The 144,179-nt window shown below is 38.2% G+C and overlaps 7 protein-coding genes across 8 annotated transcripts; all 7 read left to right on the forward strand.

The window, feature by feature from the left end:
- Positions 1–4,794: 4,794 nt before the first annotated feature.
- Positions 4,795–13,643, forward strand: LOC131991082 (NLR family CARD domain-containing protein 3-like). Its single transcript, XM_059356381.1, has 6 exons — positions 4,795–5,021; positions 5,492–7,336; positions 8,000–8,173; positions 8,301–8,474; positions 12,612–12,658; positions 12,872–13,643. Exons 1-6 carry the CDS (start codon positions 4,795–4,797, stop codon positions 13,405–13,407), a joined length of 3,003 nt encoding a protein of 1,000 aa, XP_059212364.1. The 3' UTR covers positions 13,408–13,643.
- A 1,294-nt stretch (positions 13,644–14,937) lies between these two features.
- LOC131991086 (transcription factor E2F6-like) lies at positions 14,938–25,992 on the forward strand. Its single transcript, XM_059356385.1, has 9 exons — positions 14,938–15,174; positions 16,961–17,224; positions 19,123–19,151; positions 19,363–19,400; positions 20,139–20,325; positions 20,666–20,821; positions 24,300–24,414; positions 24,595–24,729; positions 25,449–25,992. The coding sequence occupies exons 1-8, from the start codon at positions 15,064–15,066 to the stop codon at positions 24,721–24,723; spliced, it is 1,029 nt and encodes a 342-aa protein (XP_059212368.1). The 5' UTR covers positions 14,938–15,063; the 3' UTR covers positions 24,724–24,729; positions 25,449–25,992.
- A 4,046-nt stretch (positions 25,993–30,038) lies between these two features.
- LOC131991081 (NACHT, LRR and PYD domains-containing protein 12-like) lies at positions 30,039–51,712 on the forward strand. The gene is made up of 9 exons (XM_059356380.1): positions 30,039–30,590; positions 31,068–32,868; positions 32,961–33,134; positions 33,828–34,001; positions 34,379–34,552; positions 34,948–35,121; positions 35,249–35,422; positions 39,740–39,786; positions 50,346–51,712. Exons 1-9 carry the CDS (start codon positions 30,287–30,289, stop codon positions 50,873–50,875), a joined length of 3,552 nt encoding a protein of 1,183 aa, XP_059212363.1. The 5' UTR covers positions 30,039–30,286; the 3' UTR covers positions 50,876–51,712.
- A 5,734-nt stretch (positions 51,713–57,446) lies between these two features.
- On the forward strand, positions 57,447–79,948 carry LOC131991080 (NACHT, LRR and PYD domains-containing protein 12-like). Its single transcript, XM_059356378.1, has 11 exons — positions 57,447–57,579; positions 68,861–69,125; positions 69,603–71,403; positions 71,496–71,669; positions 72,363–72,536; positions 72,914–73,087; positions 73,465–73,638; positions 74,034–74,207; positions 74,335–74,508; positions 78,826–78,872; positions 79,086–79,948. The coding sequence occupies exons 2-11, from the start codon at positions 68,870–68,872 to the stop codon at positions 79,649–79,651; spliced, it is 3,714 nt and encodes a 1,237-aa protein (XP_059212361.1). The 5' UTR covers positions 57,447–57,579; positions 68,861–68,869; the 3' UTR covers positions 79,652–79,948.
- Positions 79,949–81,572: 1,624 nt separating this feature from the next.
- Positions 81,573–91,570, forward strand: LOC131991177 (transcription factor E2F6-like). Of its 2 annotated transcripts, none has more exons than XM_059356501.1 (9): positions 81,573–81,731; positions 83,779–84,042; positions 85,606–85,634; positions 85,846–85,883; positions 86,720–86,906; positions 87,248–87,402; positions 90,283–90,398; positions 90,576–90,710; positions 91,441–91,570. In XM_059356501.1, the coding sequence occupies exons 1-8, from the start codon at positions 81,621–81,623 to the stop codon at positions 90,702–90,704; spliced, it is 1,029 nt and encodes a 342-aa protein (XP_059212484.1). In that variant the 5' UTR covers positions 81,573–81,620; the 3' UTR covers positions 90,705–90,710; positions 91,441–91,570. The 2 variants fall into 2 exon arrangements, with proteins under 2 accessions (XP_059212484.1, XP_059212485.1); XM_059356502.1 differs by having other exon boundaries at positions 91,444–91,531.
- Positions 91,571–95,925: 4,355 nt separating this feature from the next.
- On the forward strand, positions 95,926–111,727 carry LOC131991594 (NACHT, LRR and PYD domains-containing protein 3-like). Its single transcript, XM_059357059.1, has 8 exons — positions 95,926–96,280; positions 96,761–98,561; positions 98,653–98,829; positions 99,219–99,392; positions 99,786–99,959; positions 100,087–100,260; positions 110,645–110,691; positions 110,905–111,727. Exons 1-8 carry the CDS (start codon positions 95,977–95,979, stop codon positions 111,483–111,485), a joined length of 3,432 nt encoding a protein of 1,143 aa, XP_059213042.1. The 5' UTR covers positions 95,926–95,976; the 3' UTR covers positions 111,486–111,727.
- A 1,634-nt stretch (positions 111,728–113,361) lies between these two features.
- Positions 113,362–121,040, forward strand: LOC131991198 (transcription factor E2F6-like). Its single transcript, XM_059356532.1, has 9 exons — positions 113,362–113,591; positions 115,361–115,624; positions 117,535–117,563; positions 117,775–117,812; positions 118,569–118,755; positions 119,096–119,250; positions 119,716–119,831; positions 120,009–120,138; positions 120,907–121,040. Exons 1-9 carry the CDS (start codon positions 113,481–113,483, stop codon positions 120,927–120,929), a joined length of 1,053 nt encoding a protein of 350 aa, XP_059212515.1. The 5' UTR covers positions 113,362–113,480; the 3' UTR covers positions 120,930–121,040.
- Positions 121,041–144,179: the final 23,139 nt, after the last annotated feature.

Raw genomic sequence — 144,179 nt, forward strand, 5'->3', positions numbered from 1 at the left:
ACCACACTGTAGAAATACTCTGTTACTGTAGAAGTCCTGTTACTGCAGTAAAAGTACTCTGTTTTAGTAAAAGTCTTGTTACTGCAGTAAAAATACTTTGTAATGGTAAAAGTCCTGTTACTGCAGTAAAATAACTTTTTTATAGTAAAAGTCCTGTTACTGCAGTAAAAGTACTTTTTATAGTAAAAGTCCTGTTACTGCAGTAAAAGTACTTTTTTATAGTAAAAGTCCTGTTACTGCAGTAAAAGTACTTTTTATAGTAAAAGTCCTGTTACTGCAGTAAAAGTACTCTGTTATAGTAAAAGTCCTGTTACTGCAGTAAAAGTACTTTTTATAGTAAAAGTCCTGTTACTGCAGTAAAGGTACTCTGTTATAGTAAAAGTCCTGTTACTGCAGTAAAAGTACTCTGTTATAGTAAAAGTCCTGTTATTGCAGTAAAAGTACTCTGTTATAGTAAAAGTCCTGTTACTGCAGTAAAAGTACTCTGTTATAGTAAAAGTCCTGTTATTGCAGTAAAAGTACTCTGTTATAGTAAAAGTCCTGTTACTGCAGTAAAATATCTGTTTTTCTAAAGAAACTGTCCAGGTGACATTTGTCACAAAGACTTTAATTTGCAAATCCCCAAAATTTTGTTTGCAAATAAGAAACTTTAATTTATGGGTTGTTTTATTTTGTTTTTGAATTCATATTTTTTTAACCAAAAGTAAAAGTAAGGGATTTACAAAAAAAACATGTTTTTTTTTTAGTTTACAATTATACATTTTTACTCAAAAATGTATTGTAATTGCAATTAAAACATTTTTTTTAATTGCAATGTTGACAGTTTTGTTCTGTTTCCTCACCTGATAAACACACACATGTAACTCAAATAAGTTTTTTTGCAAATTCAAACTTTTATCCATCTGATCTTTTATTTATTTTTTCCATTCAAATGTTTGGAACCAGAAGTAAAAGTTATGGAAATACAAACAAAAGTTTTTCATTTTCATTCATGCATGTTTCCCCCCACAGATTTCTTTTAACTGCAGTGTTGATCCTTTTGTTCTCTTTCTTTGCTTGTAAAGAACTCGAGCTGAGCAACTTCACTTCCGTTTTTCAGCAACACTTGTGATGGCGGCGGCGGGGATTCCCCTGAGTGTGTTCAACACATCGTTTCCGTTTGAATACTTTTGTTGAGTTTCCTGTATGAGGAGATCAAAGGTCACTAGCTCTGCAGCAGGTGGATGATCTTATTTTATGGACATGTTTATGTTTAAAAAATATGAGTTTAAAAAAATAAATAAATGTTGTATCGTTTGACTTGATTGCTGCCTGCAGACAGAACAACAAGAATAAAACAGAGAGCCGTATTTGTTGTCCACATGTTAGAAAGCTGCAGTAAAAGTCATCAGAAACACATCTGTTTGTGCTGAAATTTGAAATGCAAACTTCAAATGTAACCGCATCGTGTTCTGCCAGCTCCAAATGTCCTCCAGATTCATCAAATATGATGAACTCGTCAGCAGACAACAAGCTGTCTGGAGTTGGTTGTAGAAAAAAACAAAAACAAAGTGTCTCCTGAAACAACGTGGCAGCTTCTTAATCTTTCAGAAGCTGCTTTGTGACGTGAAGACGCCGTTTAGATGATCTGATTATCAAACTGAATAAAAAAGATCAGTGTTCAGTCCAATCACATCAGTGATTCATGAATGTGACATTTCCAGATCATTCTGGGCTATTATAGTACTATATTTCATAAGAAAAGACAAATTAATTGTTATATAATGTTTTCTTTGCAGAACCTGAACTATAAACTCTTTTTTTTCTGTATTTGTTCATGCATTCTACATAAAAACGACTTTGAGTATCTCTTAAAGCAGCCGATACAAATACAATCAATTATTATTTTATTACAGGACTGAAGCGTCTCTAACAAGTGAAACTCAGTCGGTTATAACAGCGAAGAAGCAAAGTCAAGCTTTACACCCTTAAAGACACAATCTATATTTGTGTACGAAGGTTCATGCATACATTTGCAGCTGCTCATCCAGGGCCGGGTCGCGGGAGCAGCAGGACAAACGGCCTTCTCTACAGAAACGTTTCCTGGGCAGTTCTCACCTCTGCACGGCAGCTAGATCCTGTGATATCATGCAAATACATCTTGTCAGGCTTCAAGTTTTCTGCTTGTGTTCACACAAAATCAGCGATCCAACAAGATCTCCAACCTAAACGACAGAACAGACCGTCTGTCCCATAGACTTCTATGAGCGTTTGTTGGCTCACATCATTATAAATACACGGACTTAGGTTTAGGGGGAAAATCTCCCTGATTAGTCGTTCTTAAAGATAGTTTAAACATGAAATACATGATGAAAATGCTGGAAGTGAAGTAGTTTTGAGGATGACGTGAGCCACAGAAGTTACATTAAAAGCAGAAGTTACATTAAAAGCAGAAGTTACATTAAAAACAGAAGTTACATTAAAAACAGAAGTTACATAAAGAGTTGTTTACGTTGGTCTTCACACAGGACATGAAGCTTGTTCTCCTGGTGAAAGTTCTCCGTTTGTTCCACAAAGAGATGCAAAAACACAGAAAAGGAACTCATAATGACAATGAAGAGTAGCAAACACATAACAAAGACACAGAATGACAATAAAGAAGCAAAATTACCACAAAGTGACACAAAACTAACTACTAAGAGACACACAAAAAAGATACAAAAAGGGGCAAAACAACTACAAACAAAATAGAACTTCAAAAAGACAGAAACAATCACAAAATGAAACAAAACAACTACGAAAAGACAGAAAACGACCACAGAGAGATGCATAACCAGTGGTGGATGAAGTATTTAGATCCCTTACTGCAGTAAAAGTACTAACACAATACTGTGTAATTACTCGATACAGTAAAAGTCCTGCAGTCAAAACTACAAAAGTAAAAGTACAAAAGTATCAAAATGTACTTAAAGTAAAAAGAGTAAAAGTACTCGTGATGCAGAATGGACCCACTCAGATTGTTTTACATGTATTCCAAAATGTATTATTGTATTTTTATTACTGATACATTTATGTCAGTTGTGTTTTCATTTCCTCAATGTAGGGCTCATTTTCACGACTTAATATTCTGTGATGAGGTCTAAAATGTAGTGAAGTAAAAGTATAAAATTACATTAAAAGGACTCAAGCAAAGTACAAGTACCTCAAAACACTTCAGACTTTACAAACTCAAACTGTGTCTCATTGGTGAGACTGGTTGTCCTTATCATCTTTCTTTAGCTTCTTAGATGGTTAGTCAGCACCATCTAGTGGACAGATAGTAGAACTACATCACCTGATGTCTCACTCTGAAACACGTCACTGTGAAGTGTTGAGGGTTTGACTTCCTCATCTCAGACGCTCACAGACACCAGGAAGAGGAAACGAGCAGCTTCTTCTCTCACAGAGTTTTTTCGACACACGAAGGTGGAAAGTGTCTGTAAGTCGACCTGAAGTGAGTTCAGCAGGTGAGAATCCTACCAGAGGAGTCTGTATTATTATTATTATCATTATTATTATTATTATTGTTATTTAGTGTTTATTTGATATGGACAGAGCAATTACATTGGACAGACCAGATGCATTGTTTAAGTGTTTTAGCACAAGTGCTAATTCACAACACTTGTCCATAGGCTGTTTTTGAAAAGGTAGGGGAATTAAAAAAACAAGAATGTAAATGTTTCATCATCAGGATCACTTTGATCACATCCTGCTGTTTAACTGCACAGGAGGAATGTTTCTTGATGCTGATTGGCTGAACAGTGTTTTTTCGAAAAATGTAAAAGTAATGTTGTTTGTGTTCCTCAGGCAGAATCTACAGTTTGATTATGATCATCCGTGAAAAATGCAGATCATGTCTGGACACAGCAGGTGTGTTTATAGTTCTTAACTGTTAATACTCTAAGTTATGTGTATAAATGGAGACATCTTCCAATAGAGGCTTAAAAAACCTGTATGAATGGAGCTCGGGGTGACACAGATTACTAACTCATTTTCAGGTTTATAAAAACTATTTTGGTCGATGTTGGTGGTTACTATGCCAAAAACCAGAGAAGCTCTAACGTGTTAGAATGACTAGCAAAGAAATAATTATCAAAAATAAGTATTAATTATATTAAATGATGTGACACTGTGTGTGTGTGCGTTAGTTTGTGTGCATGCTCTGTGAGTGCCACCATATTGTTTGTGTGTCATTTCCTGTAGGTGTGTGTGATCACTTTAAGTGTATGTGTGTGTGCTCTGTCAGTGCAGTCACAGAGTTTGTGTGTTGCTTCCTGTTCTCTGCTCACAGCTTGGATCCACTTACAGTTGCAATGTACTTAACCATTCATTAATTATCACAATAGCTGGCAATAGTCTACTGATTGCTGCAACTCTGATTTAACACAAAAGAAAACTGGCAATATTTTTTGGCATTTAATTTCTTTGCCTGGACTGTGAACCAAATCTATATTTTAAGAATCTGTTTTCTTGGTCTTGTTATACATGTTCCCAAATGACTCATTTGTGAGCACAGATTTCCACATCAATGTTGATCAGCTTGTACTGAAAACCAGAAGTGATCCTCGACTCTGGGGAGCCCCAAACAAAACGTCTGTCTGACAGTTACAGGTAGCTGACCGTCCTTTCTAACTGTCTCCTGACTTTGTTTGTTTGTCTCTCCTGATGATGCACCGCTGTTTAAAACTAATAAAACCTTCTTCATCAAACAAAGTCTATATTTTAAAATGAACTATTTCCTTTTGGTATCTTTTGGATCTTTGCAGGGACAAAAAAATGGCGACACCTGAAGAGGAAATCTTATCAATTTTAGAAGATTTGGGAGATGAGGACTTTGAAAAATTCAAGTGGTTCCTGCAGGGGGCGCTAGGAGGCATCGAAGCAATCTCAAAGAGTCGACTGGAGAATGCAAACCGGATTAAAACCGTGGATCAGATGATTCAGACTTACAGTATAAAAGCGATTGACGTGGCCAGAACAGTTAAAGAGAAGATAAATCAGAAATTATCAAACCCCCCCCCTCAAACTTGAAGGTGAGTCAGAATCATTATTCATTATAAAAATTGATTAAAAAAAGATCAAAATTGTAGGTTACAGAGACTTTAACAAACTCTCTCTGATCTATGAATATAGACATGTATGTCTTGTTGCACTTTGGATGATAGAACCAAGCACCCAAAACACATCCAGCAGAGAAATGAAATTAAAGTCTATCAGAGAACAAAAATGATGAACCAGAGGCAGACAATCCTTTTTTGGTTGCTTCTATGTGGTTAAAATGTGCACACACTTAATTGTAAATGTATGTTTTTCTTGTACAATATTACTTCCCTCAATAGGAGTCGAACACCGTCTAGCTACTCTGGAGACCACTTTTTCAGGACCTACTGTAGTTATTGATCAAGCTGAACAGATTTTACACATAAAGAAATCTGTACACTTGTTGGAAAACAAATTCATAACTCACATTCACTGTAACAACTGCTAATTGGTTTCATTATTCTCTTCATTCAGAGATTCTTCTTCGGTGCCAGCCAAAACTCAAATCCAAATTAAAAAATAAGTTCCAGTGTGTGTTTGAGGCGATCGCTAAAGCAGGAAACCAGACCCTTCTGAATGACATCTACACAGAGATCTACATCATAAAGGGAGGGACTGCAGAGGTCAATAATGAACATGAGGTCAGACAGATTGAAACAGCATCCAGGAAACCAGACAGACCAGAAACAAGAATCAGACAAGAAGACATCTTTAAAGCCTCACCTGGAAGAGCTAAACCAATCAGAACAGTGCTGACAATGGGAGTGGCTGGCATTGGGAAAACAGTCTTAACACAGAAGTTCACTCTGGACTGGGCTGAAGACAAAACCAACCAGGAAATCCACTTCATATTTCCGTTCACTTTCAGAGAGCTGAATGCGCTGAAAGACAAAACGTTCAGCTTGGTGGAACTTGTTCATCGCTTCTTTACTGAAATCAAAGAAGCAGGAATCTGCAGGTTTGAAAAGTTCCACGTTGTGTTGATCTTTGACGGTCTGGATGAGCGTCAACTTCCTCTGAACTTCCACAACACTGAGACCCTGACTGATGTCACAGAGTCCTCCTCAGTGGATGTGCTGCTGACAAACCTCATCAGGGGGACACTGCTTCCCTCTGCTCGCCTCTGGATAACCACACGACCTGCAGCAGCCAATCAGATCCCTCTTGACTATGTTGGCATGGAGACAGAGGTCAGAGGGTTCACTGACCCACAGAAGGAGGAGTACTTCAGGAAGAGATTCAGAGATGAGGAGCAGGCCGGCAGAATCATCTCCCACATCAAGACATCACGAAGCCTCCACATCATGTGCCACATCCCAGTTTTCTGCTGGATCTCTGCTGGAGTTCTGGAGAAGCTGTTGAAAACCAGAGAGGAAAGTGAGCTACCCAAGACCGTGACTGAGATGTACATTGAATTCCTGGTGGTTCAGATCAAGCTGAAGAATGTCAAGTATGATGGTGGATCTGAGAGAGATCCACCCTGGAGTCAAGAGAGCAGGAAGATGATTGAGTCTCTGGGAAAACTGGCTTTTGATCAGCTGCAGAAAGGAAACCTGATCTTCTATGACTCAGACCTGAAAGAGTGTGGCTTCGATATCACAGCAGCCTCAGGTTACTCAGGAGTTTTCACACAGGTCTTTAGGGAGGAGAGAGGACCGTACGAGGTCAGGGTGTTCTGCTTCGTCCATCTGAGTGTTCAGGAGTTTCTGGCTGCTCTTCATGTCCATCTGACCTTCATCAACTCTGGAGTCAATGAATTGATGACAGAAAAACAGTCAACCTCCCGACTGCCCAAATTCTTCAGAAAAAAACTGAAACCAAAACATCTCTACCAGAGTGCTGTGGACAAGGCCTTAAAGAGTCCAAATGGACACCTGGACTTGTTCCTCCGCTTCGTCCTGGGTCTTTCTCTAGAGACCAATCAGAATCACCTACGCGATCTGCTGACACAGACAGGAAGTAGCTCAGAGACCAATCAGAAAACAACCAAGTACATCAAGAAGAAGATCAGTGAGGATCTGTCTGCAGAGAGAAGCATCAACCTGTTCCACTGTCTGAATGAACTGAATGATCGTTCTCTAGTGGAGGAGATCCAACAGTCCCTGAGATCAGGAAGTCTCTCCACAGATAAACTGTCTCCTGCTCAGTGGTCAGCTCTGGTCTTCATCTTACTGTCATCACAAACAGATCTGGACGTGTTTGACCTGAAGAAATACTCTGCTTCAGAGGAGGCTCTTCTGAGGCTGCTGCCAGTGGTCAAAGCCTCCAACAAAGCTCTGTGAGTGGATATATGAACAACATGGAAAATGCTTTCTGTAATACAAGACAAGTAAAACATTTTGTTTATGTTAATCTATAATCCTCTCCAGGTTGAGTGGCTGTAACCTGACAGAGAGAAGCTGTGAAGCTCTATCCTCAGTCCTTAGCTCCCAGTCCTCTCGTCTGAGAGACCTGGACCTGAGTAACAACAACAACCTGAAGGATTCAGGAGTGAAGCAGCTAGCTGTTGGACTGAAGAGTCCAATATGTGAACTGAAAACTCTAAGGTCAGTTTTAAACTTATTTTAAAGTATCACACTGGATTTTAAGTGCCATTTCTCTTGAGGGCTTTTGTTTTTGTTTTTTGTTTTTTCAGTTTTATGGAAAGACAAATATCTCAGATCTAAATGTTTTTGGGGGCTCTTTGTTTTATTTGTCATTAGCACAATGAAAGAAAATATCACAGGTAATAATTTTATGAAATCCCAGTAATTTTAATCATGTACATCCCTGTTAAAGCTGACTGACAAACACAAATCTGCACAGACAAATGTGTCTTAGCTAAAAATAATAATAATTGCATGCTCATATAGGAAATATTATATCATCATGTCAAATCATGTCTTTCAATCACATTAAATATTAAGAACCAATACTGATGAATGTGTACATTACTTTAAAGGGTAACTGGCTGTAACTTGTCAGAGAGAAGCTGTGAAGCTCTGTCCTCAGTCCTCAGCTCCCAATCCTCTAGTCTGAGAGACCTGGAGCTGAGTAACAACAACCTGCAGGATTCTGGAGTGAAGCAGCTGGCTGTTGGACTGAAGAGTCCAATATGTGAACTGGAAACTCTCAGGTCAGTGTCTGTATGTAAACAGTTCATCTTTTTTTCTTCCACTCAACCTGCTCATCCTGTTTGGGAGGACTGTCAACATCACTTTAACCGTCCTGCTGTTCCTGCTCTGATATATTCTTAATTCCAGTCTGTCAGGCTGTCTGATCTCAGAGGAAGGCTGTTCTTCTCTGGCCTCAGCTCTGAGCTCCAACCCCTCCCATCTGAGAGAACTGGACCTGAGCTACAATCATCCAGGAGACTCAGGAGAGAAGCAGCTGTCTGCTCTACGAGAGGATCCACATTACAGACTGGAGACTCTCAGGTATGGACAGAGAACAAGAGCTCACACTGCAGGTGTCTCCAGTTTCTTTATTTACATTTTCTTCCACTCTTTCTTAGCAGTTAGTATCAATATTGTATTTTGTTTTAATCTTTTTATAATAACTTTCTGATTCATCATTTTCTGATTTCAGTTCAGCAAAGGTATTTATGACACAGGAACCCTGAAAACAAGCTTTCATGCCGAAGTTCATTATTGACCTTGAAAATAATAATTTGAATGCCGTGTGTTGTGGTTTCAACCTCTGGACAGAGATTCTTTCAAGGAAAAAATATAAAATATATATCTGGAGAACATATGTACAAGGTGCATCCAATTACATTATAAATGGTTTTCTGCTGAAAGAAAAGTATTTTTTTAAAGCAGAGACTGTCCCAAAAAAATAGTTTGTTTTTGAATGAAAATTATTACTGCTCAAATGGGTGTTTTTGTTTGTTGTAATAAGAGAGAGAGCAAAGTGAGGTGATGGATTATAAATGTGAAAAAATTTAGTTTAGGGCGAGTGGAAAGCAAGATTATTATAGTTAACGAAAACTAACGAAAAAACAAAAACTAGAACTGAAATAAATTTAAAAAAATAATAAAAATAAAAATTACTTTTTATAAAAACGATAACTAACTGAAACTGTATTGTGTGGTTACAAAACTAACTAAAACTAACTGAAATTATAGTGAAAATGTCTTTAGTTTCCGTCTTTGTCAACTTTTTTCATATGTAAACCTTTTTGGTTGATATAAAATCTATTTCAACTATCTGGTTTTATGACTTAATAAACTTATTGGGGCTGAGATGGATCAGACAAAGGAAATAAAGGAAACATTTATTGTGACCTTTTTGAATCTGGCACCCAACAAATACCCCATTACAAAAAACTAAAACTAAACTAATAAAAACTAAACTAAAACTAAGCATTTTCCAAAAAATTAAAACTAATTAAAACTAGCAAACTCACTCTAAAAAGGATTAAAACTAAATGAATTTGAAAAAAAAAAAAATCACAACGAAATTAAACTAATGAAAAATCCAAAACTATTATAACCTTGGTGTGAGGGGTGGTGGACAGATCAAACAAACCCAGCACTTTGAGCCCAGACTCTCTCCCCCCCCCCCCCCCCAAAAAAAAATGTATTCAGAGATTGCAGTTATTGACAATGTGGACTATATTTTATGAGAGGACATCAATAAAAAGAGAGCAGATTAATGATGACTATGGTCTCTTAATATTTGTACGTAACTTTCTTCTTCTTCTTCTTCTTCTTCTTCTTGTGAGAGGAGTGTGAGTGGAAGAGCTGAGTGAAGTTGAGTATTTTTTCTCTCTCTGTGCAGCGTGGAGGAGGTAGCACTGGCAGTTGGCCAAATCATCGGGCACGGCTCCGTGAAGTCCGCTGCCCGTATGAACAGTGCCGTGGTCCTGTTCTTAGAAAAACTAGAACAGGTGAACAGGTTGGTGGAGACAGGCATCACAGTGAATGGGATGTTTGAGCCGGTGCTGCCGCTGACGCAGCCGGCCACTAAAATCACCCTGTCAAACGTCCCTCCATTCATCAGTGATGAGTTCTTAATCAAAGAACTTTCAAGACATGGAAAAGTGGTGTCACCTATAAGGAAGGTGTTATCAGACTGCAAATCCCTCCTGCTGAGACACGTAGTGACACGTAGTGTCTCACCGCAGACAGCTCTTGATGTTGTTAAACAACAAAGACGAAGAGTTTGATTACCGCTCCAGTGTCAGTGTAGATGAGTTTGAATATGTTCTCTTTAGTGTTTTGGATGTGGTGGAGAGGGACATTTGATTAAAGCCTGTTCTAACCGTGATGCTCCGGCTGCGGGGACCGGCCGGGTGAAGAGATGCAGAGCCAGGCTGGAGGAAGCTCTGAGGTGAGTGGTGAGAGGGAGGAGGTGAGGGGTGAGATGGGTGAGGTGACAGGTGAGCCTTCAGGTAAAGTGGAAGGTGAGTTGGTGGAGGATGTGGGTGAGACGGGTGAGGGGAGAGAAGCAGGTGAAGTTGCTATTAAAGTAGGCAAAGAAAATAAAGTATCAGGTGAGCTAGAGGAGGTAGGTGAAGCAGGTGAAGATGTAGGTGAGGCTGTAGGTGAGGTGAGTGAGGCAGGTAAAATAACAGGTGAGCCTTGTGAAGAGTTTGAGGTCGCAGATATCCAGTGTGAAGCAGGTAAAGAGGGAGAAGTAGGTGAGGTGACAGGTGAGTCAGGTGAAAGACTTTTATCAGGTGAGCTGTGTGAGGGAAGCGCAGTAACTGAAGCTAGAGAGGTGGAGGCCTGTGAGGCTGAGTGGGGGTCTGCTCCTCTTAAACGGCGCAGCAAGAGGAGAAACTTGCTGACTGTGGTGGCCGGTGGTACGGCCGGACGTCTGGCAGGTAAACGTAGTGCTGCAGAGAACAGAAGGGTTCTGTCTGACAGCAGTGACCTGTCTCACACTCAGCAGGCTGCTGCTCAGGTGTATCCTGCTGATACACTGAAGTCCTTTATAAAACAAACCAAAGGGATGAAGAGGTTAATGTTGGAACAGCACTTCCCTGATTTGCAGGGTTTTTATAATTCAGTCAGGCATATGATAAAACACAGATCAGAGTCAGACCTGACAGACCAAGAAGTGTTCAGACTGAGAAAACAGATGATTAAAGTCAGGAAACAACTTGGTTTTTAATGATGATGAATGTACAGATCTTATTTTTATTTATTTATTTGATTGTTTTTTGCCTGTTTTTTAGCATTTCCATTATGATGGGTAGTTTTAAAATAGGCAGTCTGAATGTCAATGATGCCAGAGAAACAAGAAAAAGAGCATTAATGTTTGAAATGACCAAAATGAAACATATGGATGTCCTGTTTTTACAAGAAACACACAGTGATGTTGGTAATGAGGCAGACTGGAGCAGAGAATGGGAAGGAGAACTCATTTTAAGTCATAACTCCACCCTCAGTGGAGGAGTGGGCTTCCTGTTCTCTCAAGGTTTTACTCCAACCTCCCTGGAGGTCAGACATGTTGTGGAGGGGAGGGGCCTTTTAGTAAAGGCTGTTTTTGAACATTTTAATATTGTTTCTATCAATATTTATGCTCCAAACAAAGGTACAGAGAGGAAGCACTTCTTTGAGAGTCTGAATGATATTTTAAATGGCCTTAGCTGGGAGGATTATTTATTCGTGGGTGGGGATTTTAATTGTACTGAAAATGATCCTTTAGATGGTAACCATGCAGAGCCTCATCCAGTATCCCAGCATGCCTTGAGGCAGCTGGTCTCCTCCCATGGCCTGGTGGACGTGTGGAGAAGGATGCACACAGGCTGCAGACAGTATACATGGTCCCACGTTAGTGAAAACAGAATCTCCTCAGCTAGACTAGATCGGTTTTATGTTTTTAAGCACAGAATAAGTGCTGTGAAAATGTGTTGAATTTTACAAGTTGGTTTCACTGATCATTCTTTGGTTTTAAGTAGTGTTTTTATAAGAAATATTTCATCCAAAAGCGCCCATTGGCATTTTAAATCTGTTTTAACTGTTGATAAATCTTTCAAGGAGGCTTTAAGCTTTTTTTGGAATGATTTTAGACAGAAGAAAAGCGAGTTTGTCAGTCTGAGGCAGTGGTGGGACCATGGAAAGGTTCAAATTAAGCTTTTATGTCAGCAGCACACGCTCAATGTCACACACGACATCACCAGATCTATCAGATATTGTGGATCTCGAATGTGAAAGTGAGTCCACAGGAAATCGAGGATATTTTGAAATCCTCAAGACTAAAAAGATGGCGTTAGTCAACCTGCTGGACACTAAAGTACAGGGTGCGCTGGTCCGGTCCTGGGTAGTATGGTAGTAACTGATTTTTTGAATAATTAACTGTTTGTTTTGTTATGTGCCAACTGTAAATAAAGTGCTGTTTAAAAATAAAATCTTCTTCTTCTTCTTCTTCTTCTTCTTCTTCTTCTTCTTCTTCTTCTTCTTCTTCTTGTCTTTTCTCTCAGAAATCATGCAGACAGTTGACTCAGAAGAGTTTCAGCCTGTTTCTCTGTCACACTGACAAATTGAGGAGCTCTGCTTCATGTTGAACAGCAGTTAGGACTCATGTTGGATAGAAAATCATTGTGACTGTGTTTCTTCCTCCAGGGTGGACCATGGTGGAGAGCACAGGTTAACACCTGGTCTGAGGAAGTGTAAGTGTGGATTACATTTGACTAATGAAGACAAAACAGCTTGAAATACAAAGTTAATAGTTGTGATATTTATTCATTAAAACATGACTGACAACATGTGTCATCATTAAACTTTATAGAAATGAACAACATCAGGACACAAAGAAATAATAAACCTTTCAGATGTGTCTGATGATAAACTGCTGCTGTGTTGTGTCTTTTTCTCTCCATCAGATTTCTGTCAACTCACACTGGACACAAACACAGTATACAGAAACCTCAAACTGTCTGAAAACAACAGGAAGGTGACACGTGTTAGAGAGGATCAGTCATATCCTGATCATCCAGAGAGATTTGACTCCTGTCCTCAGCTGCTCTGTAGAGATGGTCTGACTGGTCGCTGTTACTGGGAGGTCGAGAGGAGAGGAAGAGTTCATGTAGCAGTGAGTTACAGAGGAATCAGCAGGAAAGGAAACAGTAAGGACTGTCGGTTTGGATTCAATGATCAGTCCTGGTGTCTGTTCTGCTCTGATGATGGTTACTATGTCTGGCACAATAACAGATTAACATCCTCCTCCTCCTCCTCCTCCTCCTCCTCCTCCTCCTCTAGTAGAATAGGAGTGTATGTGGACTGTCCTGCTGGCTCTCTGTCCTTCTACAGAGTCTCCTCTGACTCACTGATCCACCTCCACACCTTCAACACCACATTCTCTGAACCTCTTTATCCTGGGTTTATGGTCTTGTTCTCTGGTTCCTCAGTGTCTCTGTGAGGTCTGTAGGACGGAGACGACTTCCTGTCCTGTGGTCTGAATGTTGGATGAAGCTTCACTTTGTTTATCATTTGATTCTCTGATTGTTTCTTTAATGTCTCAAATGTTTTCTTCTTATAAACGGTGAAATGATCTCAGGGCTGAACTCTGATTTTCTCTTGATTCCAGTTTTTTTTGGAGCAGCGTCTTGTAGCTGCTAATGTCTGTCGTGATTGATCTCAATAAAGGTTTAAAGACTCACGAGAACTGCAGCTTCTAAGAAATGTAAATCTGATTCTGTTTTAAAGAGGAATAAAGACATTACCTTCACAATCCAGAGTCATTTTCTTATGTTCAAAACCAGATGTAGTCTTATGTTTATCTTCAGGATTTTCTGATTCATGAAATTATAAAAGTAAAAAATTTTGAATCGAATTAGTCAAAAAAAAAAGATTTATGTCCTGGAAACAGATAATTTGCATATATTTAAGTTCACACCTCATTTGCATATTTAAACATGACAGTTTAGACAGTTCAGTTTCAGTTTTATTTCATAATTTATTTGTTTTTTCCCTTTATTTTTTACTCTTAAATGAATAAACTTTCCCTCCAGTTTTAATGATTTATTTTTCTAAGTTAATGATCATCATAATATAAAAACATAAATTAAAGACATAATTTCACTTTCTCTCCAGTTTCTATGCCTTTATGTTTTTAAATAAATTATATTAAGTAAAAAATAAAGACATAGATAAAACATTTCCCTCCCTTATGATTATAGAAATAAAAAAATAAACTTTTCCTCCAGTTTCCTTTAATGATTCTAAATTATCTTCAATAATTAAGTAAATATAAATAAAATAAAGAAACATTCCCTTCAGTCTCTATACCTTCATGTTTCTATATGAAGTAGATTAAATAAAATAATAACAATAATAATGATGATGATAATAATAATAATAATAATAATAAATGAAACGGCTTCCTACCTTATAAATATTGAAATAAATAAATAAACTTTGCCTCCAGTTTCCCTTAAAGATTCAATTAATGAATAAATAAATATAAATAAAGTAAATAAACATTCCCTCCAGTCTCTATACCTTCATGTTTCTTAATAAATTAAGATTAGATCTGTAAAAAAAACAACAACAAAAAATAAAAATAAAAAGTTTATTTGTAAACCTTGTAAATATATAAATAAACTTTCCCTCCAGTTTCCCTTAATGTTTTAAATTATCTTCAGCAATTAAATAATAATAATAATAATAATAATAATAATAATGATAACAATAATAATAAATGAAACGGCTTCCTACCATTGAAATAAAGAAATAAACGTTCCCTCCAGTCTCTATACCTTCATGTTTCTTAAGAAAAAAAAAAAAAAAACTATTATGATAAATAAATAAAAAGTTTATTCGTAAACCTTGTAAATATATAAATAAACTTTCCCTCCAGTTTCCCTTAATGTTTCTAAATGATCTTCAATAATAAAATAAATAATAATAATAATAAAAATCTTCCGTGGTTGTACATCCGGGTCACACACTTCTCTTTCCGGTGTGAGAGCACACCTTGAGACGTGACATAAACAAACCGAGCACGTGTTTTATTGGCGGTGAGTCTTCTCGGAGCAGAGACCGGACCGGGACCGGACCGGACCGGACCGGGACCATGGTGAAGTGTGTCGTTTCCGCGTGTCCGAACCGCATGGTGAGCCGGAGAGTCTTCAACCGGCCGCCGAAGAGGTTCTTCAACTTCCCCCGGGACCCGGCGAGAGTCCAGGTAACCCGGGCTCAGGCTCTGCGGGCCGGCTGGACATGTCTGCTGCTTCCCGGTGTGTTCCAGGCTCCGGTTCCCAGAGGAGAGCTGCACCGCACCGTTATTATTATTACTATTAGTATTAGTATTAGTATTATTACAGTTATTATTGTTAGTATTATTACAGTTATTATTATTATTATTATAACTGTTGTTATTGTTAGTAGTAGTATTATTGATATTATTATTATTATTATTATAACTGTTATTATTATTATTATTATTACGATTTTATTATGTTTATGTTTATAAAATAATTTTCGAAAAAGGAGAAAAGCTGCATTTAACTTTTATTATTATTACTATTATTATTATTATTATTATTATAACTTATTATTGTTAGTAGTAGAATTATTTATATTATTGTTATTATTACGATATTATTATGTTTATATTTCTAAATTAATTTTCAAAAAAAGAGAAAAGCTGCATTTAACTATTATTATTATTATTGTTATTATTTTTATTTTTATTATTATTATTATTATTATAACTGTTATTATTGTAAGTAGTATTATTATTTATATTATTGTTATTATTACGATATTATTATGTTTATGTTTCTAAATTAATTTTCAAAAAAAAGAGAAGCTGCATTTAACTATTATTATTATTATTATTATTATTACTATTATTATCATTATTGTTATTATTATTATTTTTATTATTATTATTATAACTGTTATTATAGTTAGTTGTAGTATTATTTATATTATTGTTATTATTACGATATTATTATGTTTATGTTTCTAAATTAATTTTCAAAAAAAGAGAAAAGCTGCATTTAACTATTATTATTATTATTATTATTACTGTTTTTATTGTTTATTGATATTATTATCATCATCATTATTACTGTTATTATTATTACTATAATTATTATTGTTATCATTATTATTACGATTTTATTATGTTTATTTTTCTAAATGTATTATCAAAAAAGATAAAAGCTGCATTTAACTTTTATTATATTTGTTATTATTATTATTATTATTAGAAATTGGACGCTTTTTTTACAAACCAACCACTTCCTGTTTTTAAATTTGTCATATTATTCCTTTTTTTAAATGTTTAGTTATTTAAACAGGTTTTCACAATAAAACAGTGACATAACAATGTAAGTTATTTATATATATTTTATTTACATACTCATGGCCACATATATAAATAAAAATTAAATAGATACAAATAAGGTGCAGGAGCATAAGTTAAAAATATGAAATTATAGAAATGATTAACAAATAATAAAATAATAAAAACTCAACAAACCATCAAAAATATATATAAACTGCATCACTTAATTTATTTATTTAATTATTTTTTTATATCTTTGATTGTCCTGTAAAAATATATTTGAAAAGATCAAAGTCTTGGTTATTAAAGCTTCTAACTTGTGGTCCAGAGAGTAATTTCTTTTTTAAATACAATTTGACAAAATGTTATTTTCTTTAATAATTTCACACCAAAGTCAAAGTGAGTGATTTTTTATTTTTTTAAAGCAGAGTTGTTGGGATGCTAAAGACAATAGAGATTTTTAAAACTAGAAAAACTTTATGATCTTATCTGATTTAGAAGGGCTACAGAGTTGACATGGTGTGGGAGAGACACAAATATATAAATATATATATATATATATATATATATATATATATATATACATATAAGAATAAAAGAGCGTGCTGCGGTCAGAGATGTGTGTTTCCTGCTGCAGCTGATGATGGTCCTCTTCATCCTCCATGACTCGCTCCAGGTCTGGCTGGCGGCGCTGAGGCAGTCGTGGCAGCACGACTCCACGGAGCAGCACTTCATCTGTGAGGACCACTTCCTGCCGGAGGACCTCTCCGCCGGCGGGATCACCAGCGGCGCCGTCCCCATCATGCCCCCTTTCCTGGACGGCTCGCTGGGCCTCGTCAGCCCCTGGGGGGCCGAGTCCTCCGAGGAAGAGGAGCGCTGGGTCCCCGCAGACTACGAGGACGAGGGAAGTGGGGACGAGGCTCCAGATCCACCACAGCAGGTCTGCTTCATATTTCCTGATAGAATATACCAGGGGTGGTCAACCTGTGGCTCCAGACCCTCATGTGGCTCTTCAGGCCGCCTGCAGGGCCTCCCCGTGGCTGAGACAAAAAATATATGTATACTTTTACATTAAAATGTTCATTTATCAATGGTGTAGACCAAAAACTATTTGTATTCCTCAATTGTAAAATTGTATCGCCTTTTTACAGCATATTAAAAAAGTTTAGACATTTGAGTCAACTAAAATGTGTTTCATAGCTTACGGAAGTCTCCGGCCCGGCGCCTTAACCTTTACGTTCTGTCAACTTTGAGTTTAGTTTTGAGTTCCCCGAGATAGACTAGTTTTCAAAATCATAATAATAAATGCTCAATATGACTATTAATAATGTTGGTAGGCTCATTTAGACTTATTAGGCTGTTTAATTTTCATTTTAGACTCAATGTAAGGTTTGCGGCTCAATTCCGCGATTTTCTCTCATTTTTTTCTTTTTTTTCTTTAGTTAGTAAAGGTTGCCCACTCCTGGAATATAATATAATATAATATAATATAATATAATATAATGGATGGTTTCTGGTGACGCTTTGAACCACACAAACACCTTCAGGGTCACAGTTTCCTCATTGTGTCCTTGTTTTCACTGCAGTATATGAAATGTATATAAAGTCTATATAAAGTCCTGCAGCTCTCTATGAAAATAATATGAATTTAGTCAAAAGACGCGTTTGTTCATCCAAACTTAAACTTTTAATCCTCTGAACCCCAGCAAACTGTTCTTTTTCCCACTGCAATATATAAAATCTATATAAGTTTATTAGTCCTGCAGCTCTGTGGAATCAGCACAATCCTGGCTAGAAATGGGAACAACTCAAATAAAACTAATGTGAATTTGAAAACAATATTACTTTAGTTTTTCAGCATTTAGCCCTTCTTTTTCCTTGTAGTACAAAAAAAATGTAATGAATAAATACAAATAAAAAGAAGAAAAAATAGAAATACAAATAAATAAAAGAGACACTTATACTTCTAGACATGAGTTAAATTACTGTGAATTCGAAAACAATATTACTTCAGTTTTTCAGCATTTAGCACTGCTTTTTTTCTTTTAGTACAACAAAAAAATAAAAGAGACAGCAATACTTCTAGACATGAGTTAAACTAATATGAATTTGTAAAGATTATGACTTCAGTTATTCAGAATTCAGAAATAATTATTTTATTTTCTAAAATATTTTATTAAATAAGTATTTTTTTATTTTAGTATATTTTTTTATTGGGACAATATTCAGTTTCTCTCTGAGGTAAACGACAGCATTATCTGCATACAAGCAGATGTTTGTTTGTCCAAACTAGAACTTTTAACCCTTTGAACCGCAGCAAGCAGATTTTCTTTTTGCTCTTCTTACACTTTTACTCTCTGTGTCCATGTGTGTCACTGCAATATATAAATCTCTATAAATCTCTCAGTCCTGCAGCTGTGTTGAATCAGCACAATCAGAACAACTCAATCAGTCTTTGTGCAGAATAACACAGTTAGAATGACAGACATCGTGAACAAAATCATTCATTTCATCATTGATTTATCTTTTTTACAAAAAGTGGAATAAAATGGAATCTATAGAAACATTTCAGTTACTTCCATGTTTCCAGCCTCTCTTGTCCTCTCCTCTCAGCTCTGTGTAAACAGCCTGATATGTTCATATGAGATGTATCTGATTATTATGAATGTTATTAAAGAATTTATCATTTAATTATATGTTTTTTTTATGAAAATATGCATTCAAAACCTCCCAGGTGCTTGTAGGCTACAGAGGGTTATATGTGAAATTTACATTTTATTTGTAATATTGAAATAAAAAAGAAAAGAGAAGTAAACAACTTTATCTTTACTTTTCCAGAATCCAGGTGGAGGTTTGGAGAACACCAGGTAACACATTTCACTGCTCCTGGATTTCATATTTTACATTAAATCTGTAAAGAAAAAGAAATAAAGATTGTTTTTGTGTTTTCTGTATAGAAATGTGTCGCCACATCTGCAAACTTTAATGTTCGAATGCAGCAGATGTGTTGTAGGTTTGACAGAGTTTTTAATTAAATTGATAACTCTGTATAATATGGTGTTGTCTCTTTCTCTGCAGAGCTTTCCTGCCACAGAGGAGACAGGCGAGCAGACAGGGTGAGCATCAGAGAGACTTCTTTAGTCCACAGCAAACGTCCAGGAAGTCACTTAGAAATCACAGAGAAAAGATGCTGCAGAGCCTGCTTGAGAGTTTTCACATTTTAAAGTTTTTTCTTCAGAGTCACAGTGATCCAGTGATGTTTGTCTGCTCATTAATGGGTAAACTGTAAACATCAGCTGTTGACACATTTTTCTGCACAGACACAGTCCGACTCAATCAGGTGTATTTCTTCACAGAGTATACGTTTCGTTTCAGATTCAGATTTCCTGCTTTGCTCTCTTTTATACAAATTAAACTGATTTATTAATAGATTCAACTGATCGTTGGGCTTTGAAGACATCATCTTGGACTCTGGGTGAATGAATAATCAGTCGATAAATTCAGAGAATATTCTGTGGATGAATTAAAGAATAAAATAAATATATTATATTTTAACCTAAATTGGTGTGATCATAAATTTGAGTACATAATTGAGATTTAGATGGAAACATTATTTATTGTGTTTTCAGTAGAATAAAATATACAAAAGTTGTATGCAAAACCTTTTAAATGTTTCATTTTTTTTCATCATTGATTAAACTGATAATTTTTAAGAATTGCTTCATCTATTAAATGTTGAAAAAACAGTGAGAATTGTCCATCACAGTCTTATTCTACAGATTATTGTTGTGGTTGTATTACTGAGTTTCTGTCGAGGTTTATTGTCCCGGGTCTAACGGTGTCGTGGTGTGCAGACGTGTCTCTGGGGCTGCTGACTCTGCGTTTCCTGGAGCTGCTGCTGGTGGCGCCCGACGGTGCTCTGGACCTGCGGGACGCCGCCGCCAGCTTGCAGACACGCAAACGGCGAGTGTATGACATCACGCACGTCCTGACGGGCTTCAACCTCCTGGAGAAGGACTCGACCAACTGGGTCAGGTGGATGTAAGTCCTGAACACGTTTCATGAGGGTTTATTTTCATTTTTCCGAGGCGCTGTCATCAACATGAACATCTGAAGATTTATCATTATTACATTTAATGAGTTAGAAGTAGAATTCACATCCCTTATTTTACCAAAAATATCACACTACTTAATATTCTGCTATGTGCTTTAATTTATAAAAATGTGTAAAAATCCCATTTTTCATGTTAAAGTAACGTGTAAAGTAAATCTGCTCTGTTTTTTAAAGTGAAAATGCAGGTAGAGTGTTTCTTTAATAAATGACATACTTTTATCTGTATTTTGTCGTGTTTTGCATAAACGGCTCTGTGTCTGTCTGCAGAGGAAAGACTCCGATCGGCAGCTTTCTGTGGAAGAACCCGCAGAAGCTGGAGAGAGAGCTGGAGAACCTGAAGACGGTGGAGTCCACGCTGGACGGACTCATCAAGAGCTGCGCCAAGCAGCTGTTAGACATGACGGATGACGAGGAGAACTCTGCATATCCTTTCAGACGATTCATCCTGCCTGCAGGTTGTTTCTGGTCCAGTCTGCAGGTTGTTTCTGGTCCAGCCTGCAGGTTGTTCCTGGTCCAGCCTGCAGGTTGTTTCTGGTCCAAACTGCAGGTTGTTTCTGGTCCTACTTGCAGGTTGTTTGTGGTCCAGCCTGCAGGTTGTTTCTTGTCCAGCCTGCAGGTTGTTTCTGGTCCTACTTGCAGGTTGTTTCTGGTCCAGCCTGCAGGTTGTTTCTGGTTCAGTTTGCAGGTTGTTCTTGGTCCAGCCTGCAGGTTGTTTCTGGTCCTACTTGCAGGTTGTTTCTGGTCCGACTTGCAGGTTGTTTCTGGTCCAGCCTGCAGGTTGTTGCTGGTCCTACTTGCAGGTTGTTTCTGGTCCAGCCCTCAGGTTGTTTCTGGTCCAGTCTGCAGGTTGTTTCTGGTCCAGCCTACAGGTTGTTTCTGGTCCAGTCTGCAGGTTGTTTCTGGTCCAGCCTGCAGGTTGTTTCTGGTCCAGCCTGCAGGTTGTTTCTGGTTCAGTTTGCAGGTTGTTCCTGGTCCAGCCTGCAGGTTGTTTCTGGTCCTACCTGCAGTTTGTTTCTGGTCCAGCCCTCAGGTTGTTTCTGGTCCAGTCTGCAGGTTGTTTCTGGTCCAGCCTACAGGTTGTTTCTGGTCCAGTCTGCAGGTTGTTTCTGGTCCAGCCTGCAGGTTGTTTCTGGTCCAGCCTGCAGGTTGTTTCTGGTTCAGTTTGCAGGTTGTTCCTGGTCCAGCCTGCAGGTTGTTTCTGGTCCTACTTGCAGGTTGTTTCTGGTCCAGCCTGCAGGTTGTTTCTGGTCCTACTTGCAGGTTGTTCCTGGTCCAGCCTGCAGGTTGTTTCTGGTCCTACTTGCAGGTTGTTTCTGGTCCAGGCTGAAGGTCGTTTCTGGTCCAGCCTGCATGTTGTTCCTGGTCCAGCCTGCAGGTTGTTCCTGGTCCAGCCTGCAGGTTGTTTCTGGTCCTACTTGCAGGTTGTTTCTGGTCCAGTCTGCAGGTTGTTTCTGGTCCTACTTGCAGGTCGTTTCTGGTCCAGCCTGCATGTTGTTCCTGGTCCAGCCTGCAGGTTGTTTCTGGTCCTACTTGCAGGTTGTTCCTGGTCCAGCCTGCAGGTTGTTTCTGGTCCTACTTGCAGGTTGTTTCTGGTCCAGCCTGAAGGTCGTTTCTGGTCCAGCCTGCATGTTGTTCCTGGTCCAGCCTGCAGGTTGTTCCTGGTCCAGCCTGCAGGTTGTTTCTGGTCCTACTTGCAGGTTGTTTCTGGTCCAGTCTGCAGGTTGTTTCTGGTCCTACTTGCAGGTTGTTTCTGGTCCAGTCTGCAGGTTGTTCCTGGTCCAGCCTGCAGGTTGTTTCTGGTCCTACTTGCAGGTTGTTTCTGGTCCAGTCTGCAGGTTGTTTCTGGTCCAGCCTGCAGGTTGTTTCTGGTCCAGCCTGCAGGTTGTTTCTGGTTCAGTTTGCAGGTTGTTACTGGTCCAGCCTGCAGGTTGTTTCTGGTCCTACTTGCAGGTTGTTTCTGGTCCTACTTGCAGGTTGTTTCTGGTCCAGTCTGCAGGTTGTTTCTGGTCCTACTTTCAGGTTGTTTCTGGTCCTACTTGCAGGTTGTTTCTGGTCCAGCCCTCAGGTTGTTTCTGGTCCAGCCTGCAGGTTGTTTCTGGTCCAGCCTGCAGGTTGTTTCTGGTCCAGTCTGCAGGTTGTTTTTGGTCCAGTCTGCAGGTTGTTTCTGGTCCTACTTGCAGGTTGTTTCTGGTCCTACTTGCAGGTTGTTTCTGGTCCAGCCCTCAGGTTGTTTCTGGTCCTACTTGCAGGTTGTTTCTGGTCCAGCCCTCAGGTTGTTTCTGGTCCAGTTTGCAGGTTGTTTCTGGTCCAGTTTGCAGGTTGTTTCTGGTCCAGCCCTCAGGTTGTTTCTGGTCCAGTTTGCAGGTTGTTTCTGGTCCAGCCCTCAGGTTGTTTCTGGTCCAGTTTGCAGGTTGTTTCTGGTCCAGTTTGCAGGTTGTTTCTGGTCCAGCCCTCAGGTTGTTTCTGGTCCATTTTGCAGGTTGTTTCTGGTCCAGTTTGCAGGTTGTTTCTGGTCCAGCCCTCAGGTTGTTTCTGGTCCAGCCTGCAGGTTGTTTCTGGTCCTACTTGCAGGTTGTTTCTGGTCCAGTCTGCAGGTTGTTTCTGGTCCTACTTGCAGGTTGTTTCTGGTCCAGTCTGCAGGTTGTTCCTGGTCCAGCCTGCAGGTTGTTTCTGGTCCTACTTGCAGGTTGTTCCTGGTCCAGTCCGCAGGTTGTTTCTGGTCCTACTTGCAGGTTGTTTCTGGTCCAGTCTGCAGGTTGTTTCTGGTCCAGCCCTCAGGTTGTTTCTGGTCCAGCCTGAAGGTCGTTTCTGGTCCAGCCTGCATGTTGTTCCTGGTCCAGCCTGCAGGTTGTTCCTGGTCCAGCCTGCAGGTTGTTTCTGGTCCTACTTGCAGGTTGTTTCTGGTCCAGTCTGCAGGTTGTTTCTGGTCCTACTTGCAGGTTGTTTCTGGTCCAGTCTGCAGGTTGTTCCTGGTCCAGCCTGCAGGTTGTTTCTGGTCCTACTTGCAGGTTGTTCCTGGTCCAGTCTGCAGGTTGTTTCTGGTCCTACTTGCAGGTTGTTTCTGGTCCAGTCTGCAGGTTGTTTCTGGTCCAGCCTGCAGGTTGTTTCTGGTCCAGCCTGCAGGTTGTTTCTGGTCCAGCCTGCAGGTTGTTTCTGGTTCAGTTTGCAGGTTGTTACTGGTCCAGCCTGCAGGTTGTTTCTGGTCCTACTTGCAGGTTGTTTCTGGTCCTACTTGCAGGTTGTTTCTGGTCCAGCCTGCAGGTCGTTTCTGGTCCAGCCTGCATGTTGTTTCTGGTCCAGCCCACAGGTTGTTTCTGGTCCTACTTGCAGGTTGTTTCTGGTCCAGTCTGCAGGTTGTTTCTGGTCCTACTTTCAGGTTGTTTCTGGTCCTACTTGCAGGTTGTTTCTGGTCCAGCCCTCAGGTTGTTTCTGGTCCAGCCTGCAGGTTGTTTCTGGTCCAGCCTGCAGGTTGTTTCTGGACCAGTCTGCAGGTTGTTTTTGGTCCAGTCTGCAGGTTGTTTCTGGTCCTACTTGCAGGTTGTTTCTGGTCCAGCCCTCAGGTTGTTTCTGGTCCTACTTGCAGGTTGTTTCTGGTCCTACTTGCAGGTTGTTTCTGGTCCAGCCCTCAGGTTGTTTCTGGTCCAGTTTGCAGGTTGTTTCTGGTCCAGCCCTCAGGTTGTTTCTGGTCCAGTTTGCAGGTTGTTTCTGGTCCAGCCCTCAGGTTGTTTCTGGTCCAGTTTGCAGGTTGTTTCTGGTCCAGTTTGCAGGTTGTTTCTGGTCCAGCCCTCAGGTTGGTTCTGGTCCAGCCTGCAGGTTGTTTCTGGTCCAGCCTGCAGGTTGTTTCTGGTCCATTCTGCAGGTTGTTTCTGTCAGCAAGTTCTTTTCTTTAACCCTTCCTCACGTCGGCCTACGTGACTCACGAAGACATCCGGCGGCTCTGGTTTGTCCAGCAGCAGACAGTGATCGTGGTCAAAGCTCCGGAGGAAACCAGACTGGAGATTCCTGCTCCACAGGAGGTAAACAGACAGACACATGAACCAAAGTTTGATTTCATTTAATCTATGAGTTAAAAAATTCAATTTAGAAATGTTCATGTTCAATATGTTTAATGACTGTGTTAAATTAATCCTCATACCAAGAGTAAAAAGTTCAAAGTCTGTCTGTCTGTCTGTCTGTCTGTCTGTCTGTCTGTCTAGGACAGGGTCCAGGTCCAGCTGAAGGCGTCTCGGGGTCCCATCGTGGTTCGGACCTCTGAGTTCGGCTCCGGAGATGTCAGCTTCGTCTCTCTGGAGGAGAGTCGAGTCCAGAGTGCTGCAGTGTGCTGAACACAGGTCACATTATTATTATTATTATTATTATTATTATTATACACGCCATGTGAGTGAGAGTTAATAGAATGTGAATAATAAAAAATAATAATAGATTATTAATATTTTTTACAATAAAATAAAAATTATAGCTTGATGATGATGATAATAATAATAATTCATATTAACAATTTGAAACACAATATAGTAATAACAATAATTATAGAAATAATACATGAATAATAAAAAGTAGAATACAATTCTAAATAATAATAATAATAATGTAATACAAACAAAAGAAGAGATAACAGCCAGATTAATGAAATTGTTAATAATAAGTATAAAATTAAGATAATGAATTGATGAAAATTATACAAGATTATTAATAATATTAAAACAAAAGATATATTTATATTAAAATAATTATGATAATAATAATAATAGATTTATAATAACAATATGAAAATATAGCCACATTAAAAAGTACAGTACGATTATAAATAATAATAATAATGTTATTTATGCAAACAGAGCAATAATAGAAGAGCCACTACGCAGACATATTATAAAACATAAATATATTAAGTCTCTTAAAAGCTTTCTTCATTCTTCAGGAAAAACAACAAAATCAAGTGTTTTTTATTGCTAAATTTACATTTATGATTAAACACATGTACATATATGAACTGCAAGCTTTTTGTTTATTAGTATCATTTAATCACATGTTGTTATTGTTGTTGCAGCAGGTCCTCAGAGCGCCGTGTGACCAGCAGGAGGCGCCGCCGTCCTCTGGTGACATCACAGGTCGTCCTCAGGTGACATCACAGGTCGTCCTCAGGTGACATCACAGGTCGTCCTCTGGTGACATCACAGGTCGTCCTCAGGTGACATCACAGGTCGTCCTCAGGTGACATCACAGGTCGTCCTCTGGTGACATCACAGGTCGTCCTCAGGTGACATCACAGGTCGTCCTCAGGTGACATCACAGGTCGTCCTCAGGTGACATCACAGGTCGTCCTCAGGTGACATCACAGGTCGTCCTCCGGTGACATCACAGGTCGTAGAGTCACTTATGGAACAGAAACAACAAAACACTGAAAACTTTATATTTATGGGTCTGATTCTCGCTGATCAGAATCAAAATATGGACTTTTTTTACTTTTCTATAACAAATGATAATCAGACTCTAGACTTTATATTTTATATTCTATCATTCTGACCTTTTTTTTGTTTATATTTTTCATTTAAAAATGTTTTGCTGTAATCAATAAAACAATATAAACTGTTTGAGAGGTGAAGGTTGCTGGTTTGAATCTCTGCAACAGACGAGGAGACGAAAACAAGTAAAACCACGAGAAATTATGATTAATATTTAATATGAAGTCCCATCTGTCAGGAGAAATAACAGTAACATTAATAATACAAATATTTAAGGGTATTATTGTGTTTCTTGTAAAAACACTATTTTATTTATTTTAATTCCCAAAAAATTCTGATGAATAAAACTTTTTGCTCTAGTTATAAGGAAAAATAGATTTTTACATACAATATTATTTGTATTAGTAGAAGTATTAAAAATGTAAGATGTGGCTTTATAAAATATAACTTAAAATAATAATAATACATGAAACATGATTATGTAAAATGAATTAACTGGGTTTAAATACTTTGTTTAAAAAAAGTTAAGTTCTCCACAACAACATGAAATGCAATAAAACTGATAAAATAAAATAATTAAAAAAAACAAAACTTTAATTTGATTTTCTGTTGCTGTAAATTAGTGTTAGTGATGTCAGCAACTTTTTTACACAAATTATTTTTTTCAAGTGTTTTCCCATAACCATGCAGTTCTAATACAAATAATAATTTTAATTTAAATTAAATTTGATCCAAGACATTCTATCTGTGTGGTTGTTGCATTTACAGTTCAGGTTGTGTTGATGTAATAACCAGGAGCAGCCAGCAGGGGGCAGCAGAGGACTGACTGTCCATTGTTAGAACAAGAGATGAAGCTTATTGGTGCCCAGTGGGGGAAAGGACAGATAAAAAGTCAAATGGGAATAAAAACAGAAAATTATATCAATATATTATTGCTGCATGAGCAAAAAATTAGTAATAACCTTTTAATTTTTTTTATAATTGCATGTATTTTTTTTTTAATATTAGTAGTAGTCCAAAAAAAGTCTAAACGTTGGCTAAAAATAGAACATATATTAATAATAATAATAATATTAAATAAGTTCAAATGGAATTCAGATTTATTTTTCCTATTATTATTATTATTATTATTATTATTATTATTATTAACATCAGTACTGAACATTCAACATCTGTCAGATAATGACTTTAAAAAATTAATTAATAAATAAAAGAATTAGATGAATAAACATTAAAGTATGTTTAAGATCTGTCAAATTAAAATAAGGAATAAACAGGACCCGCCCCCTCCTGCTGGTCCCGGTCCAGTTGCAGGACCCGCCCCCCTCCTGCTGGTCCCGGTCCAGCTGCAGGACCCGCCCCCCCTGCTGGTCCAGGTCCAGCTGCAGGACCCGCCCCCCTCCTGCTGGTCCCGGTCCAGTTGCAGGACCCGCCCCCTCCTTCTGGTCCTCACACAAAATGAAACAAAACAACTACGAAAATACAGAAAACGACCACAGAGAGATGCATAACCAGTGGTGGACGAAGTATTCAGATCCCTTACTGCAGTAAAAGTACTAACACAATACTGTGTAATTACTCCATACAGTAAAAGTCCTGCAGTCAAAACTACAAAAGTAAAAGTACAAAAGTATCAAAATGTACTTAAAGTATAAAGAGTAAAAGTACTCGTGATGCAGAATGGACCCACTCAGATTGTTTTACATGTATTCCAAAATGTATTATTGTATTTTTATTACTGATACATTTATGTCAGTTGTGTTTTCATTTTCTCAATGTAGGGCTCATTTTCACGACTTAATATTCTGTGATGAGGTCTAAAATGTAGTGAAGTAAAGTATAAAGTTACATTAAAAGGACTCAAGCAAAGTACAAGTACCTCAAAACACTTCAGACTTTACAAACTCTGACGTGTTGAGGGTTTGACTTCCTCATCTCAGACGCTCACAGACACCAGGAAGAGGAAACGAGCAGCTTCTTCTCTCACAGAGTTTCTTCGACACATGAAGGTGGAAAGTGTCTGTTAGTCGACCTGAAGTGAGTTCAGCAGGTGAGAATCCTACCAGAGGAATCTGTCTTATTATTATTATTATTATTATTATTTAGTGTTTATTTGATATGGACAGAGCAATTACATTGGACAGACCAGATGCATTGTTTAAGTGTTTTAGCACAAGTGCTAATTCACAACACTTGTCCATAGGCTGTTTTTGAAAAGGTAGGGGAATTAAAATAACAAGAATGTAAATGTTTCATCATCAGGATCACTTTGATCACATCGTGCTGTTTAACTGCACAGGAGGAATGTTTCTTGATGCTGATTGGCTGAACAATGTTTGTCCGAAAAATTTAAAAGCAATGTTGTTTGTGTTCCTCAGGCAGAATCAACAGTTTGATTGTGATCATCCGTGAAAAATGCAGATCATGTCTGGACCAGTCTGACAGCTTGGATCCACTGGCTCAGGTGTGTTTATAGCTCTTAACTGTTAATACTCTGAAGTTATGTGTATAAATGGAGACATCTTCCACTAGACCCTTAAAAAACCTGTATGAATGGAGCTCGGGGTGACACAGATTACTAACTCATTTTCAGGTTTATAAAAACTATTTTGGTCGATGTTGGTGGTTACTATGCCAAAAACCAGAGAAGCTCAAATGTGTTAGAATGGCTAGCAAAGAAATAATTATCAAAAATAAGTATTAATTATTTTTAATGATGTGACTCGTTTTACTTGAAGTCACCTCTGGATGGGCCACCACTCTGTAAAATAAAGAAAAGATAGCCAAATTAAAAATCATTTTTTTTTAAACTTTTTTTTCTCTCTCAGCTCACTCTCCTCCTCTTCTGCTTTTTTCTCTTGCTCAATCTCTTCTATTGTTACTGGTTTGTGTGTCACTTCCTGTTCTCTGCTTACAGCTTGGATCCACTTGGCTCAGGCCTGTTTCTATTCCACTTTTTTACGGGGTTTTTTTCATTCGTTTTCTAGCTCAATCTCTTCTACTGTCGGATTAGCCCACAGCAATACAGTGTGTGTGTGTGTGTGTGTGTGTGTGTGTGTGTGTGTGTGTGTGTGTGTGTGTGTGTTAGTGTGTGTGTGTGTGTGTGTGTGTGTGTGTGTGTGTGTGTGTGTGTGTGTGTGCTCTGTCAGTGCTGTCACAGAGTGTGTGAGTCACTTCCTGTTCTCTGCTTACAGCTTGGATCCACTTGGCTCGGGCCTGTTTCTATTCCTCTTTTTTACTTTTTTTTTTCATTCATTTTCTAGCTCAATCTCTTCTACTGTCGGATTAGTGTGTGTGTGTGTGTGTGTGTGTGTGTGTGTGTGTGTGTAAGGGATGCTGAACAAATGCAGTATTGCCACCTGAGTTCTCAACATGGCCACACGGCTTACAGACAGAAGAGGATAAAACAAAGATGTCAGAAAGAGGGAAAGTTTGTTCAGGTGTTGAGGTCAGAACAAAGAACCATGTTCCATCAACTTTCAATTCTTCTTCATAAGCAAAGTTGGCCATGTTAGTTGGCATGCAAGAAGCTGTGTGTGTGTGTGTGTGTGTGTGTGTGTGTGTGTGTGTGTGTGTGTGTGTGTGTGTGTAAAGCAAGCATAGCTAACAGTGTGTAAACTAACCATCAACTTATCAAGAATGGTAATTTCAGCTTCATCATGGCTACTGTCTGAGTAGGTCATAGAAATCAAAGAGAGTGGAGCAGTCCAGGTAGGAGAGGTCCAGAGAGGGAAGGGCGACCCTCTGTGGCTACGACCCCTGTTCTCTGAAAGTCCTAGCAGAGAAAGAGAGGGAACAATGGGAGTCTGGGGATTTTATAACAAGCAAACAAAACAAAATAAAAAATAAAGTCCAATTTGTCAAAGTCCAAGGTGATCTTTAATTTTTTTGGTTTATCAGCAAAAAAAAATTTAATTTTCAATTTAAATTATAGAAAATTGAGAAACAAAGGAATTCTGCATGTTTTATTCCTCAAAACAGAGCACTCATATATTTTGCATGCAACAATGTATTTAACCATTAATTAATTATCACAATAGCTGGCAATAGTCCACTGATTGCGGCAACTCTGATTTAACAAAAAAGAAAATTGGCAATATTTTTTGGCATTTAATTTCTTTGCCTGGATTGTTAAACCAAATCCATATTTTAAGAATCTGTACTCTTGGTTTTGTTGTATATGTTCCTAAATTACTCATGTGTGAGCACAGATATCCACATCAATGTTGATCAGCTTGGACTGAAAACCAGAAGTGATCCTCGACTCTGGGGAGAATCAAACAAAATGTCTGTCTGACAGTTACAGGTAGCTGACCGTCCTTTCTAACTGTCTCCTTACTTTGTTTGTTTGTCTCTCCTGATGATGCGCCGCTGCTTAAAACTAATGAAACCATCTTCATCATAACAAAGTCTATATTTTAAAATGAACTATTTCCTTTTGGTATCTTTTGGATCTTTGCAGGGACAAAAAATGGCGACACCTGATGAGGAAATCTTATCAATTTTAGAAGATTTGGGAGATGAGGACTTTGAAAAATTCAAGTGGTTCCTGCAGGGGAAGCTAGGAGGCATCGAAGCAATCCCAAAGAGTCGACTGGAGAATGCAAACCGGATTAAAACCGTGGATCAGATGATTCAGACTTACAGTATAAATGCGATTGACGTGGCCAGAACAGTTAAAGAGAAGATAAATCAGAAATTATCAAACCCCCCCCTCAAACTTGAAGGTATGTCAGAATCATTATTCATTATAAAAATGGATGAAAAAAGATCAAAATTGTAGGTTACAGAGACTTTAACAAACTCTCTCTGATCTACAAATATAGACATGTATGTCTTGTTGCACTTTGGATTATAGAACCAAGCACCCAAAAACACTTCCAGCAGATAAAATTAAAGTCTATCAGAGAACAAAAATGATGAACCAGAGGCAGACAATCCTTTTTTTGGTTGCTTCTATGTGGTTAAAATGTGCACACACTTAAGTGTAAATGTATGTTTTTCTTGTACAAAATTACTTTCCTCAATAGGAGTCGAACACCGTCTCCTTACTCTGGAGACCAGTTTTTCAGGACCTACTGTAGTTATTAATCAAGCTGAACAGATTTTACACATAAAGAAATAAGTATATTTGTTAAAAAACAAAATCATGACCCACATGCGCTGTAACAACCCTCATTGGTTTCATTGTTCTCTTCATTCAGAGATTCTTCCTCGGTGCCAGCCAAAACTCAAATTGAATTTACAAAAGAAGTTCCAGTGTGTGTTTGAGGGGATCGCTAAAGCAGGAAACGAGACCCTTCTGAATGACATCTACACAGAGATCTACATCATAAAGGGAGGGAATGCAGAGGTCAATAAGGAACATGAGGTCAGGCAGATTGAAACAGCATCCAGGAAACCAGACAGACCAGAAACAAGAATCAGACAAGAAGACATCTTTAAAGCCTTACCTGGAAGAGCTAAACCAATCAGAACAGTGCTGACAATGGGAGTGGCTGGCATTGGGAAAACAGTCTTAACACAGAAGTTCACTCTGGACTGGGCTGAAGACAAAACCAACCAGGACATCCACTTCATATTTCCATTCACTTTCAGAGAGCTGAATGCGCTGAAAGAGAAAACGTTCAGCTTGGTGGAACTTGTTCATCGCTTCTTTCCTGAAACCAAAGAAGCAGGAATCTGCAGGTTTGAAGAGTTCCACGTTGTGTTGATCTTTGACGGTCTGGATGAGCGTCGACTTCCTCTGGACTTCCACAACACTGAGGTCCTGACTGATGTCACAGAGTCCACCTCAGTGGATGTGCTGCTGACAAACCTCATCAGGGGGAAACTGCTTCCCTCTGCTCGCCTCTGGATAACCACACGACCTGCAGCAGCCAACCAGATCAATACTGACTGTGTTGACATGGAGACAGAGGTCAGAGGGTTCACTGACCCACAGAAGGAGGAGTACTTCAGGAAGAGATTCAGAGATGAGGAGCAGGCCGGCAGAATCATCTCCCACATCAAGACATCACAAAGCCTCCACATCATGTGCCACATCCCAGTCTTCTGCTGGATCTCTGCTACAGTTCTGGAGAAGCTGATGAAAACCAGAGAAGAAAGTGAGCTACCCAAGACCCTGACTGAGATGTACATTGAATTCCTGGTGGTTCAGATCAAGCTGAAGAACGTCAAGTATGATGGTGGATCTGAGAGAGATCCACACTGGAGTAAAGACAGCAGGAAGATGATTGAGTCTCTGGGAAAACTGGCTTTTGATCAGCTGCAGAAAGGAAACCTGATCTTCTATAACTCAGACCTGAAAGAGTGTGGCTTCGATATCACAGCAGCCTCAAAGTATTCAGGAGTTTTCACCCAGGTCTTTAGAGAGGAGAGTGTACTGTACCAGGTCAGGGTGTTCTGCTTCATCCATCTGAGTGTTCAGGAGTTTCTGGCTGCTCTTCATGTCCAACTGACCTTCATCAACTCTGCAGTCAATCTGATGGCAGAAAAACAATCAACCTCCCGACTGTCCAAACTCCTCAGAAAGAAACTGAAACCAAGACATCTCTACCAGAGTGCTGTAGACAAGGCCTTACAGAGTCCAAATGGACATCTTGACTTGTTCCTCCGCTTCCTCCTGGGTCTTTCACTGGAGACCAATCAAAGACTCCTACAAGATCTGCTGACACAGACAGGAAGTAGCTCAAAGACCAATCAGGAAACAGTCCAGTACATCAAGGAGAAGATCAGTGAGGATCTGTCTGCAGAGAGAAGCATCAACCTGTTCCACTGTCTGAATGAACTGAATGATCGTTCTCTAGTGGAGGAGATCCAACAGTCCCTGAGATCAGGAAGTCTCTCCACAGATGAACTGTCTCCTGCTCAGTGGTCAGCTCTGGTCTTCATCTTACTGTCATCACAAACAGATCTGGATGTATTTGACCTGAAGAAATACTCTACTTCAGAGGAGGCTCTTCTGAGGCTGCTGCCAGTGGTCAAAGCCTCCAACAAAGCTCTGTGAGTGGATATATGGACAATGTTAAACTGTATTTAAATCCATACATGACAAGTAAAACATTTTGTTATTGTTCATCTCTCATGCTCCCCAGGCTGAATAACTGTAACCTCTCAGAGGAAAGCTGTGAAGCTCTGTCCTCAGTCCTCAGCTCCCAGTCCTCCAGTCTGAGAGATCTAGACCTGAGTAGCAATAACCTGCAGGATTCTGGAGTGCAGCAGCTGGCTTTTGAACTGAGGAGTCCAAACTGTACACTGAAAACTTTCAGGTCAGAATTAAACTTCTTCTAAAGTATCACACTGGTTTTGAAGAGCCACTTCCTTTAGGTCATCTTCAGTTACATTGAAATAGAAAAATCTCAAATCTACCTGCCCATCTTTGGCTTGTTTGTTTGTGTTATTTGTCACTAGCAAACTGAAAAACAAGACACAGATGATTATCAAATTACATTTTAAACACAGTAATTTCAATCATGTACATCTCTTTTTAAGCTGACTGTCAAACACAAATCTGCACAGACAAATGTCTCTTAGCTAAAAATTAAAAAAAATAAAACTAACATGCTCAAATAGGAAATTTGGAACATTAAAAACATGTCCAAACAAGTTTAATATTTAAACCAATGCTCATGAATGTGTACATTTCTTTTAAGGGTAACTTCTCTTTTTTTCAGTTTTATGGAAAGACAAATATCTCAGGTCTAAATGCTTTTGGGGGGCTCTTTGTTTCATTTGTCATTAGCACACTGAAAGAAAAATCACAGGTAATAATTTAATTAAATTTGAAAACCCAGAAATTTTAATCATGTACATCTCTGTTAAAGCTGACTGCACAGACAAATTTCTCTTAGCTAAAAAAAAAAATAGCATGCTAATAGGAAATATTATATCATTGGAATAATGTATTTCAATCACATTAAATATTAAAACCAATGCTGATGAATGTGTACATGTCTTTACAGATTAACTGACTGTAACCTGTCAGAGAGAAGCTGTGAAGCTCTGTCCTCAGTCCTCAGCTCCCAGTCCTCTAGTCTGAGAGACCTGGACCTGAGTAACAATAACCTGCAGGATTCAGGAGTGAAACAGCTGTCTGTTGGACTGAAGAGTCCAATATGTGAACTGAAAACTCTAAGGTCAGTATTAAACTTATTTTAAAGTATCACACTGGATTTGAAGTGCCATTTCTCTTGAGGGCTTTTGTTTTTGTTTTTTGTTTTTTCAGTTTTATGGAAAGACAAATATCTCAGGTCTAAATGCTTTTGGGGGGCTCTTTGTTTCATTTGTCATTAGCACACTGAAAGAAAAATCACAGGTAATAATTTAATTAAAGTTGAAAACCCAGAAATTTTAATCATGTACATCTCTGTTAAAGCTGACTGCACAGACAAATTTCTCTTAGCTAAAAAAAAAAATAGCATGCTAATAGGAAATATTATATCATTGGAATAATGTATTTGAATCACATTAAATATTAAAACCAATGCTGATGAATGTGTACATGTCTTTACAGATTAACTGACTGTAACCTGTCAGAGAGAAGCTGTGAAGCTCTGTCCTCAGTCCTCAGCTCCCAGTCCTCTAGTCTGAGAGACCTGGACCTGAGTAACAATAACCTGCAGGATTCAGGAGTGAAACAGCTGTCTGTTGGACTGAAGAGTCCAATATGTGAACTGAAAACTCTAAGGTCAGTATTAAACTTATTTTAAAGTATCACACTGGATTTGAAGTGCCATTTCTCTTGAGGGCTTTTGTTTTTGTTTTTTGTTTTTTCAGTTTTATGGAAAGACAAATATCTCAGATCTAAATGTTTTTGGGGGCTCTTTGTTTTATTTGTCATTAGCACAATGAAAGAAAATATCACAGGTAATAATTTTATGAAATCCCAGTAATTTTAATCATGTACATCTCTGTTAAAGCTGACTGACAAACACAAATCTGCACAGACAAATGTCTCTTAGCTAAAAATAATAATAATTGCATGCTCATATAGGAAATATTATATCATCATGTCAAATCATGTCTTTCAATCACATTAAATATTAAGAACCAATACTGATGAATGTGTACATTACTTTAAAGGGTAACTGGCTGTAACCTGTCAGAGAGAAGCTGTGAAGCTCTGTCCTCAGTCCTCAGCTCCCAGTCCTCTAGTCTGAGAGACCTGGACCTGAGTAACAACAACCTGCAGGATTCTGGAGTGAAACAGCTGTCTGTTGGACTGAAGAGTCCAATATGTGAACTGGAAACTCTCAGGTCAGTGTCTGTATGTAAACAGTTCATCTTTTTTTCTTCCACTCATCCTGCTCATCCTGTTTGGGAGGACTGTCAACATCTCTTTAACCTTACTGCTGTTCCTGCTCTGATATTTTCTTAATTCCAGTCTGTCAGGCTGTCTGATCTCAGTGGAAGGCTGTTCTTCTCTGGCCTCAGCTCTGAGCTCCAACCCCTCCCATCTGAAAGAGCTGGACCTGAGCTACAATCATCCAGGAGACTCAGGAGAGAAGCAGCTGATTGCTCTACGAGAGGATCCACATTACAGACTGGAGACTCTCAGGTATGGACAGACAACAAGAGCTCACACTGCAGGTGTCTCCAGTTTCTTTATTTACATTTTCTTCCACTCTTTCTTAGGAGTTAGTATCAATATTGTATTTTGTTTTAATCTTTTTATAATAACTTTCTGATTCATAATTTTCTGATTTTTTTCAGTTCAGCAAAGGTATTTATGACACAGGAACCCTGAAAACAAGCTTTCATGCCGAAGTTCATTATTGACCTTGAAAATAATTACTTGAATGCCGTGTGTTGTGGTTTCAACCTCTGGACAGAGATTCTTTCAAGGGAAAAAAAAATTAAATATATATCTGGAGAACATATGTACGAGTCAGCAATATTAGGTGCATCCAATTACATTATAAATGGTTTTCTGCTGAAAGAAAAGGCTTTTTTTTAAAGCAGAGACTGTCGCAAAAAAATAGTTTGTTTTTGAATGAAAATTATTACTGCTCAAATGGGGGGTTTTGTTTGTTGTAATTAGAGAGAGAGCAAAGTGAGGTGATGGATTATAAATGTGAAAATATTTAGTTCAGGGCGAGTGGAAGGCAAGATTTTTATAGTTAACGAAAACTAACGAAATAACAAAAACTAGAACTGAAAAACATTTTTGTTAACTTAAAATAAAAATAAAAATTAGTTTTTAAAAAAACTATAACTAACTGAAACTGTATTGTGTGGTTACAAAACTAACTAAAACTAACTAATGTCTTTAGTTTCCGTCTTTGTCAACTTTTTTCATATGTAACCCTTTTTGGTTGAGATGAAATCTATTTCATCTATCTTGTTTTATGACTTAATAAACTTATTGGGGTTGAGATGGATCAGACAAAGGAAATAAAGGAAACATTTATTGTAACCTTTTTGAATCTGGCACCCAACAAATACCCCATTACAAAAAACTAAAACTAAGCTAATAAAAACTAAACTAAAACTAAGCATTTTCCAAAAAAGAAAAAGTAATTAAAACTAGCAAACTCACTCTAAAAAGGAATTAAAACTAAATGAATTTGAAAACAAAAAATCACAACGAAATTAAAGTAATGAAAAATCCAAAACTATTATAACCTTGGTGGGAGGGGTGGTGGACGGATCAAACAAACCCAGCACTTTGAGCCCAGACTCTTTTTCCCTCCAAAAAAATGTATTCAGAGAGTGCAGTTATTGACAATGTGGACTATATTTTATGAGAGGACATCAATAAAGAGAGCAGATTAATGATGACTATGGTCTCTTAATATTTGTACATGACTTTCTTCTTCTTGTGAGAGGAGTGTGAGTGGAAGAGCTGAGTGAAGTTGAGTATTTTTTCTCTATTTTCGTTAATTTTTTTCTGTGTTTTCTCATCGTGATGGGTTTGTGAATGTAGTTGTGTTGGTTTGGTGTTAAGTTTGGTTGGTTTTTGGTTAGGTTAGTGCTTGTTTGTTACTTGTTTTGTCAGCCACGCTCGGAGGAGCTGAGGCGTCTCAGACTAAACTAATGGCGTCCAGCAGCGTTTTCTCCAGGCTGACACTGAAGCACGGCATTAAAATCGGAGCCGGTTCTCCGTGCAGCGTGGAGGAGATAGCACTGGCAGTTGGCCAAATCATCGGGCACGGCTCCGTGAAGTCCGCTGCCCGTATGAACAGTGCCGTGGTCCTGTTCTTAGAAAAACTAGAACAGGTGAACAGGTTGGTGGAGACAGGCATCACAGTGAATGGGATGTTTGAGCCGGTGCTGCCGCTGACGCAGCCGGCCACTAAAATCACCCTGTCAAACGTCCCTCCATTCATCAGTGATGAGTTCTTAATCAAAGAACTTTCAAGACATGGAAAAGTGGTGTCACCTATAAGGAAGGTGTTATCAGACTGCAAATCCCTCCTGCTGAGACACGTAGTGTCTCACCGCAGACAGCTCTTGATGTTGTTAAACAACAAAGTTCAAGAGTTTGATTACTGGCTTCCGTGTCCGTGTAAATGACTTTGAATATGTTCTCTTTTGTGTTTTGGATGTGGTGGAGAGGGACATTTGATTAAAGCCTGTTCTAACCGTGATGCTCCGGCTGCACACCCGCTGCAGGCAGCCGACCGGTTCCGGCAGCGCGGCGTGCAGCCGCGGTCGCTGGTGGAGGGGCAGGTACCGTGGGAGGGAAAAAAGATACAGGAGCTACAGAGAAACAGCCAGGTGAAGAGATGCAGAGCCAGGCTGGAGGAAGCTCTGAGGTGAGGGATGAGAGGGAGGAGGTGACAGGTGAGCCTTCAGGTAAAGTGGAAGGTGAGTTGGTGGAGGATGTGGGTGAACCAGGTGAGGATGTAGGCGAGGCTGTAGGTGAGGTGAGTGAGGCAGGTAAAATAACAAGTGAGCCTTGTGAAGAGTTTGAGGTCGCAGATATCCAGTGTGAAGCAGGTAAAGAGGGAGAAGTAGGTGAGGTGACAGGTGAGTCAGGTGAAAGACTTTTATCAGGTGAGCTGTGTGAGGGAAGCGCAGTAACTGAAGCTAGAGAGGTGGAGGCCTGTGAGGCTGAGTGGGGGTCTGCTCCTCTTAAACGGCGCAGCAAGAGGAGAAACTTGCTGACTGTGGTGGCCGGTGGTAAGGCCGGACGTCTGGCAGGTAAACGTAGTGCTGCAGAGAACAGAAGGGTTCTGTCTGACAGCAGTGACCTGTCTCACACTCAGCAGGCTGCTGCTCAGGTGTATCCTGCTGATACACTGAAGTCCTTTTTAAAACAGACCAAAGGGATGAAGAGGTTAATGTTGGAACAGCACTTCCCTGATTTGCAGGGTTTTTATAATTCAGTCAGGCATATTATAAAACACAGATCAGAGTCAGACCTGACGGACCAAGAAGTGTTCAGACTGAGAAAACAGATGATTAAAGTCAGGAAACAACTTGGTTTTTAATGATGATGAATGTACAGATCTTATTTTTATTTATTTATTTGATTGTTTTTTGCCTGTTTTTTAGCATTTCCATTATAATGGGTAGTTTTAAAATAGGCAGTCTGAATGTCAATGGTGCCAGAGAAACAAGAAAAAGAGCATCAATGTTTGAAATGACCAAAATGAAACATATGGATGTCCTGTTTTTACAAGAAACACACAGTGATGTTGGTAATGAGGCAGACTGGAGCGGAGAATGGGAAGGAGAACTCATTTTAAGCCATAACTCCACCCTCAGTGGATGAGTGGGCTTCCTATCCTCGCATGGTTTTACTCCAACCTCCCTGGAGGTCAGACATGTTGTGGAGGGGAGGTGCCTTTTAGTAAAGGCTGTTTTTGAACATTTTAATATTGTTTTTTATCAATATTTATGCTCCAAACAAAGGTACAGAGAGGAAGCACTTCTTTGAGAGTCTGAATGATATTTTAAATGGCCTTAGCTGGGAGGATTATTTATTCGTGGGTGGGGATTTTAATTGTACTGATAATGATACTTTAGATGGTAACCATGCAGAGCCTCATCCAGTATCCCAGCATGCCTTGAGGCAGCTGGTCTCCTTCCATGGCCTGGTGGACGTGTGGAGAAGGATGCACACAGGCTGCAGACAGTATAGATGGTCCCACGTTAGTGAAAACAGAATCTCCTCGGCTAGACTAGATCGGTTTTATGTTTTTAAGCACAGAATATGTTCTGTGAAAATGTGTTGAATTTTACAAGTTGATTTTACTAATCATTCTCTGGTTTTAAGTAGTGTTTTTATTAGAAATATTTCATCCAAAAGCGCCTATTGGCATTTTAACTCAGTTTTAACTGTTGATAAATCTGTCAAGGAGGCTTTAAGCTTTTTTTGGAACGATTTTAAACAGAGAAAAGCGATTTTGTCAGTCTGAGGCAGTGGTGGGACCATGGAAAGGTTCAAATTAAGCTTTTATGTCAGCAGCACACGCTCAATGTCACACGCGACATCACCAGATCTATCAGATATTGTGGATCTCGAATGTGAAAGTGAGTCCACAGGAAATCGAGGATATTTTGAAATCCTCAAGACTAAAAAGATGGCGTTAGTCAACCTGCTGGACACTAAAGTACAGGGTGCACTGGTCTGCTCCTGGGTAGTATGGTAGTAACTGATTTTTTGAATAATTAACTGTTTGTTTTGTTATGTGCCAACTGTAAATAAAGTGCTGTTTAAAAATAAAAATGAAATCTTCTTCTTCTTCTTCTTCTTCTTCTTCTTCTTCAGGTCTTTTCTCTGAGAAATCATGCGGACAGTTGACTCAGAAGAGTTTCAGCCTGTTTCTCTGTCACACTGACAAACTGAGGAGCTCTGCTTCATGTTGAACAGCAGTTAGGACTCATGTTGGATAGAAAATCATTGTGACTGTGTTTCTTCCTCCAGGGTGGACCATGGTGGAGAGCACAGGTTAACACCTGGTCTGAGGAAGTGTAAGTGTGGATTACATTTGACTAATGAAGACAAAACAGCTTTAAATACAAAGTTAATAGTTGTGATATTTATTCATTAAAACATGACTGACAACATGTGTCATCATTAAACTTTATAGAAATGAACAACATCAGGACACAAAGAAAGAATAAACCCTTCAGATGTGTCTGATGATAAACTGCTGCTGTGTTGTGTCTTTTTCTCTCCATCAGATTTCTGTCAACTCACACTGGACACAAACACAGTATACAGAGAGCTCAAACTGTCTGAGAACAACAGGAAGGTGACATGGGTTGTAGAGGATCAGTCATATCCTGATCATCCAGAGAGATTTGACTACTATCCTCAGCTGCTGTGTAGAGATGGTCTGACTGGTCGCTGTTACTGGGAGGTCGAGTGGAGCGGAGAGGTTGAGGTAGCAGTGAGTTACAGAGGAATCAGCAGGAAAGGAGACAGTGACTGTCGGTTTGGATATAATGATCAGTCCTGGAGTCTGAGCTGCTCTGGTCATGGTTACTCTGTCTGGCACAATAACATTAGAACAGTCCTCTCCTCCTCCTCCTCCTCCTCCTCCTCCTCCTCCTTTGGTAGAGTAGGAGTGTATGTGGACTGTCCTGCTGGCTCTCTGTCCTTCTACAGAGTCTCCTCTGACTCACTGATCCACCTCCACACCTTCAACACCACATTCACTGAACCTCTTTATCCTGGGTTTGGGTTTAGGTTCCTGTCCTCTGGTTCCTCAGTGTCTCTGTGTGGTCTGTAGGACGGAGACGACTTCCTGTCATTTGATCTGAATGTTGGATGAAGCTTCACTTTGTTTAACATTTGATTCTCTGATTGTTTCTTTAATGTCTCAAATGTTTTCTTCTTATAAACGGTGAAATGATCTCAGGGCTGAACTCTGATTTTCTCTTGAATCCAGTTTTTTTTGGAGCAGCGTCTTGTAGCTGCTAATGTCTGTCGTGATTGATCTCAATAAAGGTTTAAAGACTCACGAGAACAGCAGCTTCTAACAAATGTAAATCTGATTCTGTTTTAAAGAGGAATAAAGACATTACCTTCACAATCCAGACTCATTTTCTTATGTTCAAAACCAGATGTAGTCTTATGTTTATCTTCAGGATTTTCTGATTCATGAAATGATAAAAGTCAAAAATTTTGAATCGAATTAGTCAAAAAAAAAAAGATTTATGTCCTGGAAATAGATCATTTGTATATATTTAAGTTCACACCTCATTTGCATATTTAAACATGACAGTTTAGACAGTTCAGTTTCAGTTTTATTTCATAATTTATTTGTTTTTTCCCTTTATTTTTTACTCTTAAATGAATAAACTTTCCCTCCAGTTTGAATGATTTATTTTTCTAAGTTGATGATCATCAATAAAATAATAGAAAAAAATAATGTCCTTCCCTCATAAAAACATAAATTAAAGACATCATTTCACTTTCTCTCCAGTTTCTATGCCTTTATGTTTCTAAATAAATTATGTTCAGTAAAAAATAAAGACATAGATGAAATCTTTCCCTCCCTTATGATTATAGAAATAAAAAAATAAACTTTTCCTCCAGTTTCCTTTAATGATTCTAAATTATCTTCAATAATTAAGTAAATTTAAATAAAATAATGGTTCCCTCTACTCTATGCTATACCTTCATGTTTCTAAATAAATTATATTCAGTAAAAAAAGAAAAAATATATAATAAAAAGTTTCCATCCCTTATGAATATAGAAATAAAGATATAAACGTTTCCTTCAGTTTCACTTAATGATTCTAAATAATCTTCAATTAATAAATAAATAAATATAAAGAAAATAAAGAAACATTCCCTTCAGTCTCTATACCTTCATGTTTCTATATGAAGTAGATTAAATAAAATAATAACAATAATAATGATGATGATAATAATAATAATAATAATAATAATAATAATAAATGAAACGGCTTCCTACCTTATAAATATAGAAATAAAGAAATAAACTTTGCCTCCAGTTTCCCTTAAAGATTCGATTAATGAATAAATAAATATAAATAAAGTAAATAAACGTTCCCTCCAGTCTCTATACCTTCATGTTTCTTAATAAATTAAGATTAGATCTGTAAAAAAAACAACAACAAAAAATTAAAATAAAAAGTTTATTTGTAAACCTTGTAAATATATAAATAAACTTTCCCTCCAGTTTCCCTTAATGTTTCTAAATTATATTCAGCAATTAAATAATAATAATAATAATAATAATAACAATAATAATAATAATAATGACAACAATAATAATAAATGAAACGGCTTCCTACCTTAGAAATATTGAAATAAAGAAATAAACGTTCCCTCCAGTCTCTATACCTTCATGTTTCTTAAGAAAAAAAAAAAAAAAACTATAATGATAAATAAATAAAAAGTGCATTCGTAAACCTTGTAAATATATAAATAAACTTTCCCTCCAGTTTCCCTTAATGTTTCTAAATGATCTTCAATAATAAAATAAATAATAATAATAATAAAAATCTTCCGTGGTTGTACATCCGGGTCACACACTTCTCTTTCCGGTGTGAGAGCACACCTTGAGACGTGACATAAACAAACCGAGCACGTGTTTTATTGGCGGTGAGTCTTCTCGGAGCAGAGACCGGACCGGGACCGGACCGGACCGGACCGGGACCATGGTGAAGTGTGTCGTTTCCGCGTGTCCGAACCGCATGGTGAGCCGGAGAGTCTTCAACCGGCCGCCGAAGAGGTTCTTCAACTTCCCCCGGGACCCGGCGAGAGTCCAGGTAACCCGGGCTCAGGCTCTGCGGGCCGGCTGGACATGTCTGCTGCTTCCCGGTGTGTTCCAGGCTCCGGTTCCCAGAGGAGAGCTGCACCGCACAGTTATTATTATTACTATTAGTATTAGTATTAGTATTATTATTATTATTATTACAGTTATTATTATTACTATTATTATTATTATTATTATTATTATAACTGTTGTTATTGTTTATTGATATTATTATCATCATCATTATTACTGTTATTATTATTACTATAATTATTATTGTTATCATTATTATTACGATTTTATTATGTTTATTTTTCTAAATGTATTATTAAAAAAGAGAAAAGCTGCATTTAACTTTTATTATTTTTGTTATTATTATTATTATTATTATTAGAAATTGGACGCTTTTTTTACAAACCAACCACTTCCTGTTTTTAAATTTGTCATTTTATTCCTTTTTTTAAATGTTTAGTTATTTAAACATGTTTTCACAATAAAACAGTGACATAACAATGTAAGTTATTTATATATATTTTATTTACATACTCATGGCCACATATATAAATAAAAATTAAATAGATACAAATAAGGTGCAGGAGCATAAGTTAAAAATATGAAATGATAGAAATGATTAACAAATAATAAAATAATAAAAACTCAACAAACCATCAAAAATATATATAAACTGCATCACTTCATTTTTTTTATTTTTTTTTTATATTTGTTTGTCCTGTAAAAAATATATTTGAAAATATCAAAGTCTTGGTTATTAAAGCTTCTAACTTGTGGTCCAGAGAGTAATTTCTTTTTAAATACAATTTGACAAAATGTTATTTTCTTTAATAATTTCACACCAAAGTCAAAGTGAGTGATTTTTTATTTTTTTAAAGCAGAGTTGTTGGGATGCTAAAGACAATAGAGATTTTTAAAACTAGAAAAACTTTATGATCTTATCTGATTTAGAAGGGCTACAAAGTTGACATGGTGTGGGAGAGACACAAATATATAAATATATATATATATATATATATATATATATAAATATATAAATTTATATAGGCCCTTCTTATATATATATATATATATATATATATATATATATAAGAAGGGCCTCCCCGTGGCTGAGACAAAAAAATTATATGTATACTTTTACATTAAATGTTCATTTATCAATGGTGTAGACCAAAAACTATTTGTATTCTTCAATTGTAAAATTGTATCGCCTTTTTACAGCATATTAAAAAAGTTTAGACATTTGAGTCAACTAAAATGTGCTTCATAGCTTACGGAAGTCTCCGGCCCGGCGCCTTAACCTTTACGTTCTGCCAACTTTGAGTTTAGTTTTGAGTTCCCAGAGATAGACTAGTTTTCAAAATCATATTAATAAATGCACAGTATGACTATTAATAATGTTGGTAGGCTCATTTAGACTTATTAGGCTGTTTAATTTTCATTTTAGACAAAATGTAAGGTTTGCGGCTCAATTCCGCGATTTTCTCTCATTTTTTTTCTTTTTTTTCTTTAGTTAGTAAAGGTTGCCCACTCCTGGAATATAATATAATATAATATAATATAATATAATATAATATAATAGATGGTTTCTGGTGACGCTCTGAACCACACAAACACCTTCAGGGTCACAGTTTCCTCATTGTGTCCTTGTTTTCACTATACATATATATATATGTATATATATATATGCACATAATCTGCACTCTGCACATTATCCACTTAATTTGCACTAAGTTGTATATAGTATATTATTATTATTATTTTTGTATATTTTGTATATTGTTAAATGTCTTTTCTAGATTGTTTTTTTATCTTATCTTAATATTGTGTGATTTTCTGCGGCTGTAACAAAGAAATTTCCCCGCTGTGGGATAAATAAAGTCAAATCTGAATCTGTATATATATATATATATATATGCTGCTTCCCAGTGTGTTCCAGGCTCCAGTTCCCAGAGGAGCGCTGCACCTCACAGTTATAATAATAATTATTATTATTATTATTATTATTATTGTTGTTGTTATCATTATTATTTTTCTTGTTATTATCATTATTGTTATGTTCATGTTTCTAAATTAATTTTCTTGAAAAAAAGAGAAAAGCTGCATTTCACAATTATTATTATTATTATTATTATTATGTTCCTGTTTCTAATTTAATTATCCTCAATATAAAAATGCAAAACAATAAATTAATTAAATTTCTATTTCTATGTCTTCAGGTTTCTAAATTATCTTCAGTAACAAAAGTAAAATTAATAAATAGAAACTTTTCCTCAAGTTTTTATGACTTTGTTTCGAAATTACCTTAAATAAAAACAAAATATAAATACATATTTAAAACGTTTCCCTTAATGTTTCTAAATTAATAACTTTCAATAAAAATAAAAATAAATAATTAAAAATAAGTTTCCTCCCTTATAAATAAATAAATGTTCAAATGTTTCGAAATGATCTTCAATTAAAATTTTTACCTCCTTTAAAAATACAAAAAATAAAGTCTTCAATACATATAATATAATATAATATGTTATAATATAATATAATAGATGGTTTCTGGTGACCCTCTGAACCAAACAATCACCTTCAGGGTCACAGTTTCCTCATTGTGTCCTTGTTTTCACTGCAGTATATGAAATGTATATAAAGTCTATATAAGTTCCTGCAGCTCTCTATGAAACTAATATGAATTTATAAACAACATGACTTTAGTTTTTCAGTCAAGTGGATGTGAGTCCTGAACACGTTTCATGAGGGTTTATTTTTATGTTTCAGAGTCGTCAACATGAACAGCTGAACATTTATTATTATTACATTTCATGAGTTACAAGAAGAATTCACATCCCTTATTTCACCAAAAACTACCACACTGTGAAATGATTCCACTACAAGTAAAAGTCCTGCATTATTATTATTTAAGTAAAAGTAAACAAGCATCAACATCAAAATGTACTGAAAGTATCAAAAGTAAAAATACTCCAAATATATTATTGGATTAACTCTCTGAACCTCAAAGTATGTTTTTCTTAAGAAATCAGCAGAAATAGACAATTTATTGTAGAAAGAAAACTGTAAAAACAGACATTATCATCAGAGTTTGAACTTTCTGACAGTCTTTGAATGGATCATCAGTTATGAAAAATTACCAAAACTTGTGTTAAATGTTGATATTTGTGTCAGAATGTCTTTATTCTCCATGTGTCATTTAAAATAAATCAGATCCTGTTAAAAACATTAAATTCTGCTCCTCAGACACACTGAAGACATGATTGATTCTGCTGAGACCAACGGTCACATTTACACAGAGCAGAGAGGAGAGGACAGGAGACAATACTTCAACATGTACAAAGTGTGGAGAAAGCTTTTATAACATTCAGGACACTTGTTGGAACTTGGAAAATGACTCAAACTGTCTCATTGGTGAGACTGTTTGTCCTTTACATCTTTCTTTATCTCCTTAGATGGTTAGTCAGCACCATCTAGTGGACAGATAGTAGAACTACATCCTGTTTACTCTCTGAAACACGTCACTGTGAACTGTTGAGGGTGGGACTTCCTCAGCTCAGACGCTCACACACACAAGAAAGAAGAAGAAACGAGCAGCTTCTTCTCTCCCAGAGTTTCTTCGACACATGAAGGTGGAAAGTGTCTGTAAGTGGACCTGAAGTGAGTTCAGCAGGTGAGAATCCTACCAGAGGAATCTGTAAATGTTTTACAGTTGTTGTTTGTCGTGCTGCGTCACTGTTTAACTGCCAGAACTTCCCCTTCTCTCTTCCTCTAGACTGATTGATCTCTGGCTTGCTGTTGTCATGTTATCTCAGCTTGTGACTGCTCCAGCGAGGGTCCTTTAGAGGGACCCAGTAGTATCTCATGTGATGTTAGAATCATCATTGTCATTCTAACTAAACAGATGTCTGTCAGCTTGCATTCAGTTCATAGCCTGGCATTAATCTAAACCGTTCTAGGAGTTGATTAAAATGCTTATTGTAGGTTTATCTGCTCATTAAATTCCATGATTGTATAACTATATTTTAATAGTGAGCTCTTAACCTTCTGCCTTAGAAAAAACATTGCATAACAGTTGACATGAAGTTGTAGGGTCGGGTGTGTGTGTGTGTGTGTGTGTGTGTGTGTGTGTGTGTGGTTGTGTGTGTGTGTGTGTGTGTGTGTGTGTGTGTGTGTGTGTGTGTGTGTGCATGCTCTGTGATTGCCGTCATATTGTTTGTGTGTCATTCCTGTAGGTGTGTGCGTTCACTTTAAGTGTGTGTGTGTGTGTGTGTGTGTGTGTGTGTGCTCTGTCAGTGCAGTCACAGAGTTTGTGTGTCGCTTCCTGTTCTCTGCTTACAGCTTGGATCCACTTGGCTCACGCCTGTTTCTATTCCTCTTTTTTTATTTCTCTCAGATCAATCTCTTCCTCTTCTGCTTTTTTCTCTCTAGCTGATTGTCTTCTACTGTCGGATTTTCCTACAAATGCCGTATTGCCACCTGAGTTCTCAACATGGCCACAAGGCTTACAGACAAAAGAGGATGAAACAAAGATGTCAGAAAGAGGGGAAGGTTTGTTCAGGTGTTGAGGTCAGAACAAAGAATGTGTGTGTGTGTGTGTGTGTGTGTGTGTGTGTGTGTGTGTGTGTGTGTGTGTGTGTGTGTGTGTGTGTAAAGCAAGCATAGCTAACAGTGTGTAAACTAACTAGAGTGCGATTCCACCTCCTTTTTTGTCAGGGCGATCCTTACGGAACAAGTGGAAGCCAGGAAAGGTGATTATGTTACTGTCCAGTGTTGGGGTAAGCCATGTTTCTGATAGAGCAATAAAGTCAAGATTGGTATTTGAGAGCATGGCTTCAATTTGAACTAGCTTGGGGAGGATGCTACGAATATTAAGGTGACCTCCAAGGATACCTTTTTGGTTTGGACTTTGGCGTGGTTAACAGTTTGAAAAATTTTGTGTTCTCTTTGGAGGGATTTAGGAGTGATTGTGCTTTGGCGTATGGGAGGGTGCGTCCCAGCCGAACTAATTACAATACTTATTTGATGTTGTGTTGACATTTCCCCAGCAGGGGGCAGTGTCATCCTCACGGGCTGTGGCTCAGATCCCGGCGGTAGTGATGGGACATTCTTTGACCGAATAACCTGTTTAAACACTTGCGATGTTGTTGTCTCGGCTGGCAGCGTCGCTCCTGGTGATGGTGATGGAGTGTTCGTTGCCAGAGGGGGAGACAGTCTTGGTGTCTTTGCCGGTCGCGTCGTTATGTGATGGTGATGGAGTGTTCGTTGTCGGTGTGGGAGACCGTGTTTCTGCAGGGAGAGATTGTCTATTCGCTGGGGGAGGAGAGGTGTCAATTTCCTTCGAGCCGAGTCGGTCACCTAGAGGTGGCACGCACATTACCTGTGTGGGTGATGTTGGATACTCACTCTTTGCGAACGGTGTTTTATGAACGAATTCTAATTTAAATTTTGAAATGGCTGGTGAAGTTGTGATGATTGATTGCCCCAACCTCCCCGAAGAGGTGACGCTGGGGCAACCAGTCGTATTGTGTGGTTTTGCTAGACTTTCAATGGTCGTTTGCTCCGACCTTCCCATGTTGGGAGCGCCAGAGCAAATATTACATTTATGTAGTCATTGATTTAAATGGCGGAGGATATTTCTCGATAGAGTTTCTTTTCCGCAAAGGCAAAAGGTGTTAAGGCTCCGAGCCGAGTCAGTGGCTAACAAGTTAGCTCTTGGTGGCGCTGAGGACCAGCATCTTTTCCTCCGGGATCCTAGGATTGAGGCGAGGGTCTCGGCGGTCTCATTAGACCAGTTGAATCACTCCTGTCCTCCTTCTTGTGTTCGTGGGACTGTTGTAGGACTGCACTCCCTTTAAACTCGTTAAATGCAGGGTGTCTCTCTTATTTCCCACTGGTACACTGGTAAAACATAATTATCCAAAGCTTGAGAAAGTTTGGAGAACTGTCAGCTGTTACTAGCTGTCGGCTAGTGGAGGCTAGCTGCTACAGGCTAGTGGAGGCTAGTTGCTTCAGGCTAGTGGAGGCTAGCTGCTGCAGGCTAGTGGAGGCTAGCTGCTACAGGGCTGGTGGAGGCTAGCAGCTGCAGGGCTGGTGGAGGCTTGCTGTTGCAGGCTAGTGAAGGCCAGCTGCTGCCGGGCTGGTGGAGGCTCAAGGCTTAAAACAGTCCAGGCAGTTCAAATAGTCCAGTGCATGGCCATGCACCACCAGGTTTGTTCCAAAAAAACTCCAGGCTATAAAAGCCCATGAAGAAGACTAGGCCTCAAACAAAACCAAAGCCAAATTAATACTACAGTGTCCAAAAAATAAGCTCCAGAAATCTCAGCCTGGGAAAATAAAAAAAAAATTTGCAAAACATCCCAGATTCAAACCCAATTTTCATAAAATAGAAGACATCTGACGACTTAAAACAGACCTCAATTTCAGACCTCACAAACAAAGAGCTGGCTTGGCTGCCATCTTCAGAAGAGTCATGCTGCGAATAGCCACGGAATCACTCGAATTTCTGTGAAACTGACACGGATTTCGCTACAATACAAGTTAATGACAGTCATATCCCGTGGCTATTCCATGGATATTTTTTCCTATTGGTTTGTTCCAAGTCACGTGACTTTTAAGGTCCCGGCAGTCAGAACAAAAAACATGGCGGATAGTGAAAAAAATCAATATTTTGATTTAGTTTCTGCATAAAAATGGATTTTGATCACATTTCTAGCGAGAAATATATGTTTTATTTTCTAAATATTCACTCAGTGAATGTACATAATCACTTTGTATGTTGTCATTAACTTGCATTGTAGCGAAATCCGTGTCAGTTTCACGGAAATTTGAGTGATTCCTTGGCTATTCCACGGATTTTGAGTTAAGCGAATCCATGGCTTTTTCACGGATTCCTGTGAGACCATGTTGCTTTTGTATCTTTGCAGGGAGAAAAATGGCGACAGCTCGAGGGGTCCTCCTCCAAATTTTAAAAGAATTAGGAGATGAGGACTTTGGAGAATTCAAGTGTTTCCTGCAGCAGCAAGGGGCGCTAGAAGGCTTCCCAGCCATCCCAAAGGGTCAACTGGAGAATGCAAACCGGAGGGAAACCGTGGATGAGATGTTTAAGACCTACAGTGACAATGCAACTGACGTGGCCAGAACAGTTTTAGAGCGGATAAAACAGAATGAACTAATGAATAAATTATCAATACGCTGTGAAGCTCTGTCCTCAGTCCCCAGCTCCCAGTCCTCTAGTCTGACAGACCTGGACCTGAGTAACAACGACCTGGAGGATCCAGGAGTAAAGCAGCTGTCTTCTGGACTGAAGAGTGAAAACTGTACACTGGAAAACCCAGGGTCAGTATTCTTTTTTTTTTTCTTAATAAAAAGATGCTCTTTTTAATTTAACTCATCCAACTTCAAGTTCATGTTAAAGGATATCAATATCGGTCAGATTGCTGTGTTGACATAATATTGTAAACACTGTATTTATGATACATTCTTCATTCCAGTTCCACTCCATTCATGTAGATAGAAAATCATTGTGACTGTGTTTCTTCCTCCAGGGTGGACCATGGTGGAGAGCACAGGTTAACACCTGGTGTGAGGAAGTGTAAGTGTGGATTACATTTGACTAATGAAGACAAAACAGCTTAAATACAAAGTTAATAGTTGTGATATTTATGTGTCAACATTAAACTTAATAGAAATTAACAACATCAGGACACCAAGAAAGAAAAAACCCTTCAGATGTGTCTGATGATAAACTGCTGCTGTGTTGTGTCTTTTTCTCTCCATCAGATTTCTGTCAACTCACACTGGACACAAACACAGCACACAGAGAGCTCGAACTGTCTGAGAACAACAGGAAGGTGACATGTGTTGTAGAGGATCAGCCATATCCTGATCATCCAGAGAGATTTGACGACTGGCAACAGCTGCTGTGTAGAGATGGTCTGACTGGTCGCTGTTACTGGGAGGTCGAGTGGAGAGGATGGGTTAGTATAGCAGTGAGTTACAGAGGAATCAGCAGGAAAGGAGACATTGATGCCTGTGTGTTTGGAGGAAATGATCAGTCCTGGAGTCTGAGCTGCTCTGATGATGGTTACTCTGTCTGGCACAATAACATTAGAACAGTCCTCTCCTCCTCCTCCTCCTCCTTTGGTAGAGTAGGAGTGTATGTGGACTGTCCTGCTGGCACTCTGTCCTTCTACAGAGTCTCCTCTGACTCACTGATCCACCTCCACACCGTCAACACCACATTCACTGAACCTCTTTATCCTGGGTTTGGGTTGCACTATGACTCCTCAGTGTCTCTGAGTCCTCTGTAGGACGGAGACAACTTCCTGTCCTGTGGTTTAAATGTTGGACAAGGCTTCACTTTTGACTAATATATAATTCACTGATTGTTCCTTTAATATCAGACATTTTATTGTGCAGGAAAATGTTGAAACGATCTCCTGAACTTGTTGTGTACAAACTGTGTTGAACATTTGTTTTTATGAATCTTTTTCAGTTTTTAAGACACTGAATGTTAAAACGGTGTGTTTGAGATGTCTGACTTGCTGGTGAACTCTTGTGAAGAAACTGAGGCAAAACTTTGACAACTTTGGACCTGTCATTTTTAGATAAAGGAGTTTGGGTCTGTTTTTCACCAAATTAATGTATATTGCCTCATTTAAAACATGAAAATTGAACCATCAATAAAAAAATGTTTTAAGTAAATAACGTTCTGTCTGTTTTTACACATTCAGTCACAAACATCTCTTTCAGTTTTATTTAATAATTTATTTGTTTTTTCCTTTTATTTTTTACTCTTAAATGAATAAACTTTCCCTCCAGTTTCAATGCTTTATTTAAAAAAAATTTAAACGTACCTTCATTTTTCTAAATGAATTAGATTAATAATAATAATAATAAAGACATGAATAATAGTTTCCTCCATTATGAAAATAAAAATAAAAAAATAAACTATCCCTCCAGCTTTTTTAATGTTTCTAAATTATCTTCAATAAATAAGTAAATATAAATAAAATAAATAAACGTTCCCTCCTCTCTAATATACTTTCATGTTTCTAAATAAATTATATTCAGTAAAAAAAATATATATATATACATGTATTTCCAGTTAATGATTCTAAATAATATTCAATTAATACATAAGTAAATGTAAATAAAATAAATACATATTCCTCCAGTCTCCAGGGTTTGATTCCCGTCAGAACGCTGTGGGCGTAGGAGGCGTTTCCCCACCTCCATGTCTCCAGCTGGTCGGTGTCGGCAAAATTGCCTTTCTGTGTGTGGGGGCCTCCCACAAAAACATGCAATGATCCTGGTCGGTGGTATGGTGGATCCCTCTGGTCGGTCGGGGCGCCTGATGGGAGGGAGAGGAACCGGTGGGAATAACGTGACCCACTCGCTATATATATATATATATATATATATATATATATATTCTGCTCCCCAGAGACACTGTGAAGACATGATTGATTCTGCTGAGACCAACGGTGACGTGACAAATACTCACTGAGCTTGAACTTGAAGCTTGTCTTTAGACCTATTTGGGATTTGTGAGGTGAAGTGCAGTGTAAAAAGTCCTGTCGACACCAAACACCATCACAAAGCTGAAGATAATCCATTGTATATTATCATGTGTATATTTCTGTATATGTATATATTGATAACCCTCCTGATGTCTTTATATTCCATAGACTTCCCATATGTCGATATTCATAAAGATTGAAAAGGTATTGACTTTAAATTCCACATGGCTATATTCAAGGTTTATTTCACAAGACATCTATTGGAATTGTTTTAAAAAATATGTATAAGTAAAAGTTGTTATGAGGTTCTAGATATGAGAGAAATATCTGTGTCTTACAATGCATTTACACATTAATGGCCATTGTGAACGGGAGTCCACTGTGAATATCAGCAAACCTCTCAAAAAGATGGAGTTCAAAGTTGAAAGTCAATATCATTGTTTTTAGACATAAGAGCTAATTCTTCCTTAATTTATCTGAAATGTTTCTCTGAAGTTTGTTTTCTTAACAGTGGAAGGATTTTTATTACAGTCATTTTAAATTGTGCATTGTAACTGAATGTTTTTCATGGCTTATCAAGTATGAAAAAAATGTTTGTTTTAAAATACATTTTGACATTTTACTTCAGAAATGTTGATAATAAATATGCTACTTGATATTGGAAGTGATTTTTTCTCAAAAATTCAGCCGTAACCCATTGTTTATGGAATTCTGCATATTTTATTTTTTTCATTTTAAGGTCACAATAAAAATATATTTTGAGAGTAACTCATATTAAATTACCTTAACATTATTAACAGTATTCTACGTGTTACCTAGGCATTATATTATAATATAAAATTATAAAAAAGTTAAGGATAATATGTAATTCACAGTGTTGATAATTTAAACCAGTTGAAGTTTCACTACTTTCCACTAGGGGCTCCAGTGTGGTTGGTATCAATGGATTCCTCAGATCTTCTAGTTTCTTATGATATCAGTATTGTCTCTATAGCTTTAAAATTGATCGCGCTACAGCCTCTGGAAGAAAACAACAGCAAAGGACATAGGAACACCAGGGGATATACATTTATTGTTAAAACTTTGAGAAGTTCCACTTCTTTCCACTAGGGGCTCCAGTGTGCATTACACATCACTACACCATACTTTAATTATTAATTGATTATCTTCTGTGTTACTTAAATACATTTATAGTATTATACACATAAATACTGTCACATACAGACACACTGTCTCACACTGAATGTCCTCGCAATCACTCTACAGAGACTATGTCCCCATGAGTACTCTGCACAAAAAGTCTTCACAAATATGAATCTCTGACACAATGGTTTAACAAATCGGGTTTTCACACAAACAACAACCTCACAACTACTTTCACATACATGCACACACACGCACAAACACAGACAAAAACACATATGCAAAGACACACTCTCACAAAATTACACACACTCGCACAAACACACACACACAAACACACACTCGCACAAATACACACACGCAAAGACACACACACACAAACACTCGCACAAACACACACATGCACAAACACACATGCAAAAACACACTCGCACAAATACACACACAAAAAAACACACAAAGCACACATGCACAAACACACACATACGCACAAACTCACACATGCAAAAACACACTCGTACAAATACACACTTGACAAACACAGAAACACACACATGCAAAAACACACTTGCACAAACTTACACACACAATCGCACAAACACACGCACAAATACACACACGCACACATGCACAAACACACATGCACAAACACACACACACTCGCAAAAACATACACAAGCACAATCACACACACAAACACACACACAAACACTCGCACAAACACACACATGCACAAATACACACACGCACTCACACACAAACACACACATGCACAAACACACATGCAAAAACACACACACACACACAAACACACACATGCAAAAACACACTCGCACAAACTTACACACACAATCGCACAAACGCACACACGCACAAACACGCACAAATACACACACACACATGCACAAACACACACGCACAAACACACACACACTGGCAAAAACATACACAAGCACAAACACACACACGCACACACACACGCACAAACACGCCCATAAACACAAACATGCAAGAACAGACTCACACAAACTTACACACACTCACACAAACAAATGCACACATACATACACAAGGACACACACATGCACAAACACACACACAGACACACACTTGCACAAATACATGCACAATCGCACAAACACACACTCGCACAATCACAAACACGCACACACAGACACACTCGCACAAACATGCAAAAACACGCACAAACCCACAGACAGACACACACGCACAAACACTTGCACACGCACAAACGCACACACACTTGCACAAATACATGCACAAACGCACAAACATGCACACTCACACAATCACACACACAAACACACACACAGACACACTCGCACAAACATGCAAAAACAAACAAACACTCGCACACACACACACACACAAATACACACGCACAAACACACACACTTGCACAAATACATGCACAAACGCACAAACATGCATAACCACACGCACACAGACACACACAAACACACACATGCAAAAACACACTCGCACAAACACACACACGCACAAACACACACTCACACAAATATACACATGCACACACAAACCATCACACAAACCATCACACAAACATCACACAAATGCACACACACACGCACAATCACATACACGCAAAAACACACTCGCACAAACTTACACACACAAGCACACACACACGCACGCACAAGCACACACTCGCACAAATACACCCGCGTACACATGCACAAACACACACACACACACACACAAACAACCACATTCGCACAAACATACACACGCACAAATACACACACACACAAACTCACATATGCACACAAACACACACACTCGCACAAACACACATGCACAAACACACACATGCAAAAACACACTAGCACAAACTTACACACACACACAAACTCGCACAAATACACACACACACACATGCACCAAATCACAAATGCACACACACACAAACACATACAGGCACAAACACACTCGCACAAATACACACACGCACACATACACACACACACAAACACACAAACTCACACATGCACAAACACACACACTCGTACAAACACACATGCACAAACACACATGCAAAAACACACTTGCACAGACTTACACACACAAATACACACTCGCACAAATACACACTCGCACACACACACACACACATAAATACACGCACACAAACACACACACTTGCACAAATACATGCACAAATGCACAAACACGCATAAACACACGCACACAGACACACACAAACACACACATGCAAAAACACACTTGCACAAACACGCACAAACACACACTCGCACAAATATACACATGCACACACAAACCATCACACAAACCTTCACACACACACGCACAATCACATACATGCAAAAACACACTCGCACAAACTTACACACACAAGCACACACACACACACACCCGCACAAATACACCCACGCACACATGCACAAACACACACACGCACAAACAACCACACTCGCACAAACATACACACGCACAAATACACACACACACAAACACAGAAACTCACATATGCACACAAACACACACTCGCACAAACACACATGCACAGACACACTCATGCAAAAACACACTAGCACAAACTTACACACACACACAAACTCACACAAATACACACACGCACACATGCACAAACACACAAATGCACACACGCACAAACACATATGCGCAAACACACACACTCGCACAAATACACACACGCACACATGCACAAACACACACATACGCACAAACACACACATGCACAAATACACACACACAAACACACAAACTCACACATGCACAAACTCACACATGCACAAACACACACACACAAACACACACACTCGTACAAACACACATGCAAAAACACACTTGCACAAACTTACACACACAAATACACACTCGCACAATACACACGCACACATGCACAAACACACAAATGCACACAGTCGCACAAATACACACACACAAACACACAAACTCACACATGCAAAAACACACTCGCACAAACTTACACACACTCGCACAAACACACTCACACAAACACTCTGATTTAAAGGCAGACACCACCGGCCCACGTTTCCCAGACTGACGTGTCCTGTCAGACCTGATGATGGTGAAGTTGTGCAGGCTGACCTCGGCGTCATGGACCAGCTCATTGAACCAAGTTTCAGACAGAGCAATCATGCAGATATCCCTGAATGCCCTTTCCAGTTGGCACCGGGCATTGAGCAAGTCCATTTAGTTCATAGTGAGCGGACATTAGACAGGATGATGGAGGGAAGTGGTGGTTTAAATGGATCATTCCTTACCCTGCTGCTGACGCCTCCACGGCTTCCTCTCTTCCTCGACCGGAGCTCTGATGGTAGTAGTGTGATGGATGAGGAGCTCATCGCGGCCATAAGTGGCTGGTAGTTAGTGTCTGACAGCAGTGTAAGGCCGTCACAAATCAGCCATAAAAAGGTGATTAAAATGATGATCGCCCTGAAGTTCCTGCTCACATTTGGTCAGCCAAGTGTGGAACTTAACATAGAACATTAAACAGTACACGAAGACACAAGTTGGACGTAACACAACAAAAAAATATACAGCATACTTGCATTAAAATCAGTCAAAGATGCAACAATAAACAAAATACCTTTGTACCTGTGGTCACAACAACTCACGTTGTGTCTCATTAACGAGCATGTGATTCATCTTTCTGTGTGTTTGAAACAGTTTGTTGGAACATTGAGTTTGATCTGAATTATTCATTTTGTTGGTCTGTTTGTGATCAGATGAGATTTTCAGATATGACACCGTTTTCACCTTCTTGTTGACTGATTTATTCTTATTTTATGTTTTGTTGATTTGTCAGGTTTACACTCATTGTTCTGAGTGTAGATGCTGTATCCATCAGATGGTCAGTGATCGCCATCTAGTGGACAGCTGATAGAATTACACCATCTGATCAGTGATTAGTCAGATTTTGTTTCTCAGACATAGTGTTATACAGGGAAAAACAAGACACTGTCTGAAGACACAATGAAAAATGATGTTCATTCAGAAAGCATAATGAACAAGAAACATACATACAGAATTTCACTACATGTGAGTAACAAAAAATGTATTAGCAAAACACCTCAGGCAGGTTAGGGAGTGGAACAAGGAAATAAAAACACTTTAATAGGCTGACATCTCCCACATGTTGGACTGGTTTTCATGTCAGGGTGTGACGGCGTCCTCAGCTCAGACGCTCACAGACACCAGGACTGACGAAGACGAAGACGAGCAGCTTCTTCTCTCCCAGAGTTTCCTCCACACATGAAGGTGGAAAGTGTCTGTAAGTCGACCTGAAGTGAGTTCAGCAGGTGAGAATCCTACCAGAGGAATCTGTAAATGTTTCATCATCAGGATCACTTTGATCACATCGTGCTGCTTCACTGTTTCACTGCACAGGAGGAATGTTTCTTGATGCTGATTTGCTCTTTTAAAAAGTATATACCTGACATATTCTGCAGAATTACTCTCTGAGTTGAAGAACAATGGTTTTGTAAAGATTTAAAAGTGATGTTTGTGTCTCAGGCAGAATCAACAGTTTGATTGTGATCATCAGTGAAACATGCAGGGCATGTCTGAACTGGTCTGACAGTTTGGATCCACTTGGCTCAGGTGTGTTTATCTTTTATCTGTGTCTCTGTTCAGCTTTTGTGTCTCACCTTTTGTCATTACCTAAAGATTCAAATATTCAAATCTTTATTTTCTCTCTGCACCCATGAGCCCGAAACATTTTTTTTCTTCAGGATGTCACAAAATGTAGGGGTTTTACATAAAAGCATTTTTATTATTGTTGCAAACAATAAATTTGTGGATGCACTAATACAATTAAAGCATTTTTGTAGTGTATAGGCTGTAGTTCTTTTCAACATGTGGGAGCAACATGAAAATAAAATCATCTTATTAACTACTTAATGTTTATAGTGGAACTGCTCCAGGATCAGCTCCAACATTCAGAGTTGATCTGGTGGGAACCAGTGCCTCATGTTTGCTGGACTTTGTGTTTAAAAACAGTTTCTTTGAACACTAAGTTTGAACCGAGTTATCAAGTTTGATAGAAAATATTGAATCATTTACATCCCAAAGCAGAGGTGTCCTATAGTTTCCTGATTGTTGAGTGCTTAAAATTGTCGGGGTAGATATTATTGAAGAAGAATGCAAGACTTGTGTGATCCAAAGTGCTGCTTTATTAAATCTCTCTGAACTGAGCTGATCTTTAGCTCATCAGATGGTTAGTAAGCACCTTCTAGTGGAAAGGTAACAGAACTACACCATCTAATCAGTGATTTGTCTGTTTGTGTTTTTTTTTGTTACAAAAAACAACATAAAAGACAAAAAACCCCAAAAAATTACCATAAAAGACACAATTACAAAAAACAGACCACCGTCCACTGACTAGATGTTGTTTGAAGGACTTGTGAGACTCGTCCACTGACTAGGTGTTGTTTGAAGGACTTGTGAGTCTCGTCCAATGACTAGGTGTTGTGTTCAGGACTTGTGAGACTCCTCCACACTGACTAGGTGTTGTTTGAAGGACTTGTGAGACTCGTCCACACTGACTAGGTGTTGTTTGAAGGACTTGTGAGACTCGTCCACACTGACTAGGTGTTGTTTGAAGGACTTGTGAGACTCGTCCACACTGACTAGGTGTTATTTGAAGGACTTGTGAGACTCGTCCACTGACTAGATGTTGTTTGACGGACTTGTGAGACTCGTCCACTGACTAGATGTTGTGTGAAGGACTTGTGAGACTCGTCCACTGACTAGATGTTGTGTGAAGGACTTGTGAGACTCGTCCACTGACTAGGTGTTGTTTGAAGGACTTGTGAGACTCGTCCACTGACTAGATGTTGTTTGAAGGACTTGTGAGACTCGTCCACACTGACTAGATGTTGTTTGAAGGACTTGTGAGACTCGTCCACACTGACTAGGTGTTGTTTGAAGGACTTGTGAGACTCGTCCACTGACTCTGACTCTCTGTCTTGCAGCCACGTGGTTCCTTATGGCTTCGGTTCTGTCCGGCTGAGGAGGGAGCTGGGACGCTGCTACTGCACACACACACAAAGTGAGGACACACACACACACACACAGAGTGAGGACACACACACACACACACACACAGAGTGAGGACACACACACACACACACACTCACTATGAGGGGTATTTCATGCCAGCGTACTATACTAAAACGCCTTAACCGCGTCCCCTGTGCCAGCATAAAGTCTGATGAATAGGCGTGCGTACAGACACGTGTATTGCGAGTACACCAGATAACAAAGGGGTAATTATTTACTTTATGATGACACATTTTGAGTTTAACAGCTGCTTCGCTTCACAACTAAAGCAGTTCATGTATCACCAAGAGAGACGATGAGACAGTTTAGGCTGTTTCAGTCTACATGTGCACACGTTAAGGCGTCTGAAGCGTTGGCTTTAGGACAATAACACACGCGTTAATGCGTGTCACGCGTGTACGCCTATACTGCCCCACAAAGCAAAAAGGCAGTAACTGCATTTTTGGTCAAAAATGAGTCATTGTCATTTTCATGACATTCAAGGCATCCTTAGTTATGTGACAAAGCATCTTATCTCAAATGTGTGTCGTTTTGGAGATAAATGGTAGTCGTTTGTACAGTCACTACAAAAAGCCCTAGTGAAACAAAGTAAGAGGACAGTAACATCCATTACTGTTTTCTTGTTATGTTTTACCTCACAAAAAAATAACCGTGTTGCTGCGCAGTGAAGTTACTGTTTCCATGGTGAACACACACAGCTGATTTCGCGGCATCCTCACGAAAAATGATTTTGTTTATTGTTTGTTTTATTTTGGAGAATCTACTGCCTTTTTCCTTGGTATGGTGCCACGTTTTTGGTAAGTAATACAAAGCAAGAATACAGTAACTGCAAAATAGGGTTAAAATATAAAATGAAATTTGAGGATTGATATGTACAAAGAATAAGCTAATATAAAGTAACAAAACAGCCAATAATCTACCTACAACTACTTAGGATGGATTACAGGATAACTTTAAAGTCATTTTTCTCAGTTCTGCACTCTGCCTAGTTACTGCCTTTTTGCTTTGTAGGGCAGAATAACAGTATATCAGGACTGGACCGTTGCTCAGGAACAAACTGCGGAAGAGGCTATGAGGTCCACTGGATCATCAGGACCTGACAGTTATTAATTTTCTATGTTCTGTAGCAGATCTACACAGATCAGCTGTAACACACAGTCTCATAGGTTCATACGGGATTGTTTATAAGAGCAGATGAAGAGAGAGACTATCTCTTACGTACCAGATAAACTAAACGTTTTTCCGGCCAAACCCTGAGGCTTAATTAGCCTGTTTTGAGGGAAGTGCCTGACGCACGATACAAAGGGAAGTAAAAGTCAGCAAAATGCAGCATAAACAAAATGTTTTACCTTGTTAGCTAACTACAAATGTCTGTAAAACATAATGGGACTGTGCATAGGTGCCGAATTGGGTTAAACAGTGTAGATATAAGGTCCGATGGAATCATATTGTGAAGAGCCTGCTGTCCACATGGCTACTGAATATTCATTGGATAGGTCTGCATGGCTACTGAATATTCATAAGATAGGTCCGCATGGCTACTGAATATTCATTAGATAGGTCCGCAGGGCTACTTAATATTCAGTGATGACAGCGATTATGATGTCTGCAAGCAGGTAAACCTACCTAATTACAGCTGGTGCGTAATGAACTGTATGTCCACGCGAAGCTGGGAACTGGCTGTAAAAGTGATCTGTTTCATTCTGAAGAGCATGGGCGAGGCTATTTTTAGGGGTGCTGAAGCACCCCTAAAAATGAGCTCAGCACCCCTAAAACTTGGAGTCGGAAATGTTGTTATTCTAAAAATTTTGTTCGTCTTTGAAAAATTTAAATGATGTCCAAAACAAACTCAGTAGTTTGTGGTTTAATGTATATGTAAAGGATGAAAATGAAAACACCCCGGCTTCGCAAATGGTATCATCCTCCTCTCACCCGCTCCCTCTCCTGGCTGCACCGCTCCGCTGGCCGACCGGCATCCAGCGAGACACAGACGCAGAGTGAGAATCCTTTAGTTGTCGTGTTGTGAATCAACTTAGTAAGTTGCTCCAAAGCTCTGTCTCATACTTACCTTTTACCTGGAGTTGTTCTGATTCCGATACCATATCGGAAAGTAATGGAGTCCAGGCACCGTTTTCCAGTTAGCCCGGTTAGCTTCGTTAGCGCCATTAGCGCAGCTACAGTCAAACTGGAGTGGTCCGTTTATTAAACAAAAGGAGCAGTGCCACAAATTAACTGCGTACCTGTGAAGTGTGTACTTGTGTCTCTGTTGTTAAAGTTTATCGTTACTTTAGAGCAGTGGTCTCAAACTCAAATTACCTGGGTGCCGCTGGAGGCAGTATCAAAATCACCAAAAAAGACACAAAATTACAAAAAAAAAGACATAAAATGACAGAAAAAAAACTAAATTACTTTAAAAAGACACAAAATGACCAAAAAAAACAGAAAATAACTGAAAAGGACACAAAATGACCAAAAAAAGACAGAAAATAACTAAAAAAAGACACAAATTACCAAAAAAGACACAAAATAACTAAAAAGGATACAAAATGACCAAAGAAAGACACAAAATGACAAAAAAAGTCAAAATGACAGAAAAAAACTAAATTACTTAAAAAAGACACAAAATGACAGAAAAAAGACACAAAATGACAAAAAAAATCACACAAAATGACAAAAAAAAAACCTAAATTACTTAAAAAAGACACAAAATGACAAAAAAAAACCTAAATTACTTAAAAAAGACACAAAATGACAGAAAAAAGACACAAAATGACAAAAAAAAGACACAAGATAACTAAAAAGGATACAAAATGACCAAAGAAAGACACAAAATGACAAAAAAAAACTAAATTACGTAAAAAAAGACACAAAATGACAGAAAAAAGACACAAAATGACAAAAAAAATCACACAAAATGACAGAAAAAAAACCTAAATTACTTTAAAAAAAGACATAAAGTGACCAAAAAAGACACAAAATAACTAAAAAGGACACAAAATGACCAAATAAAGACACAAAATAACTAAAAAGACACAAAATTACTTAAAAAAGACACAAAATGACAGAAAATAGGCACAAAATGACCAAAAAAGACAAAAAAATAACTAAAAAGGACAAAATAATCGGCTGAACAATGTTTTTTTGAAAAAATTAAAAGTAATGTTGTTTGTGTTCCTCAGGCAGAATCTACAGTTTGATTGTGATCATCCGTGAAAAATGCAGATCATGTCTGGACCGGTCTGACAGCCTGGATCCACTTGGCTCAGGTGTGTTTATAGCTCTTAACTGTTAATACTCTGAAGTTATGTGTATAAATGGAGACATCTTCCACTAGAGGCTTAAAAAACCTGTATGAATGGAGCTCGGGGTGACACAGATTACTAACTCATTTTCAGGTTTATAAAAACTATTTTGGTCGATGTTGGTGGTTACTATGCCAAAAACCAGAGAAGCTCAAAAATGTTAGAATGGCTAGCAAAGAAATAATTATCAAAAATAATTATTAATTATATTAAATGATGTGACACATTTTACTTGAAGTCACCTCTGGATGGGCCACCACTCTGTAAAATAAAGAAAAGATAGCCAAATTAACAATCAGTTGTTTATAAACTTTTTTTTCTCTCTCAGCTCACTCTCCTCCTTCTGCTTTTTTCTCTTGCTCAATCTCTTCTACTGTTTACTGGCCGATTAGCCTACAGCAAGACAGCGTGTGTGTGCATGCTCTGTGAGTGCCACTATATTGTTTGTGTGTCATTCCTGTAGGTGTGTGAGATCACTTCAAGTGTGTGTGTGTGTGTGTGTGTGTGTATGTGTGTGTGTGTGTGTGTGTGTGTGTGTGTGTGTGTGTGTGCTCTGTCAGTGCAGTCACAGAGTGTGTGAGTCACTTCCTGTTCTCTGCTCACAGCTTGGATCGACTTGGCTCGGGCCTGTTTCTATTCCTCTTTTTTACGTTTTTTTTTCATTCATTTTCTAGCTCAATCTCTTCTACTGTTGGATTAGCCCACAGCAATACAGTGTGTGTGTGTGTGTGTGTGTGTGTGTGTGTGTGTGTGAGGGGCATTTTATGCCAGCACACTATATTAAAACGTGTGTACAGCGCCTATGCGGTGACATCAAACGTCTAACGTGCGTGTGTAAATTCCATTCACTTTCAATGGACAAACAAGCGTCACGCAGACGCTGTACACGCGTTGTTGCGCATACGCCTGCGTGACGGGTGAACTACACCTCAAATACGTGACATGAAGACCCGCGTGACTGTTAAGTACAATTCTACATAGGCGTACAGACACGCGTATTGCGAGTACACCAGATAACATGGGTGACGGGTGAAAAGTGCCACAAGCAAACGTTGCGGACGCCTGTGTGTGTGTGTAACGCGTGTACGCCTATAACAGTTCAGCTGTTACACAGAGTCTCAGCTTCATATGGTATTGTTTATAAGAAAGCAGAACTTATAGATGAACTCCAAGCCCCAACAGAGCTGTCAGGATATTTCTATCATTTTCAGGCCCGTTTTTATTTTCTTGTTAACGAAATCTCTCTCTCTCTCTCTGTCTCTCTCTCTCTAAATGATATCGAATTGATATTTAATGATAGCAAGGGTGAAAGGGATAATTAAAATAATTTCAGCTACTTAAAAATAGTAATAGTAAAGTGCGACGCTCACAGCCAGTTCCCAGTTCGCTCTTGGACATACAGTTCATTACGCATCAGCTGTAATGTACAAATTGAATATTGAGTAGCCATGCGGACCTGTCCAATGAATAAGGATGCTTCTTGAGTAATTTTATGCGCTTGGACATACAGTTCATTAAGCATCAGCCGAGGCGTGTACTTAAATTGCATTTAGGTAGACTGAAACAGCCTAAACTGTGTAATAGGTCTCTCTTGGTAAAACATGGATTGCTTTAATTGTGAAGCGAAGCGGCTGTTAAACTCAAAATTCGCCATCATAGTTTCATAAAAACATATTTTGTTACAAAAAATATAAACAAGTATGTAAGAAAGGAAATAAATGTATAATTGCATTTGTAACTCGGCCCTTGTGACCACCCTGGAACTCTTCGTTGACGGGTGGTCGTTATATTTGCGGCTCGCACCGCGTCGTGCTTTATTTCTCACAACGGCTGGCGGCTCAACCTTAAACAGTACCAGTAAACACTGGCGTGAGACAACAGAAAGATTAAAGGCCGGTGTTGTGTCCTTAATGGTTTCCACACTAACTGGTTGCCGTAGGCTATGCGCATGTTCTGTTACGCATGAGCTGTCCGTGGTACTGAAACAATGTGAGGATTCTGTCTGATGTTGTGCTGTTCCTTAACACCTTATCTACTGTTTGGGTTCATCTGTAGTCGGCACTTTGTGCAATAAAATTATTTATTGTGCCCTGCGATAGAGCCGATACGCATGTTTTGTCTTTACTGTTGTATTGTGTACAGCCTTTATAGAGCTCTGTTGGGAGAGCTTGTGTATGGAAGCGCATTGAATTCACTGGATAAAAAAAAAATAGACACCTTTTCTCGTAATTACGAGATCCTGATCTCGTAATTACGAGATCCTCGTAAGATAAAGAAAAAGGAAACGTCTGTAAATCCTCTCTCAGTGGCAATGATGGCTCTATCGCAGTTAATCTGCTACTACTACCTTCTCGGTTTGAGACACTGGGAAATAAAAATGAGGATGGTATTAATATTAGTATGTCAACACTGCTGTGTATTAATAAATACTTATTATCAAGTATAAAAAAGAAGGGAAAAGTATCATCATACACTAGTATAGGCTACTGTTCTCTGAACCATGCACGGTTCACATTAATTAACATAATTATTATTGATTATTAATCATAATCATAACTAATGCCGGCAGGTGAGACTGATGTTTGGGAAGGCCACATGTTATACACGGACTCCGGGGCTGCTGATCGCTTCTGAAGTACTTTTACGTTGTTGTTCTTATCACCATGGCAACGCGTTGTCACTGGCAACTTGTCAGCATAGTGACGAATGGGCAGCAGCTGCAGCGACAACCTCACACACATTATAAACATAATAATCATTGGAAATGAGGATTTGTGAAGTTATGGCTTCAGTGCTGATGTAAAGCCACAGGGTGGCGCAGTTATTACATGAAGAATATGTTTATTATGATGCACCTGCTGCGTTGCCATGGTGATGACAACATAAAAGTACTTCAGAAGCGACCGGCAGCACCGGTGATACCTGGCGCTGTGTATAACATGTGGCCATATAGCCTTCCCAAACGTCAGGCTCACCCGCCGGCATTAGTATCAAGCATGATATGATTGATATATGATATATACATGATATGATATGATATATGTTTATAATTAATAATCAATAATAATTATGTTAATAAATGTGAACCGTGCATGGTTCAGAGAACAGTAGCCTATACTAGTGTATGATGATACTGATACTTTTTTATGCTTGATAATAAGTATTTATTAATACAGGACTTTTATTTTGTTACGCAGTGTTGACATACTAATATTAATGCCATCCTCTTTTTTATTTCCCAGTGTCTCAAACCGAGAAGGTAGTAGTAGCAGATTAACTGCGATAGCGCCATCATTGCCACTGAGAGAGGATTTACAGACGTTTCCTTTTTCTTTATCTTACAAGGATCTCGTAATTATGAGATCAGGATCTCGTAATTATGAGATCAGGATCTCTTAATTACGAGAAAAGGTGTTTTTTTTTTTTTAATCCAGTGAATGCAATGCGCTTCCGTACACAAGCTCTCCCAACAGAGCTCTATAAAGGCTGTACGCAATACAACAGTAAAGACAAAACATGCGTATCGGCTCTATCGCACGGCACAATAAATCATTTTATTGCACAAAGTGCCGACTACAGATGAACCCAAACAGTAGATAAGGTGTTAAGGAACAGCACAACATCAGACAGAATCCTCACATTAACGGCGATTGTTGTTTCAGTACCACGGACAGCTCATGCTAAACAGAACATGCGCAGATCATATCCTACAGCAACCAGTTAGTGTGGAAACCAGTAAGGACACATCACCGGCGAGAAATAAAGCAAGACGCGGTGCGAGCCGCAAATATAACGGCCACCCGTCAACGAAGAGTTCCAGGGTGGTCACAAGGGCCGAGTTACAAATGCAATTATACATTTATTTCCTTTCTTACATACTTGTTTATATTTTTTGTAACAAAATATGTTTTTATCAAACTATGATGGCGAATTTTGAGTTTAACAGCCGCTTCGCTTCACAATTAAAGCAATCCATGTTTTACCAAGAGAGACCTATTACACAGTTTAGGCTGTTTCAGTCTACCTAAATGCAATTTAAGTACACACCTCTGCTGATGCTTAATGAACTGTATGTCCAAGCGCATAAAATTACTCAAGAAGCATCCTTATTCATTGGACAGGTCCGCATGGCTACTTAATATTCAATTTGTACATTACAGCTGATGCGTAATGAACTGTATGTCCAAGAGCGAACTGGGAACTGGCTGTGAGCGTCGCACTTTACTATTACTATTTTTAAGTAGCTGAAATTATTTTAATTATCCCTTTCACCCTTACTATCATTAAATATCAATTCGAAATCATTTAGAGAGAGAGAGAGAGAGATTTCGTTAACAAGAAAATAAAAACGGGCCTGAAAATGATAGAAATATCCTGACAGCTCTGTGGGGCTTGGAGTTCATCTATAAGTTCTGCTTTCACAGAAGCAGTGTGAAGTGTGAAGCTGAGACTCTGTGTAACAGCTGAACTGTTATAGGCGTACACGCGTTACACACACACACAGGCGTCCACTACGTTCGCTCGTGGCACTTTTCACCCATCACCCATGTTATCTGGTGTACTCGCAATACGCGTGTCTGTACGCCTATGTAGAATTGTACTTAACAGTCACGCGGGTCTTCGTGTCACGTATTTGAGGCGTAGTTCACCCGTCACGCAGCCTTCACGTAGGCGTATGCGCAACAACGCGTGCACAGCGTCTGCGTGACGCCTACGTGACGCCTGTCTGTCCATTGAAAGTGAATGGAATTTACATGCGCACGTTAGACGTTTGATGTCATCGCATAGGCGCTGTACACACGTTTTAGTATTGTGTGCTGGCATAAAATGCCCCTCATAGTGTGTGTGTGTGTGTGTGTTAGTATGTGTGTGTGCGCGTGCATGTGTGTGTTAGTATGTTTGTGTGTGTGTGTGTGTGTGTGTGTTAGTATGTGTGTGTGTGTGTGTGTGTGTGTTAGTGTGTGTGTGTGTGTGTGTGTGTGTGTGTGTGTTAGTATGTATGTGTGTGTGTGTGTGTGTGTGTGTGTGTGTGTGTGTGTGTGCGTGCGCCCATGTGTGTGTGTGTGTGTGTGTGTGTGTGTGTGTGTGTGTGTGTGTGCAAGGGATGCTGAACAAATGCAGTATTGCCACCTGAGTTCTCAACATGGCCACACGGCTTACAGACAGAAGAGGATAAAACAAAGATGTCAGAAAGAGGGAAAGTTTGTTCAGGAGTTGAAGTCAGAACAAAGAACCATGTTCCATCAACTTTCAATTCTTCTTCATAGTCAAAGTTGGCCATGTTAGTTGGCATGCAAGACGCTGTGTGTGTGTGTGTGTGTGTGTGTGTGTGTGTGTGTGTGTGTAAAGCAAGCATAGCTAACAGTGTGTAAACTAACCATCAACTTATCAAGAATGGTAATTTCAGCTTCATCATGGCTACTGTCTGAGTAGGTCATAGAAATCAAAGAGAGTGGAGCAGTCCAGGTAGGAGAGGTCCAGAGAGGGAAGGGCGACCCTCTGTGGCTACGACCCCTGTTCTCTGAAAGTCCCAGCAGAGAAAGAGAGGGAATAATGGGAGTCTGGGGATTTTATAACAAGCAAACAAAACAAAATAAAAAATAAAGTCCAATTTGTCAAAGTCCAAGGTGATCTTTAATTTTTTTGTTTTATCAGCAAAAAAAAATTTAATTTTCAATTTAAATTATAGAAAATTGAGAAACAAAGGAATTCTGCATGTTTTATTCCTCAAAACAGAGCACTCATATATTTTGCATGCAACAATGTATTTAACCATTAATTAATTATCACAATAGCTGGCAATAGTCCACTGATTGCTGCAACTCTGATTTAACAAAAAAGAAAATTGGCAATATTTTTTGGCATTTAATTTCTTTGCCTGGATTGTTAAACCAAATCCATATTTTAAGAATCTGTACTCTTGGTTTTGTTGTATATGTTCCTAAATTACTCATGTGTGAGCACAGATATCCACATCAATGTTGATCAGCTTGGACTGAAAACCAGAAGTGATCCTCGACTCTGGGGAGAATCAAACAAAATGTCTGTCTGACAGTTACAGGTAGCTGACCGTCCTTTCTAACTGTCTCCTTACTTTGTTTGTTTGTCTCTCCTGATGATGCGCCGCTGCTTAAAACTAATGAAACCATCTTCATCATAACAAAGTCTATATTTTAAAATGAACTATTTCCTTTTGGTATCTTTTGGATCTTTGCAGGGACAAAAAATGGCGACACCTGATGAGGAAATCTTATCAATTTTAGAAGATTTGGGAGATGAGGACTTTGAAAAATTCAAGTGGTTCCTGCAGGGGAAGCTAGGAGGCATCGAAGCAATCCCAAAGAGTCGACTGGAGAATGCAAACCGGATTAAAACCGTGGATCAGATGATTCAGACTTACAGTATAAATGCGATTGACGTGGCCAGAACAGTTAAAGAGAAGATAAATCAGAAATTATCAAACCCCCCCCTCAAACTTGAAGGTATGTCAGAATCATTATTCATTATAAAAATGGATGAAAAAAGATCAAAATTGTAGGTTACAGAGACTTTAACAAACTCTCTCTGATCTACAAATATAGACATGTATGTCTTGTTGCACTTTGGATTATAGAACCAAGCACCCAAAAACACTTCCAGCAGATAAAATTAAAGTCTATCAGAGAACAAAAATGATGAACCAGAGGCAGACAATCCTTTTTTTGGTTGCTTCTATGTGGTTAAAATGTGCACACACTTAAGTGTAAATGTATGTTTTTCTTGTACAAAATTACTTTCCTCAATAGGAGTCGAACACCGTCTCCTTACTCTGGAGACCAGTTTTTCAGGACCTACTGTAGTTATTAATCAAGCTGAACAGATTTTACACATAAAGAAATAAGTATATTTGTTAAAAAACAAAATCATGACCCACATGCGCTGTAACAACCCTCATTGGTTTCATTGTTCTCTTCATTCAGAGATTCTTCCTCGGTGCCAGCCAAAACTCAAATTGAATTTACAAAAGAAGTTCCAGTGTGTGTTTGAGGGGATCGCTAAAGCAGGAAACGAGACCCTTCTGAATGACATCTACACAGAGATCTACATCATAGAGGGAGGGAATGCAGAGGTCAATAAGGAACATGAGGTCAGGCAGATTGAAACAGCATCCAGGAAACCAGACAGACCAGAAACAAGAATCAGACAAGAAGACATCTTTAAAGCCTTACCTGGAAGAGCTAAACCAATCAGAACAGTGCTGACAATGGGAGTGGCTGGCATTGGGAAAACAGTCTTAACACAGAAGTTCACTCTGGACTGGGCTGAAGACAAAACCAACCAGGACATCCACTTCATATTTCCATTCACTTTCAGAGAGCTGAATGCGCTGAAAGAGAAAACGTTCAGCTTGGTGGAACTTGTTCATCGCTTCTTTCCTGAAACCAAAGAAGCAGGAATCTGCAGGTTTGAAGAGTTCCACGTTGTGTTGATCTTTGACGGTCTGGATGAGCGTCGACTTCCTCTGGACTTCCACAACACTGAGGTCCTGACTGATGTCACAGAGTCCACCTCAGTGGATGTGCTGCTGACAAACCTCATCAGGGGGAAACTGCTTCCCTCTGCTCGCCTCTGGATAACCACACGACCTGCAGCAGCCAACCAGATCAATACTGACTGTGTTGACATGGAGACAGAGGTCAGAGGGTTCACTGACCCACAGAAGGAGGAGTACTTCAGGAAGAGATTCAGAGATGAGGAGCAGGCCGGCAGAATCATCTCCCACATCAAGACATCACAAAGCCTCCACATCATGTGCCACATCCCAGTCTTCTGCTGGATCTCTGCTACAGTTCTGGAGAAGCTGATGAAAACCAGAGAAGAAAGTGAGCTACCCAAGACCCTGACTGAGATGTACATTGAATTCCTGGTGGTTCAGATCAAGCTGAAGAACGTCAAGTATGATGGTGGATCTGAGAGAGATCCACACTGGAGTAAAGAGAGCAGGAAGATGATTGAGTCTCTGGGAAAACTGGCTTTTGATCAGCTGCAGAAAGGAAACCTGATCTTCTATAACTCAGACCTGAAAGAGTGTGGCTTCGATATCACAGCAGCCTCAAAGTATTCAGGAGTTTTCACCCAGGTCTTTAGAGAGGAGAGTGTACTGTACCAGGACAGGGTGTTCTGCTTCATCCATCTGAGTGTTCAGGAGTTTCTGGCTGCTCTTCATGTCCAACTGACCTTCATCAACTCTGCAGTCAATCTGATGGCAGAAAAACAATCAACCTCCCGACTGTCCAAACTCCTCAGAAAGAGACTGAAACCAAGACATCTCTACCAGAGTGCTGTAGACAAGGCCTTACAGAGTCCAAATGGACATCTTGACTTGTTCCTCCGCTTCCTCCTGGGTCTTTCACTGGAGACCAATCAAAGACTCCTACAAGATCTGCTGACACAGACAGGAAGTGGCTCACAGACCAATATGGAAACAGCCCAGTACATCAAGAAGAAGATCAGTGAGGATCTGTCTGCAGAGAGAAGCATCAACCTGTTCCACTGTCTGAATGAACTGAATGATCGTTCTCTAGTGGAGGAGATCCAACAGTCCCTGAGATCAGGAAGTCTCTCCACAGATGAACTGTCTCCTGCTCAGTGGTCAGCTCTGGTCTTCATCTTACTGTCATCACAAACAGATCTGGATGTATTTGACCTGAAGAAATACTCTGCTTCAGAGGAGGCTCTTCTGAGGCTGCTGCCAGTGGTCAAAGCCTCCAACAAAGCTCTGTGAGTGGATATATGGACAATGTTAAACTGTATTTAAATCCATACATGACAAGTAAAACATTTTGTTATTGTTCATCTCTCATGCTCCCCAGGCTGAATAACTGTAACCTCTCAGAGGAAAGCTGTGAAGCTCTGTCCTCAGTCCTCAGCTCCCAGTCCTCCAGTCTGAGAGATCTAGACCTGAGTAGCAATAACCTGCAGGATTCTGGAGTGCAGCAGCTGGCTTTTGAACTGAGGAGTCCAAACTGTACACTGAAAACTTTCAGGTCAGAATTAAACTTCTTCTAAAGTATCACACTGGTTTTGAAGAGCCACTTCCTTTAGGTCATCTTCAGTTACATTGAAATAGAAAAATCTCAAATCTACCTGCCCATCTTTGGCTTGTTTGTTTGTGTTATTTGTCACTAGCAAACTGAAAAACAAGACACAGATGATTATCAAATTACATTTTAAACACAGTAATTTCAATCATGTACATCTCTTTTTAAGCTGACTGTCAAACACAAATCTGCACAGACAAATGTCTCTTAGCTAAAAATAAAAAAAAATAAAACTAACATGCTCAAATAGGAAATTTGGAACATTAAAAACATGTCCAAACAAGTTTAATATTTAAACCAATGCTCATGAATGTGTACATTTCTTTTAAGGGTAACTTCTCTTTTTTTCAGTTTTATGGAAAGACAAATATCTCAGGTCTAAATGCTTTTGGGGGGCTCTTTGTTTCATTTGTCATTAGCACACTGAAAGAAAAATCACAGGTAATAATTTAATTAAATTTGAAAACCCAGAAATTTTAATCATGTACATCTCTGTTAAAGCTGACTGCACGGACAAATTTCTCTTAGCTAAAAAAAAAAATAGCATGCTAATAGGAAATATTATATCATTGGAATAATGTATTTCAATCACATTAAATATTAAAACCAATGCTGATGAATGTGTACATGTCTTTACAGATTAACTGACTGTAACCTGTCAGAGAGAAGCTGTGAAGCTCTGTCCTCAGTCCTCAGCTCCCAGTCCTCTAGTCTGAGAGACCTGGACCTGAGTAACAATAACCTGCAGGATTCAGGAGTGAAACAGCTGTCTGTTGGACTGAAGAGTCCAATATGTGAACTGAAAACTCTAAGGTCAGTATTAAACTTATTTTAAAGTATCACACTGGATTTGAAGTGCCATTTCTCTTGAGGGCTTTTGTTTTTGTTTTTTGTTTTTTCAGTTTTATGGAAAGACAAATATCTCAGGTCTAAATGCTTTTGGGGGGCTCTTTGTTTCATTTGTCATTAGCACACTGAAAGAAAAATCACAGGTAATAATTTAATTAAAGTTGAAAACCCAGAAATTTTAATCATGTACATCTCTGTTAAAGCTGACTGCACAGACAAATTTCTCTTAGCTAAAAAAAAAAATAGCATGCTAATAGGAAATATTATATCATTGGAATAATGTATTTCAATCACATTAAATATTAAAACCAATGCTGATGAATGTGTACATGTCTTTACAGATTAACTGACTGTAACCTGTCAGAGAGAAGCTGTGAAGCTCTGTCCTCAGTCCTCAGCTCCCAGTCCTCTAGTCTGAGAGACCTGGACCTGAGTAACAATAACCTGCAGGATTCAGGAGTGAAACAGCTGTCTGTTGGACTGAAGAGTCCAATATGTGAACTGAAAACTCTAAGGTCAGTATTAAACTTATTTTAAAGTATCACACTGGATTTGAAGTGCCATTTCTCTTGAGGGCTTTTGTTTTTGTTTTTTGTTTTTTCAGTTTTATGGAAAGACAAATATCTCAGGTCTAAATGCTTTTGGGGGGCTCTTTGTTTCATTTGTCATTAGCACACTGAAAGAAAAATCACAGGTAATAATTTAATTAAAGTTGAAAACCCAGAAATTTTAATCATGTACATCTCTGTTAAAGCTGACTGCACAGACAAATTTCTCTTAGCTAAAAAAAAAAATAGCATGCTAATAGGAAATATTATATCATTGGAATAATGTATTTGAATCACATTAAATATTAAAACCAATGCTGATGAATGTGTACATGTCTTTACAGATTAACTGACTGTAACCTGTCAGAGAGAAGCTGTGAAGCTCTGTCCTCAGTCCTCAGCTCCCAGTCCTCTAGTCTGAGAGACCTGGACCTGAGTAACAATAACCTGCAGGATTCAGGAGTGAAACAGCTGTCTGTTGGACTGAAGAGTCCAATATGTGAACTGAAAACTCTAAGGTCAGTATTAAACTTATTTTAAAGTATCACACTGGATTTGAAGTGCCATTTCTCTTGAGGGCTTTTGTTTTTGTTTTTTGTTTTTTCAGTTTTATGGAAAGACAAATATCTCAGATCTAAATGTTTTTGGGGGCTCTTTGTTTTATTTGTCATTAGCACAATGAAAGAAAATATCACAGGTAATAATTTTATGAAATCCCAGTAATTTTAATCATGTACATCTCTGTTAAAGCTGACTGACAAACACAAATCTGCACAGACAAATGTCTCTTAGCTAAAAATAATAATAATTGCATGCTCATATAGGAAATATTATATCATCATGTCAAATCATGTCTTTCAATCACATTAAATATTAAGAACCAATACTGATGAATGTGTACATTACTTTAAAGGGTAACTGGCTGTAACCTGTCAGAGAGAAGCTGTGAAGCTCTGTCCTCAGTCCTCAGCTCCCAGTCCTCTAGTCTGAGAGACCTGGACCTGAGTAACAACAACCTGCAGGATTCTGGAGTGAAACAGCTGTCTGTTGGACTGAAGAGTCCAATATGTGAACTGGAAACTCTCAGGTCAGTGTCTGTATGTAAACAGTTCATCTTTTTTTCTTCCACTCATCCTGCTCATCCTGTTTGGGAGGACTGTCAACATCTCTTTAACCTTACTGCTGTTCCTGCTCTGATATTTTCTTAATTCCAGTCTGTCAGGCTGTCTGATCTCAGTGGAAGGCTGTTCTTCTCTGGCCTCAGCTCTGAGCTCCAACCCCTCCCATCTGAAAGAGCTGGACCTGAGCTACAATCATCCAGGAGACTCAGGAGAGAAGCAGCTGATTGCTCTACGAGAGGATCCACATTACAGACTGGAGACTCTCAGGTATGGACAGACAACAAGAGCTCACACTGCAGGTGTCTCCAGTTTCTTTATTTACATTTTCTTCCACTCTTTCTTAGGAGTTAGTATCAATATTGTATTTTGTTTTAATCTTTTTATAATAACTTTCTGATTCATAATTTTCTGATTTTTTTCAGTTCAGCAAAGGTATTTATGACACAGGAACCCTGAAAACAAGCTTTCATGCCGAAGTTCATTATTGACCTTGAAAATAATTACTTGAATGCCGTGTGTTGTGGTTTCAACCTCTGGACAGAGATTCTTTCAAGGGAAAAAAAAATTAAATATATATCTGGAGAACATATGTACGAGTCAGCAATATTAGGTGCATCCAATTACATTATAAATGGTTTTCTGCTGAAAGAAAAGGCTTTTTTTTAAAGCAGAGACTGTCGCAAAAAAATAGTTTGTTTTTGAATGAAAATTATTACTGCTCAAATGGGGGGTTTTGTTTGTTGTAATTAGAGAGAGAGCAAAGTGAGGTGATGGATTATAAATGTGAAAATATTTAGTTCAGGGCGAGTGGAAGGCAAGATTTTTATAGTTAACGAAAACTAACGAAATAACAAAAACTAGAACTGAAAAACATTTTTGTTAACTTAAAATAAAAATAAAAATTAGTTTTTAAAAAAACTATAACTAACTGAAACTGTATTGTGTGGTTACAAAACTAACTAAAACTAACTAATGTCTTTAGTTTCCGTCTTTGTCAACTTTTTTCATATGTAACCCTTTTTGGTTGAGATGAAATCTATTTCATCTATCTTGTTTTATGACTTAATAAACTTATTGGGGTTGAGATGGATCAGACAAAGGAAATAAAGGAAACATTTATTGTAACCTTTTTGAATCTGGCACCCAACAAATACCCCATTACAAAAAACTAAAACTAAGCTAATAAAAACTAAACTAAAACTAAGCATTTTCCAAAAAAGAAAAAGTAATTAAAACTAGCAAACTCACTCTAAAAAGGAATTAAAACTAAATGAATTTGAAAACAAAAAATCACAACGAAATTAAAGTAATGAAAAATCCAAAACTATTATAACCTTGGTGGGAGGGGTGGTGGACGGATCAAACAAACCCAGCACTTTGAGCCCAGACTCTTTTTCCCTCCAAAAAAATGTATTCAGAGAGTGCAGTTATTGACAATGTGGACTATATTTTATGAGAGGACATCAATAAAGAGAGCAGATTAATGATGACTATGGTCTCTTAATATTTGTACATGACTTTCTTCTTCTTGTGAGAGGAGTGTGAGTGGAAGAGCTGAGTGAAGTTGAGTATTTTTTCTCTATTTTCGTTAATTTTTTTCTGTGTTTTCTCATCGTGATGGGTTTGTGAATGTAGTTGTGTTGGTTTGGTGTTAAGTTTGGTTGGTTTTTGGTTAGGTTAGTGCTTGTTTGTTACTTGTTTTGTCAGCCACGCTCGGAGGAGCTGAGGCGTCTCAGACTAAACTAATGGCGTCCAGCAGCGTTTTCTCCAGGCTGACACTGAAGCACGGCATTAAAATCGGAGCCGGTTCTCCGTGCAGCGTGGAGGAGATAGCACTGGCAGTTGGCCAAATCATCGGGCACGGCTCCGTGAAGTCCGCTGCCCGTATGAACAGTGCCGTGGTCCTGTTCTTAGAAAAACTAGAACAGGTGAACAGGTTGGTGGAGACAGGCATCACAGTGAATGGGATGTTTGAGCCGGTGCTGCCGCTGACGCAGCCGGCCACTAAAATCACCCTGTCAAACGTCCCTCCATTCATCAGTGATGAGTTCTTAATCAAAGAACTTTCAAGACATGGAAAAGTGGTGTCACCTATAAGGAAGGTGTTATCAGGCTGCAAATCCCTCCTGCTGAGACACGTAGTGTCTCACCGCAGACAGCTCTTCATGTTGTTAAACAACAAAGTTCAAGAGTTTGATTACTGGCTTCCGTGTCCGTGTAAATGACTTTGAATATGTTCTCTTTTGTGTTTTGGATGTGGTGGAGAGGGACATTTGATTAAAGCCTGTTCTAACCGTGATGCTCCGGCTGCACACCCGCTGCAGGCAGCCGACCGGTTCCGGCAGCGCGGCGTGCAGCCGCGGTCGCTGGTGGAGGGGCAGGTACCGTGGGAGGGAAAAAAGATACAGGAGCTACAGAGAAACAGCCAGGTGAAGAGATGCAGAGCCAGGCTGGAGGAAGCTCTGAGGTGAGGGATGAGAGGGAGGAGGTGACAGGTGAGCCTTCAGGTAAAGTGGAAGGTGAGTTGGTGGAGGATGTGGGTGAACCAGGTGAGGATGTAGGCGAGGCTGTAGGTGAGGTGAGTGAGGCAGGTAAAATAACAAGTGAGCCTTGTGAAGCGTTTGAGGTCGCAGATATCCAGTGTGAAGCAGGTAAAGAGGGAGAAGTAGGTGAGGTGACAGGTGAGTCAGGTGAAAGACTTTTATCAGGTGAGCTGTGTGAGGGAAGCGCAGTAACTGAAGCTAGAGAGGTGGAGGCCTGTGAGGCTGAGTGGGGGTCTGCTCCTCTTAAACGGCGCAGCAAGAGGAGAAACTTGCTGACTGTGGTGGCCGGTGGTAAGGCCGGACGTCTGGCAGGTAAACGTAGTGCTGCAGAGAACAGAAGGGTTCTGTCTGACAGCAGTGACCTGTCTCACACTCAGCAGGCTGCTGCTCAGGTGTATCCTGCTGATACACTGAAGTCCTTTTTAAAACAAACCAAAGGGATGAAGAGGTTAATGTTGGAACAGCACTTCCCTGATTTGCAGGGTTTTTATAATTCAGTCAGGCATATTATATAACACAGATCAGAGTCAGACCTGACGGACCAAGAAGTGTTCAGACTGAGAAAACAGATGATTAAAGTCAGGAAACAACTTGGTTTTTAATGATGATGAATGTACAGATCTTGTTTTTATTTATTTATTTGATTGTTTTTAGCCTGTTTTTTAGCATTTCCAATATAATGGGTAGTTTTAAAATAGGCAGTCTGAATGTCAATGGTGCCAGAGAAACAAGAAAAAGAGCATCAATGTTTGAAATGACCAAAATGAAACATATGGATGTCCTGTTTTTACAAGAAACACACAGTGATGTTGGTAATGAGGCAGACTGGAGCGGAGAATGGGAAGGAGAACTCATTTTAAGCCATAACTCCACCCTCAGTGGATGAGTGGGCTTCCTATCCTCGCATGGTTTTACTCCAACCTCCCTGGAGGTCAGACATGTTGTGGAGGGGAGGTGCCTTTTAGTAAAGGCTGTTTTTGAACATTTTAATATTGTTTTTTATCAATATTTATGCTCCAAACAAAGGTACAGAGAGGAAGCACTTCTTTGAGAGTCTGAATGATATTTTAAATGGCCTTAGCTGGGAGGATTATTTATTCGTGGGTGGGGATTTTAATTGTACTGATAATGATACTTTAGATGGTAACCATGCAGAGCCTCATCCAGTATCCCAGCATGCCTTGAGGCAGCTGGTCTCCTTCCATGGCCTGGTGGACGTGTGGAGAAGGATGCACACAGGCTGCAGACAGTATAGATGGTCCCACGTTAGTGAAAACAGAATCTCCTCGGCTAGACTAGATCGGTTTTATGTTTTTAAGCACAGAATATGTTCTGTGAAAATGTGTTGAATTTTACAAGTTGATTTTACTAATCATTCTCTGGTTTTAAGTAGTGTTTTTATTAGAAATATTTCATCCAAAAGCGCCTATTGGCATTTTAACTCAGTTTTAACTGTTGATAAATCTGTCAAGGAGGCTTTAAGCTTTTTTTGGAACAATTTTAAACAGAGAAAAGCGATTTTGTCAGTCTGAGGCAGTGGTGGGACCATGGAAAGGTTCAAATTAAGCTTTTATGTCAGCAGCACACGCTCAATGTCACACGCGACATCACCAGATCTATCAGATATTGTGGATCTCGAATGTGAAAGTGAGTCCACAGGAAATCGAGGATATTTTGAAATCCTCAAGACTAAAAAGATGGCGTTAGTCAACCTGCTGGACACTAAAGTACAGGGTGCACTGGTCTGCTCCTGGGTAGTATGGTAGTAACTGATTTTTTGAATAATTAACTGTTTGTTTTGTTATGTGCCAACTGTAAATAAAGTGCTGTTTAAAAATAAAAATGAAATCTTCTTCTTCTTCTTCTTCTTCTTCTTCTTCTTCAGGTCTTTTCTCTGAGAAATCATGCGGACAGTTGACTCAGAAGAGTTTCAGCCTGTTTCTCTGTCACACTGACAAACTGAGGAGCTCTGCTTCATGTTGAACAGCAGTTAGGACTCATGTTGGATAGAAAATCATTGTGACTGTGTTTCTTCCTCCAGGGTGGACCATGGTGGAGAGCACAGGTTAACACCTGGTCTGAGGAAGTGTAAGTGTGGATTACATTTGACTAATGAAGACAAAACAGCTTTAAATACACAGTTAATAGTTGTGATATTTATTCATTAAAACATGACTGAGAACATGTGTCATCATTAAACTTTATAGAAATGAACAACATCAGAACACAAAGACAGAATAAACCCTTCAGATGTGTCTGATGATAAACTGCTGCTGTGTTGTGTCTTTTTCTCTCCATCAGATTTCTGTCAACTCACACTGGACACAAACACAGTAAACAGAAACCTCAAACTGTCTGAGAAAAACAGGAAGGTGACACGTGTTAGAGAGGATCAGTCATATCCTGATCATCCAGAGAGATTTGACGACTGGCAACAGCTGCTGTGTAGAGATGGTCTGACTGGTCGCTGTTACTGGGAGGTCGAGTGGAGAGGAAGACATGTTCATGTAGCAGTGAGTTACAGAGGAATCAGCAGGAAAGGAGACAGTGATGACAGTGTGTTTGGATTCAATGATCAGTCCTGGAGTCTGTGGTGCTCTGATGATGGTGGTTACTATGTCTGGCACAAAAAGAGAGAAACACGCCTCTCCTCCTCCTCCTCCTCCTCCTCCTCCTCCTCCTCCTCCTCTGGTAGAATAGGAGTGTATGTGGACTGTCCTGCTGGCTCTCTGTCCTTCTACAGAGTCTCCTCTGACTCACTGATCCACCTCCACACCTTCAACACCACATTCACTGAACCTCTTTATCCTGGGTTTGGGTTCGGGGTCCTGTCCTATGACTCCTCAGTGTCTCTGTGTGGTCTGTAGGACGGAGACGACTTCCTGTCCTGTGGTCTGAATGTTGGATGAAGCTTCACTTTGTTTAACATTTGATTCTCTGATTGTTTCTTTAATGTCTCAAATGTTTTCTTCTTATAAACGGTGAAATGATCTCAGGGCTGAACTCTGATTTTCTCTTGAATCCATTTTTTTTTGGAGCAGCGTCTTGTAGCTGCTAATGTCTGTCGTGATTGATCTCAATAAAGGTTTAAAGACTCACGAGAACAGCAGCTTCTAACAAATGTAAATCTGATTCTGTTTTAAAGAGGAATAAAGACATTACCTTCACAATCCAGGGTCATTTTCTTATGTTCAAAACCAGATGTAGTCTTATGTTTTCTTCAGGATTTTCTGATTCATGAAATGATAAAAGTCAAAAATTTTGAATCGAATTAGTCAAAAAAAAAAGATTTATGTCCTGGAAATAGATAATTTGCATATATTTAAGTTCACACCTCATTTGCATATTTAAACATGACAGTTTTGACAGTTCAGTTTCAGTTTTATTTAATAATTTATTTGTTTTTTCCCTTTATTTTTTACTCTTAAATGAATAAACTTTCCCTCCAGTTTTAATGATTTATTTTTCTAAGTTGATGATCATCAATAAAATAATAGAAAAAAATAATGTCCTTCCCTCATAAAAACATAAATTAAAGACATAATTTCACTTTCTCTCCAGTTTCTATGCCTTTATGTTTCTAAATAAATTATATTCAGTAAAAAAATAAAGACATAGATAAAATGTTACCCTCCCTTATGATTATAGAAATAAAAAAATAAACTTTTCCTCCAGTTTCCTTTAATGATTCTAAATTATCTTCAATAATTAAGTAAATATAAATAAAATAATGGTTCCCTCTACTCTCTATGCTATACCTTCATGTTTCTAAATAAATTATATTCAGTAAAAAAAAAAAGAAAAAGTATATAATAAAAAGTTTCCATCATTATAAATTTAGATCTGTAAATATATATATATATTTATATATATATATATATATACACACACACACACACACACACACACACACATATATATATATAAAGTTTATTTGTAAACCTTGTAAATATATAAATACTTTCCCTCCAGTTTCCCTTAATGTTTCTAAATTACCGTCAGTAATTAAATAATAATAATAATAATAATAATAATAACAATAACAATAATTATAAATTAAACGATTTCCTACCTTATAAATATTGAAATAAAGAAATAAACTTTCCCTCCAGTTTCCCTTAAAGATTCAATTAATGAATAAATAAATATAAATAAAGTAAATAAACATTCCCTCCAGTCTCTATACCTTCATGTTTCTTAATAAATTAAGATCTCTAAATATATATCTATATATATATATATAGATATATATTAGTTTATTTGTAAACCTTGTAAATATATAAATACTTTCCCTCCAGTTTCCCTTAATATTTCTAAATTATCTTCAGTAATCAGTAATTAAATAATAATAATAATAATAATAATCATCATAATAACAATATTAATAAATGAAACGGCTTCCTACCTTATAAATATTGAAATAAAGAAATAAACATTCCCTCCAGTTTCCCTTAAAGATTCAATTCATGAATAAATAAATATAAATAAAGTAAATAAACGTTCCCTCCAGTCTCTATACCTTCATGTTTCTTAATAAATTAAATTTAAAAAAAAAACTATAATGATAAATAAATAAAAAGTTTATTTGTAAACCTTGTAAATATATAAATAAACTTTCCCTCCAGTTTCCCTTAATGTTTCTAAATGATCCTCAATAATAAAATAAATAATAATAATAATAAAAATCTTCCGTGGTTGTACATCCGGGTCACACACTTCTCTTTCCGGTGTGAGAGCACACCTTGAGACGTGACATAAACAAACCGAGCACGTGTTTTATTGGCGGTGAGTCTTCTCGGAGCAGAGACCGGACCGGGACCGGACCGGACCGGGACCATGGTGAAGTGTGTCGTTTCCGCGTGTCCGAACCGCATGGTGAGCCGGAGAGTCTTCAACCGGCCGCCGAAGAGGTTCTTCAACTTCCCCCGGGACCCGGCGAGAGTCCAGGTAACCCGGGCTCAGGCTCTGCGGGCCGGCTGGACATGTCTGCTGCTTCCCGGTGTGTTCCAGGCTCCGGTTCCCAGAGGAGAGCTGCACCGCACCGTTATTATTATTACTATTAGTATTAGTATTATTACAGTTATTATTATTATTATTATAACTGTTGTTATTGTTAGTATTATTATTATTATAACTGTTGTTATTGTTAGTAGTAGTATTATTGATATTATTATTATTATTATTATAACTGTTATTATTATTATTATTATTACGATTTTATTATGTTTATGTTTATAAAATAATTTTCGAAAAAGGAGAAAAGCTGCATTTAACTTTTATTATTATTACTATTATTATTATTATTATTATTATAACTTATTATTGTTAGTAGTAGAATTATTTATATTATTGTTATTATTACGATATTATTATGTTTATATTTCTAAATTAATTTTCAAAAAAAGAGAAAAGCTGCATTTAACTATTATTATTATTATTGTTATTATTTTTATTTTTATTATTATTATTATTATAACTGTTATTATTGTAAGTAGTATTATTATTTATATTATTGTTATTATTACGATATTATTATGTTTATGTTTCTAAATTAATTTTCAAAAAAAAGAGAAGCTGCATTTAACTATTATTATTATTATTATAACTTATTATTGTTAGTAGTAGAATTATTTATATTATTGTTATTATTACGATATTATTATGTTTATATTTCTAAATTAATTTTCAAAAAAAGAGAAAAGCTGCATTTAACTATTATTATTATTATTGTTATTATTTTTATTTTTATTATTATTATTATTATAACTGTTATTATTGTAAGTAGTATTATTATTTATATTATTGTTATTATTACGATATTATTATGTTTATGTTTCTAAATTAATTTTCAAAAAAAAGAGAAGCTGCATTTAACTATTATTATTATTATTACTATTATTATTATTATTGTTATTATTATTATTTTTATTATTATTATTATTATAACTGTTATTATTGTTAGTTGTAGTATTATTTATATTATTGTTATTATTACGATATTATTATGTTTATGTTTCTAAATTAATTTTCGAAAAAAGAGAAAAGCTGCATTTAACTATTATTATTATTATTATTACTGTTGTTATTGTTTATTGATATTATTATCATCATCATTATTACTGTTATTATTATTACTATAATTATTATTGTTATCATTATTATTACGATTTTATTATGTTTATTTTTCTAAATGTATTATTAAAAAAGAGAAAAGCTGCATTTAACTTTTATTATTTTTGTTATTATTATTATTATTATTAGAAATTGGACGCTTTTTTTACAAACCAACCACTTCCTGTTTTTAAATTTGTCATTTTATTCCTTTTTTTAAATGTTTAGTTATTTAAACATGTTTTCACAATAAAACAGTGACATAACAATGTAAGTTATTTATATATATTTTATTTACATACTCATGGCCACATATATAAATAAAAATTAAATAGATACAAATAAGGTGCAGGAGCATAAGTTAAAAATATGAAATGATAGAAATGATTAACAAATAATAAAATAATAAAAACTCAACAAACCATCAAAAATATATATAAACTGCATCACTTCATTTTTTTTATTTTTTTTTTATATTTGTTTGTCCTGTAAAAAATATATTTGAAAATATCAAAGTCTTGGTTATTAAAGCTTCTAACTTGTGGTCCAGAGAGTAATTTCTTTTTAAATACAATTTGACAAAATGTTATTTTCTTTAATAATTTCACACCAAAGTCAAAGTGAGTGATTTTTTATTTTTTTAAAGCAGAGTTGTTGGGATGCTAAAGAAATTAGAGATTTTTAAAACTAGAAAAACTTTATGATCTTATCTGATTTAGAAGGGCTACAGAGTTGACATGGTGTGGGAGAGACACAAATATATAAATATATATATATATATATATATATATATATAAGAATAAAAGAGCGTGCTGCGGTCAGAGATGTGTGTTTCCTGCTGCAGCTGATGATGGTCCTCTTCATCCTCCATGACTCGCTCCAGGTCTGGCTGGCGGCGCTGAGGCAGTCGTGGCAGCACGACTCCACGGAGCAGCACTTCATCTGTGAGGACCACTTCCTGCCGGAGGACCTCTCCGCCGGCGGGATCACCAGCGGCGCCGTCCCCATCATGCCCCCTTTCCTGGACGGCTCGCTGGGCCTCGTCAGCCCCTGGGGGGCCGAGTCCTCCGAGGAAGAGGAGCGCTGGGTCCCCGCAGACTGCGAGGACGAGGGAAGTGGGGACGAGGCTCCAGATCCACCACAGCAGGTCTGGTTCATAGTTCCTGATAGAATATACCAGGGGTGGTCAACCTGTGGCTCCAGACCCTCATGTGGCTCTTCAGGCCGCCTGCAGGGCCTCCCCGTGGCTGAGACAAAAAATATATGTATACTTTTACATTAAAATGTTCATTTATCAATGGTGTAGACCAAAAACTATTTGTATTCCTCAATTGTAAAATTGTATCGCCTTTTTACAGCATATTAAAAAAGTTTAGACATTTGAGTCAACTAAAATGTGCTTCATAGATGCCCAATATGACTATTAATAATGTTGGTAGGCTCATTTAGACTTATTAGGCTGTTTAATTTTCATTTTAGACTCAATGTAAGGTTTGCGGCTCAATTCCGCGATTTTCTCTCATTTTTTTTTCTTTTTTTTCTTTAGTTAGTAAAGGTTGCCCACTCCTGGAATATAATAGATGGTTTCTGGTGACGCTTTGAACCACACAAACACCTTCAGGGTCACAGTTTCCTCATTGTGTCTTTGTTTTCACTGCAGTATATGAAATGTATATAAAGTCTATATAAAGTCCTGCAGCTCTCTATGAAAATAATATGAATTTAGTCTAAAGACGCGTTTGTTCATCCAAACTTAAACTTTTAATCCTCTGAACCCCAGCAAACTGTTTTTTTTTTCACTGCAATATATAAAATCTATATAAGTTTATTAGTCCTGCAGCTCTGTGGAATCAGCACAATCCTGGCTAGAAATGGGAACAACTCAAATAAAACTAATGTGAATTTGAAAACATTGACTTTTTCAGCATATAGCACTGCTTTTTTTCTTTTAGTACAACAAAAAAAATAAAAGAGACAGCAATACTTCTAGACATGAGTTAAACTAATATGAATTTGTAAAGATTATGACTTCAGTTATTCAGAATTCAGAAATAATTGTATTTTTTTATTTTAGTGTATTTTTTTATTGGGACAATATTCAGTTTCTCTCTGAGGTAAACGACAGCATTATCTGCATACAAGCAGATGTTTGTTTGTCCAAACTAGAACTTTTAACCCTTTGAACCCCAGCAAGCAGATTTTCTTTTTGCTCTTCTTACACTTTTACTCTCTGTGTCCATGTGTGTCACTGCAATATATAAATCTCTATAAATCTCTAAGTCCTGCAGCTCTGTTGAATCAGCACAATCAGAACAACTCAATCAGTCTTTGTGCAGAATAACACAGTTAGAATGACAGAAATCGTGAACAAAATCATTCATTTAATCATTGATTTATCTTTTTTACAAAAACTGGAATAAAATGGAATCAGTAGAAACATTTCAGTTACTTCCATGTTTCCAGCCTCTCTTGTCCTCTCCTCTCAGCTCTGTGTAAACAGCCTGATATGTTCATATGAGATGTATCTGATTATTATAAATGTTATTGAAGAATTTATCATTTAATTATATGTTTTTTTATGAAAATATGCATTCAAAACCTCCCAGGTGCTTGTAGGCTACACAGGGTTATATGTGAAATTGACATTTTATTCGTAATATTGAAATAAAAAAGAAAAGAGAAGTAAACAACTTTATCTTTACTTTTCCAGAATCCAGGTGGAGGTTTGGAGAACACCAGGTAACACATTTCACTGCTCCTGGATTTCATATTTTACATTAAATCTGTAAAGAAAAAGAAATAAAGATTGTTTTTGTGTTTTCTGTATAGAAATGTGTCGCCACATCTGCAAACTTTAATGTTCGCATGCAGCAGATGTGTTGTAGGTTTGACAGAGTTTTTAATTAAATTGATAACTCTGTATAATATGGTGTTGTCTCTTTCTCTGCAGAGCTTTCCTGCCACAGAGGAGACAGGCGAGCAGACAGGGTGAGCATCAGAGAGACTTCTTTAGTCCACAGCAAACGTCCAGGAAGTCACTTAGAAATCACAGAGAAAAGACGCTGCAGAACCTGCTTTTGAAAGTTTTTTCTTCAGAGTCACAGTGATCCAGTGATGGTTCAAACTGTAAACATGGGCTGTTGACACATTATTCTGCACAGACACAGGCAAAATAAAATTCTCAGGCTAAAAACTTTAATTTATTATTCTTGTAGGAAAATTTGCCTCAATCAGGTGTATTTCTTCACAGAGTATACGTTTCGTTTTGTGTTTAGCTGCAACAACAAAAGAGAGAGTTAATTTACTGCTTATTTTCATAATTTCTTAATGTTTTTTTCACCAGTGCCTCAGATTTCCTGCTTTGCTCTCTTTTATACAAATTAAACTGATTCATTAATAGATTCAACTGATTGTTGGGCTTTCAAGACATCATCTCGGACTCTGGGATGTTGTGAATTTTCTGACTGAATAATCAGTCAATAAATCCAGAGAATATTCTGTGGATGAATTAAAAAATAAAATAAATATATCATATTTTAACCTAAATTGGTGTGATCATAAATTTGAGTACATAATTGAGATTTAGATGGAAACATTATTTATTGTGTTTTCAGTAGAATAAAATAAATAAACCTTTTAAATGTTTCTTTTTTTTCATCATTGATTAAACTGATTATTTTTAAGAATTGCTTCATCTGTTAAATGTTGAAAAAACAGTGAGAATTGTCCGTCACAGTCTTATTCTACAGATTATTGTTGTGGTTGTATTACTGAGTTTCTGTCGAGGTTTATCGTCCCGGGTCTAACGGTGTCGTGGCGTGCAGACGTGTCTCTGGGGCTGCTGACTCTGCGTTTCCTGGAGCTGCTGCTGGTGGCGCCCGACGGCGCTCTGGACCTGCGGGAAGCCGCCGCCAGCTTGCAGACACGCAAACGGCGAGTGTATGACATCACGCACGTCCTGACGGGCTTCAACCTCCTGGAGAAGGACTCGACCAACTGGGTCAGGTGGATGTAAGTCCTGAACACGTTTCATGAGGGTTTATTTTCATTTTTCCGAGGCGCTGTCATCAACATGAACATCTGAAGATTTATCATTATTACATTTAATGAGTTAGAAGTAGAATTCACATCCCTTATTTTACCAAAAATATCACACTACTTAATATTCTGCTATGTGCTTTAATTTATAAAAATGTGTAAAAATCCCATTTTTCATGTTAAAGTAACGTGTAAAGTATTATCTGCTCTGTTTTTTAAAGTGAAAATGCAGGTAGAGTGTTTCTTTAATAAATGACATACTTTTATCTGTATTTTGTCGTGTTTTGCATAAACGGCTCTGTGTCTGTCTGCAGAGGAAAGACTCCGATCGGCAGCTTTCTGTGGAAGAACCCGCAGAAGCTGGAGAGAGAGCTGGAGAACCTGAAGACGGTGGAGTCCACGCTGGACGGACTCATCAAGAGCTGCGCCAAGCAGCTGTTAGACATGACGGATGACGAGGAGAACTCTGCATATCCTTTCAGACGATTCATCCTGCCTGCAGGTTGTTTCTGGTCCAGTCTGCAGGTTGTTTCTGGTCCAGCCTGCAGGTTGTTTCTGGTCCAGTTTGCAGGTTGTTTCTGGTCCAGCCTGCAGGTTGTTCCTGGTCCAGCCTGCAGGTTGTTTCTGGTCCAAACTGCAGGTTGTTTCTGGTCCTACTTGCAGGTTGTTTGTGGTCCAGCCTGCAGGTTGTTTCTGGTCCAGCCTGCAGGTTGTTTCTGGTCCTACTTGCAGGTTGTTTCTGGTCCAGCCTGCAGGTTGTTTCTGGTTCAGTTTGCAGGTTGTTCTTGGTCCAGCCTGCAGGTTGTTTCAGGTCCTACTTGCAGGTTGTTTCTGGTCCGACTTGCAGGTTGTTTCTGGTCCAGCCTGCAGGTTGTTGCTGGTCCTACTTGCAGGTTGTTTCTGGTCCAGCCCTCAGGTTGTTTCTGGTCCAGTCTGCAGGTTGTTTCTGGTCCAGCCTGCAGGTTGTTTCTGGTCCAGCCCACATGTTGTTTCTGGTCCAGCCCACAGGTTGTTTCTGGTCCAGCCTGCAGGTTGTTACTGGTCCAGCCTGCAGGTTGTTTCTGGTCCTACTTGCAGGTTGTTTCTGGTCCAGCCGGCAGGTTGTTTCTGGTCCAGCCTGCAGGTTGTTTCTGGTCCAGCCTGCAGATTGTTTCTGGTTCAGTTTGCAGGTTGTTTCTGGTCCAGCCTACAGGTTGTTTCTGGTCCAGTCTGCAGGTTGTTTCTGGTCCAGCCTGCAGGTTGTTTCTGGTCCAGCCTGCAGGTTGTTTCTGGTTCAGTTTGCAGGTTGTTCCTGGTCCACCCTGCAGGTTGTTTCTGGTCCTACTTGCAGGTTGTTTCTGGTCCAGCCTGCAGGTTGTTTCTGGTCCTACTTGCAGGTTGTTCCTGGTCCAGCCTGCAGGTTGTTTCTGGTCCTACTTGCAGGTTGTTTCTGGTCCAGCCTGAAGGTCGTTTCTGGTCCAGCCTGCATGTTGTTCCTGGTCCAGCCTGCAGGTTGTTCCTGGTCCAGCCTGCAGGTTGTTCCTGGTCCTACTTGCAGGTTGTTTCTGGTCCAGTCTGCAGGTTGTTTCTGGTCCTACTTGCAGGTTGTTTCTGGTCCAGTCTGCAGGTTGTTCCTGGTCCAGCCTACAGGTTGTTTCTGGTCCTACTTGCAGGTTGTTCCTGGTCCAGTCTGCAGGTTGTTTCTGGTCCTACTTGCAGGTTGTTTCTGGTCCAGTCTGCAGGTTGTTTCTGGTCCAGCCCTCAGGTTGTTTCTGGCCCAGTCTGCAGGTTGTTCCTGGTCCAGCCTGCAGGTTGTTTCTGGTCCAGCCTGCAGGTTGTTTCTGGTCCAGCCCGCAGGTTGTTTCTGGTCCAGCCTGCAGGTTGTTTCTGGTCCAGCCTGCAGGTTGTTTCTGGTCCTACTTGCAGGTTGTTTCTGGTCCTACTTGCAGGTTGTTTCTGGTCCAGCCTGCAGGTTGTTTCTGGTCCAGCCTGCAGGTTGTTTCTGGTCCAGCCCGCAGGTTGTTTCTGGTCCAGCCTGCAGGTTGTTTCTGGTCCAGCCTGCAGGTTGTTTCTGGTTCAGTTTGCAGGTTGTTACTGGTCCAGCCTGCAGGTTGTTTCTGGTCCTACTTGCAGGTTGTTTCTGGTCCTACTTGCAGGTTGTTTCTGGTCCAGCCTGCAGGTCGTTTCTGGTCCAGCCTGCATGTTGTTTCTGGTCCAGCCCACAGGTTGTTTCTGGTCCTACTTGCAGGTTGTTTCTGGTCCAGTCTGCCGGTTGTTTCTGGTCCTACTTTCAGGTTGTTTCTGGTCCTACTTGCAGGTTGTTTCTGGTCCTACTTTCAGGTTGTTTCTGGTCCTACTTGCAGGTTGTTTCTGGTCCAGCCCTCAGGTTGTTTCTGGTCCAGCCTGCAGGTTGTTTCTGGTCCTACTTGCAGGTTGTTTCTGGTCCTACTTGCAGGTTGTTTCTGGTCCAGCCTGCAGGTTGTTTCTGGTCCAGCCTGCAGGTTGTTTCTGGTCCAGCCCGCAGGTTGTTTCTGGTCCAGCCTGCAGGTTGTTTCTGGTCCAGCCTGCAGGTTGTTTCTGGTCCAGCCTGCAGGTTGTTTCTGGTCCTACTTGCAGGTTGTTTCTGGTCCTACTTGCAGGTTGTTTCTGGTCCAGCCTGCAGGTCGTTTCTGGTCCAGCCTGCATGTTGTTTCTGGTCCAGCCCACAGGTTGTTTCTGGTCCTACTTGCAGGTTGTTTCTGGTCCAGTCTGCAGGTTGTTTCTGGTCCTACTTTCAGGTTGTTTCTGGTCCTACTTGCAGGTTGTTTCTGGTCCAGCCCTCAGGTTGTTTCTGGTCCAGCCTGCAGGTTGTTTCTGGTCCAGCCTGCAGGTTGTTTCTGGTCCAGTCTGCAGGTTGTTTTTGGTCCAGTCTGCAGGTTGTTTCTGGTCCTACTTGCAGGTTGTTTCTGGTCCAGCCCTCAGGTTGTTTCTGGTCCTACTTGCAGGTTGTTTCTGGTCCAGCCCTCAGGTTGTTTCTGGTCCAGTTTGCAGGTTGTTTCTGGTCCAGTTTGCAGGTTGTTTCTGGTCCAGCCCTCAGGTTGTTTCTGGTCCAGTTTGCAGGTTGTTTCTGGTCCAGCCCTCAAGTTGTTTCTGGTCCAGTTTGCAGGTTGTTTCTGGTCCAGTTTGCAGGTTGTTTCTGGTCCAGCCCTCAGGTTGTTTCTGGTCCATTTTGCAGGTTGTTTCTGGTCCAGTTTGCAGGTTGTTTCTGGTCCAGCCCTCAGGTTGTTTCTGGTCCAGCCTGCAGGTTGTTTCTGGTCCAGCCTGCAGGTTGTTTCTGGTCCATTCTGCAGGTTGTTTCTGTCAGTAAGTTCTTTTCTTTAACCCTTCCTCACGTCGGCCTACGTGACTCACGAAGACATCCGGCGGCTCTGGTTTGTCCAGCAGCAGACAGTGATCGTGGTCAAAGCTCCGGAGGAAACCAGACTGGAGATTCCTGCTCCACAGGAGGTAAACAGACAGACACATGAACCAAAGTTTGATTTCATTTAATCTATGAGTTAAAAAAATTCAATTTAAAAATGTTCATGTTCAATATGTTTAATGACTGTGTTAAATTAATCCTCATACCAAGAGTAAAAAGTTCAAAGTCTGTCTGTCTGTCTGTCTGTCTGTCTGTCTGTCTAGGACAGGGTCCAGGTCCAGCTGAAGGCGTCTCGGGGTCCCATCGTGGTTCGGACCTCTGAGTTCGGCTCCGGAGATGTCAGCTTCGTATCTCTGGAGGAGAGTCGAGTCCAGAGTGCTGCAGTGTGCTGAACACAGGTCACATTATTATTATTATTATTATTATTATTATTATTATACACGCCATGTGAGTGAGAGTTAATAGAATGTGAATAATAAAAAATAATAATAGATTATTAATATTTTTTACATAAAATAAAAATTATAGATTGATGATGATGATAATAATAATAATTCATATTAACAATTTGAAACACAATATAGTAATAACAATAATTATAGAAATAATACATGAATAATAAAAAGTAGAATACAATTCTCAATAATAATAATAATAATGTAATACAAACAAAAGAAGAGATAACAGCCAGATTAATGATATTGTTAATAATAAGTATAAAATTAAGATAATGAATTGATGAAAATTATACAAGATTATTAATAATATTAAAACAAAAGATATATTTATATTAAAATAATTATGATAATAATAATAATAATAGATTTATAATAATAATAATAATATGAAAATATAGCCACATTAAAAAGTACAGTACGATTATAAATAATAATGATAATGTTATTTATGCAAACAGAGCAATAATAGAAGTCCCACTACGCAGACATATTATAAAACATAAATATATTAAGTCTCTTAAAAACTTTCTTCATTCTTCAGGAAAAACAACAAAATCAAGTGTTTTTTATTGCTAAATTTACATTTATGATTAAACACATGGACATATATGAACTGCAAGCTTTTTGTTTATTAGTATCATTTAATCACATGTTGTTATTGTTGTTGCAGCAGGTCCTCAGAGCGCCGTGTGACCAGCAGGAGGCGCCGCCGTCCTCTGGTGACATCACAGGTCGTCCTCAGGTGACATCACAGGTCGTCCTCTGGTGACATCACAGGTCGTCCTCAGGTGACATCACAGGTCGTCCTCAGGTGACATCACAGGTCGTCCTCTGGTGACATCACAGGTCGTCCTCAGGTGACATCACAGGTCGTCCTCCGGTGACATCACAGGTCGTCCTCCGGTGACATCACAGGTCGTAGAGTCACTTATGGAACAGAAACAACAAAACACTGAAAACTTTATATTTATGGGTCTGATTCTCGCTGATCAGAATCAAAATATGGACTTTTTTTACTTTTCTATAACAAATGATAATCAGACTGTAGACTTTATATTTTATATTCTATCATTCTGACCTTTTTTTTGTTTATATTTTTCATTTAAAAATGTTTTGCTGTAATCAATAAAACAATATAAACTGTTTGAGAGGTGAAGGTTGCTGGTTTGAATCTCTGCAGCAGACGAGGAGACGAAAACAAGTAAAACCACGAGAAATTATGATTAATATTTAATATGAAGTCCCATCTGTCAGGAGAAATAACAGTAACATTAATAATACAAATATTTAAGGGTATTATTGTGTTTCTTGTAAAAACACTATTTTATTTATTTTAATTCCCAAAAATTTCTGATGAATAAAACTTTTTGCTCTAGTTATAAGGAAAAATAGATTTTTACATACAATATTATTTGTATTAGTAGAAGTATTAAAAATGTAAGATGTGGCTTTATAAAATATAACTTAAAATAATAATAATACATGAAACATGATTATGTAAAATGAATTAACTGGGTTTAAATACTTTGTTTAAAAAAAGTTAAGTTCTCCACAACAACATGAAATGCAATAAAACTGATAAAATAAAATAATTAAAAAAAAAAAAACTTTAATTTGATTTTCTGTTGCTGTAAATTAGTGTTAGTGATGTCAGCAACTTTTTTACACAAATTATTTTTTTCAAGTGTTTTCCCATAACCATGCAGTTCTAATACAAATAATAATTTTAATTTAAATTAAATTTGATCCAAGACATTCTATCTGTTTGGTTGTTGCATTTACAGTTCAGGTTGTGTTGATGTAATAACCAGGAGCAGCCAGCAGGGGGCAGCAGAGGACTGACTGTCCATTGTTAGAACAAGAGATGAAGCTTATTGGTGCCCAGTGGGGGAAAGGACAGATAAAAAGTCAAATGGGAATAAAAACAGAAAATTATATCAATATATTATTGCTGCATGAGCAAAAAATTAGTAATAACCTTTTAATTTTTTTTATAATTGCATGTATTTTTTTTGTAATATTAGTAGTAGTCCAAAAAAAGTCTAAACGTTGGCTAAAAATAGAACATATATTAATAATAATAATAATATTAAATAAGTTCAAATGGAATTCAGATTTATTTTTCCTATTATTATTATTATTAACATCAGTACTGAACATTCAACATCTGTCAGATAATGACTTTAAAAAATTAATTAATAAATAAAAGAATTAGATGAATAAACATTAAAGTATGTTTAAGATCTGTCAAATTAAAATAAGGAATAAACAGGACCCGCCCCCTCCTGCTGGTCCCGGTCCAGCTGCAGGACCCGCCCCCCTCCTGCTGGTCCCGGTCCAGCTGCAGGACCCGCCCCCCCTGCTGGTCCCGGTCCAGCTGCAGGACCCGCCCCCCTCCTGCTGGTCCCGGTCCAGCTGCAGGACCCGCCCCCCTCCTTCTGGTCCTCACACAAAATGAAACAAAACAACTACGAAAATACAGAAAACGACCACAGAGAGATGCATAACCAGTGGTGGACGAAGTATTCAGATCCCTTACTGCAGTAAAAGTACTAACACAATACTGTGTAATTACTCCATACAGTAAAAGTCCTGCAGTCAAAACTACAAAAATAAAAGTACAAAAGTATTAAAATGTACTTAAAGTAAAAAGAGTAAAAGTACTCGTGATGCATAATGGACCCTCTCAGATTGTTTTACATGTATTCCAAAATGTATTATTGTATTTTTATTACTGATACATTTATGTCAGTTGTGTTTTCATTTTCTCAATGTAGGGCTCATTTTCACGACTTAATATTCTGTGATGAGGTCTAAAATGTAGTGAAGTAAAAGTATAAAGTTACATTAAAAGGACTCAAGCAAAGTACAAGTACCTCAAAACACTTCAGACTTTACAAACTCAAACTGTGTCTCATTGGTGAGACTGTTTGTCCTTATCATCTTTCTTTAGCTTCTTTGATGGTTAGTCAGCACCATTTAGTGGACAGATAGTAGAACTACATCACCTGATGTCTCACTCTGAAACACGTCACTGTGAAGTGTTGAGGGTTTGACTTCCTCATCTCAGACGCTCACACACACCAGGAAGAGGAAACGAGCAGCTTCTTCTCTCACAGAGTTTCTTCGACACACGAAGATGGAAAGTGTCTGTAAGTCGACCTGAAGTGAGTTCAGCAGGTGAGAATCCTACCAGAGGAATCTGTATTATTATTATTATTATTATTATTTAGTGTTTATTTGATATGGACATAGCAATTACATTGGACAGACCAGATGCATTGTTTAAGTGTTTTAGCACAAGTGCTAATTCACAACACTTGTCCATAGGCTGTTTTTGAAAAGGTAGGGGAATTAAAAAAACAAGAATGTAAATGTTTCATCATCAGGATCACTTTGATCACATCCTGCTGTTTAACTGCACAGGAGGAATGTTTCTTGATGCTGATTGGCTGAACAATGTTTTTTTGAAAAATTTAAAAGTAATGTTGTTTGTGTTCCAAGTTATGTGTATAAATGGAGACATCTTCCAATAGAGGCTTAAAAAACCTGTATGAATGGAGCTCGGGGTGACACAGATTACTAACTCATCTTCAGGTTTATAAAAACTATTTTGGTCGATGTTGGTGGTTACTATGCCAAAAACCAGAGAAGCTCAAACGTGTTAGAATGGCTAGCAAAGAAATAATTATCAAAAATAAGTATTAATTATATTAAATGATGTGACTTGTTTTACTTGAAGTCACCTCTGGATGGGTCACCACTCTGAAAAATAAAGAAAAGATAGCCAAATTAACAATCAGTTTTTTTAAAACTTTTTTTTCTCTCTCAGCTCACTCTCCTCCTCTTCTGCTTTTTTCTCTTGCTCAATCTCTTCTACTGTTTACTGGCAGATTAGCCTACAGCAAGACAGCGTGTGTGTGTGTGTGTGTGTGTGTGTGCTCTGTCAGTGCTGTCACAGAGTGTGTGAGTCACTTCCTGTTCTCTGCTTACAGCTTGGATCCACTTGGCTCGGGCCTGTTTCTATTCCTCTTTTTTACTTTTTTTTTCATTCATTTTCTAGCTCAATCTCTTCTACTGTCGGATTAGTGTGTGTGTGTGTGTGTGTGTGTGTGTGTGTGTGTGTGTGTGTGTGTGTGTGTGTAAGGGATGCTGAACAAATGCAGTATTGCCACCTCAGTTCTCAACATGGCCACACGGCTTACAGACAGAAGAGGATAAAACAAAGATGTCAGAAAGAGGGAAAGTTTGTTCAGGTGTTGAGGTCAGAACGAAGAACCATGTTCCATCAACTTTCAATTCTTCTTCATAAGCAAAGTTGGCCATGTTAGTTGGCATGCAAGAAGCTGTGTGTGTGTGTGTGTGTGTGTGTGTAAAGCAAGCATAGCTAACAGTGTGTAAACTAACCATCAACTTATCAAGAATGGTAATTTCAGCTTCATCATGGCTACTGTCTGAGTAGGTCATAGAAATCAAAGAGAGTGGAGCAGTCCAGGTAGGAGAGGTCCAGAGAGGGAAGGGCGACCCTCTGTGGCTACGACCCCTGTTCTCTGAAAGTCCCAGCAGAGAAAGAGAGGGAATAATGGGAGTCTGGGGATTTTATAACAAGCAAACAAAACAAAATAAAAAATAAAGTCCAATTTGTCAAAGTCCAAGGTGATCTTTAATTTTTTTGTTTTATCAGCAAAAAAAATTTAATTTTCAATTTAAATTATAGAAAATTGAGAAACAAAGGAATTCTGCATGTTTTATTCCTCAAAACAGAGCACTCATATATTTTGCATGCAACAATGTATTTAACCATTAATTAATTATCACAATAGCTGGCAATAGTCCACTGATTGCTGCAACTCTGATTTAACAAAAAAGAAAATTGGCAATATTTTTTGGCATTTAATTTCTTTGCCTGGATTGTTAAACCAAATCCATATTTTAAGAATCTGTACTCTTGGTTTTGTTATATATGTTCCTAAATTACTCATGTGTGAGCACAGATGTCCACATCAATGTTGATCAGCTTGTACTGAAAACCAGAAGTGATCCTCGACTCTGGGGAGAATCAAACAAAATGTCTGTCTGACAGTTACAGGTAGCAGACCGTCCTTTCTAACTGTCTCCTGACTTTGTTTGTTTGTCTCTCCTGATGATGCGCCGCTGCTTAAAACTAATGAAACCATCTTCATCATAACAAAGTCTATATTTTAAAATGAACTATTTCCTTTTGGTATCTTTTGGATCTTTGCAGGGACAAAAAATGGCGACACCTGATGAGGAAATCTTATCAATTTTAGAAGATTTGGGAGATGAGGACTTTGAAAAATTCAAGTGGTTCCTGCAGGGGAAGCTAGGAGGCATCGAAGCAATCCCAAAGAGTCGACTGGAGAATGCAAACCGGATTAAAACCGTGGATCAGATGATTCAGACTTACAGTATAAATGCGATTGACGTGGCCAGAACAGTTAAAGAGAAGATAAATCAGAAATTATCAAACCCCCCCCTCAAACTTGAAGGTATGTCAGAATCATTATTCATTATAAAAATGGATGAAAAAAGATCAAAATTGTAGGTTACAGAGACTTTAACAAACTCTCTCTGATCTACAAATATAGACATGTATGTCTTGTTGCACTTTGGATAATAGAACCAAGCACCCAAAACACATCCAGCAGAGAAATGAAATGAAAGTCTCTCAGAGAACAAAAATGATGAACCAGAGGCAGACAATCCTTTTTTTGGTTGCTTCTATGTGGTTAAAATGTGCACACACTTAAGTGTAAATGTATGTTTTTCTTGTACAAAATAACTTTCCTCAATAGGAGTCGAACACCGTCTCCTTACTCTGGAGACCAGTTTTTCAGGACCTACTGTAGTTATTAATCAAGCTGAACAGATTTTACACATAAAGAAATAAGTATATTTGTTAAAAAACAAAATCATGACCCACATTCGCTGTAACAACCCTCATTGGTTTCATTGTTCTCTTCATTCAGAGATTCTTCCTCGGTGCCAGCCAAAACTCAAATTGAATTTACAAAAGAAGTTCCGGTGTGGTTTTCAGGCGATCGCTAAAACAGGAAACCAGACCCTTCTGAATGACATCTACACAGAGCTCTACATCACAGAGGGAGGGAATGCAGAGGTCAATAAGGAACATGAGGTCAGACAGATTGAAACAGCATCCAGGAAACCAGACAGACCAGAAACAAGAATCCGACAAGAAGACATCTTTAAAGCCTCACCTGGAAGAGATGAACCAATCAGAACAGTGCTGACAATGGGAGTGGCTGGCATTGGGAAAACAGTCTTAACACAGAAGTTCACTCTGGACTGGGCTGAAGACAAAACCAACCAGGACATCCACTTCATATTTCCATTCACTTTCAGAGAGCTGAATGTGCTGAAAGAGAAAACGTTCAGCTTGGTGGAACTTGTTCATCACTTCTTTACTGATATCAAAGCAGCAGGAATCTGCAGCTTTGAAGAGTTCCACGTTGTGTTGATCTTTGACGGTCTGGATGAGTGCCGACTTCCTCTGGACTTCGACAGCGCTGACATCCTGACTGATGTCACAGAGTCCTCCTCAGTGGATATGCTGCTGACAAACCTCATCAGGGGGAAACTGCTTCCCTCTGCTCGCCTCTGGATAACCACACGACCTGCAGCAGCCAATCAGATCCCTCTTGACTATGTTGGCATGGAGACAGAGGTCAGAGGGTTCACTGACCCACAGAAGGAGGAGTACTTCAGGAAGAGATTCAGAGATGAGGAGCAGGCCGGCAGGATCATCTCCCACATCAAGACATCACGAAGCCTCCACATCATGTGCCACATCCCAGTCTTCTGCTGGATCTCTGCTGGAGTTCTGAAGAAGCTGATGAAAACCAGAGAGGGAGGAGAGCTGCCCAAGACCCTGACTGAGATGTACATCCAATTCCTGGTGGTTCAGTCCAAAAGGACAAATGTCAAATATCATGGGAAATCTGAAAGAGATCCACAGTGGAGTCCAGAGAGCAGGAAGATGATTGAGTCTCTGGGAAAACTGGCTTTTGATCAGCTGCAGAAAGGAAACCTGATCTTCTATGACTCAGACCTGAAAGAGTGTGGCTTCGATATCACAGCAGCCTCAAAGTATTCAGGAGTGTTCACCCAGGTCTTTAGAGAAGAGAGTGAACTGTACGAGGTCAGGGTGTTCTGCTTCATCCATCTGAGTGTTCAGGAGTTTCTGGCTGCTCTTCATGTCCATCTGACCTTCATCAACTCTGGAATCAATCTGATGGCAGAAAAAAAATCAACCTCCCGACTGTCCAAATTCTTCAGAAAAAAACTGAAACCAAAACATCTCTACCAGAGTGCTGTGGACAAGGTCTTACAGAGTCCAAATGGACACCTGGACTTGTTCCTCCGCTTCCTCCTGGGTCTTTCTCTGGAGACCAATCAAAGACTCCTACAAGATCTGCTGACACAGACAGGAAGTAGCTCAAAGACCAATCAGGAAACAGTCCAGTACATCAAGGAGAAGATCAGTGAGGATCTGTCTGCAGAGAGAAGCATCAACCTGTTCCACTGTCTGAATGAACTGAATGATCGTTCTCTAGTGGAGGAGATCCAACAGTCTCTGAGATCAGGAAGTCTCTCCACAGATAAACTGTCTCCTGCTCAGTGGTCAGCTCTGGTCTTCATCTTACTGTCATCACAAACAGATCTGGACGTGTTTGACCTGAAGAAATACTCTGCTTCAGAGGAGGCTCTTCTGAGGCTGCTGCCAGTGGTCAAAGCCTCTAACAAAGCTCTGTGAGTGGATATATGAACAACATGAAACATGCTTTTTGTCATACAAGACAAGTAAAACATTTTGTTTATGTTAATCTATAATCCTCTCCAGGTTGAGTGGCTGTAACCTGACAGAGAGAAGCTGTGAAGCTCTATCCTCAGTCCTCAGCTCCCAGTCCTCTCGTCTGAGAGACCTGGACCTGAGTAACAACAACAACCTGAAGGATTCAGGAGTGGAGCAGCTTTTTGTTGGACTAAAGAGTCCACTATGTGAACTGAAAACTCTAAGGTCAGTTTTAAACTTATTTTAAAGTATCACACTGGATTTGAAGTGCCATTTCTCTTGAGGGCTTTTGTTTTTGTTTTTTCAGTTTTATGGAAAGACAAATATCTCAGATCTAAATGTTTTTGGGGGCTCTTTGTTTTATTTGTCATTAGCACAATGAAAGAAAATATCACAGGTAATAATTTTATGAAATCCCAGTAATTTTAATCATGTACATCCCTGTTAAAGCTGACTGACAAACACAAATCTGCACAGACAAATGTCTCTTAGCTAAAAAATTATAATAATTGCAAGCTCATATAGGAAATATTATATCATCATGTCAAATCATGTCTTTCAATCACATTAAATATTAAGAACCAATACTGATGAATGTGTACATTACTTTAAAGGGTAACTGGCTGTAACCTGTCAGAGAGAAGCTGTGAAGCTCTGTCCTCAGTCTTCAGCTCCCAGTCCTCTAGTCTGAGAGACCTGGACCTGAGTAACAACAACCTGCAGGATTCTGGAGTGAAGCAGCTGGCTGTTGGACTGAAGAGTCCAATATGTGAACTGAAAACTCTAAGGTCAGTTTTAAACTTATTTTAAAGTATCACACTGGATTTGAAGTGCCATTTCTCTTGAGGGCTTTTGTTTTTGTTTTTTGTTTTTTCAGTTTTATGGAAAGACAAATATCTCAGATCTAAATGTTTTTGGGGGCTCTTTGTTTTATTTGTCATTAGCACAATGAAAGAAAATATCACAGGTAATAATTTTATGAAATCCCAGTAATTTTAATCATGTACATCTCTGTTAAAGCTGACTGACAAACACAAATCTGCACAGACAAATGTCTCTTAGCTAAAAAATTATAATAATTGCATGCTCATATAGGAAATATTATATCATGTCAAATCATGTCTTTCAATCACATTAAATATTAAGAACCAATACTGATGAATGTGTACATTACTTTCAAGGGTAACTGGCTGTAACCTGTCAGAGAGAAGCTGTGAAGCTCTGTCCTCAGTCCTCAGCTCCCAGTCCTCTAGTCTGAGAGACCTGGAGCTGAGTAACAACAACCTGCAGGATTCTGGAGTGAAGCAGCTGGCTGTTGGACTGAAGAGTCCAATATGTGAACTGGAAACTCTCAGGTCAGTGTCTGTATGTAAACAGTTAATCTTTTTTTCTTCCACTCATCCTGCTCATCCTGTTTGGGAGGACTGTCAACATCTCTTTAATCTTCCTGCTGTTCCTGCTCTGATATATTCTTAATTCCAGTCTGTCAGGCTGTCTGATCTCAGAGGAAGGCTGTTCTTCTCTGGCCTCAGCTCTGAGCTCCAACCCCTCCCATCTGAGAGAGCTGGACCTGAGCTACAATCATCCAGGAGACTCAGGAGAGAAGCAGCTGATTGCTCTACGAGAGGATCCACATTACAGACTGAAGACTCTCAGGTATGGACAGACAACAAGAGTTCACACTGCAGGTGTCTCCAGTTTCTTTATTTACATGTTCTTCCACTCTTTCTTAGCAGTTAGTATCAATATTGTATTTTGTTTTAATCTTTTTATAATAACTTTCTGATTCATCATTTTCAGATTTTTTTTTCAGTTCAGCAAAGGTATTTATGACACAGGAACCCTGAAAACAAGCTTTCATGCCGAAGTTCATTATTGACCTTGAAAATAATGACTTGAATGCCATGTGTTGTGGCTTCAACCTCTGGACAGAGATTCTTTCAAGGGAAAAAAATTAAATATATATCTGGAGAACATATGTACGAGTCAGCAATATTAAGTGCATCCAATTACATTATAAATGGTTTTCTGCTGAAAGAAAAGCCTTTTTTTAAAGCAGAGACTGTCCCAAAAAAATAGTTTGTTTTTGAATGAAAACTATTACTGCTCAAATGGGGGTTTTTGTTTGTTGTAATTAGAGAGAGAGCAAAGTGAGGTGATGGATTATAAATGTGAAAAAAATTAGTTTAGGGCGAGTGGAAAGCAAGATTATTATAGTTAACGAAAACTAACGAAATAACAGAAACGAGAACTGAAAAACATTTTCGTTAACTTAAAATAAAAATAAAAATTTGTTTTTAAAAAAAACATAACTAACTGAAACTGTATTGTGTGGTTACAAAACTAACTAAAACTAACTGACAGCAGCAGGTGATGGTGCGCCACCATTGGCCAGTAGTGATGGTGAGTGGACCAGGAGAGGAACATTCCCATCTGGGGCCAAACCAGATCCACGGCAGTGAGACCAGCAGGAGTGATGGAGCAGGACCACAGCTCCATACCCTGTGAAGAGAGAGCAGAGAAAAGTGCGAGTACTCTGGGAAAATAAAAGCTTGTGTCATGTATTATTGGGACATCAGAGAGAGAGAAAGAGGGCCCCTGTGTATCGTGTCCCCCGACACATTGGGCCTATAGCGGCATCACTAGGGGCTGGTTCAAGGCAGGCCTCGGCCAGCCCTAACTATAGGCTTTGTCAAAGAGGAAAGTTTTAAGTTTACTCTTGAATAAAGAGAGGGTGTCTGCCTCCCGTACTGAGACTGGGAGATGATTCCACAAGAGAGGAGCTTGATAACTGAAGGCTCTGGCTCCCAATCTAGTTTTAAGGACTTTAGGAACCACAAGTAACATAGAATTTTGGGAGCGTAGTGCTCTAGAAGGGTAATATGGCATTATGAGGTCTTTAAGATATGATGGTGCCTGACCATTTAGAGCTTTGTAAGTAAGAAGAAGGATTTTGAACTCAATTCTGGATTTTACAGGGAGCCAGTGCAGCGAAGCTAGAACAGGAGAAATATGATCTCTTTTCTTGGTTCTTGTTAGTACACGAGCCGCAGCATTTTGGACTAACTGAAGAGTTTTAAGGGATTTATTGGAGCAGCCTGACAGTAAGGAATTACAGTAATCTAACCTTGAAGTAACAAAAGCATGAACTAATTTTTCTGCATCCTTTTGAGACAGGATGTGTCTAATTTTTGTAATATTACGTAGGTGAAAAAATGCAGTCCTTGAAGTTTGTTTTATATGGGAGTTAAATGACAGATCCTGATCAAAGATAACTCCGAGATTTCTTATGGTTGTATTGGAGGCCAGGGTAATGCCATCGATGCTAATTAAGTCTTTAGATAATGAGTTTCGGAGGTGTTCGGGTCCCAGTACAATCACTTCCGTTTTTTTCGAGTTTAACATTTAGGAAGTTGTGGACCATCCAGATTTTTATGTCTTTAAGGCATTCATTAAGTTTGGCTAGCTGATCAGTTTCACCTGGCTTGATTGATATATATAACTGAGTGTCATCAGCATAACAATGAAAGTTAATTGAATGTTTTCTAATTATATTACCTAGAGGGAGCATATAAAGGGTGAATAAAATTGGTCCAAGCACAGAACCCTGTGGAACACCGTGGTTAATATCAGTGCGCACGGAGGATTCATTATTCACATGAACAAACTGGAAACGGTCTAATAAGTACGATTTAAACCAGCCCAGTGCCGTTCCTCTAATGCCAATTACATGTTCCAGTCTCTGTAATAGGATACGATGGTCAATTGTATCAAATGCAGCACTCAGATCTAGTAAGACAAGGACTGAGACAAGTCCATTATCAGAAGAAATTAAAAGGTCATTTGTAATTTTTACCAATGCTGTTTCTGTGCTATGATGAGTTCTAAATCCTGACTAGAAGTCCTCATATAGACTATTGTGTTGAAGAAAATCACAAAGCTGATTTGCGACTGCTTTCTCCAGGATCTTAGAGATGAAGGGGAGGTTAAATATTGGTCTATAGTTTGCTAAAACGCCAGGATCTAAATGAACCTTTTTGAGAAGAGGTTTAATTACAGCTACTTTAAATGATTGTGGCACATAGCCTGTGAATAATGACAAGTTGATTGCATCTAAGAAAGAAGTACCCGTTAAAGGTAGAACCTCTTTAAGCAGCCTTGTTGGTATGGGGTCTAGGAGACAGGTTGACTGTTTAGATGAGGAAATCATTGAGGTTAGTTGTTGGAAAGTGATGGGAGCGAAGCGATCTAAATATTTATCAGGGTTTGTACCCGTTTCTAAGGCTCCAGGGTTTAAGGATGCCTCAGTACCAGTTAATGGCAGGAAGTAGTGAATTTTATTTCTAATAGTTATAATTTTCTCATTGAAAAAGTTCATAAAATCATTACTAGTTCAGGTTCAATAGGTTCAATAGAGCTGTGACTCTCTGTCAGCCTGGCTACAGTGCTGAAAAGGAATCTTGGGTTGTTCTTATTTTTCTCAATTAATGACGAATAATAGGCTGATCTGGCTTTACGGAGGATTTTCTTATATGCTTTAAGACTGTCCTGCCAGGTTAAAAGAAATTCATCCAGCTTATTTGAACGCCATTTCCTTTCGAGCTTTCGTGAAATTTGCTTCAGTTCACGGGTTTGAGAATTGTACCATGGAGTTAACTTTTTCTGTTTTATTATTTTCTTTTTTAGTGGGGCAATAAAATCTAGTGTTGTTCGCAGTGAATCTGCAGTACTGTCGACAAAGTTATCAATTAGGGAGGGACTGAAGTTAACATAGTGCTCTATTATGTTGGAGCACGACAAAGAGTTAAAGACAGGTGGAATCACTTCCTTGAACTTAGCTACAGCACTATCAGATAGACATCTAGTGTATAAACTCTTGCTTATTAGCGAGTAGTCCAATAGCAGGACTTCAAAAGTTATTAAATAATGGTCTGATAACACAGGATTTTGTGGGAAAACTATTAAATGTTCAATTTCAATCCCATACGTCAACACAAGGTCGAGGGTGTGGTTAAAAGAGTGAGTGGCTTCATGAACTTTCTGATTAAAGCCAATCGATTCTAGTAAGGAGATAAAAGCAGTACTAAGGCTATCATTATCAATGTCAACATGAATATTAAAATCACCTACAATAATTACCTTATCTGTAATTAGTACTAGGCTTGATAAAAAACTCAGAGAAATGTGATAAAAAATTCTGAATATGGACCGGGAGGCCGGTAAACTATGACAAATAGGATTGGCTGTTGGTTTTTCCAGGTTGGGTGTGAAAGACTGAGAACAAGGCTTTCAAATGAGTTATAGTTTAATTTAGGTTTTGGGGTAATTAGAAGGTTTGACTCATATATCGCTGCAACTCCTCCTCCTCGGCCTGTGCCACGAGGGAAATGAGTATTAATATGACTAGGAGGAGTAGATTCATTTAGGCTGACATATTCTTCATCACGCAGCCAGGTTTCAGTTAGACAAAGTAAGTTAATATTGCAATCTGATATTAACTCATTTACTAATAAAGCTTTAGATGATAAGGATCTAATGTTTAAGAGTCCACATTTAATTATTTTGGGTTTTTGTTTATTTGCAGTTGAAGTTTCAATTTTTATTAGGTTATTTTGGGTAACTCCTCTTCTGTTAGAACCTGGTTTAAATAACTTAACTTTGGGAGGACGGGGGACAGACATAGTCTCTATGGGATTTTGGGTGGATGACTGCTCAAAGGGAAAGGCAGAGAAGTGTTTTACACTGCGACTCTGCCTCCTGGTCTCAACTCTGACTTGTCACGGGTTTGGACCACTAATAAACTTGGTCAGGTTGCTAGATATGAGAGCGGCTCCATCCAAAGTGGGATGAACACCATCTCTCCTAATAAGACCAGGTCTCCTCCAGAAAGTTTGCCAATGATTAACGAATCCCACGTTGTTTGCTGGACACCACCTCGACAACCAGCGCTGGAGCGATGAAATGCGGCTACGCATATCATCGCTGGTCAAATTTGGCAGGGGACCAGAGAAAACTACGGAGTCCGACATTGTTTTGGCATATGCACACACCGATTCCACATTAATTTTTGGACCTTCGATTGACGTAACCGGGTGTCATTACTGCCGACGTGAATAACCACTTTACTGTATTTACATTTATCCTTAGCCAGCAGTTTCAAAAAGGATTCAATGTCGCCCGCTCTGGCCCCCGGGATGCACTTAACTATGGTGCCTGGTTTCGCTAACTTCACGTTCCGAAGAATGGAGTCGCCAATGATCAGAGTTGGCTTCTCAGTAGGTGTGTTACTGAGTGGGGAGAATCTGTTGGAGACGTGAAGCGGTTGGTGGTTAACCATCGTGGGCCTCGGCTTCTGACTATTCCCCCTTCGGACATTCACCCAGCCGTCCAGCCGCTCGGGAGGTGTCGGGGAACGGCTAGCTGCGCTATGTCGGCTCGCACCAGCTAAGGGCGACTGGCTAACTGCTGCAGTTAACTTTACCGAATTGGTTTCCATGGTGCGGAGCCGCACTTCTAGTTCACTAAGCCTCGCCTCCAACACAGCTAAAGCACTACACTTATTACAAGTACCATTATCATTAAAGGAGGCTAAGCAGTAACTAAACATTTGACACACCGGGCAAGAGAGAGCAGGAGAGTGAGGGGGAGAAGACATGGTTAGCAGCTAGGCTAGGTAGCTAACACAACTGAGTAGTATCAGACAGATAAGATTAGCGACAAAGTCCCTACAAGGAGCAGATAGATACGGGTGCTTAAGTAAAACTAGCGTATGTATAAATGAAGCGGACAGGTATCCGTTATAATGTGTAACTTTTAACAGAGTTAACTGTATTTAGCAAGAGCAGCAAACAAGCACAGCACTACACTACGAGCACACACAGAAACACTGGAAGTGACACAATACGCTCACCTTAGCACGTCAGCACGTCCAAAACCATATGTAACCCTTTTTGGTTGAGATGAAATCTATTTCATCTATCTGGTTTTATGACTTAATAAACTTATTGGGGCTGAGATGGATCAGACAAAGTGTGGCGAAATGGAGAGAGGGAGGGGAAAGTTGCTCGACAACGCCACCTGGGGAATTACACCCCAGGAAATACACCCTTGGCCCTGTACTTTGGCCAACCAGAGGTCACACAGATTCGTTACACGAAAGTATAGAGGACGAGAGACGGACTTACAAAAGATATCAAAAAGTATTTATTTGCAGTAAATCAAAATTAAAAGAGCTCAGGGATCTCCACAACAACTGAAGTGTCAAATCAAAGTCACAACCACAGTAGAAATAAACACAACAGGCACAGAGCTAGGCTGTAGCGAGGCGGTCAGACTAACAACTCAAACTACAAAAGAAAGAATCACTACAAACCAAATCACCACGTGCCACACCAAACTTAAGGAGGGAGTGAGAAGGGGACCACCACAAGGGGAAGCCTGCCGCCCGCTGCACAAGCTCCTGGAAACACAAAAGAAACACAAAATTACACTACTGTTGTGGTGAGACACTCAGGTATGTCAATCAATTAAAACTGAGGACTATATTACAACACACATACATACACACACAGCACTCACACCCACACACACACAGAAACAGAACTGATCATCCAAATATTTAAACCCAAATACAAATATACAGAAAACCAACTAATTCTTAAGCCAAATAATGAAACAAAACAACGAAATTTAGCGGTGGGTGGGGTTCAGGCGTATCTATCACCCCAAACACAACAGCTATATGTTAAACTAAAATGGAAAATATATATCAATTTAACCCCAAAGAAATGAACCAAAGAACACAAACACAAAAGAGACAAAAGGAAAAGCAGACAATTAACCAAACCGATAAGAGTTGTGGTGGGACAGAGAACTTAGCGCTGCGTGGGAACGCAGCCGCCGCTGAGGACTGTGTGGAATGCAAACGGTGCCGAAGCAGCCGAAGATGGCGAAGACGGAGTGGATGGCGACGACGAATCGGCCGCACCAGGACCGAAGGCCGTGGATGGTTTACGTTTAGGATAGCCGGGTGGAGGATACGTCACAGAGCCGTGCAGGGCAGCTTCACCGGAGCACAGGAGGAGGAAGCCAAGGAGGGAAAGCCGCTGCGGCTTCAACAGCTACAGCAGGACAGAGAGCAGACGGCTAAGCACAAAGCTAACACAAACCAGCAGGTTAACAAAAGAGCACGCTTACCTGAACGAAGAGAGCTTTACGCCCCCGAAACTGATCACCGGCTGCGGTAATAGTACAGAGCGGACGCCACACTCCCCTCACTCTTCACCATGCTGCCCCCGAACAACACAGCCAACAGCACTGGAAAGTTACAAAATCACGGCAGCTGTCACACCATAACGTGCCATAAAATTGCACGAAAGTAGCATCATGCCTACATACCTTCCAGTGACTGAAGCACGCCAGGAAGACCGGAGCAGCCAACAACCAACGCACGCCACGAGTGCCAGGCAGCAGTGTGCGAGCTAGCGAAGGCGCAGCACTTACACAGGTGAAACCACTCTGCAATCCGCCCACCAGAAATCACCTAAGTGGAGGAGGAGCAACGCTCAACCTGCCACAAAAGGAAATAAAGGAAACATTTATTGTGACCTTTTTGAATCTGGCACCCAACAAATACCCCATTACAAAAAACTAAAACTAAACTAATAAAAACTAAACTAAAACTAAGCATTTTCCAAAAAATAAAAAGGAATTAAAACTAGCAAACTCATTCTAAAAAGGAATTAAAACTAAATGAATTAGAAAACAAAAAATCACAACGAAATTAAACTAATGAAAAATCCAAAACTATTATAACCTTGGTGGGAGGGGTGGTGGATGGATCAAACAAACCCAGCACTTTGAGCCCAGACTCTTTTCCCCCCCAAAAAAATGTATTCAGAGAGTGCAGTTATTGCCAATGTGGACTATATTTTATGAGAGGACATCAATAAAAAGAGAGCAGATTAATGACGACTATGGTCTCTTAATATTTGTAGATAACTTTCTTCTTCTTCTTCTTGGAGTGTGGAAGAGCTGAGTGATGTTGAGTATTTTTCATCTATTTTCGTTAATTTTTTTCTGTGTTTTCTCTTTGTGATGGGTTTGTGAATGTAGTTGTGTTGGTTTGGTGTTAAGTTTGGTTGGTTTTTGGTTAGGTTAGTGCTTGTTTGTTACTTGTTTTGTCAGCCACGCTCGGAGGAGCTGAGGCGTCTCAGACGCCGGTATGGCGTCCAGCAGCGTTTTCTCCAGGCTGACATGGAAGCACAGCATTAAAATTGGAGCTGGCTCTCTGTGCAGCGTGGAGGAAATAGCACTGGCAGTTGGCCAAATCATCGGGCACGGCCCCGTGAAGTCCGCTGCCCGTATGAACAGTGCCATGGTCCTGTTCTTAGAAAAACTAGAACAGGTGAACAGGTTGGTGGAGACAGGCATCACAGTGAATGGGATGTTTGAGCCGGTGCTGCCGCTGACGCAGCCGGCCACTACAATCACCCTGTCAAACGTCCCTCCATTCATCAGTGATGAGTTCTTAATCAAAGAACTTTCAAGACATGGAAAAGTGCTGTCACCTATAAGGAAGGTGTTATCAGGCTGCAAATCCCTCCTGCTGAGACACGTAGTGTCTCACCGCAGACAGCTCTTCATGTTGTTAAACAACAAAGACGAAGAGTTTGATTACCGCTCCCGTGTCCGTGTAGATGAGTTTGAATATGTTCTCTTTTGTGTTTTGGATGTGGTGGAGAGGGACATTTGATTAAAGCCTGTTCTAACCGTGATGCTCCGGCTGCGGGGTCCGGCCGGGTGAAGAGATGCAGAACCAGGCTGGAGGAAGCTCTGAGGTGAGGGGTGAGAGGGAGGAGGTGAGGGGTGAGCCTTCAGGTAAAGTGGAAGGTGAGTTGGTGGAGGATATGGGTGAGACGGGTGAGGGGAGAGAAGCAGGTGAGGTTGCTATTAAAGTAGGCAAAGAAAATAAAGTATCAGGTGAGCTAGAGGAGGTAGGTGAACCAGTTGAGGATGTAGGCGAGGTGAGTGAGGCAGGTAAAATAACAGGTGAGCCTTGTGAAGAGTTTGAGGTCGCAGATATCCAGTGTGAAGCAGGTAAAGAGGGAGAAGTAGGTGAGGTGACAGGTGAGTCAGGTGAAAGACTTTTATCAGGTGAGCTGTGTGAGGGAAGCGCAGTAACTGAAGCTAGAGAGGTGGAGGCCTGTGAGGCTGAGTGGGGGTCTGCTCCTCTTAAACGGCGCAGCAAGAGGAGAAACTTGCTGACTGTGGTGGCCGGTGGTAAGGCCGGACGTCTGGCAGGTAAACGTAGTGCTGCAGAGAACAGAAGGGTTCTGTCTGACAGCAGTGACCTGTCTCACACTCAGCAGGCTGCTGCTCAGGTGTATCCTGCTGATACACTGAAGTCCTTTTTAAAACAGACCAAAGGGATGAAGAGGTTAATGTTGGAACAGCACTTCCCTGATTTGCAGGGTTTTTATAATTCAGTCAGGCATATTATAAAACACAGATCAGAGTCAGACCTGACAGACCAAGAAGTGTTCAGACTGAGAAAACAGATGATTAAAGTCAGGAAACAACTTGGTTTTTAATGATGATGAATGTACAGATCTTATTTTTATTTATTTATTTGATTGTTTTTAGCCTGTTTTATAGCATTTCCATTATAATGGGTAGTTTTAAAATAGGCAGTCTGAATGTCAATGATGCCAGAGAAACAAGAAAAAGAGCATTAATGTTTGAAATGACCAAAATGAAACATATGGATGTTCTGTTTTTACAAGAAACACACAGTGATTTTGGTAATGAGGCAGACTGGAGCAGAGAATGGGAAGGAGAACTCATTTTAAGCCATAACTCCACCCTCAGTGGAGGAGTGGGCTTCCTGTTCTCTCAAGGTTTTACTCCAACCTCCCTGGAGGTCAGACATGTTGTGGAGGGGAGGGGCCTTTTAGTAAAGGCTGTTTTTGAATATTTTAATGATGTTTTTATCAATATCTATGCTCCAAACAAAGGTACAGAGAGGAAGCACTTCTTTGAGAGTCTGAATGATATTTTAAACGGCCTTAGCTGGGAGGATTATTTATTCGTGGGTGGGGATTTTAATTGTACTGAAAATGATACTTTAGATGGTAACCATGCAGAGCCTCATCCAGTATCCCAGCATGCCTTGAGGCAGCTGGTCTCCTCCCATGGCCTGGTGGACGTGTGGAGAAGGATGCACACAGGCTGCAGACAGTATACATGGTCCCACGTTAGTGAAAACAGAATCTCCTCGGCTAGACTAGATCGGTTTTATGTTTTTAAGCACAGAATAAGTGCTGTGAAAATGTGTTGAATTTTACAAGTTGGTTTTACTGATCATTCTCTGGTTTTAAGTAGTGTTTTTATTAGAAATATTTCATCCAAAAGCGCCTATTGGCATTTTAACTCAGTTTTAACTGTTGATAAATCTGTCAAGGAGGCTTTAAGCTTTTTTTGGAATGATTTTAGACAGAAAAAAAGCGAGTTTGTCAGTCTGAGGCAGTGGTGGGACCATGGAAAGGTTCAAATTAAGCTTTTATGTCAGCAGCACACGCTCAATGTCACACGCGACATCACCAGATCTATCAGATATTGTGGATCTCGAATGTGAAAGTGAGTCCACAGGAAATCGAGGATATTTTGAAATCCTCAAGACTAAAAAGATGGCGTTAGTCAACCTGCTGGACACTAAAGTACAGGGTGCGCTGGTCCGGTCCTGGGTAGTATGGTAGTAACTGATTTTTGGAATAATTAACTGTTTGTTTTGTTATGTGCCAACTGTAAATAAAGTGCTGTTTAAAAATAAAAATAAAATCTTCTTCTTCTTCTTCTTCTTCTTCTTCTTCTTCTTCTTCTTCAGGTCTTTTCTCTGAGAAATCATGCGGACAGTTGACTCAGAAGAGTTTCAGCCTGTTTCTCTGTCACACTGACAAACTGAGGAGCTCTGCTTCATGTTGAACAGCAGTTAGGACTCATGTTGGATAGAAAATCATTGTGACTGTGTTTCTTCCTCCAGGGTGGACCATGGTGGAGAGCACAGGTTAAAACCTGGTCTGAGGAAGTGTAAGTGTGGATTACATTTGACTAATGAAGACAAAACAGCTTTAAATACACAGTTAATAGTTGTGATATTTATTCATTAAAACATGACTGAGAACATGTGTCATCATTAAACTTTATAGAAATGAACAACACGAGGACACAAAGAAAGAATAAACCCTTCAGATGTGTCTGATGATAAACTGCTGCTGTGTTGTGTCTTTTTCTCTCCATCAGATTTCTGTCAACTCACACTGGACACAAACACAGTATACAGAAACCTCAAACTGTCTGAGAACAACAGGAAGGTGACATATGTTAGAGAGGATCAGTCATATCCTGATCATCCAGAGAGATTTGACTCCAGGCCTCAGCTGCTGTGTAAAGATGGTCTGACTGGTCGCTGTTACTGGGAGGTCGAGTGGAGAGGAGAGGAAAATGTTGGAAAAGTTGCTGTAGCAGTGAGTTACAGAGGAATCAGCAGGAAAGGAGGCAGTGATGCCTGTGTGTTTGGATTCAATGATCAGTCCTGGAGTCTGAGCTGCTCTCATGATGGTTACTCTGTCTGGCACGATAACATTAGAACAGTCCTCTCCTCCTCCTCCTCCTCCTCCTCCTCCTCCTCCTCCTCCTCCTCCTCCCCCTCTGGTAGAATAGGAGTGTATGTGGACTGTCCTGCTGGCTCTCTGTCCTTCTACAGAGTCTCCTCTGACTCACTGATCCGCCTCCACACCTTCAACACCACATTCACTGAACCTCTTTATCCTGGGTTTAGGTTTGGGTCCTCTGTTTCCTCAGTGTCTCTGTGTGTTCTGTAGGACGGAGACGACTTCCTGTCCTGTGGTCTGAATGTTGGATGAAGCTTCACTTTGTTTATCATTTGATTCTCTGATTGTTTCTTTAATGTCTCAAATGTTTTCTTCTTATAAACGGTGAAATGATCTCAGGGCTGAACTCTGATTTTCTCTTGAATCCAGTTTTTTTTGGAGCAGCGTCTTGTAGCTGCTAATGTCTGTCGTGATTGATCTCAATAAAGGTTTAAAGACTCACGAGAACAGCAGCTTCTAACAAATGTAAATCTGATTCTGTTTTAAAGAGGAATAAAGACATTACCTTCACAATCCAGAGTCATTTTCTTATGTTGAAAACCAGATGTAGTCTTATGTTTATCTTCAGGATTTTCTGATTCATGAAATGATAAAAGTCAAAAATTTTGAATCGAATTAGTCAAAAAAAAAAAAGATTTATGTCCTGGAAATCGATAATTTGCATGTATTTAAGTTCACACCTCATTTGCATATTTAAACATGACAGTTTAGACAGTTCAGTTTCAGTTTTATTTAATAATTTATTTGTTTTTTCCCTTATTTTTTACTCTTAAATGAATAAACTTTCCCTCCAGTTTTAATGATTTATTTTTCTAAGTTGATGATCATCAATAAAATAATAGAAAAAAAAAAGTCCTTCCCTCATAAAAACATAAATTAAAGACATAATTTCACTTTCTCTCCAGTTTCTATGCCTTTATGTTTCTAAATAAATTATATTCAGTAAAAAAAAAAGACATAGATAAAATGTTTCCCTCCCTTATGATTATAGAAATAAAAAAATAAACTTTTCCTCCAGTTTCCTTTAATGATTCTAAATTATCTTCAATAATTAAGTAAATATAAATAAAATAATGGTTCCCTCTACTCTCTATGCTATACCTTCATGTTTCTAAATAAATTATATTCAGTAAAAAAAGAAAAAATATATAATAAAAAGTTTCCATCCCTTATGAATATAGAAATAAAGATATAAACGTTTCCTTCAGTTTCACTTAATGATTCTAAATAATCTTCAATTAATAAATAAAAAAATATAAATAAAATAAAGAAACATTCCCTTCAGTCTCTATACCTTCATGTTTCTATATGAAGTAGATTAAATAAAATAATAACAATAATAATGATGATGATAATAATAATAATAATAATAATAATAATAATAATAATAATAAATGAAACGGCTTCCTACCTTATAAATATTGAAATAAAGAAATAAACTTTGCCTCCAGTTTCCCTTAAAGATTCAATTAATGAATAAATAAATATAAATAAAGTAAATAAACGTTCCCTCCAGTCTCTATACCTTCATGTTTCTTAATAAATTAAGATTAGATCTGTAAAAAAAAAAAAAAAAAAAAAAACTATTATGATAAATAAATAAAAAGTTCATTTGTAAACCTCGTAAATATATAAATAAACTTTACCTCCAGTTTTCCTTAATGTTCCTAAATTATCTTCAGTAATTAAATAAATAATAATAATAATATTAATCATAATAATAACAATAATAATAAATGAAACGGTTTCCTACCTTATAAATAATGAAATAAAGAAATAAACTTTCCCTCCAGTTTCCCTTAAAGATTCAATTCATGAATAAATAAATATAAATAAAGTAAATAAACATTCCCTCCAGTCTCTATACCTTCATGTTTCTTAATAAATTAAGATTAGATCTGTAAAAAAACAAAACAAAAACTATAATGATAAATAAATAAAAAGTTTATTTGTAAACCTTTTAAATATATAAATAAACTTTCCCTCCATTTTCCCTTAATGTTTCTAAATGATCTTCAATAATAAAATAAATTATAATAATAATAAAAATCTTCCGTGGTTGTACATCCGGGTCACACACTTCTCTTTCCGGTGTGAGAGCACACCTTGAGACGTGACATAAACAAACCGAGCACGTGTTTTATTGGCGGTGAGTCTTCTCGGAGCAGAGACCGGACCGGGACCGGACCGGACCGGACCGGGACCATGGTGAAGTGTGTCGTTTCCGCGTGTCCGAACCGCATGGTGAGCCGGAGAGTCTTCAACCGGCCGCCGAAGAGGTTCTTCAACTTCCCCCGGGACCCGGCGAGAGTCCAGGTAACCCGGGCTCAGGCTCTGCGGGCCGGCTGGACATGTCTGCTGCTTCCCGGTGTGTTCCAGGCTCCGGTTCCCAGAGGAGAGCTGCACCGCACCGTTATTATTATTACTATTAGTATTAGTATTATTATTATTATTATTATTATTATTATTATTATAACTGTTGTTATTGTTAGTATTATTATTATTATAACTGTTGTTATTGTTAGTAGTAGTATTATTGATATTATTATTATTATTATAACTGTTATTATTATTATTATTATTACGATTTTATTATGTTTATGTTTATAAAATAATTTTCGAAAAAGGAGAAAAGCTGCATTTAACTTTTATTATTATTACTATTATTATTATTATTATTATTATAACTTATTATTGTTAGTAGTAGAATTATTTATATTATTGTTATTATTACGATATTATTATGTTTATATTTCTAAATTAATTTTCAAAAAAAGAGAAAAGCTGCATTTAACTATTATTATTATTATTGTTATTATTTTTATTTTTATTATTATTATTATTATAACTGTTATTATTGTAAGTATTATTATTATTTATATTATTGTTATTATTACGATATTATTATGTTTATGTTTCTAAATTAATTTTCAAAAAAAAGAGAAGCTGCATTTAACTATTATTATTATTATTATTATTACTATTGTTATCATTATTGTTATTATTATTATTTTTATTATTATTATAACTGTTATTATAGTTAGTTGTAGTATTATTTATATTATTGTTATTATTACGATATTATTATGTTTATGTTTCTAAATTAATTTTCAAAAAAAGAGAAAAGCTGCATTTAACTATTATTATTATTATTATTATTACTGTTTTTATTGTTTATTGATATTATTATCATCATCATTATTACTGTTATTATTATTACTATAATTATTATTGTTATCATTATTATTACGATTTTATTATGTTTATTTTTCTAAATGTATTATCAAAAAAGATAAAAGCTGCATTTAACTTTTATTATATTTGTTATTATTATTATTATTATTAGAAATTGGACGCTTTTTTTACAAACCAACCACTTCCTGTTTTTAAATTTGTCATTTTATTCCTTTTTTTAAATGTTTAGTTATTTAAACAGGTTTTCACAATAAAACAGTGACATAACAATGTAAGTTATTTATATATATTTTATTTACATACTCATGGCCACATATATAAATAAAAATTAAATAGATACAAATAAGGTGCAGGAGCATAAGTTAAAAATATGAAATGATAGAAATGATTAACAAATAATAAAATAATAAAAACTCAAACCATCAAATATATATACAAACTGCATCACTTCATTTATTTATTTAATTTTTTTTTTATATCTTTGATTGTCCTGTAAAAATATATTTGAAAAGATCAAAGTCTTGGTTATTAAAGCTTCTAACTTGTGGTCCAGAGAGTAATTTCTTTTTAAATACAATTCGACAAAATGTTATTTTCTTTAATAATTTCACACCAAAGTCAAAGTGAGTGATTTTTTATTTTTTTAAAGCAGAGTTGTTGGGATGCTAAAGAAATTAGAGATTTTTAAAACTAGAAAAACTTTATGATCTTATCTGATTTAGAAGGGCTACAGAGTTGACATGGTGTGGGAGAGACACAAATATATATATATATATATATATATATATATATATATACATATAAGAATAAAAGAGCGTGCTGCGGTCAGAGATGTGTGTTTCCTGCTGCAGCTGATGATGGTCCTCTTCATCCTCCATGACTCGCTCCAGGTCTGGCTGGCGGCGCTGAGGCAGTCGTGGCAGCACGACTCCACGGAGCAGCACTTCATCTGTGAGGACCACTTCCTGCCGGAGGACCTCTCCGCCGGCGGGATCACCAGCGGCGCCGTCCCCATCATGCCCCCTTTCCTGGACGGCTCGCTGGGCCTCGTCAGCCCCTGGGGGGCCGAGTCCTCCGAGGAAGAGGAGCGCTGGGTCCCCGCAGACTGCGAGGACGAGGGAAGTGGGGACGAGGCTCCAGATCCACCACAGCAGGTCTGGTTCATATTTCCTGATAGAATATACCAGGGGTGGTCAACCTGTGGCTCCAGACCCTCATGTGGCTCTTCAGGCCGCCTGCAGGGCCTCCCCGTGGCTGAGACAAAAAATATATGTATACTTTTACATTAAAATGTTCATTTATCAATGGTGTAGACCAAAAACTATTTGTATTCCTCTATTGTAAAATTGTATCGCCTTTTTACAGCATATTAAAAAAGTTTAGACATTTGAGTCAACTAAAATGTGCTTCATAGCTTACGGAAGTCTCCGGCCCGGCGCCTTAACCTTTACGTTCTGTCAACTTTGAGTTTAGTTTTGAGTTCCCCGAGATAGACTAGTTTTCAAAATCATATTAATAAATGCTCAATATGACTATTAATAATGTTGGTAGGCTCATTTAGACTTATTAGGCTGTTTAATTTTCATTTTAGACTCAATGTAAGGTTTGCGGTTCAATTCCGCGATTTTCTCTCATTTTTTTTCTTTTTTTTCTTTAGTTAGTAAAGGTTGCCCACTCCTGGAATATAATATAATATAATATAATATAATATAATATAATAGATGGTTTCTGGTGACGCTCTGAACCACACAATCACCTTCAGGGTCACAGTTTCCTCATTGTGTCCTTGTTTTCACTGCAGTATATGAAATGTATATAAAGTCTATATAAAGTCCTGCAGCTCTCTATGAAAATAATATGAATTTAGTCTAAAGACGTGTTTGTTCATCCAAACTTAAACTTTTAATCCTCTGAACCCCAGCAAACTGTTTTTTTTCCCACTGCAATATATAAAATCTATATAAGTTTATTAGTCCTGCAGCTCTGTGGAATCAGCACAATCCTGGCTAGAAATGGGAACAACTCAAATAAAACTAATGTGAATTTGAAAACAATATTACTTTAGTTTTTCAGCATTTAGCCCTTCTTTTTTCTTGTAGTACAAAAAAAATGTAATGAATAAATACAAATAAAAAGAAGAAAAAATAGAAATACAAATAAATAAAAGAGACACTTATACTTCTAGACATGAGTTAAATTACTGTGAATTTGAAAACAATATTACTTCAGTTTTTCAGCATTTAGCACTGCTTTTTTTCTTTTAGTACAACAAAAAAATAAAAGAGACAGCAATACTTCTAGACATGAGTTAAACTAATATGAATTTGTAAAGATTATGACTTCAGTTATTCAGAATTCAGAAATAATTATTTTATTTTATAAATTTTATAAAATATTTTATTAAATAAGTATTTTTTTATTTTAGTATATTTTTTTATTGGGACAATATTCAGTTTCTCTCTGAGGTAAACGACAGCATTATCTGCATACAAGCAGATGTTTGTTTGTCTAAACTAGAACTTTTAACCCTTTGAACCCCAGCAAGCAGATTTTCTTTTTGCTCTTCTTACACTTTTACTCTCTGTGTCCATGTGTGTCACTGCAATATATAAATCTCTATAAATCTCTAAGTCCTGCAGCTCTGTTGAATCAGCACAATCAGAACCACTCAATCAGTCTTTGTGCAGAATAACACAGTTAGAATGACAGAAATCGTGAACAAAATCATTCATTTCATCATTGATTTATCTTTTTTTACAAAAACTGGAATAAAATGGAATCTATAGAAACATTTCAGTTACTTCCATGTTTCCAGCCTCTCTTGTCCTCTCCTCTCAGCTCTGTGTAAACAGCCTGATATGTTCATATGAGATGTATCTGATTATTATAAATGTTATTAAAGAATTTATCATTTAATTATATGGTTTTTTTTATGAAAATATGCATTCAAAACCTCCCAGGTGCTTGTAGGCTACAGAGGGTTATATGTGAAATTGACATTTTATTTGTAATATTGAAATAAAAAAGAAAAGAGAAGTAAACAACTTTATCTTTACTTTTCCAGAATCCAGGTGGAGGTTTGGAGAACACCAGGTAACACATTTCACTGCTCCTGGATTTCATATTTTACATTAAATCTGTAAAGAAAAATAAATAAAGATTGTTTTTGTGTTTTCTGTATAGAAATGTGTCGCCACATCTGCAAACTTTTATGTTCGAATGCAGCAGATGTGTTGTAGGTTTGACAGAGTTTTTAATTAAATTGATAACTCTGTATAATATGGTGTTGTCTCTTTCTCTGCAGAGCTTTCCTGCCACAGAGGAGACAGGCGAGCAGACAGGGTGAGCATCAGAGAGACTTCTTTAGTCCACAACAAACGTCCAGGAAGTCACTTAGAAATCACAGAGAAAAGACGCTGCAGAACCTGCTTGAGAGTTTTCACATTTTAAAGTTTTTTCTTCAGAGTCACAGTGATCCAGTGATGGTTGTCTGCTCATTAATGGGTAAACTGTAAACATCAGCTGTTGACACATTTTTCTGCACAGACACAGTCCGACTCAATCAGGTGTATTTCTTCACAGAGTATACGTTGCGTTTCAGATTCAGATTTCCTGCTTTGCTCTCTTTTATACAAATTAAACTGATTTATTAATAGATTCAACTGATCGTTGGGCTTTGAAGACATCATCTTGGACTCTGGGTGAATGAATAATCAGTCGATAAATTCAGAGAATATTCTGTGTATGAATTAAAGAATAAAATAAATATATTATATTTTAACATAAATTGACGTGATCATAAATTTGAGTACATAATTGAGATTTAGATGGAAACAAATTATTTATTGCGTTTTCAGTAGAATAAAATATACAAAAGTTGTCTGCAAAACCTTTTAAATGTTAAGAATAATGCAGCTAACAATTATTTTCATCATTGATTAAACTGATAATTTTTAAGAATTGCTTCATCTATTAAATGTCTAAAAAACAGTGAGAATTGTCCGTCACAGTCTTATTCTACAGATTATTGTTGTGTTTGTATTACTGAGTTTCTGTCGAGGTTTATTGTCCCGGGTCAAACGGTGTCGTGTCGTGCAGACGTGTCTCTGGGGCTGCTGACTCTGCGTTTCCTGGAGCTGCTGCTGGTGGCGCCCGACGGCGCTCTGGACCTGCGGGACGCCGCCGCCAGCTTGCAGACACGCAAACGGCGAGTGTATGACATCACGCATGTCCTGACGGGCTTCAACCTCCTGGAGAAGGACTCGACCAACTGGGTCAGGTGGATGTAAGTCCTGAACACGTTTCATGAGGGTTTATTTTCATTTTTCCGAGGCGCTGTCATCAACATGAACATCTGAAGATTTATCATTATTACATTTAATGAGTTAGAAGTAGAATTCACATCCCTTATTTTACCAAAAACACCACACTACTTAATATTCTGCTATGTGCTTTAATTTATAAAAATGTGTAAAAATCAAATTTTTTATGTTAAAGTAACGTGTAAAGTAAATCTGCTCTGTTTTTTTAAGTGAAAATGCAGGTAGAGTGTTTTTTTAATAAATTACATACTTTTATCTGTATTTTGTCGTGTTTTGCATAAACGGCTCTGTGTCTGTCTGCAGAGGAAAGACTCCGATCGGCAGCTTTCTGTGGAAGAACCCGCAGAAGCTGGAGAGAGAGCTGGAGAACCTGAAGACGGTGGAGTCCACGCTGGACGGACTCATCAAGAGCTGCGCCAAGCAGCTGTTAGACATGACGGATGACGAGGAGAACTCTGCATATCCTTTCAGACGATTCATCCAGCCTGCAGGTTGTTTCTGGTCCAGTTTGCAGGTTGTTTCTGGTCCAGCCCTCAGGTTGTTTCTGGTCCAGCCTGCAGGTTGTTTCTGGTCCATTCTGCAGGTTGTTTCTGGTCCAGTTTGCAGGTTGTTTCTGGTCCAGCCCTCAGGTTGTTTCTGGTCCAGCCTGCAGGTTGTTTCTGGTCCATTCTGCAGGTTGTTTCTGGTCCAGTTTGCAGGTTGTTTCTGGTCCAGCCCTCAGGTTGTTTCTGGTCCAGTTTGCAGATTGTTTCTGGTCCAGTTTGCAGGTTGTTTCTGGTCCAGCCCTCAGGTTGTTTCTGGTCCAGTTTGCAGGTTGTTTCTGGTTCAGCCCTCAGGTTGTTTCTGGTCCAGCCCGCAGGTTGTTTCTGGTCCATTCTGCAGGTTGTTTCTGTCAGCAGGTTCTTTTCTTTAACCCTTCCTCACGTCGGCCTACGTGACTCACGAAGACATCCGGCGGCTCTGGTTTGTCCAGCAGCAGACAGTGATCGTGGTCAAAGCTCCGGAGGAAACCAGACTGGAGATTCCTGCTCCACAGGAGGTAAACAGACAGACACAGGAACCAAAGTTTGATTTCATTTAATCTATGAGTTAAAAAAATTAAACTTAAAAATGTTCATGTTCAATATGTTTAATGACTGTGTTAAATGAATCCTTATACCAAAAGTAAAAAGTTCAAAGTCTGTCTGTCTGTCTGTCTGTCTGTCTGTCTGTCTAGGACAGGGTCCAGGTCCAGCTGAAGGCGTCTCGGGGTCCCATCGTGGTTCGGACCTCTGAGTTCGGCTCCGGAGATGTCAGCTTCGTCTCTCTGGAGGAGAGTCGAGTCCAGACAAGTGTGCTGCACACAGGTGACTTTATTATTATTATTATTATTATTATTATTATTATTATTATTATTATTATACACGTCATGTGAGTGAGAGTTAATAGAATGTGAATAATAAAAAATAATAATAGATTATTATTTTTTACAATAAAATAAAAATGGTATGTTAATCATTAAAAATTATAGATTGATTGATGACGATGATGATGATGATGATAATAATAATTCATATTAACAATTTGAAACACAATATAGTAAAAACAATAATTATAGAAATAATACATGAATAATGAAGATAATAAAAAGTAGAATACAATTATAAATAATAATAATAATGCAATACAAACAAAATAAGAGATAAGAGCCAGATTAATGATATCGTTAATAATAACTATAAAATAGAAATAATGAATTGATGAAAATTATATAAGATTATTAATAATATTAAAACAAAAGATATATTTATTTTAAAATAATTATGATAATAATAATAATAGATTTATAATAACAATATAAAAATATAGCCACATTAAAAAGTACAGTACGATTATAAATAATAATTTTATTTATGCAAACAGAGCAATAACAGAAGAGCCACTACGCAGACATATTATAAAACATAAATATATTAAGTCTCTTAAAAGCTTTCTTCATTCTTCAGGAAAAACAACAAAATCAAGTGTTTTTTATTGCTAAATTTACATTTATGATTAAACACATGTACATATATGAACTGCAAGCTTTTGGTTTATTAGTATTATTTAATCACATGTTGTTATTGTTGTTGCAGCGGGTCCTCAGAGCGCCGTGTGACCAGCAGGAGGCGCCGCCGTCCTCTGGTGACATCACAGGTCGTCCTCAGGTGACATCACAGGTCGTCCTCAGGTGACATCACAGGTCGTCCTCAGGTGACATCACAGGTCGTCCTCTGGTGACATCACAGGTCGTCCTCAGGTGACATCACAGGTCGTCCTCAGGTGACATCACAGGTCGTCCTCTGGTGACATCACAGGTCGTCCTCAGGTGACATCACAGGTAGTCCTCAGGTGACATCACAGGTCGTCCTCTGGTGACATCACAGGTCGTCCTCTGGTGACATCACAGGTCGTCCTCAGGTGACATCACAGGTCGTCCTCAGGTGACATCACAGGTCGTCCTTCGGTGACATCACAGGTCGTCCTCTGGTGACATCACAGGTCGTAGAGTTACTTCGCCTGGAACAGACACAACAAAACACTGAAAACTTTATATTTATGGGTCTGATTCTCGCTGATCAGAATCAAAATATGGACTTTTTTTACTTTTCTATAACAAATGATCATCAGACTCTGTAGACTTTATATTTTATATTCTATCATTGTGACCTTTTTTTGTTTATATTTTTCATTTTAAAATGTTTTGCTGTAATCAATAAAACAATATAAACTGTTTGAGAGGTGAAGGTTGCTGGTTTGAATCCCTGCAGCAGACAAGGAGATTTGGCTTTATAAAATATAACTAAAAATAATAACAATACATGAAACATGATTATATAAAATAAATGAAAATGAATTAACTGCGTTTAAATAATTTATTTAAAAAAGTTAAGTTCTCCACAACAACATGAAATACAATAAAACTGATAAAATAAAATAATTTTAAAAAAACAAAACTTTAATTTGATTTTCTGTTGCTGTAAATTAGTGTTAGTGATGTCAGCAACTTTTTTACACAAATTATTTTTTTCAAGTGTTTTCCCATAACCATGCAGTTCTAATACAAATAATAATTTTAAATTAAATTTGATCCAAGACATTCTATCTGTTTGGTTGTTGCTGCATTTCCAGTTCAGGTTGTGTTGATGTAATAACCAGGAGCAGCCAGCAGGGGGCAGCAGAGGACTGACTGTCTATTGTTAGAACAAGAGATGAAGTTTATTGATGCCCAGTGGGGGAAAGGACAGATTAAATGTCAAATGGGATTAAAAACAGAAAATTATGCCAATATATTTTTACTGTATAACCCCAAAAAATTATTAATAACCGTTTAATTATTATTACTTATAAAATAAGTAAAATAGGAGTGCACAAACACACAAACATGCGCACAAACACACACGCACATACACAAATGCACAAACACAAACTTGCACAAACACACACACACAAATACACAGACACACAAGCACAGACACACACTGGCACAAACACGCGCAGACACAAACGCACAATCACACTCAGACACACACTCAGACACATGCACAGACACACACACACACACACACACACACACACACACTGTCCTTACAAGTACTGACTTCTAAAAAAGTGTCCTCACACACACAATGTTGTCACTGCCATTACATTACTGAACTCTAACACAATATCTTCACAAAGTATTGTTTCACTCACAATGTTCCAGTAAACACTGTCAACAAACACACCTCATACACTATGTCCTCACAATTAGATTAGATTGAATTCATTGTCCCCAGGGGCAAATTCATTTTCACAGTACTGTAAAATTATAATAAAGTTTAATATATTATGTTATGTCCCACTGCTTTCCACTAGGGGCTCCAGTGTGGTTGGTATCAGTGGATTCCTCAGATCTTCTAGTTTCATATGATATCAGTATTGTCTCTATAGCTTTAAAATTGATCGCGCTACAGCCTCTGGAAGAAAACAACAGCACAGGACTTAGGAACACCAGGGGGATATACATTTATTGTTAAAACTTTCTGAAGTTCCACTTCTTTCCACTAGGGGCTCCAGTGTGCATTACACATCACTACACCATATTTTTTTTGTGATTAATTGATTATTTTTTTTGTTACTTAACTACATTTATACTATTCTTATACACACAAATACTGTCACACACACACACACTGTCGCACACTGAGTGTCCTCGCAATCAGTCTATGGAAACTATGTCCCCGTACGTACTCTGAACAAACAATGTCTTCACAAATATGAATCTCTGCACACACGCACAAACAGACACGTAAAAACACACACATGCAAAAAAAAGGAACACACCTGCACACAAACACACACTCACAAACACTCGCACAAACACACACGCACACAAACACACAAAAACGCACACACAAAAACACGCGCAAACACACACCTGCACACAAACACACACGCACACAAACACACATGCACAAACACACACACAAACAAACATGCACAAACACACACGCACACACACACTCTCACACACACTCGCACAAACACACACATGCACACAAACACACGCACAAACATACTTGCACAAACACACACACATGCGCACAAACACACACACACACCCACAAACACACACTCACAAAAACACACACGCACAAACACACATGCGTGCACACGAACACACACATGCGCACAAACACAAAAACCCACACACGCACAAAAACACACACGCACAAACACGCACAATCACACGCACAAACACACACTTGGACAAACACACACACACACACACAATCACATGCACAAACACACATGCGTGAACACACACACAAAAAACGCACACGAGGACAAACACGCACAAACATGCGCACAAACACACACAAAAATGCACACACACGCACAAACACACTTTCACAAACACACACACATGCACACGCACAAAAACACATGCACAAACACACACTTGCACAAACACACACACATACACACGCACAAAAACACATGAACAAACACACACTTGCACAAACACACACCCACATGCACACACACACACACTCACAAACTCACACACACACTCTCACAAACACACACACACACACACACACAAAAACACATGCACAAACACACGCGCACAAACACAGTCTCAACAACACACGCACAAACACCATTTTTGCAAACTCACACACACTCTCACAAACACACACACACAAAAACACACGCACAAACACACACAGTCTCACAAACACACACAAAAACACGCACAAACACCATTTTTACAAACACACACACATGCACAATCACACGCACAAACACACACTTGGACAAACACACACACGCACAAACACACACACACACAAAAACACACGCACAAACACACATGCGTGCACACAAACGTAAACGTACGTACTCTGAACAAACAATGTCTTCACAAATATGAATCTCTGCACACACACGCACAAACAGACACGTAAAAACACACACATGCACAAAAACACACACACAAACAAACACGCGCGAACACACACCTGCACACAAACATACACTTACACAAACACACACACTTGCACAAACACACACACAGACAGACATTCGCACAAACACACACGCACAAACAGACACACACAGACACGCAGAAACACATGCACAAACACTTACTAAAAACACACACACTTGCACAAACACACACTTGCACAAACACACACACTCTCACAAACACTCTCACAAACACACTCTCACAAACACACTCACACAAAACACACACATGCACAGAAACACACACACACAAACACACACAAGCACACACGTACAATCACACATGCACAAACACAAACTTACACAAACACACACACACTTGCACAAACACACACACAGACAGACATTCGCACAAACACACGCACAAACAGACACGCAGAAACACATGCACAAACACTTACTAAAAACACACACACTTGCACAAACACACACTTGCACAAACACACACACTCTCACAAACACACTCTCACAAACACACTCACACAAAACACACACATGCACAGAAACACACACACACAAACACACACAAGCACACACACGTACAATCACACATGCACAAACACAAACTTGCACAAACACACACGCACAAACACGCATGCACACAAACACACCCACGCACAAACACACCCACGCACAAACACACAGACATACACACGCGCGCTCACAAACACACACACACGCTGCCCTTACATTACTGACCTCTAACACAATATCTTCACAAATTATTGTTTCACTCACAATGTTCCAGTAAACATTGTAAACAAACACACCTCTTACACTATGTCCTCACAATTAGATTATATTAGATTTATTGTCCACGGGGGCAAATTAATTTTCACAGCACTGTAAAATTATATAAAGTTTAATAAATAATTCACAATGTTTATTATTAAAATCTGATTGAAGTTCCACTACTTTCCACTAGGGGCTCTAGTGTGGTATGATAAAATAAAGTATAAATAAATAAAATAAAAAAATCCACACAGTTCAGTTCTTTCAACGAAAATATAATTATGATTTTATTCTTTTTTTAAAACACTTTAATATGATTCTCTGTTGCTGTAAATTAATGTTAGTGATGTCAGCAATTTTATTACACTAATTATTTCTGTTAAGTGTTTTCCAATAACCAAGCAGTTTTAATTCAAATAATAATTTTAAATTCAATTAAATTTGATCCGAGACATTTGGTTGTTGCTGCATTTACAGTTCTGGTTGTTATTATTTTAAATGTTTTTATTCATAACCTCAGATTATGCACATTTTGTTTATATTTTAATGAGACTGTTTGCAGTCTTTCAAATTTTCAATTAAAGTGTTGGTGTAATAACCAGGAGCAGCCAGCAGGGGGCAGCAGAGGACTGACTGTCCATTGTTGGAATAAGAGATGACGCTTATTGATGCCCAGTGGGGAAAAAGTACAGTTAAAATGTCAAATGGGATTAAAAACAGAAAATTATATCAATATATTATTGCTGCATGAGCAAAAAATTAATAATAACCATTTAATTTTTTTTATAATTGCATGTATTTTTTTTTTTTTAATATTAGTAGTAGTCCAAAAAAAGTCTAAACTTTGGCTAAAAATGGAACATATATTAATAATAATAATATTAAATAAGTTCAAATGGAATTCAGATTTATTTTTCCTTTTATTAATATTATTATTATTATTATTATTATTATTATTATTATTATTAACATCAGTACTGAACATTCAACATCCGTCAGATAATGACTTTATTAAATAATAAAATGAATAAATAAATAAAAGAATTAGATAAATAAACATTAAAGTATGTTTAAGATCTGTCAAATTTAAAATAAGGAATAAACAGGACCCGCCCCCCTCCTGCTGGTCTCGGTCCAGCTGCAGGACCCGCCCCCCTCCTGCTGGTCCCGGTCCAGCTGCAGGACCAGCCCCCCTCCTGCTGGTCCCGGTCCAGCTGCAGGACCCGCCCCCCCTCCTGCTGGTCCCTGTCCAGCTGCAGGACCCGCCCCCCTCCTGCTGGTCCCGGTCCAGCTGCAGGACCCGCCCCCCTGCTGCAGGAGGAGACAGAGACTGGATCAGTTTCTGGGAGCGAGTGGAGGCAGCAGCAAGAACTCGGGAACATTCCAACTCTGCTGATCTCCAGGTGAGTTTGTTCATGACCAGGTTTTGATCTGTGAGGGTTTTTGATCTGTGAGGGTTTTTGATCTGTGAGGGTTTTTGATCCGGTCTGCTGGTCCGAGGCTTCTATCTGAGGCTTGAGTCGTCCCCTGATGGTCCTCCTCGTGCTGCTCTGTCTGGGATCATGTTAGATGTTCCTCCTGTCCTCTCTCTGCTCTGATGGAAACAGTGTGTGTGAAGCCTTCAGGACCAACATCCACTTCATGAATTCCACTTCCTGTCTCTGGTTCTAAACGTCTTTAAAAGGAGAAAAACTTTCTACAACTTGCAGATTCTTCATCCGCTCCATTATTCTGGATCCTGATGTTGATCTGAAGCTTGTTGGTTCTGGATCTGTTGGAGCTTTGTTCTGTTGTTGTGTTTTCTTTTGTGCGGAGCCGACTCTCTGGATATTACCTCTGAGTCCTCAAGTCTTTCAGAGGGGTCATCAACTAACAACGTTTCCATTATAAAAAGTGACCAAAACGTGTGTTAAATGTTGATGTTAGTGTCAGAATGTCTTTATTCTCCATGTGTCATTTAAAATAAACCAGATCCTGTTAAAAACATTAAATTCTCCTCAGAGACACTGAAGACATGATTGATTCTGCTGAGAATCTGTTTACACAGAGCAGAGAGGAGAGGACAGGAGAGGCTGTTTACACAGAGCAGAGAGGAGAGGACAGGAGAGGCTGTTTACACAAACAAATTACCAAAAAAAGACAAAATTACAAAAGAAAAACGAAGAAAATGACGAAGTATCATCATGTTTCCAGCCTCTCCTGTCCTCTCCTCTCTGCTCTGTGTAAACAGCCTCTCCTGTCCTCTCCTCTCTGCTCTGTGTAAACAGCCTCTCCTGTCCTCTCCTCTCTGCTCTGTGTAAACAGCCTCTCCTGTCCTCTCCTCTCTGCTCTGTGTAAACAGCCTCTCCTGTCCTCTCCTCTCAGCTCTGTGTAAACAGCCTCTCCTGTCCTCTCCCCTCTGCTCTGTGTAAACAGCCTCTCCTGTCCTCTCCTCTCTGCTCTGTGTAAACAGCCTCTCCTGTCCTCTCCTCTCTGCTCTGTGTAAACAGATTCTCAGCAGAATCAATCATGTCTTCAGTGTCTCTGAGGAGAATTTAATGTTTTTAACAGGATTATCTGTTTTATTTTATTTTATTTCAACATTTAACACACATTTTGGTCACTTTTTATATCTGAAACTTTTATAAACTTGATGATGATGTCTGTTTTTACAGTTTCTGTCTATGATACATGGTATATTTTTGGCAACTTTTCACACACATTTAAAGCAGCCTCAATGTCATTTTTGTTTTGTGTTGATTGTTCAACAGTTTAATATTTACATATTTAAAGTATTGAACTGACCTGTTGTTGTTTCAGTTTAGATGATCAGTTATTATTTCAGTAACTTGGCAGCTTTGTTTTAAACCGTTTTAAAACAGATCATCAGCACACAAACAGCAGTTGTGCAGGCTGATTCTGTAACCAGAGAGGCTGAACAATCGTCCGGCGTGATTGATGTTCAGTGAATGGAGCTCAGAGTGTTTCCTCCAGAGATCAATGGCAGAAACAGCTCAGTGATCAGAGGACATGTGGCAGAGCAGAGCGCCGCTCCGCCGGCCGAGCGCCGCTCTGCTCGCCAGATGTCGCCTGACAGTCAGTGAGCAGGGTCACGTTACACACTCACACCAGGTCCAGAAAAGACAGAAAAAAATACCAAAAAATGACATAGATAACCAAAAAAAGACACAAAATTATGTAAAAAAAGACATACATTTACCAAAAAGACACAAAATTATCAAACAAATGACAAAATTTACCAAAAAAGACACAAAATTACCAAAAATAATGACAAAATTTACCATAAAAAGACACAAGATTACCCAAAAACAGATGTAAAATTACCAAAAAAAAAAGACATATATTTACCAAAAAGACACAAGATTACAAAAAAAAAATCACATAAATGTCCAAAAAAGACACACAATTACCAGAAGGGTGAATTTACAAAAAAAAAATACACAAAATTACCCCCAAAAAGATGAAAATTTACAACAACAAAAAAGACACAAATTTACCAAAAAAAAGATAAAAAAATTACCAAAAAGACACAAAATTACCAAAAAAGATTTAAAAAATTACCAAAAAGACACAAAATTACCCAAAAAAATGACAAAATGTACCAAAACAAGACACAAGATTACCCAAAAACAGATGTAAAATTACCAAAAAAAAGACATACATTTAACAAAAAGACACATAAATGTCTACAAAAAGACACAAAATTACCAGAGGGGGGACTTTACCAAAAAATACAAAAAATTACCCCAAAAAAGATGAAAAATTACAACAACAAAAAAGACATACATTTAACAAAAAAGACACAAATTTACCAAAAATAAGATGTTGCTGTGTTTGTAGTTTTTGGGGGTTGTTGACTCGGTGGATTCGAGTCCAAAAGGAAATTAAGATTAAGATTCCCTTATTAGTTCCACACTGGAACTCAAACTCTGCATTTAACCATGAACAAATTTAATTTTAATTAATTAAAAAATAATAATTTTGGCATGGTTTAACAAATTTAACCACGCCTAGAGCAGTGGGCAGCATTTGAACATTTCTTTTGTTAATTTTGTTTCTGTCTTTGTTCATTTTGCATCTTTTTTGTTAATTTTTTGTCTTTTTTTCTCATTTTGTGTCATTTTTGTTGTCTTTTTTTGTGCATTTTGTGTCTTTTTTGTTAATTTTGTGTCTTTTTTTGTCAATTTGTTTCATTTTTGTTAATTTTGTGTATTTTTTGTTAATTTTGTGTGTTTTTTGTTAATTTTGTGTCTTTTTTTGTCAATTTGTTTCATTTGTGTTAATTTTGTGTCTTTTGTTAATTGTGTGTATTTTTTTGTTTTTATTGTGTCCCTGAGACTCTTCAGACTCTCGTGTTGACGACTTAAAGCCTCTTTGAGCTTCACGGCCACAACGTCAACACAGGAAGTGGAGCAGCATACCTGAACCAGACTTAACAAGACCAACACTGTTCTTGGCAAAACCCACCGCTGTTCCTTTAACCCCCCCCCCCCCCCCCTCTGTGGTTTGGTTTGGACCGGTGGTTGTGGACTCAGCTGAGCTTCAGTCTCAAAGTGTTTCATGGAGCCAGTTTGTCTTTTATAATTCTGTCATTCTGCGAGTTTCTCCCAACGAGCAGCAGGGTCGTGACGCTCTGCTGACTCAGCAGGATGATCAGCTTTGTGTCATCTCTGAGAGGCTGAGGGGCGTTCTGCAGACGGCGGCGGAAAAAAGCTCCACGCGGCCACGAAACGAGCAGGAAGCGTCCGCTGCAGAGTGACCGGACCGTTCTGATGAGCTGCTTCCACACAAACACACTGGCGCTCTCACAAATGACAACACAGCGCTTTTTTAGGCAGTTTTAGACTGTCTTGCTGACGTAGTAATGATTGACGGTGATGTGGAGTTTAAATGGTGGATGGGCCCAACAAACGGAGGAAGTCAATGACTTTTTATGCAACTTACATGACTTCAAATGTTAAAAAATACGTAAATTTACCCCAAAAAGGCACATAAAATACCAAAAAAAGACAAAATTACTAAAATTACCAAAAAAGACAGAAAATTTAACCAAAAAATGACATAAATAACCAAAAAAAGACAAAATTACAAAAAAAGAGAAATACATTTTCCAAAAAAGACACAAAATTACCCAAAACAGATACAAAATTACAAAAAAGGCGTAATTTACCAAAAAATACACAAATTTACCAAAAAATATGTAAAATTACAAAAAAAAGACATACATTTACCAAAAAAAGTCACAACATTACCAAAAAGGTGTAAATTTACCAAAAAACACACAAAATTATCAAAAAAGACATTAATTTACCAAAAAGACACAAAATTACCAAAAAAAAAGACAAAATTGCAAAAGAAAGCTGTAAATTTAACTAAAAGACACAGTTTTTACAGCAGTGAACCGTACGTGTCTGTATAATGACGGGTGGCGCTCCGCTCTGTACTGTGAGCCGCCAAACGCTCATAGGAGTCTATGGGTGGAGCTGACAGATACTCCTGTCCAGTCCTGTTGTTCAGGTTGGAGATCTGGTTCAAACGTCTGCAGTTGTTGGTTTGGTCTCTTTTGGTTTCTCTGCTGCAGGATGATTGGTTCATCAATAACGCTCCAAAGTTCAGCAACATTTTAGCGATTAAAAAAACTGACATGGCCACGATGCAGATAAGAGACTGTTTGACTATAATTGTGGACAAATCGAGGCAGAAAAAGCACCAAGTTGTGGCTCACAGCGGACTCATCGACTCAAAAACAGCATCATATTTACTGTTTACATCCCTCAAAGCTCCCAAGTTATGAGACAGTTATGAGAACGTTAGTTCCAGCAGGATTATCCTCTGAACCAGCTCCAGATGTGCAGCGTAATGAAGTCTGCAGGAGCTGCTTCACTAAACCCTCAGCAGAGTCTGAAGGCTTGGGTCCATGCTGCTGATCTCAGAGCAGCTTGTCAAGCAGCAGTCAGTGTTTCCTCAGACATCTGCCTCCAATCACTCACATGGTCCTCGCTCTCTCACAGCAAACCCCCTCGCTCGCCCTCCTCCCTGTCCACAGTCCTACCAGTCGCTGTGTTTGGCTCAGAGGTGTTAAAGTGGCCAACGGTCCGACTGAAGCTCAGCTCTCCGTCTCCAAACTACGGCCCGCGGGCCACTTCCGGCCCGCCAAAGCCATTGGAGTGGCCCACTTAACTATCCCAAACAATCCCTTTAAACATGGCCTGTTTTTTTAAAATTGCATTTATTATATATTTATTTATAAAATATCCACATGTAATGATTAAGGTAGGCGTTGTAATTAAAATTGACCTTAGTTGTGAATTATTTACAGTAGTAGCTCATTTTCACCCCCTCACACAATGGTATATTCCGATCTACGTGATGCCGAGCCGTAAGCGTCAACGGAAGAGAGTCGGTCAACAAAAATGTGGAAACGGACCTGTTACAAAATCACATCACCTCATTGTTAACTGGCATCAGCTTGTGTTTTTATTTTCTACAAAATAAAAGGAATATCTGTGGTACTTCAAATAAACATGTGAAGACTTTTTATTACTTTTTTGCAAACCAACAGGTGGTGCTAAGGCCAACAAATGATCATTATATTTACACAAAAACACTGGTGGTGACTGTGGCCCATATCATTTGCTGTTATAGACTGACCCCGGCCCCCCATCACAGGAAGAAAAGCTGATGTGGCCCCCACCAAAAAAAGTTTGGGGACCCCTGATGTAAACAATAACCTAGTCTATAAGTCTGTGAGCTGCATAAATCGGGTCTGACTGGAAAGCTGAGACTTGTGGATTCAATGAGCCCACATGCCCATTTTTCGAAGGGCTCCCTTGACCTCTGACCTAAAGAATATGTGTTCTATGGAAACATGAGTCTCTTCTTTACAGACATGCCCAATTTATCCTGACAACATGCATGTATATGTGTTATTTTCGCCTATTCTAAAAATAGGGGAGGTGAAGCTTTGTGCATCCCTAAACAGTCTGTGAGCTCCATGAATCAGGAGAGTCAATGGGACTAAACTCTGTGTGTGTGTGTGTGTGTGTGTGTGTGTGTGTGTGTGTGTGTGTGTGTGTGTGTGTGTGTGTGTGTGTGTGTGTGTGTGTGTGTGTGTGTGTGTGTTATACTTGATTGAATATTTGGGATGTTTTTAGACATGACATGTTCAATTTATGCACTTTATCAGAAGCTGTTCTGACACAAAATGACCAAGAAAAGACATAAATTACCAAAAAAGGCGTAATCTTAATTAAAAACACACAAATTTCCCAAAAAATATTTAAAATTACCACAAAAAAAAAGATTAAAAAAGACATACATTTACCAAAGAAAGTCACAACATTATCAAAAAGACGTAAATCTACCAAAAAAGAGACACAAAATTACCAAAAAGACACAAAATTACCAAAGAAGACATAAATGACAAAAAAGACACATTACCATAAAACGACATGAATGAGAAAAGACACAAAATAACCAAAAAAGACATAAATGACAAAAAAAGACACAAAATTACAAAAAAGACACAAATTGACCCAAAAAAAGACAAATAACCAAAAAAGGCATAAATTTAACTAAAAATGCACAAATTTACCAAAAAATATTTAAAATGACCAAAAAAAAGGCATACATTTACCAAGAAAGACACACAATTACAAAAAAGACACAAATTTACCAAAAAGACACAAATTTACCAAAAAAGACAAATTACACAAAAAAGACACATTACCATAAAAAGACATTGATGACAAAAAAGACACAAAATTACCAAAAAAGACACAAATTGACATAAGAAAAGACACAAAATTACCAAATAAGACATGTTACACAAAAAAAGACACATTACCAAAAAAAGACACAAAATTACCAAAAAAGACACAAATTGACATAAGAAAAGACAAAAAATTACCAAAAAAAGACATGAATGACAAAAAAGGCGTACATTTAACTAAAAACTTTTTTACAGCAGTGAACTGTACGTGTCTGTATATTGACATGTGAGCTGCTCATAGGAGTCTATGGGAGGTGCTGTCCTGTGGTTCAGGTTGGAGGTCTGGTTCAAGCGTCTGCAGTTGTTGGTCTGGTCTCTTTTGGTTTCTCTGCTGTCGGTCGGCTGCTCCGGGGGAAGCTCTCCGGTGAGGCGTTGAGGTTTTAGTTTCCATTGGGTGCAGCGTGTCGTCGCCCGGCGCTTTTTCCGTTGTGGCTCAGAGCGTTTCTGGGTTTGGTGACGGCTCGCTCAGCGCTGCCAGACGCCTCTGCAGCAATCAGCTCGGCGCTGGAAAAACCAAGAGGTGCCGATACTGAGCGGCACGCTGCGATTACTGAAGACTCGTCTCCTCTGCACGACTTCATGTCTTCACAATAAAAGCCTCAGAGCTCAGCTGCAGCTGCCATGTTGAAGGTTGGTCACCTGTTGAGTCTTTCTGCAGGTGCATTTCTCTGAGTCCTCTGATCTTCAGACCATCAGTGTCGCCTGAAGCTAACAAGTCTGTCAGTGACTTTAAAAACCTCTGAAAAGTATATTTTTCATTTAAAAAATCACCAAAAATCCTCCGTTTATTACAGGAATAAACTGTAAAAACAGACATTATCGATAGAAGATTTGAACTTTCCGACGGTCCTTATTCTCCTTGTGTCATTTAAAATAAAGCAGATCCTGTTAAAACATCAAATTCTGCTCAGAGACACTGTGAAGACTGAGACTGATTGAGACGAACAGAGAAAGAGTTTCTATCATCACTTCTATGTGACTTCTACTGCTGACCTTCTATCTCCCCCTGAATATGAATATCTCCAGTTCTCTCAAGAGAAGCTTCACCTTCTGTCGGCTTCCAGCCAAACCGTCCTGGAGACAAACTGCTGTCTTTCTGCTTTTTGGGTCTTTTATTTCTTTTTGGTGTCTTTTTCTGATCATTTTGTCTTTTTTTGTCACTTTATGTCTTTTTTTGTCATTTTGCTGTATTTTTTGTGTCTTTTTGTCATTTTGTGTTTCTTTTTTGTCATTTTGTGGAAATTTTTGTGTCTTTTTTTGTGCTTTTTGTGTGTATTTTATTGGTCATTTTGTGTCTTATTTGGTTATTTTGTGTCTTTTTTGTGTCTTCTGAGCATTTTTCTAGTCTTTCGTGCATTTTTTGTGTCTTTTTTTGTCATTTTGTGTTTTTTTGTAATTTTGTGTCTTTTTGTGCTTTTTGTTTGTATTTTATTGGTCATTTTGTGTCTTTTCTGTCATTTTGTGTCTTATTTGTTTTTTTTGTGTCTCTTTTGTGTCTTTTTGTCATTTTGTGCTTTTTGGATCATTTATTTCTTTTTTGTGTCTTTTTCTGGTCATTTTGTGTCCTTTTTGTCATTTTGTGTCTTTTTTTTTCATTTTGTGTCTTTTTTTGACACTTTGTGTCCATGTGGGTTTTTTTTAGCATTTTTTTTTTGTATTTTGTGCATTTTTGTGTCATTTTGTACTTTTTGTGTCATTTCTTTCTTTTTGTGTCTTTTTCTGATCATGTCTTTTTTGTCACTGCCTTTTTTTTGTCATTTTGTGGTCTTTTTTTGTGTGTATTTTATTGGTCATTTTGTGTATTTTCTGTCATTTTGTGTCTTATTTGGTTATTGTGTGTCTTTTTTGTGTGTTTTTGTGTTTCTTTTTGGTCATTTTGTGTCTTTCGTGTCGTTTCTGAGCATTTTTCTAGTCTTTCGTGCATTTTTGTGTCTTTTTGTCATTTTGTGTTTCTTTTTGGTCATTTTGTGTCTTTTTTGTGTCTTTTTGTGTCTTTTTCTGATCATACTGTGTCTTCTTTGTCATTTTTGTGTCTTTTTTGTGCTTTTTGTGTGTATTTTATTGGTCATTTTGTGTCTTTTTTGTGTCTTTTTCTGAGCACTTTTCTAGTCTTTCGTGCATTTTTGTGTCTTTTTTTGTCATTTTGTGTTTTTTTGTCAGTTTGTGTCTTTTCTGTCATTTTGTGTGTTATTTGGTTATTTTGTGTCTTTTTTGTGTCATTTTGTGTCTTTTCTGTCATTTTGTGTCTTATTTGGTTATTTTGTGTCTTTTTTGTGTCATTTTGTCATTGTGTGGTCAGTTTGTGCCTTCTTCGGTTATTTTGTGTTGTTTTTTGTCATTTTTTGTGTCAAACTGCTTCAACATCTGGCTGCTGCTGCAGGAATTTCCCACACTGGTTGTAAACAACATGACGTCACCAACAACACACACACACACACACACACACACACACAGGACATGCTGATTTCCTCTGATTCAAACACCTCCGAGGGGTCAAACTTCCCGTCACACACTTCCTGTCCTGCTGCCAGCACACACACACTCTTCACAGGAAACTCGAAGCTTCCAGCAGTTTGTTTTTAGGTTTGCTTCTTCTGCAGTGAAACTCGTGCTGCGCGTTGTTTCGTCTCCGAGGACATAAAAACATTCTTCAGTCTTACATAAGGAACACAGAGAAGGGCGAGAGACACCAGAAACCACCACAACTCTCTCTCTCTCTCTCTTTGTTACACAACACTTGGAGAAACTGAGGCTGGGAAACAATGACGCCTGCAGTCAGAGAGCAGGGCGGAGCAGCGCTGCAAATATGACAAACATGTTAGAAATCAAATCAGAGGCTGGTTATGTTGCAGTAGATTCTGTTTCATGTGTTCAAACATCAAAACTTTCCTTCTGCGCTGCGACTCGCAGACTGGAAACATGACCACCGTCTGCAGCTTCCAAGGGCTTTACTTCTTCTTCTTATTATTATATTTAATGTTTTCAGACTAAAAGGAATAAGTCTGTTAATAAAACAAACATCAATAACTGTCATTTAAACTATTCACAGCTAATATTAACCCTCTGAACCCCAACAAGCAGCTCGTTTCAGGGCGTTTAGTAGAATACAAAATAAAACACATAATCAGCACAAAAAAAGACACAAAGTTAGTTTTAAAAAGACAAAAAACAAAGTTTTCTCCACATATTGTCCATATTCTCAGTATCGTCATGTTTCCAGGTTCTCCTGTCCTCTCCCCTCTGCTCTGTTTTTGTGTTTTTTTCTGGACATTTTGTGAAATTGTTGGTGACTTTATGGATTTTGTGTCATTTCTTTCTTGTTTTGTGTCTTTTTCTGATCATTTTGTATCTTTTTTTGTCTTTCTGCGGTCATTTTTGTGTCTTTTTTGGTCTTTATGTGTCTTTTTCTGATCATTTTGTGCTTTATTTTAAATGACCCATGTAGAATAAAGAGATTCTGACACAAAAATCAACATTTAACACGAGTTCTGGTCACTTTTTTATAACTTTTGATCCGTTCAAGGACCGTCAGAAAGTTGAAACTCGCTGCTTGTTCCCTCCAGGTTTGGGGACAGTGAATGCACCTTTAGCAGGTGTTGAGTGGACTGGCTGTGAGAAAGGTCTGGTGTTGTCTCAGCCCGGCCCGGCTGCTCGCTCCCATCAGGATCATTTCCAGGACTCTGAGCGTCCGCTCGGCCCTCAAAACAACAACCAGCCGCAGTTTGTCTTTGGAAGAATTTGTTCACCTCCGAGGCTTTCACTGTCCAAGCTTTGACATTCCTGCCAGGCTCAGCGGGCGCTGACCCGCCGGGACAAACGCTGTCCCTCTGACCAGCTGTTCTCAACCTGGGGGTCCCGACCCCAACTGGGGTCCTGGGATGGTTTCTGGGGGTCGCCAAATCATTTTGGAAGTCAGCTCTGTCTCCACTGAGTTAAAGTGTTCATGTGTTAATGTGTTTTAGTCTTTTTGGTCACTTAATGTCTTTTTTTTGGTCATTTTTTGTCTTTTTTTTTTTGTCTTTTTGTTTCCTTTTTTGGTCATTTTGTGTCTTTTTTTAGTCATTTTGTGTCTTTTTTGGTAATTTTGTCTTTTTTTTGGTCATTTAGTGTCTTTTTTGTCATTTTGTTTCCTTTTTTGGTCATTTTGTGTCTTTTTTTTGGTCATTTTGTGTCTTTTTTGGTAATTTTGTCTTTTTTTTGGTCATGTAGTGTCTCTTTTGATCATTTTGTGGTCAATTTGTGTCTTTTTTTGTCATTTTGTTTCCTTTTTTGGTCTTTTTGTGTCTTTTTTTGGTCATTTTGTGTATTTTTTGGTAATTTTGTCTTTTTTTTGGTCATTTAGTGTCTCTTTTGATCATTTTGTGGTCAATTTGTGTCTTTTTTTGTCATTTTGTTTCCTTTTTTGGTCATTTTGTGTCTTTTTTTAGTCATTTTGTGTCTTTTTTTAGTCATTTTGTGTCTTTTTGTGGTCATTTTGTTTCCTTTTTTGGTCATTTTGTGTCTTTTTTTAGTCATTTTGTGTCTTTTTTTAGTCATTTTGTGTCTTTTTGTGGTCATTTTGTTTGTTTTTTGGGTGATCTGAACTGTGAGTGTGAGATTGTGTTCAGTGAGTGGGGGTCGCGGACAACATGCATGTTAAATTGGGGGTTGCGACTCAAAAAGGTTGAGAACTACTGCCTCTGAGGACTCCGAGGACTCTGAGCGTGTGAGCAGCTGATCTGAAGCTCTGTAATCTGGTTTTCAGGAGCACAAGGCAGACATTGTTCTGATGGAGGAGGAAGGTGTGCAGTTAGATGTTAAATGAGTTAGAGGACGTGTTGTCACTGGTTTAAAGACTCTTCTAAGGTCAGAAAGGATCATGTTGGACGTGATAAAGGACACTAAAAGACACAAAAAAGGCACAAAAACAAACAAAATGACCAAAATAGACACAAAAAGCACAAAAAGGCACAAGATGACCAAAAAATGACCAGAAAAGATACATAAAGACAAAATGACAACAAAAACACAAAATGACAACAACAAAAACCAACACAAAATAATTGCTTGTTGTTGTTTGTGAGTGATGGAGGTCTGGGCTCTAATCGGTGCTTCATTGAATGAAGCGTTGTGTTGCTGCACAGCTAAACACAAACTAATCACATTGATGGCAGCTCAAATGTAGTTTGGTTGAAGCAGCAGGAGGTTACCTCAACAAACGGTCAATAAATCACCGTTAGTCCTCAGGAAGATATCCTCTACCTGCTCTCTACATTCTGCTCTCTGTTTCACTGCAACGTATGAAATCTATATCATCTCTAAGTGCTGCAGCTCTGAGGAATCAGCACAGTCACAACAACTCAAACAGTCTTTGTGCAGAATAACACACAATAAAACACAAAATCAGCAAAAAAAACAAACACAAAATTACCAAAAAATGACGTAAAATTACAAGAAATGACACAAAATTACCAAAAAATTCCATAAATTTACATCAAAAAGACATAAAATTACCAAAAAATACGTAAAATTACATAAGACACAAAATTACCAAAAAATGACACAAAATTACCAAAAAAATGCATAAAAAAGACACAAAATTACATCGAAAAAAGACGCAAAATTACCAAAAAAAGAACAAAATTACAAAAAATTACACAAAATTACCAAAAAATTACATGCAATTACAACAAAAAGACACAAAATTACAAAAAAGTACCCCAAAAAAAGACAAAAATTAGCAGAAAAGACACAAAATGACCAAAACATGACATAAAATTACCACAAAAAACATACAAAAAAATTCTCTACATATTGAAGTATTGTCATGTTTCCAGCCTTTCCTGTCCTCTCCCCTCTGCTCTGTGTAAACAGCCTCTCCTGTCCTCTCCCCTCTGCTCTGTGTAAACAGCCTCTCCTGTCCTCTCCTCTCAGCTCTGTGTAAACAGCCTCTCCTGTCCTCTCCTCTCTGCTCTGTGTAAACAGCCTCTCCTGTCCTCTCCCCTCTGCTCTGTGTAAACAGCCTCTCGTGTCCTCTCCTCTCTGCTCTGTGTAAACAGCCTCTCCTGTCCTCTCCTCTCAGCTCTGTGTAAACAGCCTCTCCTGTCCTCTCCTCTCTGCTCTGTGTAAACAGCCTCTCCTGTCCTCTCCCCTCTGCTCTGTGTAAACAGCCTCTCCTGTCCTCTCCTCTCTGCTCTGTGTAAACAGCCTCTCCTGTCCTCTCCTCTCAGCTCTGTGTAAACAGCCTCTCCTGTCCTCTCCTCTCTGCTCTGTGTAAACAGCCTCTCCTGTCCTCTCCTCTCTGCTCTGTGTAAACAGCCTCTCCTGTCCTCTCCTCTCTGCTCTGTGTAAACAGCCTCTCCTGTCCTCTCCTCTCTGCTCTGTGTAAACAGCCTCTCCTGTCCTCTCCTCTCTGCTCTGTGTAAACAGCCTCTCCTGTCCTCTCCTCTCTGCTCTGTGTAAACAGCCTCTCCTGTCCTCTCCTCTCAGCTCTGTGTAAACAGCAGAATGTAATGTTTTTAACAGGATCTGGTTTATTTTAACCAACACATGGAGAATAAAGACATTCTGACACTAATATCAACATTTTAACAGTCACTTTTTATAACTCTGTTCATAATGTCTGTTTTTACAGTTTCTTGGCGATCTTTTAAAGAAAACACGTTTAAAAACTGTCGGGTTCATAAACTATCCAATATAAAGTATTTTGGGGTTTTCTGATATTTCTGCTTGAAAAGAAACAACGGCCAAATCTCCGACTGATCAGTATCCAGACAGACAAACTTTCCGTCTGGCTGCAGGAGCTGCTGCATCTTTTTTTTGTTTAAAAGTGAAGAGCTGGAAGCGTTTCCTGTTTCATCTCCACATTAAAAGTCCGGCCTGATTAGACCAAGTGTGACTTCAGGGTCTGGACTCCCCGTTGCTTCGGCCGTCGGAGGTTTTTGTGCCGCCTGATCCTGAATCAGCGTCTGTAGCGGACCGCCCTCTTCCTCTCGCCGCTCCGAGGAGGAAGCAGCTGCAGCCGCCACCCCAAACCCAACACGGGGCCCCGCCTGAGGCCGGGGCCCCGCCCTGAGGCCCCGCGCTGCCAGGACAAGGACCCCAGTCAGCCGGGACAGGAAACAGACCCCCACCCAGCGCTGCCAGCCCCGGCACACTTCCTCTGGCTCCCCCCACCTCCTTATCCAGGCTCCTGCTCTATGTGTTCCCATGAGGAGGGGGGGGGGTTGCAGCTTTTCTTTGGGGGCCACTGTGCAGCAGCAGTGGCCCCCAAAGAAAAGCTGCAACAGGTCAGAGAGAGCTGGTGTGAAAGAAAAGGAGGTTTCTGACGTTCATCTCCACGCTCCGTTATGTCAACATGCTGCTTTTATAATGTCAAGAGACTTGAGAGACGGAAATTTACCCCAAAAAAATACATTCAATTTAGTAAAAAAGACATAAATTAATAGCAACTACCAAAAACATGACAAAAATGATTTAAAAAAAGACACAAAATTACAAAGAAAAATGACATAAATGACAAAAAAAGACACAAAATTACCAAAAATAAACTAATTACCAAAATAAGACGTGAAATTTCCCCCAAAATACATTCAATTTAGAAAAAAAGACATAAATTAATAGTAACTACCGAAAACATGATATAAATGATTTAAAAAAAGACACAAAATTACAAAGAAAAATGACATAAATGACAAAAAAGACACAAAATTACCAAAAATAAATGAATTACCAAATAAGATGGGAATTTTCCCAAAAAGACACAAATTAATAGCAACTACCAAAAAACTGACATAAATGACAAAAAAGACACAAAATTACCACAAAAAAATGACAGATGACCAAAAAATTACCAAAATAAGATGTGAAATTTCCCCAAAAATACATTCAATTTAGAAAAAAAGACATAAATTAATAGCAACTACCAAAAACATGACAAAAATGATTCAAAAAAAAGACACAAAATTACAAAGAAAAATGACATAAATGACAAAAAAGACACAAAATTACCAAAAATAAATGAATTACCAAAATAAGACGGGAATTTTCCCCAAAAATACATTCAATTTAGTAAAAAAAAGACACAAATTAATAGCAACTACCAAAAAACTGACATAAATGACAAAAAAGACACAAAATTACCACAAAAAAATGACAGATGACCAAAAAATTACCAAAATAAGACATGAAATTTCCCCAAAAATACATTCAATTTAGAAAAAAAGACATAAATTAATAGTAACTACCAAAAACATGACAAAAATGATTTTAAAAAAAAGACACAAAATTACAAAGAAAAATGACATAAATGACAAAAAAGACACAAAATTACCAAAAATAAATGAATTACCAAAATAAGACGGGAATTTTCCCCAAAAATACATTCAATTTAGTAAAAAAAAGACACAAATTAATAGCAACTACCAAAAAACTGACATAAATGACAAAAAAGACACAAAATTACCCCAAAAAAATGACAGATGACCAAAAAATTACCAAAATAAGACGTGAAATTTCCCCAAAAATACATGCAATTTAAAAAAAAAAGACATAAATTAATAGCAACTACCAAAAACATGACAAAAATGATTAAAAAAAAAGACACAAAATTACAAAGAAAAATGACAAAAAAGACACAAAATTACCAAAAATAAATGAATTACTAAAATAAATCGGTAATTTTCCCCAAAAATATATTAAATTTAGTAAAAAAAAAGACACAAATTAATAGCAACTACCAAAAAACTGACATAAATGACAAAAAAGACACAAAATTACCACAAAAAAATGACAGATGACCAAAAAATTACCAAAATAAGACGTGAAATTTCCCCCAAAATACATTCAATTTAGAAAAAAAGACATAAATTAATAGCAACTACCAAAAACATGACAAAAATGATTAAAAAAAAGACACACAATTACAAAGAAAAATGACATAAATGACAAAAAAGACACAAAATTACCAAAAATAAATGAATTACCAAAATAAATCGACAGATGACCAAAAAATTACCAAAAAATTACCAAAATAAGATGTGAAATTTCCCCAAAAATACATGCAATTTAAAAAAAAAGACATAAATTAATAGTAACTACCAAAAAAATGATAAAAAAGACACAAAATTACCACAAAAAAATGACATAGATGACCAAAAAAATACCAAAATAAGACGTGAAATTTCCCAAGAAATACATTCAATTTAGTAAAAAAGACACAAATTAATAGTAACTACCAAGAAATGACATAAATGACAAAAAAGACACAAAATTACCAAAACAAATGACATAGATAACCAAAAAAGACACAAAATTACCCAAATAAGACGTGAATTTTCCAAAAAAGACACTAAATTGCCAAAAAATGACATAAATTTACCAAAAAAGACACAAATTAACTAGTACGTGTCTTTTTTTGTATCTTGCATTTTTTCCGTAATTTCGTGGCTCACGTCCTCCTCCTAACTTCTTGTCTTCCAGCATTTATTTCCTGTTTAAACTGTCTTTTAGAGGCGAATCAGGAAGGTTTCTGCTCTAAACCGAGCTCAGAGGTCACCAATCAAGTCAGAAGTAGGCTCAAATAGACACAAATTTACCATAAAGAAAAGACGTAAATTTACCAAAAAAAAATTAAAAATAAAATAAGACGTAAATTTACCCAAATTTGTGTCTTTTTTTTACCCAAAAAAAAGACACAAAATTACAAAAAATATAAATATTTGCTTTGTTGTACTTTTGTTCACATTATTGCTTTTTATTCATTTTAAGTCGTTTAAAAAAGGTAATATTACATAATATTTTTGTGTAGATTTTGCTGATGAATCAGAATCTTTAGTTTTTCTGTTTTTATTCCAGAATAAAAACATAAAGTAACTCCACATATTTTGTAAAATGAAGTGATTTTGATTATAAAAAAAAAATCAGGATTTAAGGCTCATGCTTCGTAATTTTTCCTCACAGAAGTTTTCATAACACGTGATGCATTCAAGGACCGTCGGACATTTAAAAATCAATTTTTAATTTCTGTTTGTACAGTTTACGGCTTTGATAAAATGTGTAATAATAATTTTTTGGACCATTTTAAAATCAGTTTTTTTATTTTTTATTTTTTATTTTTTACTGACATCACACCTGATCCATTCAAGGACCGTTGGAAATGTGAAAATCCCTCGATAATTTGTGTTTTTCTTCAGTTTCCAGATCTTATAAATGGTGAAATTTTGGTTTAAAAAAAATATAAAAGAAAACATAATTTCCAACCTGCTGGCAGGTTTTAATGTTCAGTGGATTAACGTGTTAAGTTGTGAAAAAAATTTATTAATATTATTTTTGAGTAGATTTTGTTGATGAATAGGAATCATAAATACTTTAGTCATAAATACAGATATGGACAAATAGAAATAAAAAAGAAATATGGAAATACATAAATACAAAACAAGTAAATAGAGATATGTACGAATATGAAGATAGTATTTTAAGTGACTTAAATGTAATTATTGCACATGATTTGTATAAAGGAGATCTGTGAGATAGTTTTTTTGTCTTTATAATGAATGAATGAATGAATGAATGAATCCAGATTTCAGAAATGTATTACAGCATAAATCAGTGATTTCAGACACAAACCTTGTAAAGTTTAAACTGGATCGTCTTATAATAATAAGAAGTTATTTATAAGATGTTATAAGAGGAATATTGTGTGTTTTTGTATGTTGAGTGAACAGGTGGCTTCATTCCTCCACTCATAATCAGATTCTTTTCATTCATCATCTGATGAATTCCTCCAATATGTCGACCTCACGCCTGCCGGGGGGGTTGGGGGGGTGGGGTGGGGTCTTTGTTGGAGGATAATGGGGGGGTCGGCCGTGGCGGGACGTCCTGCTAGCGGCAGATGGCCGATGGGACGAGGACAATAGTGGACCAAAGACTTCTTCTGTCTGAGCTGCAAGATGCAAAATGGGAGGGGGAGGGGGGACGGGGGGGTGGGGGGGGGGGGGGGGGGGGGTCATGTTAAAAGTTTTTGCAGTCAAGAGTTTCAAACAAGTGGCTCTAAATGCCCCATAGGATTCAATGAGAGCGTGCATGGCTGTCTGCCCTGTAATAGTAGTATTAGAATCATGATTTTTTTAATTTCCCAACATTTCCCAACAGTGTTTCTATGCAATAATCATCAAAAATAAGACAATAACCTCCTGCAGTTCAGTTAGTGACTGAGTGGTTGAATCAGTGGGGGGGGGGGGGTCATTTATGTCATTTTTTTGGTAATTTTGTGTCTTTTTTTGGTAATGTTGTGTCTTTTTAGGTAAATTTACGTCTGATTTTGGTAATGTTGTGTCTTTTTAGGTAAATTTACGTCTGATTTTGGTAATGTTG

The sequence above is a fragment of the Centropristis striata genome, chromosome 18 (assembly GCF_030273125.1).
Source record: "Centropristis striata isolate RG_2023a ecotype Rhode Island chromosome 18, C.striata_1.0, whole genome shotgun sequence".
NCBI lineage: Eukaryota > Metazoa > Chordata > Actinopteri > Perciformes > Serranidae > Centropristis > Centropristis striata.

Bases quoted from the DNA above. Each gene is read 5' to 3' on its own strand.
- LOC131991082 (XM_059356381.1), top strand. From the start codon at position 4,795: ATGGCGACACCTGAAGAGGAAATCTTATCAATTTTAGAAGATTTGGGA. The intron at 5,022-5,491 runs ATTATCAAACCC...ACTCACATTCAC, and splicing joins AAAGAGAAGATAAATCAGAA to TGTAACAACTGCTAATTGGT. The intron at 8,475-12,611 runs GTATGGACAGAG...TTCTTCCTCCAG, and splicing joins TACAGACTGGAGACTCTCAG to GGTGGACCATGGTGGAGAGC.
- LOC131991086 (XM_059356385.1), top strand. From the start codon at position 15,064: ATGGTGAAGTGTGTCGTTTCCGCGTGTCCGAACCGCATGGTGAGCCGG. The intron at 19,152-19,362 runs GTAACACATTTC...CTTTCTCTGCAG, and splicing joins GGAGGTTTGGAGAACACCAG to AGCTTTCCTGCCACAGAGGA. The intron at 24,415-24,594 runs GTAAACAGACAG...CTGTCTGTCTAG, and splicing joins AGATTCCTGCTCCACAGGAG to GACAGGGTCCAGGTCCAGCT.
- LOC131991081 (XM_059356380.1), top strand. From the start codon at position 30,287: ATGAACTATTTCCTTTTGGTATCTTTTGGATCTTTGCAGGGACAAAAA. The intron at 34,002-34,378 runs GTCAGTATTAAA...ATGTCTTTACAG, and splicing joins TGTGAACTGAAAACTCTAAG to ATTAACTGACTGTAACCTGT. The intron at 35,423-39,739 runs GTATGGACAGAC...TTCTTCCTCCAG, and splicing joins TACAGACTGGAGACTCTCAG to GGTGGACCATGGTGGAGAGC.
- LOC131991080 (XM_059356378.1), top strand. From the start codon at position 68,870: ATGGCGACACCTGATGAGGAAATCTTATCAATTTTAGAAGATTTGGGA. The intron at 74,208-74,334 runs GTCAGTGTCTGT...TCTTAATTCCAG, and splicing joins TGTGAACTGGAAACTCTCAG to TCTGTCAGGCTGTCTGATCT. The intron at 74,509-78,825 runs GTATGGACAGAC...TTCTTCCTCCAG, and splicing joins TACAGACTGGAGACTCTCAG to GGTGGACCATGGTGGAGAGC.
- LOC131991177 (XM_059356501.1), top strand. From the start codon at position 81,621: ATGGTGAAGTGTGTCGTTTCCGCGTGTCCGAACCGCATGGTGAGCCGG. The intron at 84,043-85,605 runs GTCTGGTTCATA...TTACTTTTCCAG, and splicing joins CTCCAGATCCACCACAGCAG to AATCCAGGTGGAGGTTTGGA. The intron at 87,403-90,282 runs CATATCCTTTCA...AACCCTTCCTCA, and splicing joins GGATGACGAGGAGAACTCTG to CGTCGGCCTACGTGACTCAC.
- LOC131991594 (XM_059357059.1), top strand. From the start codon at position 95,977: ATGAACTATTTCCTTTTGGTATCTTTTGGATCTTTGCAGGGACAAAAA. The intron at 100,261-110,644 runs GTATGGACAGAC...TTCTTCCTCCAG, and splicing joins TACAGACTGAAGACTCTCAG to GGTGGACCATGGTGGAGAGC. The intron at 110,692-110,904 runs GTAAGTGTGGAT...TCTCTCCATCAG, and splicing joins AAAACCTGGTCTGAGGAAGT to ATTTCTGTCAACTCACACTG.
- LOC131991198 (XM_059356532.1), top strand. From the start codon at position 113,481: ATGGTGAAGTGTGTCGTTTCCGCGTGTCCGAACCGCATGGTGAGCCGG. The intron at 115,625-117,534 runs GTCTGGTTCATA...TTACTTTTCCAG, and splicing joins CTCCAGATCCACCACAGCAG to AATCCAGGTGGAGGTTTGGA. The intron at 117,564-117,774 runs GTAACACATTTC...CTTTCTCTGCAG, and splicing joins GGAGGTTTGGAGAACACCAG to AGCTTTCCTGCCACAGAGGA.